The 104,539-nt window shown below is 35.8% G+C and overlaps 1 protein-coding gene across 1 annotated transcript; it reads right to left on the bottom strand.

Annotated features, from left to right (window-relative positions):
• Window positions 1-11,583: 11,583 nt before the first annotated feature.
• Window positions 11,584-89,954, bottom strand: LOC150082757 (centromere protein L-like). Its single transcript, XM_090378269.1, has 11 exons — window positions 89,765-89,954; window positions 86,227-86,387; window positions 78,495-78,610; window positions 74,829-74,919; window positions 65,141-65,188; window positions 63,341-63,501; window positions 46,837-46,924; window positions 30,833-30,947; window positions 22,504-22,606; window positions 19,955-20,017; window positions 11,584-11,684 (listed from the first exon to the last, which is right to left on the bottom strand). Exons 2-11 carry the CDS (start codon window positions 86,384-86,386, stop codon window positions 11,598-11,600), a joined length of 1,032 nt encoding a protein of 343 aa, XP_090234395.1. The 5' UTR covers window position 86,387; window positions 89,765-89,954; the 3' UTR covers window positions 11,584-11,597.
• Between the last annotated feature and the right edge of the window lie 14,585 nt (window positions 89,955-104,539).

Raw genomic sequence — 104,539 nt, 5'->3', positions numbered from 1 at the left:
ATGTAGTTTTAGTATTTAAGCTCAATATATCCATGCTACTATTATAACATTAATTATAGTTATTCCAGTGTAGAGTAAACATAAATCTTTTGACAATACAACTCAAAGTATGATCTGGTAATAAAACAGTACTTAAAACATAAAAAGCTATGAAATAAAGGTTAATGTGTAAAAATTCTTTTAATTTCCAATTAAAAAATCTAAAAAGTAAACCCAATCTCAATAAAAATGATAAATTAGGCAGTGTATTTTGTATGCACTTTATGTGGGAAAAAGTTTTGAAATGTTATTTTAAGCTTTTAAAAAACATTCACTGACACAGATAAGTGCCAGGTTTTCTAGTTCCAAAATGAGTGCAGTGATCATGAAATAAATATTGAATTTTTTTAAATTCAATTTGGTTTATGCATCAAAAAAACATTATTGGACTATTATATCAAGTGACTATTTTAATATATTCACAAAGAAAAGAAAAATAAAATGTAAAATATAAATGTTTAAATACTTTTAATTATAAACAAGCAATGCATTATATACAACCAATAAGGAAATGAGCTGAAAGTGGGTAAATTATAAACAAGCAATTCATTATATACAACCAATAAGGAAATGAGCTGAAAGGAATAGTGGGTAAAGGAGTGGGTAAATACACTGCATGTAAACAGAAAAAAATCTGAAAATTTTTTTTTTTTTGTGAACAAGTGAAATTGTGATGCCAACAAGACTATAATTATACACAGAAAGTAATAATAACACAAAACAAAACTCATTCAATTAACAGTGATTGAATGATAGCACACTCACAGTAAAAATTATATATTTTATGGCTAAACTTATTTCCTCCTCCAAATGATATTTTAAATAATAATCTTATACTCAAGTTCCTTGTCAATCATTATAGTATTTGCAAAATAATCTCCATAGAAACAAGCATATCTAAAAGACTATTTTATAGCTAAAAGCTTTGAGTTTTGTGAGAGTACTAATGAAAATCCTAATTCCGCCAATGCTACATATATTTTACAAAACACACGTATCTTCTTGGTTTATTGCAAAAATGTGCAAAATTAAAAACTTGTTTTTCAATTTCACACCATTTTAACCAACCAGTTGAGGAGAGTTTTGTAAAATATGTGAAACATTGGCTGCAAGAGGATTTTCAGCAAACAGGATATTAAAACAGCATTACTTCAAAATACAGCAAAGTAACCACTTGCCTATTGTGACTACCTATCATATTTTGGGCAGTAAAGGCAAAAATGCCTCCATAAAGTAAACACAAAATTCAATGGTAAAGCCAAAAAAAAAAATGATAAATACATATATATAAAAAAAATCTTCCCCTTCTGTCTTTGTTATGATTTGTTTCTTCGCTCATTTTCCACTTTTTATATATATATATATGTTGATTCTATATATATGTATATATTTAGTAAAATAAAATTCAATAGAACATTTTAACAAAATTCTAGTTTTCTATTTTAACTTATAAAGTTTTAATTTAAAACTTGCTCCAGTCTAAACAGTCCAAGTTTTTGTACATTTCATTTGATAAAACAGTGAGAGGTTCACACTGTTGTAAACATTACATAACATTACTGAAAAATATACTGTACAATACACTATGAGAATTTAATAAAATAATTTTGTTTATTCTTGGGATGGTCAGTCAGAAGAGTACATATTCATTGGAACTTTAAAAATATTAAGTGCAGCCAAATTCTCAGTGTCACAGTTCACAATGGGCTATGCATTTTTTGTTGCGGCATACTTAAAATTAATTATATTTACAAAATTAAAAAAGAAAAAAAATTAATTCAGCAATGTTCGTAAAAAAACAAAATATATATGTACTTGTGTATTGATCAGCATGCATAGGTTATAAAATAAAAATTAAAAACTACTGCCATTATTGACTGACCAGGAAAAAAAAAGTTCAATGAAATATTTCAAACTACCTGCAGTAGAAGCATTTTAAAATGCATTTTAAAACATATTAAAAACACACACGAGAGCTAAAAGAAAAGGAGAGCTAGGTATCGGAACTGTTTTGAAAACAAATCACAGAACTTTGGGCATAAAAATGTACAATAGCTGGCTTTTAAATTCAAGCTTACATTTAAACAATGGAACACTTTAATTGCTATTACTATATATGATGCTTAAAGTATTCAAGCATCATATATCATCATCATCAATAGTAAACATCAATTTCTTCTGTGAAAATTTTATCATTTTGTGTGCCTAATACGAATAAACTATACCACTGAATTTACATAACTTTAATTATGTAGGCAAAACTGCAATCATAAGCTGAATGGAGTTCTTCTATACTTGGGGGGGGGGGGGTGCTTCTTCCAATAACATGTTGTCAAAAATTTTATTGAATGCCTCGATCTTGAAGGTAAAACTACTGATAGCTTTTCTGTAATGTGTGATGGTTATCAACTAATTTTAAATAATTTCTGTACATGTGGAAACCCATAACTGCTTTTCTTAAAAAAAAAAAAAAAAAAAACAACAAAAAAATAAATAAACAGACTCAATTCTTGACTTGTGAATGAGTTATGTTCCCAACTCCTATTTTTAACTCAAGTCATTCTTATGTGGAAACCATTTTTCTCATAAGAAATAATGTATGTAGCAGTAGAGTACATAATCTTATGAACTGCCTATTTGCAGTAGAGTACATAATTTTTTTTTTAAGCTATTTAACCTATAAAGTACTATGTAGTTTAGTGTTTAATATTAAAGATCACACCATGCACAGTAAAACATTATACAAATAAAGTAGAAGTAAAAGAATAAGGAAGTTAATGGCATGGCTGAAGTGTTTGTTAGAAGGTCATGAGATTTTCTTGCTATTCAAGGTGATCGAAAGTTAGCAGCTCATTGATAATTACTAGGGATGCACCAAAGTTTGGCTTTGGCCTTAGTATTCAGCCAAAATCTGCTATTCAACTTCGGCAGGCTGAATAGCCAAATGGCTACATCAGTTTATTTTTGGCATCCCTGAACATGAGTGATATCAATGATCATGTGATACAGTCTTTAATAAAATGAAAAGTTGGGTTATAGATTATTTAATTTACAATATAGTAGGGCCCTAAAAACATGAAAATAACAAAGTGGAAGTAATTTGTTTGTTTAAAAATAATCATTCACATGAAAATAACTTAACCATCTAAACTTATCATGATACAAGCTTCCATTCCAGAGATAAATATTGATCTACCATTACAAAACTTTACCATTATAGAGTGAGAAATTGCACAATGTAAAAATGCAATGATTTTAAAATTTCACTGTAGTAAAAGTATGCTAGTAAAAGTAAAAGATGAAAGCCAATTGCACTGCCACATTCATAGATCCAAGATTTAAGGTCAAATTTTTCTCAAGTGATTGTGTGAAGCAGCAAGTGCATGCAAAAATGTTAGAAATAAAAAATATAAGTGAGGGCAACAATCTTAAGTCTGCTCTTGAAAATATTCAGAAAGAATCTTCAAGCAGTGCACAAAGCTTTAGTTAGGAATTGCTTCAATGAAATTGCATCATCACCATCAAACAAATCTTCAAGTCCAGGAGAAGAGGAGATAAGTCTTTACCTTAGTTAGTTACTATTAGAGAGGAAAGAAGACAATAACTCGGTGACAATGTCACATCAGCAGTACCCTATACCGGCAGAACTAGGCAAAAAATATCTTGCTCCTCCACCAACTTCAGTATTTAGTATCACAAATGTGCAGTATAGCAACTACAAAGGCAATCTAGCAGCTGACAGTGCTGAGAAATTATTGTTTTGCACTATAATGTCAAACTTTTAAAATGACTACTAAAATTTTTAATAATAAAATTTCAGATTTATTATTGTATCCTAGAAGTTCATTCTATGATGGTGATATTCGGCTTCGGCCGAACATTGATTTTAACACAGCCATAGGCGCCTCCGTATTGCTCCATAGGAGCAATATGGCCTTAGTTGCTAATACTCCTAAAAACCAAATAACAAACAAACAACACAGCCATTTGGCCAAAATGTGTATCTAGCCCACTGAGGGAATGAGAAACTCAAAAGAGTTTCTCATTCCCTCAGTTCTTAGCATTAGGTGCCATAATACATTCCTGAATGCCAAACCAATCTTACAGCACTCACAATAGACTGCTGTGCTTGTATGCAACATCACTGTAGGAAGTTTCGTCCAATAATAATAGAAGGTGAGAGGACTAGCTTGTCCTATCATGATTTTGCCACCAGAAGCATTTAAATTGCTTAATTTATGAATGGCCATAACACTCACTTAAAGATAAACTTTACCTTCACAATGAGTTATCTGGTATTGAACTACCTTCAAACAAATGGCACTGCCAAAAGGTTAATTTGCCATTTATTTAAAATAGATCATGTGCTACATCAGAGGGACTAATAAATCCTGAAACAGATTGTCATGCCAGTTTCTCATTTTTTAAATGAATAATAATAAGAAAATAATAGATTAACTTTTTGATGGTGCCGTGTATTTGAAAGTAGTGCAAACCAGGACAAGGCAAAATTTGATCTTCAGAGAGAAATCACACCACTCTAGGCAGTCTAAATCTTGATAGTCACAAAAACTTATGAAAGCATAAGATAGTCCTCCAACTTCATGTATTTAAAAAATAATGAATTCCGTATCTTAACATATCATATATTTTTATTATTTATTGCATAAAATAAAAGCTAGATGAAATATAAACAGCAAAGCACAATTTGAGCACTACTGTGAATGCTGAACAAATATCTCACCCCACCTCCTTCCAAAGATAGGGAATATTCAATTCTTAAAAATTTTAAATAATAAAGCTCAGGGATATAATGATAAATTGAAAGCTTTGTTTGATGGCTTGCAAATTAAAATCCAGTTTCACCTTTTTAAAATCTATTGTTTGATGAATGATGATCATCCCATTCCTAGTCCCCTTTTGACAACTCAGTTATGAATTTGGATTAACTTATTATGTCTCCCATGATTCCTGGATATATATTATGGATATTCCAATGTAATATTCATTCATTCATGTTTAGAGTGAATAATTAACTTTAGAAAAGTGGTACAGTTTGTTATACAAGAAATGGACCCAAATAGAGAGCAGAACCCTCAAGTTAAAAGGCAGTCTGCCACAGGATATGTGTATATGTCAAGAAGAAGAAGAGAGTGACGTGGCAGTCATCTCTGGAGAAATTTTTAGTTCCAGTGATTAACAAAAAATGCAAAAAAAAAAAAAAAAAAAAAAAAAAAGCAGCAACAGGTCTGAGCATCACTACAGTGAAGAAAACAGTTGAAGCAAGTTAATATTCACTTAATTTTCATTAAAATGTCAGGACACACACACACACAACAAATCCATCGCTGTAAAAGGACAAAAAAAAAAAATCACTGTAAAAGGTGCTGGTTCATTCACCACAAAAGTTCACTGGCCTACATTCAATTTTCAATGATGATGCTGTAGAAAATCCTGTTCCATCCCCAGGCCAACTTATGGAGGATATACTGTTGGGTGATAAGGTATTCAGTTCTGTGCCCTTGTCTGCTAAACTTCTGAATTATTCAGCTCTCTACATACTTCAACTCACTTTGCCTATAGTGCCCACCATTAATTGTAAAGAATGTGTGTAGTCTAAAGTTTATTTAATATAAATATTTTTCTTCCATGACAGTATAGTGGATTCAACATTTGTCACTTATTTGAAGATATCTAGGTTCATCTGTAAGTGACTGGAAAAATTCTTTGTGGCTTCTTCAATTGGGGCCGAAGTAAGTCAATTACAAGCAGGGGTTATTCTCCATGAGTTACTCTAAACATTTCAGCCCATGCAACATGCAAACTGACACACAAAGATACACTGTATAGATTAAAATAAAGGTTACCCAATATCATATGGTGACAGTGGAGTGTTTCCTGCTCACACCTGCAGTTGTGAGGCAAGAAATATGAAATATTTCCATTTTTTGCAAACTATACAGTATCTAAACATGATAATGTAACGTAACCCATGTTGTATTTACTTTCCTTAATTATTTAGTATTGTTTTACTCATTATATTGCATATTTTTTGTTCACTAAAGTATATGCATTCCTGGAGTACCAGACTATCTCAGCTATTTTAGTTAATTATCATGGAAATAGCTGCTCAATTAATATAATGTTTTCCAAGAAAGTTACTTACCCCTCTCCAACATTAAATGATCACTGCTAGTATTGGAATTTCCAGAAAATTAGGACAAAATATAACACTATCTATAGCTGAGTTTTGGAAGCAAGTCAGCAGAAAAAAAAAAAAAAGTACGATTCAAGAATGTTAGCATTCTAATTATTTAAATTTTTAGAATATATTAAGTAAAACTTCACAGATAAAATTCAAGAACTCTAAGCATCCTGTAGTTTTACAAATTAACATATTACAGAGCTACTTTGTACCTGACTGTACAGTAGCAAAATTTCAAACTTAAAACTAGGATGGAAACCATGGCCTCAGCACCTAACAGTTATCATCAATTACAAATATATTGACATCAGAGCATCTGCTGAAATTTTACATCTTTTGTAAAGTGAAATTTAATTATTATGTAGCTATTTTTATTTGGTTTTTTTTTAGGAGCATTAGCAACTAAGGCCATATTGCTCCAGGGATATGCGGTGGTCATTCCCTGACCTTTCCGCATCCTCCGTATTTGGTGGTCACGGGCTCGAACTCCGGTCTAATCAAGAAGCGTGTGCTACGCACTGTTGCTCCTGCCCACCTGGCTACGGAGGCACCAATTATTATGTAGCAATTCCCACACTTCGAAAAATTCTTTTGCACAGTACAGAAGTTAAGTTTATCCACTCCTAATATAGATTCATTAATCTACAAGCCTGTGCTTGGCAAACAGAGTACTTGTCTAGTATAGGAGAAATTCTGAAACATTGTAATAAAGTATTAATTAGAGTGTAGAAATTAATTTTTTTTTAATAAAGTTTTCAGCATAAATAAATTTATAACAGTGATTCATTTATATGTCAACATATGTATATTACATATAAAATATACTTAGTAATTATGATAATGATTTTCAAATGTTAAATCAAAGTAACTTATATTACCAAATTAAGTAAAACCAGTATGAAATCAAGAATTTGCTGCCAACTTAAATAATATTAGTTATTATTGAAATTCATAAAATAAAAAAGTGGAAAATGCAACAATCACATTGAATATTTTAGAAATTATAACTCTTGTTGATCTTAACCATAAAAAACTGGTGATGAACTTTATGCTAACATTTACTTTTGCATTACTAAATTTATCCACTTTCGCACCCACAAAACCTTAAAAGTACATTTAAAATTCAAAAATTCTTAGAAGGGAGAGACAAACTAAATTTCAGAAGAAAAATGCAAACCACACTGCTTACATTTTATGCTCTCAAAAAACTGGATTACAAGAAAGCTACACTTGTGATGAAATCAAAAAAATTATTTCCATTCCATTTTTCCTTTACATATTTCCAACATTAAAGTGTAAAGTCATTGAACTCTTAGAAGGGAGAGACAAACTAAATTTCAGAAGAAAAATGCAAACCACACTGCTTACATTTTATGCTCTCAAAAAACTGGATTACAAGAAAGCCACACTTGTGATGAAATCAAAAAAATTATTTCCATTCCATTTTTCCTTTACATATTTCCAACATTAAAGTGTAAAGTCATTGAACTTAAAAAAAAAAAAATATATATATATATATATATATATATATATATATATATATAGTGATAATAAGAATAATCAGCAGCAATTCAGTTTGCTGAATTGCTGCTGATTATTCTTAAATTTTAAACAAACCTCATCCTTGGCCAAACCTTCACCACTACAAAAAACTCCAAAACAAATAGGTTAGGACTGAAATTTTAAAATATCACCCAATGGTTTATAGGCCGTAAATCATACATATATACTGATTAAGTAATAAGAATATTAACCGATGGTCATGACTACATGGTAGTATGTGTCTGACATACTGAACAATGAACAAAAATGAACGTGACTGCAGAAAATAATACAATCGTTAACTAGTATCACATGGCTGGCTTAGTATATACAGAAATTTATTTTTAAGCTGATTTATTTATTTTTAAGCTGATAGCTACAAATTCAGACAATATTTACTTTTTTATATAATTTTAAATGTTGATATGTTTTGCAATGCTATAACCATAATTAACTATTCACCTACAGCTTGAACAGGTTAATGAATATAGTAGCAGCAGAATTGTAAAGCCATGTAAAAATTTAATAAAATTGTTCAGTATAGTCAAGTTTATTATAAAAATGATTATTACAAACATGATTAAAACGAGCAATTTTGACACCTGCAAGAGAAAACTTTACACAACACAAGACAAATTAATATTTAAAAATCAAAAAGAACTTTTAATAATACTAGAGCAACAATGTTAGCTACATTACTGGTTTTATGCTATTACAGAAACCATATCTTCTCCCCTTCACAACTGCACTGTTGATATGTTCATATCAATAATGCATGTTTTATCAAATTTCTAGACATTCCATTAATTTTGGTGGGGTGGGGGAAATGATTTAAAGCTTTCGATGTAACATACAAGGGGCATTCAATAAGTTATCTACCTAAGGTACCTTCCCATAGTTATATTTCAATGATTCATGATTTATGTTCCTACAAATCTCACTTGAATCATGCTAATTTTGATTCCACTATGTTTTTAGGTTGTGCTGCTTGAAAGAAGGCAGACACCTGTATCAAATTATGGATTTGCTGAAATTGGAGCATTGTTCAGTCATCAAGTTTCTTACCAAAGAAGGAAACTGGCCAAAGGCCATTCATGAAAGGATGTTGGCTGTGCATGGCAACAGTGCACCTTCAGAGTACCAGGTGAAATTCTGGTCAAAGCAATTCAATCCAGAGAGTCCATCAAAGATGATCCAATTCCAGGAAGGCCTGTGACAGCGACCACTCCAGAAATGTGCCAAGCTGTGGAAACCCTTGTGTTGAATGACAGATGTTTAAAGGGAACAGTTATAACCATCCTCCATGAACATTTGGGGATGACTAAGGTCAGTGCAAGGTGGATCCCCCAGATTTCTGACCCCTGTGCAGAAGCAATTCAGAGTAAGGTGTTATGAGGAGAATTTAGAGCTTTATGGAAGGGATCCTGAAACTTTCATCTCCAGAATTGTTATGGGTGATGAAACATGGGTTTATCACTGGGATCCTGAGACCAAGCAAGAATCAGTGCACTGGAAGCACAAGGGTTCTCCCACCCACTCAAAACATTTCGGACACAACCTTTAGTTTTCAAGATTATGGCCCACCATTTTTTGGGATGATGAAGGAATTTTGCACATTCACTACTTGTAACACAAGCAGACAGTCACTAGGGAGTCATATGCATCCCTACTGTATAACCTAAGGGAAGTCATAAAAGAAAAACACTGGAAAACTTTTCAGAGGTGTGCTGCTTATTCACGACAATGCACCAGTGCAGGTCACATGCTGTTGCTGCTGCTCTGAGAGACTGACTTTACAGAACTTACCCATCCACCTTACAGTTCGGATCTGGCCTCCAGTAACTATTTTGTTTCGACACCTCAACAAAAAATGTACATGGATGTCACTTTGCTGATGATAATGAACTGAAGTCTGCTGTTTCTGTGTTCTTTGATAGATAAGATAAAGAATTTTATTTGTCTAGTATTTCTTCAATGCCAACAAAATGGAGCAAGTGTATCGAAGTTCACTATACTGAAAAATAAAAACAGATTTTTGCCTGTATCTCATTTCCTTCATTGGCAGGTAGATAGTTTATTCAATGCCCCTAGTACATTAAATCCAAATCTTTACCACAAAGATAAAAATATATTTAATGCTATGAGATTTCCACAAGTATATTTTCAATTTACAATTATAAAACACATTGTACAAATTATTTTTATACTTGTACATAAGAACAATAAAACACCTGTCCAGTAAAATTTTAAAATTAACAGTATTAAAGACTTAAAACTGGGCATAAGCTGGTTAATTACAATATTTTCATTTATCACACCTAGAAAAACTAGATTAACTGACTAAAAGCTGCTTTCCTCTCATAAAGGGGAAAAAAATTCTAAAAGCTCACATGAATGCATATAAAATTGGTTCGTTAACCAATTCAGTCAATAATATAGCACTCACCAACCTTCTCTGAATTAAAAAAAAAAAGAAGAAAAAAGGTAAAAATGATGTTTTGTTTCATAAAAGAAAACATATTACAAGCTAAAACATATGTGAATATCTCAGAAATGACCACCATTCAAGTTTATTTTGGATACACAGTAGTAGTCTTTCTCAAAATTATGAGCCATTAGTTATTCAAACATTTAGTCCATAATTTTTTAAAATAAAAAAGATACATAAAATTTTAAAGTTTTAATGTTTAATGCCTTACTAAATAAAAAATAAAACTGGTTGAGGACTTTAAAATTGACTAAAATTCATATACTTTAAAAACCAAAATATATTTAAAATCCAATTGAGGTTAGCCAAAATACTTGATTAATTGGCATATAAAGAATCTTAAAATTTCACATACTAAAATATTTACAAGTATTTTGAGCCATTAGTTGTCCAAACATTTAGTTAATAATAAAAACAATCCATAATTTTTTTAAATAAAAAAGATACATAAAATTTAAAAGTTTTAAAGTTTAAAGCCTCACTAAATAAAAAATACTTGAGGAGTCTAAAATTGTTATACTTTAAAAACCAAAAGGTTATTTAAAATTCAAATGACGTTAGCCAAAATACTTGATTAAGCGGCATATAAAGAATCTTAAAATTTCACGTTGATGATATTTACAAGATTCAGTCTTTGAATTCCCAGTTACACAATACACTGGGCAGTTTTTTTGATTTATACATAATGTACAAAAAAGGTTCTGATCACTACTCAATTACATTTACAAAATATACACTCTCAGCTCCTATAAATACTGCCCATAGAGCAGGGCCTCCTGTGCAAGTAAGTTCATATGTTCGTATTTTGGATGCACAGTAGTAGTCTTTCTCAAAATTATGAGCCATTAGTTATTCAAACATTTAGTCCATAATTTTTTAAAATAAAAAAGATACATAAAATTTTAAAGTTTTAATGTTTAATGCCTTACTAAATAAAAAATAAAACTGGTTGAGGACTTCAAAATTGACTAAAATTCATATACTTTAAAAACCAAAATATATTTAAAATCCAATTGAGGTTAGCCAAAATACTTGATTAATTGGCATATAAAGAATCTTAAAATTTCACATACTAAAATATTTACAAGTATTTTGAGCCATTAGTTGTCCAAATATTTAGTTTATAATAAAAACAAACCATAATTTTTTAAAATAAAAAAGATACATAAAATTTAAAAGTTTTAAAGTTTAAAGCCTCACTAAATAAAAAATACTTGAGGAGTCTAAAATTGTTATACTTTAAAAACCAAAAGGTCATTTAAAATTCAAATGACGTTAGCCAAAATTACTCAATTACATTTACAAAATATACACTCTCAGCTCCTATAAATACTGCCCATAGAGCAGGGCCTCCTGTGCAAGTAAGTTCATATGTGACAACACTCTAGGCACAGCTTCAGATAAAAAGAGCTAAAAAGTTAAAAAAAAAAAAATAAATAATAATAAATAAATATGTATATATATAACTGAAGTTAAAATAATTGAAAGAATATTGAAGAACAGAAAGAAATAAGAGTAAAAATAGACAAACATTGGTAGCTGCAAAGCATAACCAACTGCATGTTGCTTGGACACAATGTAAGGTGATCCAAACATTCACACCAAGTATCAAGTATCCACTTTATTAAGTAATGCTTACCCTTATGAAATGGAGATGCTCCTTTAGTAACAGCATCACGTGATACTGTTACTAAAGGAGCATCTTAATACTACGTGATATAATACAGGTGGGCAGATATGTAGGGGTTCTGTATGTGTGCATTTCAGCGTGAGAATGTGCAAGACAAAAATTTAGCTGACTTTGAATGTAGCATGTTAGCTGGTACCAGATGCATCAGTATGAATATCAACAGAAACTGCAATCTTGCTGGGGTTTTCAAAAACAATTGTGTCTTGCATGTATCAAGATTAACCCAATCATCAAATAACATCCAGCAAAAGGCAATCCTGTGGTCAGAAATAGCCCACTGATGCAAGAAACCAACTGTAGCTGACAAGATATGGGCAGGGCAACAGAAAAACTATAAGTCAGCCAAATAACAACCCAGTACAACAGTTGTAACCAAAGAAGCATTTTAAAGCACGACTTATCATACCTTTTCACAGATGGGGTACCACAGTTTATGGGCAAACCAGGTTTCACTGCTAACAACAAAGAACCAAGATGGTTTGTCACAGCAGTCTCAGGAACACTGACAGTGAAGGATTTGAAAAATGTTGTCTAGTCTGATAAATCCTGGTTCCTGCTGCTGTTTCATGATGGGAAGACCATGAAATGGCAAAAACAGCATAAGTCCACAAACCTCATCTGCCAGGTTCAACAATGCAGGCTGGTGGTGGCAGTGTAATGGTGTGGGGAGTGTTTTCAAGGTGCACACTGGATGCTTAATGCCAGTGCAGTAGCATCTGGATTCCATGGGTAATTTTTAGGTGTGAGAAGTAAGAGTGCCACTTTGGAAAAAAAAAAAAAAAAAAACATGAAAAGGAACATAAATGGAACTTCAGTCTTTCTTCATACAACACTGACAAGAACAGCCTTAATAAATCCAACCAGAACAAAATACTAGAAGATCCAATCAGGCTAATTGGAACTTCTTTGTCCACGCCTGGATGTGCCAATGTTGGAACCCAATGTTTGTAAGAAAACTGCACGTAAAAGGCTCACTTCCTTAGCATTCAGGGATGATTATATCCCTGAATGCTAAGGAAGCATTCAGGGATATGGTTGCTGCATGTCAAGAAGGCATTGTCTATATGTGGGCAAGGCCTGGTAAGGGGGTAAGTACATGCTTTTCCTGTAATAATATACAGAGTGGTCCAAAAATAAATGTAATTGAAAAAGAAATTGAATGTAAACAGTATGGTTCTTTCTTCTTTTTTTTTTTTTAATTGTTCCAAACCAGGCAAATCCCTTCACAGTTACACTATATCCATCTTGATACCAGTGGAGAAACATTTGGATGCCATGGGTTATCTGGAAATTGTTGCCAACCAGGCATATATTTTCATGGCTGCAGTGTATCCATCTGTGAATAGGTTCTTCTTTTAACTGTAAAATTCTTGCCCTGTGGGGCAAGAATTTTACAAAACCGATTCTAGGAACATGAGAGTAAATATAGCCTACTGCAGCAATCTCCCTACTCTGTCGCCAGATCCGATTCCAAATGAGCACCTACAGAATGAGGTGGAACAAGCTTGTTGGAGTGAAGATCCATAACCATTCAATTTGCAACTGTGGGAAGCAACCAAGTCAACATGGACAGCATCCCTATTACATGCTTTACACACTTTTTTTTGAGTTCATGCAACAAAAATCTAGTTTGTTCTGAGAACTAAAGGGGCAGGCCTACTCATACAAGTTTATCCCCAGGGGCTCACATCTGGTGAGTATGGGCTGGGCAAACCCAGGGCCCCCGAGCTGGATATCATCATTCTTCTCTTTCTTGCTTTCTTGGTGATTCCCTTTTACTTCTGACTCCTCTCTCTCAGGGTAATACAGGAATTTTTTTTTTTTTTTGGCTGGTGCAGCATAAGCCTCAGGTTTCCTTGCACAATATGGCTAATAATAATAAGGTAAGTGTACCAAATGAAGTGGCCACTCAGTGTGTAATTCGATGCTGAAGAGACATCAAAATTATTTCAAATTATTCAAACTTCGTGTTATCCATTTTATTTATTACTGTTTTGTACTAAGGAATAAGGATGTGACATCGTGGATTTCATTGCAAGTTTCACTGTATTTCCTAGCATGGGAGTTCTCACTCTCTGGGAAGGCGCCTCCGTAGCCAGGTGGGAAGGAGCAGCAGTGCGTAGCACATGCTTCTTGATTAGACCGGGGTTTGAGCCGTCACCACCAAATACGGAGGATGCGGAAAGGTCAGGAAATGACCACCGCATATTCCCGGAGCAATATGGCCTTAGTTGCTAATGCTCCTAAAAAAAAAAAAAAAAAAACCAAATAACTCTCTGAGTTCCATATATTGATAGTTTAATTATACGAGGGGTTTTCAAAAAGTAAGGTAACACATTTTTTCTTAATGATGGTGAAAGGGAATGAGATGAAATGCAGTGAACAGATAGACCCATTAATAACGTTCAAAAAGACTGCCAGTGCAGTGTGCAGTACAGTCACCTCACAGCAGATTCCAGTTGCAAAATGGCGGCTACCATGCAAGTGTGGTCCAAAACAGGTGTTTATGAAGTCATTCGCTTTTTGCAAGCAAAAGGGTCTTCACCAAGTGACATTCACCGTGAACTGGTTGCTGAAATATGGCAAAAAGGTGATGACAAAGAAGCAGGTGTGTTTCTGGTGCAATGAATTTAAAGCGGGCCGTGCTGACATTGAAGATAGATATCAGGTGGGCAGGCCTTCGTCGAGCAAGACAGAAGACATCATTTCGCACATTAAGGGCATCATTCTTAAAAACAGGCAAGCGAAACTGCGTGAAATTGCACAAATAGTGAACGTGAGTAAGTTGACTGTTCACAAAATTGTTCATGATATTCTTGGCTTTCGAAAGATGTGCCGCCGCTGGGTGTCCCGACAATTGTCAGAGGAGAACAAAGCAAAACACATGGGGATGTGTCTGGAGAACCTGTTGTGATACAGCGACGAAGGAGGATTTTCTCGCTCACATAGTCACAGCAGACGAAACGTGGGTTCATCACTTCCCCCCAGAGAGCAAACAAGACTCCATGACCTGGAAACATCCACAATCTCCTGTGCGCAAAAAAATTCAAAACTGCTCCCAGTGTCTGAAAAGTCATGGCCACAGTGTTCTAGGATCGCCAAGGCATTCTATTGGTGGATTTCTTGCCAAAGGGAGGAACAATCAATGCACAGCTTTACTGTGCAACATTGGAAAAACTGAAAGCCAACATTCAACACAATCAGGACTCCTGACAAGCGGCGTGATTTTGATGCACTACAATGCAACTCCACACACACTGTCCACACCACTCGTGAGTGGTTGCACCGTAATCATTGGGAAACTCTGTCACATCCCTCCCCCCCTACAGCCCAGACTTAGTACTTTCAAACTTCCATTTGTTCGGCTCTGAAAAAACACCTTTCAAGAAAGCATTGCACCACAGATGAAGAAATTCATCAGGAGGTTGTTGTTGGTTACTGCATGTGGGCACAAACTTCTTTAGTACTGGTATTGATAAACTGATCCATCATTGGGACAAGTGCATCAATAAAACTGGAGACTTGTGGAAAAGTAGTGCATGTTCACTTATTTCTTGGTGTGTAATTTTAACTTCGTATTATTAAACATCACTGAGAGAAAAAATGTGTTACCTTACTTTTCGGAAACCCCTCATAGTCACTGTTTTTCACATGGACATTATTATAAACATGCAATTAATGGACTACTATACACCCAAAATAATGCACTAATTTCACATACCACATGCAAATTAACATGGCTGAGTCACTAGTGTTGCCTATCTAGCAAATGCATTTTAAGAGAGAGTGGAGGCAGGAAAGAGGTCTTATTCCTTGTCTGGAGAATCAATCACTTGTGTCAGTTTCCAATGTTAAGAAAGCCTAAAAAGAACCATCTACCTGAATGTTTCTATTGGAGAGCTACTGGAAGGCTTGAGGCTGATCAGGCTCAAGCAGATATATCCAGATGGTTCAACATTGATAATATAGTTGTCCACAGACTTCGGAGAAGGTTACTGGAGTTGTCAGGTCCTAGTAAAATGTGTTTTAAATGAGTGGAGATACCAAGTCATGATTTGACAGCAACAGGACAAATGAAGCAACCAAATCCCAGGTGGGAGAATTTGTGAAAAATTAGTGGGAGTCAATGAATCAGATAGTTGCAATGTCTTTCGAAAGATGTGGAATCAGCAATACCCTCGATGGCTCAAAGACGATCCACTTTTTGAAGAAAGTGAAATTTAGACAATAACATCAGTAATGCTGAGTGTGAAGGTAGCGATGAATGTTCATGGCATTATACAATGAGTAAAAGCTTCATTCTACAACATTTCATTTAGTACGTACTTGTGAATCTACTTTGAATATATGAAATAAAATATTTTTTCCCAAAATTTTTCTTCCAAACGTGGGTGCATCTTATAGTCCAGTGTATCTTATCTGCTGTAAAAAATGGTAATTATGTATTTATTTTTAATTTGCATATTAATTTTTTTTAAGTAGTAAATCAGCCTACTGTAAAATGGATTAGGCTTTTGTAATCCAACTAAAAATATGTAACCCACTTTACATATTTCTGGATACTGCTTTTGGATACTGGATACTGATGTATCCTTCAGTAGAACATCATCAGCCATTTTCAATCCACTGCAGGATGAAGGCCTCTCCAGCAACTTTCCAGTTCCTTCTGTTTTGTACAATGGCCATCCATTTACTACACACAAACTCATGAATTTCATCTATCCATCTCCACCGTTGTCTTCCAGGTTTTCTTCTAGCTCCTCTTGGGTACCATTCTGGTATTTTCTTAGTTCATCTGTCATCATATCTTCGAGCTATGTGTCCTGCCCAAGACCATTTTAGTTCTTTAGTTTTGATAAGAATGTCCTTTACTTCAGTTTGCTGCCTAATCCATGTGTTTCTCTTTTTATCTAACTGTCTGATTCCCAATATAATTCATTCCATTCTTTGCTGTGTAGTTCTCAGCTTCTCTTCCATTCTTTTGGTGAGTGCCCAAGTTTCACTTCCATAAGTCATGGTGGGGAGTATACATTGTCTCATTATTTTACGTTTCAGACAAACTCGGATATTGCTCTTCAGTATGTGACTATATTTCCTGAATGCTATCCATCCCAAATTTATTCTTCTCTTCACTTCCAGCCATTTATCATTATTACAGCTAATAACTTGTCCCAGATAAGTATATGACTCTACCTTTTCAATTACTGCTCCTTCAATCATTTCCCTTTCTGTGGCATACTTGTTCATCATTACTTTTGTTTTAGCCATATTCATCTTTAGTCCAAAATCCTTACTAACTGTGCATAACTGATTAAGATTTTCCTCTTAATTCTTTGGGATCGTGGCTTATGGCCACAATGTCATCTGCAAATCGTAAATGGTTTAGGTACTCTCCATTCACATTGACTCCTTTCTGCGACCAGTCTAATCTTCTGAAAGCTTCCTCAAGGGCAGCAGTAAACAGCTTCGGAGATATTGTCTCCTTGTCGAACTCCTTTCTCGATTTTAAATTTCCTACTGTCTTTGTCTAGTCTAATAAAGGAGGTAGCGTTCTCATATATTTTCTTCAAAATCATAATATATGTGGTATCTATGCCTTGTCTTTCCAGTGCCCAAAACATTGCCTTATGCTGTATGGAGTCAAATGCCTTTTCATAATCCACAAATGCCAGGCATAATGGTGTTTTATATTCATTTGCTTTCTCCATTAGCTGTGATATTACATGAAGGTGATCCATAGTTGAGAATCCTGTCCTAAAGCCAGCTTGCTCTTTCGGTTGATTCTTATCAAGTATTCTTTCTAATCTGTTAGTAATGACCCTTGTGAACAACTTGTAGATGTGGGATAACAAGCTAATTGGTCTATAATTTCCAATTTCTGATTTATCTCCTTTCTTATGCAGCAAAACTATGATTGCATTATTCCACTGCTTAGGTGTCACACCTTTTCTAATGCATTTTGTGAAGAGCCTTGCTAGTTTTTGTGTTATGTCTCTTCCTCCCAATTTTAACAACTCTACAGTAACTTCATCTTCCCCCGGGGCTTTCTGATTCTTCAACACATGTTCCACCTCATCAGGAAGAATATCAGGTATGTTGCTAATTTGCAATCCATCTTCCCCACTGCTGGCATCATTCCCTCGTTCCTTGTATAATTCTCTATAGTAGTCTTCTGCTATTTGAATTATGCTTTCTCTGCTATTTATAAGTACACCATTGCTATTCTTCAGTTTCAGTATCATTTGTCTTTCTGTATTACTGCTCATGGCTGCTGATTTAAGTCCTTTGTTTTCCTTTAATGCTTTTTCTACTTTTCTTGTGTTAAATCTTCTTATGTCCTCTCCAAGTCTCTTTCTAATGGCTTTGCATAACTCCGTATACTCAGTTTTCTCCTTGTCAGTGTTTATCTTGCTGTACATTTGTCGCCTTCGGTTCATTATAACAAGTGTTTCTTGACTAATTTTTTCTTCTTTGGATTTCTTTTTCCCTATAGGTTTCTTGGGCTTTATCACTTTCAGAAAGTTGTAATATTCCTCGTCAATATCTTGGTTCTGAGCAGTCTGCAGAAGCTCAAACTTGTTCTTAAGTTCCAGTACATACTGCTTTTTCTCCTCTTCTGTTATCTCAAAGACCTTTGTAGACTCTCAATTTCGGTGTACATTTCTTCAACCTCTTCATCATCATGGCTCGATGTTGGTGAATAAATCATTATAATCTTTAGCTTGTACATCTTGGAAATCTTGAGTATTAGTCTTGACACCCTTGGTAATGCTTTTGAATTCCAAAATGTTGTTTTTTATATCTTTATGGACCAGAAACCCAACTCCACCTTTGCTCCTTTCACTGTTTCCATTGGCGTACAGCAGATTTCCACTTGATAAACTTATAAGTGATTCATTTCTTCTTCTTGTTGCAGCCAAACCGATGATATTCCAATTCACATTTTCTAATTCCTTTTCAAGCTCTAATATCCTGTCTTCACCGATAAGCGATCTTACGTTGTAACAGGGCAAGTTCAGTTTCTGTGCATGGCAGCCTGGTCATACCCAGAGATTCTTAGCACCCTCTGCTTCCACTCTGATCCTCTCGCTGCCATAAGGGGGGAGTGAAAGCCGCTGGGTACTGAGGGCCATTTGTTTCATCGTGCTGTCATATGCTGGAGGGTTTGGTCTTTTCCTCTTCACGCTGACCAGGCATCTTGAAGAGAACCACTCTACACGTCCGTTGCCACCTAAGTGACGTAACAGGGCTTATCATCGAGAAGGTGTACATGAGTGGATTTTAGGGAGGCAGGCCAAACAGACTTCTCCTAAATCTTCTGTAATAAAAAGATATTGGATCCATCAGTGTTTTAGACTGTGTCTGATAACACACAGAATACCTGTTCCCCACTAAGCCAGTAGAACATAAGCATTAGCAAAAGAAAAAAAATTCTTCTAAGCAATAAATGGACTTAAAACTGATTAAGGACAAGATCAAAACTATTTTTTTCAATAGGAACAACAATACAATAAAGGTTATGCAATGATCAGGTATGAATGCAACTTTTTGTAGATATGCGTGTCAAATGCTTTAAATTCATACATTAAATGTGTTTCTTTTGGAATTTCTTTTTGTGTGGGCTGAAAAACTCAGAATAGCTCATGATAAAAAAAATTCTACTCCCTGTTCCTAAAAACAGCTAACTAAAAACCAGGCTGATGATGCCTTTAGCATTATCCCCAATTTCCAAAAGATTTGAATGCAGTCATTGCCAAATCAGTGATAAGTAGCAAACTCACTGCAGTAGGACTATAATAACAGTAAACATATGGAAACATGTTGATATCTAAACCTTATCCATGGTATCTGGTATGTTTCAGTGAGATAAGGCAGTCTACAAGCAACATATTTCTAGCCAGTTACAGACCTTAAAATTTTAATAATGTAAACATAAAAAAACTACACTTAATGTTGGACTTCAAAATTTTAAAAAATGAAAAATTCTTACCTTTAATCGTCCAGAACTATATATGCTGACACCCAAATTAGAAAAATTGCCTATTGGAAATTGCTATAAGGAGAGGGAAACTAATTAAACAAAAATACAACCAAATAATTTATAATTTAATTTAAGATGTTTTCCCCAAAATGTTTTCCCCTTCTCCCTAATCTAAGTAGCCCAGCTGTATTTTTTGTCTTATATAATTAGTTATATATTGAATATATAACTAATTCTCCCTAATCTAAGTAGCCCAGCTGTATTTTTTGTCTTATATAATTAGTTATATATTGAATATATAACTAATTATATAAGACAAAAAATACAGCTGGGCTACTTAGATTAGATAGAAGACGACTCTTGCCACAAAACATGTGAATTACTCCAGTGGTTCCCCATCTGCAATACTCACTGGATTTAGCTTCCTGTGATTTTTTTTTTTTTTTTTTTTTGGTTTTTCAACCTTAAAGATCCCCCCCCCCTCCACCACCAACCCCAAAAGGTGACAGATATGCAAAAACTAAGAAAATTATTCAGAACATGATACAGGAACTACAAGTATTAGCAATTTCAAAAGAAGCTGTCAGGAATTTTTCCAAAAGTTGCAGAAGCACTGGAATCAATATATATATACATTGTCAAGGAGACTTATGTTGAAGGAGATTTATCCAAATAGATGGTAAGCTTCATTTCCCAAATATTAGTTCAGTCCCTGATCATATGAGGTGTGATCAGGGACTGATCACACCTCATATGCAAGATTTTCTGTATATTATAAAATCTGGAAGAAGTAATGTTTGCTTTGTGTACTGTATTGATGTGATTTTTCAATTTTAAGTAACAGAAATGTGCTGAATGCTTATTCATATCATTTATAGAATACAGTATAATCTTCCTCTAGGCTGTGTAGAATCATGCAGGCACATCATTCAGAGATATTTTCCTGATAATAAAATAGCAAAAACATATATGTACAACAGAAGTAGCAGGCACCATTAGTGAAAATGGACAGATGAAATATAGTAACTCTATAAATGTGCCATTTTCAATTGCTACAGATGGCAGTAGCCAAAGTGATTCCCAGTTATGTCCTATTCTGGTGACATTCCCTAACAACAACAGAAATCAAATTGAAAGCAGCTTGTTCTCAGTGCCATTGTTGAAGGTAACTTTGCATTGGTATAACATCAGACATCTTCTGACCAACTTGAAAGCATGTTGGATTCCTTTAAAAAACTTTCTGGCACTCAGTATTGATTAATGACACTGTTACATCAGATCTAAAAACTGGAGTAGCAAAGGATATTTACTGCTATCTAGAAAGAAAGATTGAAATAGTTTCAATTAAATACGTGGTACCAAAGTGAAAAAGATTTTTAAGCATGTGTGTACATGCTAGCTGTCTTTGGGTAAATGTTTAACTAGACTGGTAGAACAGCAGTAAATGCTGACAGATCTAGTATTAGTAAAGCCAAATAATGCAAGGAAGCAGACTTTTTCTGCATCAGCCAAAAAAATAAATAAATAAATAATAATAGAAAATAAAAATTTTATATTATTAATTAATTAAAAATAAGTCATAAATGGGTTATCAATTTTTACACATTGGGCACCCTTACACATCAGCACTTGTGAACTCCAATATTCCCTTGAAGTGCTTGTGGGTTCAAAGTTTTCTATTTTTATTCATTTACAAAAATTAATACTTATTCTTTGGTGGATAGGGGAAAGCATCTCCTTAGGCTGGGGTTCATGTGTTCATGCTACTGGAGGTGAGCATTGCTCCATTTTGTCTCCCTTATTTTATTTCAGTTCATTTCATTTTTAGGTGGTTTGGTACATAGGAACAGAATCACATCTCACCCTAAGGTTAGTCTTAAAAAGGTAGCAGGAATCTGCTATATTTGGAAGTAGAACAGATAGTTTAGTGCTTCCTTTTATCATGTAGGAACAAGCAAAATAAAGCATTTTGCTTGTTCCATTTAAATGTTATACTAACATTTGAAAATCTGAATACAGCTTTTAAACATATTCACTGCATCTGATACATATAAGCTGTCATTCTTAAGCCGTCAATATATGAATGGTGTAAAAGCAAAGGCATGCGAAATAACAGCTCAATTCTTTTGACATACTGATTGAACTCTGGGATATTTAGCATAAAAGATTTGTTTTTGTTTATAGCTAGGCACACATTTTTACTTTTTTCTTTGTTTGTGATGAGGTTAGTTTATGTACAGAGAATAAATTTACAATAAAATTTAGAGTTCTGTTCTGATTTACAGCTCAGCCCAAAAGTAAGTGTTCATTTTTAGTTACGAATTTCTGATTTCTACTTTACAACCAGTATTTACTAATTTTCGGAACACAGTATTTCTCAACATTTTGTAAATTATGGCACATTGAATGTACTCTTTCAAATATAGGCGGCAGCAAACACGCTATTTAAACAAAATCAAATATAATAAATTTTTAAAATGTTAGGTATTAAACAATGAAACTTCAAAACTTAATTTCATGCTGACAAAAAAAGATAATGTGAATATATATTTACTTACTCCTGGATTAAAGCTAAATACTCTTTCAAAGTGCCGATGAATACTTTCAAAGAACTGAACAACCTCTTTGAATTCTAACACTCCAGCACTTGCATCATGGATTCTATAATTGGAAAAAGTAACTGTTAAATCATAAAGTGAAATGTGATGAGATTCTCTGAAAGCATAACTAATAACAGAAAATATAAAGTACAGTAAAATAATCTAAAATTTTTTTTTTAAAATTTCAGATAAATTATTAAAAAAAATAATAGTTATCATATCAGCAGTTAACATGATTACATATTACAGTAATAATGGAATATCAAATAATTAACATGTAATCAGTAACAAAAAGCAGAATGTAAGCAATAAAATTTTGAACATTAAAACCAATAAATAGTTTAGGATGCTATTATAGTTGATATAAAAGCATCATTCAAATGATAGACTTTAAAGTAAATGGTTGAGATGAACCTTCAGAGTAAACATTTCAAAGATAGACTTTCGGAGTAAATAGTCCAGAGATGTACTCTTAGGTTCAGAGAAATACGTGATTTAAAGTAGGCACCCATGACATTGACGTATCAGTCCCATTGTGTTACTGGGCATGACATACACTCAACACAGAACTCCAACTTGTTGAAATCAATGTTTAACAGTCTCCTTCACCTAGTAAAAGTGACATCTGAATGCCTTCTTCCAGTGACAGAAGATCCAATAGTCATAAGGCAACAGGTGAGAACTGTAAGTTGAGTAGGGCAGAACTTCCCACCTATATATACTGCAACAGCTGAGTGATTAAGGCTGTGTAAGGTTTCACATCCTCAAAAAAAACAGCACTATGTCATGTTCAAGCTGCTCTACTTTTATGGTCCACCATAACTTCTCCACTATTTCACTTTGGTAATGAGCACTGGCTATGATGCAATGGGAAAACCAAGCTATCAGTAATATTCCATGCTGATCAAAAAAGAATATTAATATAATTTTACAGACAGATTTGAATATCACCATGTTGTTCACAGCATGCAAATAATAACAATAATAAAATCTTTATCTAACATGAAAAAACACTATACAGAGAGAGAGAGAGAGAGATAGAGAGAGAGACTATACACAACAAGTCAATAGCCATATAATTCAGAGGGAAAAAAAATTAATTATACAGGGTGTCTCAAAAATACACGGCAAAACTTCAGGAATGAGTTCCTCATATGTAGACAATAAAAATATTTTATATCAACATAGTTCCGGAAATGCTTGGTTCCCGAGTTATTAACCGGAATGTTTTATCTCCCACAGGTGGTTTCCTTCATCACAAGATACTATAAGGTAAGGTATAAGGTATGTTCATGTCAGATGGCACCTGGGATTTCTCCCATCTCTGCATGTGTTCACTGTATCGAGGACAGTACACTGTCAAGCCAGAGACTTGAAAGTGTGTGGGCCATGTCTGTGCAGTGTGCTGTGTTGTGCCCATTGTTTGTCCGGCTTATTGGCTGCCAGGCCCCTAGTGGGGCCCGACGTTGCCCATACCTCGCCACGTGGAGGCTAGCCGGGTGTGTCCAGTATCACAAGTTGCTCTGGCAGGTCCTGCCACCTAGTTTCCTGGGATTTCAGTGGCTAGGACCTAAAAAAAAAAAAAAAAATTACGCGTTTGACATTAATGCTTTATGGGATTGCTGTTAGGAAATCACTGGTTGGGGTTGAACGCTAGAGAGATGTTAAAAGTTAACATCTTTTAAAGATAAAAGTCAAAAGTTAAAAGCTAGAGAGATGTTAAGAACGCTAGAGCGTGTTAAAAGGCCTAATAAGTCGGGAAAAATTTTGATGTCATTAAATTTAGACATGTGAGGCTATACACTAGATAAAATATGTTATGTTGTCTTAGACACGAAACCGGTAGAATTTAAACGTTGATTAGAATTTGGCAGCATTGTTAAGGGGTGTACTGTACTTGGTTGGTTTAGTGAGAGAGGGGGGAGACTGAAGACTGGGGGGGAAAACAGATAGAAGAATAAGGACGATAGAGTAGGTATCCCCAAAGAGATCAGTGGAAACCAGCTCCACCAGGCGAAGTATGGGGGGGGGAGGTACTGACAGAATCTGGTGGTTTTCCATTCCAATCATGTACTCAAATCAGGAGCAAGCGGATATGCACTTTATGTATGGTTTGGCAGACGGCAATGCTCTGGAGGCTCGTTGTTTGTACCACAAAAGGTTCCCAGAACAAAGATGTCCAGACAGGAAAACGTTTGAAGGTATCCATCGCCGCCTTTGTGAACATGGGACCTTTACACCTCGTGCTGCCGAAAGAGGACGACCAAGGTCTAAGACTCCTGAAGTAGAGGGGTGGACCAACTGCCTGGCTTCCATGCTCACTGATTTAAACCCACTAGATTTCTTCTTGTGGGGCCATTTAAAGTCATTGGTGTATTCGACTCCGGTAGCTGATGTGGAAACTCTCCGCAATCGAATTGTGGCAGGTTGTGAGACAATATGAAACATGCCAGAAATTTGGCATCGTCTTCGGAGTGCCATGAGACGTCGATGTGAGGCCTGTATTCAGGCAGAAGGTGGACATTTTGAACAATTACTATAAGGTGATGTGAACAGTTAAGTGTCATAGACAGACCTTCAAAACTCGGAAACCAAGCATTTCCAGAACTATGTTGATATAAAATATTTTTATTGTGTACATATGAGGAACTCATTCCTGAAGTTATGCCATGTATTTTTGAGACACCCTGTATATATCTCATCCCTCACCATTACAATTGAGAATATTCATTAGACACTTTTTTTTTTCTTATAATGAGAACTAATAAACCAGATTCTTATAATTAGATCTAATCTATCTCTCTCTATCTTATAATCAGCAGATTATATCAATAATTAGCAGATTCAAAGTTAAATTGTAAAATAAACAGAATTACTTCTGAGTAGTCTTTTATATTAAGGAAGCAGTGCAGGCTTAACTTTCAAGCCTAAAGTCACTGTTGTGAACTGTTCCTTTCTTGTGTTGAGTATACCTATACTTACATGCCAGTCCTGGAAAGTATCATATCTGCCCTGGAGTTGTAGCCATTCATTCCATGCAGATCCTAAATATTTATTCCAACTTTTCATTTCATTTTAAAGGATTTTATATAAAAAATTAAATCTGGAAACTAGTTACACTAATTTAACAATTTATCCAACTATTTGGTAATTTGCTGCATATATCAATTACAACCTATAATTTCTGGTGAGTTTTACCGCATAGCCATTGTAGTCACATTGCAGTCTGAGCAATCAGAGTACCAAAGAGTACAACGATACACCCACAAATATCAAATCCGTCCAATATTAATTAAGTAAGTAAGATATTAAAAACATGACTGAATTATATGATCATGCTGAAGTTAAATTTTCACATCTTTTCACATCTGCCAGGACATTTAACCATCTACATGGAACTACACCTAAGTTTCAATATCAGGGTGACCAATGCAAAACAGCATTTGGAGTAGTGTCATTCCCAATGTTCAGCAACTCTAGAACAGTGGCAGAAGGTAACAGGTACTGCTGCACAATGTTTCCTTCTAATGGACATGTCTGCATATAGATATTGCTCAGAGGGTGTTTTGTGTCAGTGATCATCTCAACCATGAAGTTGGTGTGAAGGCAGTTTAATGGAATAAGGCTGCTTTAGCTGGTTTGGACTGTCTATTAGTGGTAGTGACAGAAACCATTGAGTACATGATATACTAGGACATTATTTATAAAAATGAGCACTGTCACTATCAGATTGACAATACTACAAGTCATACAATACTGGTTTGTGGATAACATTGAAAAGTTGAACTAGCTGGCTCAGAGCCCAGAACTCAACCCTCAATGAACAGTTGACACTGTTCACAGTGTCAACCTTAAATTACATGTCTGCTGTCTATATAACCCCCCCCCTTATAACTTTAATTATTCATCATTTCACTTTTTTTTCCCAATGCTATATTTTGATATTACACATTGCCATGGCATGTACATGTTAGAAACAGAGGACACCATATTGTCATCCTGTTGGGCAATTCTGGTGGTTGACACCACAATTGTGCGATATATGACAATATAATTATGTATATATATTTTGTTACAAAATAGTTTAGGGCTAAAGCCTCAGGTTATGTAGGGAGTTAACTAGCCTACAAGCTGGTTCAATTGCATCATTTCAGTACATAGCCTACTACTTAAATTGGCATCATTAAGTATATCTCATATTGTGAATACCTTTGCAACGAGTTGCCATGATATTATTATTATTAGTTATTATATGGTGCAAGGAAGCCTGAGGCTTATGCTGCACCAGCCAAAAAGAAATTTCTGAGTTACCCTGAGAGAGAGAGAGAGAGGTAGAAGGAATCATCAAGAAAGAGAAGAATGATATGTCCAGCTCAGGACCCTGGGTGTGCCAAGCCCATACTCACCAAATGTGAGCCCCTGGGGATAACTATTGCACTACCTTGAATAAGTAACGCTTCACCATAGGAGAAGACTACTGTTACTTATTCTCAGTGGATACAATCACCCACATGGCAAAAATGAGCATTGCAACACCAGGGTACCTGCCCATCCACTGATGAGGAGCCAATAAGCTCCGAAATGGTGCAGTATGGGTGATGGTATCTGCTGAGAATAAGTAACAGTAGTCTTCTTCTATGGTGAAGCATTACTTGAGGTAGTGAAATATCGTGGAAACTCGTTGCAAAGGTATTCGCAATATGAGATATACTTAACGATGCCAATTTATAACTACTTAAGTAGTTGGCTACGTACAGAAATGATGCAATTGCACTAACTTGTAAGCTAGTTAACTCCCTACGTAACCTGAGGCTTTAGCCCTAAAGTATTCTGTAATCTAAATTACTTGATATCATCAGGCATCTCTCATATTGTGGAGTTATACTTTGCAACTGGCTTGTCATCATTGCAACACTAGGGTACCTGCCCACCCACTGATGAGGAGCCAATAAGCTCTGAAATGGTGCCACATGGGTGATGGTATCCGCTGAGAATAAGGAACAGTAGCCCTCTCTATGGTGAAGCTTTACTTATTCAAGGTAGTGCAATATCATGGCAACTTGTTGTGAAGGTATTCACAATATGAGATATACTTAATAATGCCAATTTATAACTACTTAAGTAGTTGGCTACGTACAGAAATGATGCAATTGCACTAACTTGTGTGCTAGTATATATTTATGTATGTATTATTACTATTATTTTTTCCCCTTCTCACTTTTTACTTACTTCTCTTATCTCTACAACTTTATTTATTTATTAATACAGTTATGAAGTATGTGGACTTATATTTCGTAACTGGGTTGTCACTACTGCAACAACAGGGTACCTGCTCACCCACTGCTGAGTAAGCCACTTCTCTACTGGTGAAGCATTACTTATTCAAAGCAGTGCAATATCTCAGCCACTCATGAAGGTATCCACAATATGAGATACATGTAATTAAAACGATGCCAATTATCGACTTGGACAGTTCACTACAAACAAAACATGGTGCTAAGGCACTGACCCGTTCAATAATTACTTACTTATTATATATATATACATATGTTAAAAATTCACTAATGATAATTTTAAATACATTTGATATGATAATAAGTGTGCATATCCTCTTTCTGGAAATTTATTCCAGACTACCCTGGGATCTTCCATTTAAGAAGGGCACAGAATCCCATACATTTATGTCAGCATTAAATATTGAAATTACTACTATATTAAACAGCGACAGTTATTTATGGTAGCTAAAAACTGACAAATATGTTTTGGGCAGAGCAGTGTTATTATAGTACTATTGGACTCCTTATTCAGAAAGCCTGGGACCAAAGACTGTCTGGATTTTAAAAGTTTCTGAACCCTCGGTCCTTAGCAAGAGAAATTAGAATACATGCAAAATAAATAATTAAAAACATTAAAATTTGCATATCTAAAGTGTTACAAAATACAAATTTTAACATTTTCAGGTGCTTCCAATATGCAATATAACTTTATATTACAAGTTTGAACATAAGAGATTATGTCATGTGTGGCATTTAATAAGAGCCAGAATTATCACTTTGTCAGCAGAATGGTCCATAATTTTTTGGCGCCTCCGTAGCCAGGAGCAGCGGTGCACAGCACACATTTCTTGATCAGACCGGGGTTCAAGCCCATGACTACCAAATATGGAGGATAGGGAAAGGTCCGGGAATGACCACTGCATATCCACGGAGCAATTATGGCCTTACTTGCTAATGCTCCTAAAAACCAAAAATAACAATAACATAATTTTTTTAAACATTCACTGTAAAATTAATTGTTTCATGTATTTAGCTAATTTTTTTTTCCACAACCACTTTCATGTTAAAAACCAAAGTAATATTTTGCCCAGAAATGAAACTTTTATGTTCCAGTCCCTTAAGTTCTTCAGTTTTAAAGTAATGCATTTGCCAATTGAAATTTTTTTCATTTGTTCTTTCACTGATGTTACCATCTGTATCTTCAACTTTTCATGATGCATAACCATGTCAACTATTTCACCATATAAAAAAATTTCCAAGCAATGCATAACTTTCTAATTTTGACTGGAGCTGTTTACATATGAAAGAAGGGAGTGCTTTGTTCTGGCATCAGATGCGTTTTACAGCGAATTTTTGCGTCCTGCTGCACTCATAGATAACAGCAAAGTGATACAATGAGTGCTATCAGACTTTTAACAGCACAAAAAAGATACCTAGCTTTTAACTTTCTCCTTCGATGTGTGATGTCACCTTGAGCCATTTAAAAAACTTTCCAAGTGATATGTGACATTCTAATTTATAGTGTAACTGTTTTACATATGAAAGTTGCAAGTGATTCATACTTGCCATTGAAGCTGCTTCTCCTTCAGTGTGTTACAGCTGTATTTCACAGCATATCTTTTTCAGTCTACCATGCTCATCAGCAATGGCAAAGTGATAGATACATACTTAACACTGTCAAATTTTTACCAACAATATAAGAGAATACCTAGCTTTCGATTTTTGTTCCTCTATGCAGAGTATCTCCTTGGCAGTTGTTTCAAAATTTACAAGCAGTATGCATCTTTCTGTTTTCAATCAGCTGTTTCACACATGAAAGTCAAGCATACATGCCATTGGAAAATATAGCCAAGTTGTTACTGTGTAGCATGGCAATTTCTGCTTACCAATGGCATAAGTAGATATCCAGCTTGTAACTTTTGTTCAAGGATGCACTCCCAGACTACTGGACAAAAATTTGCACGTAATATGTGAGAGTAAAATTCTAATAGGAGATGCTTTTCATCCAAAAGTCAGCTGTGTTTGCTGGTGGCTCATACGATAACAGTATCATGGTGACAAATGGCCCAAATGCCATTGAAAACGACACCACAACTGTGTGATATATGACAATATAATTATGCACATATTTTGTGTAATATAATATTGACTTATTTCCTTATATATGTATTATTACTATTATTATTAATAATATAATAATTAGCTTAATAAATTTGGCCTTTTTCACCTGAAACTTTCTTTTTTCTTCAATGAAAACTGCCCAACACACTTTAAATGACAATTTCTCTGCAGATAAAGTTTCACAAACAGTGAAAACAAAACTCTGATCTGTAAAAGTGATGGACAGGTGGGCATATTACAATAAAAGTAACCCACAGAAATGCAGGAAAATAATTTTGCTATAGTGGACAGCAGCATCACATTTTTGGATTTTACCAAGAACCCTAAGGATTTTAAGTCCGTCCAAATCCGGGGATCACAAAAATGAGGTCCCAAACTGTATTTATATAGCATATAAATATATTATTTATTAGTAACTAAGGCCATATCATGTTGGTTATGTCTTTACACTGTGTGTGTGTGTGTGTGTGTGTGTGTGTGTGTGTGTGTGTGTGTGTGTGTGTGTGTGTGTGTGTGTGTGTGTGTGTGCGTGCGTGCGTGCGCGCACTTTCACGGGCCAATATGCATGTCGTGCAGGCTGAAAAACAACATGTAACTCACAGGGAAAAAATATAAACCTGAGATCAGTTAACTACATCCCTAATGTACTCCTCTTTAAGAACAGGACATGAGTCCCCACCTCTCCAAATAAGTGAAAAGTAGTGAAACCACTATACTGGTGTGGAGGGCTTGGACAAAATAACCTTGTCTGGATGCCACACAGCCATTCCTTAGCTTGAAAATGTCTATGGTTTCATGATAATATCTTAAATTTCACATGCATACACAGACTTAAATTTACATAAGTACTCTTTTATATGGCAGAATGAAATTTGCAAATGCACACTTACCTTCTCCAGACTTCCATAATAGATGATAATGCAATACTGTAATGCATTTCCTTGAGATTTTCCGAAGGAAGTTTATATACAAAATTCACATATCTTGGCACTCTTCTTGTTGTTTCTAAAATATTAAAATCAAGACAAAAGGTTAAAGAACAAAAATAAAATCGTATAATCAAATACACTATCCCCCCAAAAAAGTATCCAAACACAAGTCAGTTTCACACCGACATTATTACAACTCACTTCAGTAGCATGTTGGTCTTCCTTTGGAAGCAATGACACACTCCACTTTCCTGCAAACTTTCCACCTACAAATAACAGACTACAGCAAGTATAGTCCTCCATTCCTCCTGGAGAACAGTGGCCAGTTGAGCTAGCAATGTCGGACATATTGGTCTGCCTTCACCTGATGTTTCAGTTCATTGCACGGTCTTTTGAAAGGGTTCAAATTGGGACTCTGCACTGGCCATTCCAACTTTTGTGCATTCGTGTCCATGAGCCATTATTAAACAGCACCAGTGGTATGATGTAGTATTATTCTGCTGTAACAAAAGGTTCTGTACTAAAGAAATGCCATTTTGTAGGAAGCATGGTATTGACAAAAATGTTGAGGTAGGCATCAGAGTTCATGGTTCCTTGCACAACCACCTGAGAAACAGCTCCATAATTCTGCCTCCTCCAAACTTCACTTATGGCACAGTACTCTCCTGCAGAGGTGTTCAAGCATTCTCCACACCTGCCCAACTAATTGCAATATGGTGCAGCAAAAGATTCAATTCTCCACAGAACCAATTTCCACTAACCCATAGATCAATTAAGATGATCACTGCACCATGCAAGATGAGATTGATGATGTTTGGCTTATATACTTCTGCTTTTCCACGAAAACCAAGGCTGTGGTGCTGTGTATGAAATGTGTTTCATACACAGCACCACATATAGAACCAGTAAGCACCACATTTGGCATATAGAACCAGTAAGCTTGGTTCTATATGCCAAAACAAGAACAACTAACTTATGGGCCCAATGTGCTTTCCTTATGTACCAGTATGAGCCACTTATTTATCCAGGAAGTTGCAGTGGATAATGAAAATAGGGATGCTGAATACTTTGTGGAGGGTAGTGTGTTTCTGGCTTCTTTTATTAACATTAATAGATAAAGAAAGCTTTAGCCTAAATAAAAAAAAATACTGCATTCTACTGAGTATGCATTAGGTTACATAACTCTTTTTAATTACTGTTTACTATCACAAATATTTAAATTATATTTCTACTGTCCACTATTTTTTGCCTTTGAATATCATAAATTTTAAATTATTTTTGTAAATGAAAGTAGAAAATCCTACAATCCTGCTAAAGGTTTTTTTTAAAAAAAGCAACCACCCAATAACCTAAAAACACTAATTTTATAAATGAGCAAACATCTTAACATCATGATTATGTAAACCAAAAATAGCTAATGGAATTGAGTTTCTCCAAGAAATACAAAGCAAAAATTAAAATGGAACAGTGACATGACCTCAAATGTAACATTAAGTTGCATTAAACAAAGGAGTTCAAATCAACAACGCAGAATCATAACTTTTATCCAAACCATCAGCTGAATCCTTAAAAAGGCGTTTTGGCACTCTACTTTTTCTCAAAAAAAGAGCAAAGAAATATATTTCTTTGCTTCTTCTCAAAACCTTAATACCACAGTAGTGATTATTATCTCTTTATTTAAACATGTATTTCATAAATTAGTGTATTATGATATTTTAAAGACATTTTAATTAATAATAAATTAAAATATCTGTTTGTATTGCATAATCTTTCTCTTTCTAGCATTTTATTTCAAACTACCCTGAGATCTTCTAAGACTGAGAGAGAATTTCACATTCCATATCAGAAAGAAATATACATAGTATCTTAAATAAGAGCAACCCATAGTGGAGAGAGTGAATTATTCTCTCCACTCAAATTACCACTGGAGAGAGCGAATTACAAAAAATGTCTGTCAATCATTCTGTGATAAATTTATGGATTTTAAACAAACCCAAAAATATGAATTCTTGAGTATTCTAATAGTTTTGGGGACTGCAACAGATTGTTTAGATCATTTAGAAAGAAGCAGCCAGGTACTAAGACTGTAGCCTATTGCCTTGCTGCCCAATTAGTCAACTTTTGACTTTAAAAAAACTAGAGGTCAGACATTTGTAAGTAGGAGGAAAACACAGATTTCTGAGTCAAAGCAGGCACAAAAAGCACCTAACATTTTTCTGTTTGGATATTCTATTAGATATCAACTGATTTTGACTGCTTCAAACTACTCTTGCTGACTTTGCCCTCTTCAGAAATGTTGAGTCAAAGTTTTGTTCATAACAGTGACATTGCTGTTCAGACTTGGCTGTCAGGAATAAAATGCCAAGAATGGCTTGTGATAATTTGTTATATTTCAAGTTTCCTCATACACTTGTCAGTTTCCCAACCAAGGACCACTGTACATCAATTTTTTCTTCTTTCAGAATAGCATCTGGTAGGGACTCACAATGGAAGTGACAGAGCTGATGCCGCAAAACATATTGTTTCATCTTTAATCGCACTAACAAGTATTGGAAACATCCACAAAAAACCTCAAATTTGAAAATGATGTACTGACAACTGATGAAATTTGTGCTACCTCAGCATTTATAAGAACATTTTTCAATGGGAACTTGCACACCCTAATCAGGTAGCCATAAAGTACTTCCTCATAGATCAAAAGAACAGAATCTTCTCCTCCTGTTTTAGACTCTTCGTGACCCTAGCAACAGAAATGCCTATGACTAAGTCAAATTCATTCATCTCATTTTGTCTGCTATTCTAATCAATATCCAAAATGAAAGTGGAATGTTTGAAAACTGTTGGACAAATAAAGTTACACATAATATTCTTCGAGCAATGACCTCAGTACACTGATGTGAAATACGTTGGGTTGAACAGCTGTTTGGATTTTGAATGTTGGCATAACATTTAAAAGAAACAAGCAAATTGCATTATTCAAGCTGGAAGAGAGAAATATGAACACACTTTTGCATATGTGCGTATAACACACCTAGAATTATCAACTTGCTTGGCCTATTTAGGATTGCCTTCACCAGAAGTTTGCAATTCAGTTCTTTTTCTTGAGTTCATAAATTTGCCTTTCAAAACTTTTGGATCATGAACTGGATTTGAACATGAGTTAGTGGCACTACTAGTGATCACCCATTGTACTTTTTGATTTGGTACTGCTGAAGAGTGCTCATGTTGCTTTTCTCACCACCTCTAACTTCTTCTTTAAAGAGATCTAAGGTTGCCACTGTTCTATCGGTCTAGTTGCATATTTAACTGAAGACAGCCAGTGAGTATACATATGCTTCAAAATCTTTTTACTTCAGTGACGTGCACCAGTTGAAATTGCTTAAATCTATTCTTTCCCTTTAGCACTTCTCTTTAGATATAGTAAAGATTTACCAAGTAGGGAATGCAGCTCCCTTTTCAGGGACACAAATTAATAAGATGACAAGGACAGCTTATTTCTACTAAGAGCTCAATCTCCTCTTTTAATAAACTTGCTAACTCCACTTTTTAGGCATAACATAACAAATGCATTATCAACAATAAGTGCCAGATAGTTTTTTTTTTTTAAAGGAAGCCAACACACAAGTTGTTCAGAAAAAGATGTACAATGTTATACCCTTTTAAAAATAACTAAATGCACAAGGCATAATACGTTAAGAGTTTATTATCTATATAATAGTGTAGATACACCATAGACAACTCTTAAGAAACTAAGAAGTAGCTGTTGTAGTAGGCATCATTTGCTGTTTCTCATATTGTGCTCTTCTTTCAGGACGAGTTGCCATGATATTGCACTACCTCGAATAAGTAACGCTTCACTAATAGAGAAGACTATTGTTACTTGCATATTGTTAGTGCATAAGCTCATACACTTGCTTTCTTGCATCACATGCCACTACTACTACTACTACTACTTATTCTCAGTGAGTACCACCACCCAGGCGACACCATTTCAAGGCTATTGGCCTATCATCAGTGGATGGGTAGGTACCTTAGTATTGCAGACATGATGACCCAGTTGTGAAGATAATCACACAATATGAGAGATGCCAAAAGGTGTATATGACAATATTTAAAAATAACTAAATGCACAAGGCATAATACATTAAGAGTTTATTATCTATATAATATCGGTGTAGATAAGGCCAATAGCCTTGAAACGGTGCCATCTGGGTGGTGGTGGTACTCACTGAGAATAAGTAACAATAGTCTAACAATAAGTAACAATAGTCAAAAACAAGTCCAAGAACACAAAAACTGTGTTGCATAAATCTATTAGAAGAGCAAATCAAATAAACCAGATATATTGGCTGCTGACCAATGCAACTTAAAGAAAATTTGTGAAAAATTATACAAAAAATGCTTTACATTACAGGATTTCTGCCCCTGTTCACAAACCCACAAACTCATAAATATTTAAAAGTTAAAAATGTAAAATCTGCTGCAACAACCACTAAGGTAAGATCAAATTTTTTTTTTTTAAAACTACTGTTTATTGTGAGTACAATATTTGATTTGTAGAGTGCTTATTAAATAACAAAATCAGCTAAAATAGCTCACTGGTTTAACAACACTAGATTTCTTCCTTTTTTCCTTATGCTTTTATAATATTTATTTATTCTCCAGAATACGGCTGATAATATTATCGAACTCAGGTAGATTTAAACTGTAAGCAGTTTTTACTTATTCAATTTAATTAAAAGAATTATTTTTTAATGCAAAGCTAGTGCGAATTACTGACCAGTTAAAAAAAAAAAAAATAGAATATTATATTATATTATATGACATTACATAAAAGACCACACCATAAGTGTTTAAATTTTTGACTGCAATGCAAAACAAAATGTATGTACTGATGAGTTAACTTTGAAAGTCAGCATCACAAAATGTCTGTGAAAATTTTATCCACAGCTGACAGCAGGCCAATGACAAGAGAAATTTCAGTCGTCTTATATTATAATCCACATTCCATTATATGTATCTTTAACCTCCACATCTATATTAATATGTCACTATAGTATGAAAATTATCCATGTAATGACCATTCAGATTAAACCTTTAAAGTAAGCCTCAACAAAAGCTTATATGTGCAAGATGTATATGTTGATGTAAGCTTTATTTTTCCTTGTTTTGTAATATCAATAGTTTAGCTTCATCCATGTCCTCATCCCTGGCATCTTGGATAATCAAAAAGCAACTATATAGCCTGAATTGTCTCTCTGAACTTTGGAAGCCTGCATCACAAAATTACAGTAAAAATTTTACTGGAATTCTGAGTCAGCAAGTTAATGCCATGATAAACTTTTCCACTGTTCTTGTAATTAGATAGTATGAATCAGAGCTGTAATACTCAATATGTTCTACGTTGATAATAATATTAGTAAATTAATAAGAGGAGTTTACCTCAATATAGTACGTGGAACACTTCCGTATGATACCCTCCAGAAATTAAAACGGAAAAAACGAAAAAATCGACAACTTACCGGTACATTAAAGTAAAATGTAAATAATTAAATAATCAATTTAACACAATTCAAAATCAATTCAAAACAATTAAAATACAAATTAACGCAATTAAAAGAATTAACGAAAATATTCAAAACGATTTTCCTTCCTGAAGCTGACAATGCTTTTCGACCGACTGTCGTGATCACAGGAATGAAAATTACCGAATCAGGCTAAACCTGCAACTTAAATAGTGATTATATGTCTTTGGAGATTTTTTGAATGGCTTGGTACAAAATTACATTAAATCTACACTAAGGTACTCGGCCCAAAGTTACCATATTTCTTTCCTAAAATATTGCCTTCAAAACAACATCGTTCCGAAGTTTGCCAGGGTGAATTTAAATCAAAAAATTTCAGGCATAAAACAACTATCACTGGCGACATCACGTAATATTGTTAAGCTTGCCTTAAAATCTCGATATTCGGATAAACAAAAATACCTTTCCCAGGTTAGGAAGCTTCGCGATAAATTAAAAAATTATCTACATCCGAACGATTGGTCTGTATTGAAGACCTCCATAGATTTGCGACGGGAAGCACAAGCCTCAGAAATAAAAAACAGACACGTTAATAAGTTGCAAGCATTATCGAATAGTTCAAGACACGTTCATGCGAATTCTAACACATTGTCGCGAGCTTGCGACCAAGTTCACACGAGTTGGGTGACATCCCCCCCCACAGACACATAACGCACTACCACAGAATATGTCGGCTAGTTCACGAACACCCCCTCACCCAGTATCCAACGAACCGACATATCAACAGGTTACAAATCTTTCCTCGTGTACACTATCGCAGGACCAGATTTCACTTTTATCCAAAGGATTAAATTATAATTTACCACCTCGAAAGCTGCCAAAAAAACAATGAGTAATTGATATTGAATTTGGACTTCGTAGTGTTCCACAAAAAGATGTATTTATTCAACAAGTTAACCAAGTAGTGAATAACATAAAAGAAACGCGACTTCCTAAATTGAATACACATGACAGTTCAGCTTTACGAGAACTTCGAGAAAATAAGGACATTATTATACAGTGGTAATACTAGATAAACATGATTATATTAATAAGTTAGATTCAGTTGTGTCTGATACCTCCACTTATCGTGAAGTGGATCCGGCACTGTTTACCAGTTTGGTAAATCAATACAATAAAACGTTAACAACATATCGTAAAAACGACTACATTACTATGGTTCAGTTGAAGGAATTGAAGTCCAGAACATACAATATTCCTGCACTTTTTGGTCAGGTAAAATTACACAAGCCTGGATTTCCGATTCGACCTATTGTTTCCTACAGGAACTCGGCATTTTCAGCCTTAGCCACACATGTATATAATATTATAAAACCTTTTAGACAGGTTATACAATTTGGGATTAAGAATTACGATACATTATTTAATAATCTTAAAGACTGTAGACTCGGCGACAATGACAATTTATTCTCATTAGATGTTACCTCATTATATACGAATGTAAACGTTGAATACACATTAGATATTATTTGGGATATGTTAAATAAAAACTCGACACCGATTAATTATACGAAGCTGCCCATTAAGGAAATTTTTCACTTAATTAAACTATTAGTTGAGGCTAACTACATCACCTTTCGAGACAAGGTGTACAAACAAATTTTTGGATTACCAATGGGTTTGAGCCTGAGTGGCTTAATGTCAGAGATCTATCTCTCAACGATTGAGCAGATACATTTGACACCTTTTCGTCCCCGTATCACATACTATGGGAGGTATTTAGACGATGTTCTAGTTATTACTGATAGTAGTACTATCCAAGACATTTTACATTTGTTTAATAATATTCATTCTAGACTCAAATTTACATTGGAAAGGGAAGATACGGATACTAAGTCATTAAACTTTCTAAATTTCACGCTTACCCGTGACTCGAACAAAATACAATTTAGCATCTATCGAAAACCCACAAACACCGGTATGCTTCTACATTATAATAGCTACCACCCGTTCACCTACAAAAGATCGATTATCTTTAATCAATTTCTAAATGCTTATAAATATTCAACGACGGATTCTGCTTTGGACTCAGAAATACAAATATTAACTAGCAGATTCTTGAACAGGGGTTATCCCATTAACACAATAAATCGAATTAGGGTACAAGCTAAGGATAGGATAAAAAATACTACACCAATCAACAATAGTAATATCAAAAAATACTTTATTTCTGTCCCATATGTTGAACAGTGGCACAAACAGCTTAACAGATTCTTTAAAGATACCGAATTTAAAATTATAGCTAGGCCTATACGGAAGTTACACACTATACTGAACAATCGCTCGGTTCTTTCCGCGTTCGCAACACAAATTAATGATCTAGTATACAACATTTCTTGCGGTGATTGCGACTCGTCTTACCAGGGTTCGACGCGGTTTTCGCTTAATATTCGTGTAAATCAACACGAAGCCTCAGTTCGTGCTTCTCGTTCAGCAGCGTCAGAATTAGCCTTTCATGCCATTAACGAAAAACATACTTTTTTATTTAACGAGGCCAAAATACTTAACGTTCAACGTAATTATACGCGACTATTAATTGCAGAAACCGTTGAAATTAAATTACACGAGAATTCTGTTAATGTTCGGCGGCCATATTTGATCTCCGATGCGTGGACCTTTACGCGCATGCGCGAAGACATATAATCACTATTTAAGTTGCAGGTTTAGCCTGATTCGGTAATTTTCATTCCTGTGATCACGACAGTCGGTCGAAAAGCATTGTCAGCTTCAGGAAGGAAAATCGTTTTGAATATTTTCGTTAATTCTTTTAATTGCGTTAATTTGTATTTTAATTGTTTTGAATTGATTTTGAATTGTGTTAAATTGATTATTTAATTATTTACATTTTACTTTAATGTACCGGTAAGTTGTCGATTTTTTCGTTTTTTCCGTTTTAATTTCTGGAGGGTATCATACGGAAGTGTTCCACGTACTATATTGAGGTAAACTCCTCTTATTAATTTACTAACTGTTCTTGTAAATAAGAACAATATAAGCATCTTTTCGACCCTACAGGACTTTTTTTTCATAGATTGACTACAGTAAAACCTATAAATAGCAAACATCTCTAATCCAGGAAAGACGATGCTTTTACATAAGTTCTTAAAAACGAAGTTTCTCTAATAACAAAACTTCCATATATCAACAATGTCAAAAAATTTGAACTTGAATAGCTACCTACCAGAAAAACAATCTAAAAATATTATACAGTGATACAAAAAATGCAGCTTATAATTAAAATCCTTTAAAAACTTCAGTAAAAGATGTTAAACATACATGGTAATTTTTATGTCGAAACTAGAAAATGTTAATTTTGACTGACCTGCACCCATTCTGATTGAAGCAGGTGGCAGCCCTGTAACTTTTACATAAAACTGCACTCACCAGTTAACTGATAGTTAATCTGTGGATATACAATGCAGCAGACATGAAGAGAAAAAAAAGAGACCTACAAGCCAAAATGGTTTATGTCACATTTATAAATAATATATAATTTAATATCATTGGAGGTTTTTACACAATATCAAATTTGTATTACCTACTGATGTTTTTTGTGAATAAATTTTGAGGTATGCATTCATATAAAATTAATATTAGTTTTGGTTCCATTTTAGGCTAATTCTTATTAAGAACAGAAGGAATTACATTGAAAGCGCACAGAGATACCATTTCATATCTGCTAACTTTTAGAAATCAAAATCTGTAAAATTTACTATAGATCTATCTTTCAGCTCGACTGCACTGCAACAGGATTCCAGCACATTTAATTCAAATCATTAATAAGTAATAAGATTAAGGGCTATTAATATAATAAAGTAATATTATGATGTAATATAATAAAGTAATATTATGATGTAATATAATAAAGTAATATAATGATAGTAATATAAATTTACTATTAATATGATGCCACTTGTACAAACTTCAGAATGACTCTATTCCCATAGCTATGTATACAAATGATGCTATGCACTACTTATATAATTGTAAAAATAAGTAATTAATATGTATATCATACGATGCATGGGTAATATTAATTATATTAATGCATGCCAAAAGTAAACTTTTCTCTGGAAACATACTTTGAAGCATCCTGTATTTATAAATGATTACTATTTATAATAAAGTAATTTAGTGAAGTATAAGTAACTGATTGGCAATATACAGTGTCACAAAAAAATTAAATTAATTACAAACCTCAAAAATTCTTATTATTCGATGTGTATAAAAGCAATAGTTCATGACACTTGGACTAATGCAGACTGTTCAAACTGTCCATCATTTGTTTCTAGCCAACATTCACAGCAGCTGAATGGTAAACATTCTTAAATGTAACTCTGGGATAGCGTCACATGCTCATTTAATTTCATCCTTTAATTTCTGAAGTGTGGCCAAGTTTCTGCCATATACTGTAACTTTCAGTTAGTCACACAAGTAGAAGTCGAATATCGTTAAATCAGGTCAGTGTGAGGAAATACTTGACATTTCCTTGTTGGCTTGCCCACCAGTATGTGAAATAATTATCAAGATAGGCCACCATCATGATGATTATGTGGGTGTGCCCCAACACATTGGCAGCATACTTCTTCAACCTCATACAGTTCATAAGTGGCAAGCATAACAGATACATTAAGCAAGTGGAGGTACATATCAACAGCAACGGCTCCTTCAAAAATTATGGTCCAACAATTCTCCTTGGATGAGACATCACACCAGAGTGCAACTCTTAGTAAATTCACTATTTCCTCTACACAAATGTTTGGATTATCGTGGGATCAAAAGATATGATTATATTAGTTCACCGTACCATTGAGCCTGAACATTGCCTCATCCAACCAAACAACATTGTCCAAAAATCTTATATCCTCATCCTCTTTGCTTTAAGCCATTCACAAAACTCAACTCAACAATTTGAATCATCTTCATCCATACTGTGTAGCAATCTTGGTATAAAAAATTGCCACCCACACTCTGAGTATGCAGTGTACACTTGCTCTACTGATTCCACTCTCACAAGCAGCTCAACTTATAGATCTTCCTGCTGTTCAAGCAAACCACTATAACATTATATCAGAATTTTCCTAACCTATAAATGAACAGGGTTTCACAGACCTTTGCTTGCAAATTTTGCAAATACCATAGATCTCAAAATTTATCACAAACTCTTGAAATTGTTCTTTGTGATGGTGATTTTGTGGTAAATCACATCTTCACCATCTTTTGACTTCGCACTCATTCTCAGATTCCAGTACTACTTTAAAATTGCTTTGCGTTATTTGAATGTAAAATGTCCAGCTACCATGCGCAACATTTGTTTATAACTTGCATTATGGGTATCATTTTGCTTTCATTTTAACAAGTAACCATTTTTTTATTAGCAAAACATACTAATCAAAGATGAAAATATTAAGTTAAACTATAAAAACGTGGTTAAACATTTAATGAAAATGTGTGTACATTCAAGTATAAGAATTAACTAGTACTCTGAAAGCAGATGTTTGGGTACTATTCATGAAAAAATATTCATTTCATTATCAGCTACTTTTATCTCTAGTAATACTCCTTGAGAGGCATAAAAAAAAGTTTTTTTTTTTTTTTGGTAGTTGTTAGCACATCGGCTTCTATGGCCATAATGTACCTCCCAAAGCTTTTGCATTTACTCTGATCCAAGCCTGAGGCGGGATTCGAACCTGCGACCTTTGGGTTGCCAGGCAGGCACTTTACCCACCCGGCTAGCCCGGTCGGCATAATAAAAAAAAAGTCAAACATAGAAAACTTGGTAGCTGCCTTTTGGATCAACAGCACTGATATCAAGAGGACTTTATTCCTGATGTTATCTAAAACAAAAATAAACACATTCAGAATCACTGTTAAGTGTTTATGAATTAAAGTTGCGATGCTTGGTGAATTGTGTGAAGAAAATTTTATTCCAACATTTAACAACAGTCATGTCAGAAATACTCTTGGTGTTCTAGGTCAGTATATTATATACATGTTTTTGCATACTGAATAATGTTATCTTGACTTCCTGTTATAGAAAATAAGAAACCAAGCAAATTTTATCGTTTCAGAATGTAAGGTGGCAGCAAAATGATATTCAAAAGCATTTTCTAATATGGTAAAGCTAATTAATTAAAAAATAATAACATTCAGTGAAATTAATGTTTTTAATTTTAGTATTCCTTCATTACTGGCTTGACTTTCAATTTGTATCATTAATTCTTTAGAAATTTGGCCATGAAAAATAATAAAAGGGAAATATTTTGTTAGGCTTTATGAAGCCAATCTTGCATATAATTATTTAATTTAATTTTAAATTTTAAAAAATTTTGAATATAATTATATTAAAAAATTTTTAATTTTTTAAAATTTAAAATAAAATTAAAATTTTAAATTACCACGTGGCTTTTCGCACGTGAACCTATGCATACAGAACATGTCGGAAACAGAAGAGCATTGCTGTCTTTTTCATTATTTTGGTGGATGACCTCTGATGATGAAACAAAAATTATGAAAGACACTGCAATGTTATTTCCACCTTGGTCGTTTTTTCAAATTTTTCAAAAATTTTTCAAAATTTATTTGGTATTGGTTCAATCGGTGTAAATCTTATCGTTTTATTTTCCTGTTCATTCCCCCCCCTTTTTATTTCACAACATATATCGCTCCCAGGGTATATCGTATATTCATCAGTTTTAATTTTATACATAAAGCTCATTAACATGTTCTACCTACAATATGTTATACTTAAAATATTTTAGATATACATGTACACATTATGGCTGTAGGGTACATTTTGCTATAGCAGTGTCCCTGATCCATATGTTATGTTATTGTAATTCAGACTTATCTAATTTCAAACTTAATTTTCCTCCCATATCATATAGCTTCTCCATATCATATTAGCATTAGTAGAGGCATACGATGCAAGAAAGCAAGCTTATGCAGCATCAGCAGAATATATATATATATATATATATATATAAAAGGGGTTTATTAGCTATTATTTTATATTAATTCTAATTGTAATTGTTTGAAAATACTTGCCTATCTTAGAAACACTTAGAAAAGTCAATACAAAAATATATATACAGTTGAACTTCCCTATAATGAATTCGATAAATCCAGCGGAAAAATTCATTATAGAGAAATTTCATTATACAGAGAATATCTATTTTATTAAAAATTGTTATTTAATTAGAAAATGAAAATGAATCTACATTTATTTTTAATGTATTTTATTTCAAAAACACTTATTTAAATTACATTTACACAGTTTTTGCTGGTAAGTATCACAAATTAAAAAAATCTGTAATTTTCGTTTGCACAGTACAATTAAAAAATGTCTGATTCTCAAAGAAAAACTCACATTCGTTCAGAGCATTAAAAACATTATCAGGAACATTTTCACAAAACTGTAGATCCATACGAACCGTTTTAAAAGCGTTAATCATTTCTTTGCGAGTTGGCTTTTCTACGGGTTGTTCTGATGCGTCTTCAGCGTCATCGTTAATTTCTTCATGATCATGGTCGTGTCTAACACTGTTCAGCAGTATTTCATCTTCATTTGGATGTTCTGTTGTAGTCAGATCTTGATCTACATAAACATAACTATCCACTGTTATTTCATTTTTGATGTTTCCGGACGATTCTAATAATGCCCAAAAGTTTTTCAGTTGTGAAAGGGGCAATTCATCTTGTTCGTCCAGTGTTGTTCGACTTCTGTATTCAATGCAAATCCTGCTTTCAAAAAACAATTTTGAATAGTGTATTCAGTGACATCGTTTGTCCAAACTTTTGCCAGTTCAGAGATGCAATCTCTAAGGTTAATTGTAACCTCCGAGTTTCTATTTTCTGATAACGCATTGACAATCTTCATTATTATTCTCTTTCGATAATGAAATTTAAAATTTTTAATAATGCTTTTGTCCATTGGCTGGAGTTTTGACATTACGTTTGGTGGTAAAAACAACAACTTCACACTTTTAAGTTTGGAGAAATACTGGCAGAATGTGCCGGAAAGTTGTCAGTTACCAACACGATTTTCCTTTTTTCTTTTGTTATACGCCTGTTAGTTTGAATATCCAGTCTTCAAAGATATTACTTGTCATCCATGCTTTTTTTTTTATTAAAGGTGTCGTCAACTTCCAAAGATTTTGTGCCTCTAAAACATCTTGGGTTTTTTGATTTTCCAATGACTAAAAGTCTTAATTTTCACTTCCTGTCATATTTGCCCTAACTAGCACGGTGATTCTTTCTTTGCTTTGTTTTCCGCCAAAACATTTATCATCCTTAAAAGCAAGTGTTCTATTCGGTAAACATTTAAAGAATAAACCCATTTCGTCAGCATTAAAAACATCCTTAGATTCATATTCTTCCAAAATCTTCTTTAAGGTATTGTTCCTCCAACTGTTGCAATCTTCTTCGCTTACATTAACATTTTTTCCAAAAATAACCTTTTCCACAATTCTGTAGCGCTTCTTAAATTTATCTAGCCACCCAGTGATCGCATTAAATTCTGTATGTCCAAGGGACTGTGCAAATTTCAAAGCTTGTTGGTTAATTACTGGACCCAATATTGGTATATTCTTTTCACGTTTCATTTGCACCCATTTTAGAACAGCTTTATCAACATCTTCGTATATACACAACTTAATTTGCTTCTTGTCTGCTCCTCCTTCAATTGCATTTAAAATTGATTCTCGATTTTTTAAAATCTTAGATAAGCTGCTTGCAGCTTATCTACGATTTTAAAACATCTTTTTTCTTAAAACCCTGGTCAATATCATGAAGAATCTTTACTTTATCATTAATACTTAAAACACTTTCTCTTCGACATTGTTTCCACAACTGTAAAAATTACTTGACTGCAGCTCTTGCCAATACACACACACCGCAAACTTTGTGCGCTGGCCATATAGTGAATTGTTAGTACCGCCTACTCAATGACGTTCACTTGCCAATTCAACAGTATCACGTGACCTTTCCTATCAACCACTTTGAAGAAATATACAACTTTGTGAATTTATTTTATTCTGCTTTCATTCATATATACATGAAAGAAAATTTATGGTTAATGTATGCTGTATGTTACTTTTCAGAAGAAAAAAAAAAATACAAGAGCATATAGCCTATGTGAATGATGACAAATTGTTCTAAAAAAACGAAATAAAAAAAAAAAAAATTCATGAAAACCATCTACTGGCAGTCCAGTTATATGAGAACGGACATATCATATCATATAATGATTGACAGGAAGGTCACATGGTAGTTGACATGAGAAGCGAATGTCACTCAGTAGGCGTTACTAAAATTCGACTATGGTAGCATTCTATGTATTGCCGCCGCAGCACACTAAAGGCTTTTTAGCGTGCTGCGGCGAATTTCGCATGCCGTAGCGAATTTCATTTTCCCCTGAGCCAACATCAATTTATAAATCTATCCTATTTATTGTAAAGTTTATGACCACTTTTAAGAAACCCATTTGGTTTTATAACTGTAACAAAAATGAAACAAAGACCGTCCTACGGGTGTCAATGGCCACAAGTATTCACTAAAAGGATGATTAATTCCAGATGCTAATGCGCAATTCGGAGGGAAGGGGGCCGTATATTTGAGCTGCTGTTTAGCAGTAAATGCTTGAAAATCTTCAAAAATGCTTTTACTAATTTTTTGAAAAATTCGTTATAGAGAGACTAACACTTCGCTATATGAGGTTAATTTTACATGTAATTTCATTTCAAGGTGCAATGGTTTGCAAAAAAATTCGTAATATAGAGAAATTTGTTAAATAGAAGTTCATAATAGAGAAGTTCCACTGTATATACATACATACACACACATACAAGTATACGTCGCATATCCTCTGGAATTCGTTTAATAAGCACAGTATATTCTCTGCATATGTAACATTCACAGAGTATACCTTCTGCTAATTTTAAGATTACAACACTGCTCTCATGTAACCTGTACTTAACCATGTTTTTTCAATTTTTTTTCATTCAAATTGTATTTATTTGACTACATCTTATTTTGCACATCAAGTGCATCAGTAAGTTTGTTTGTTATTTGGTTTTTAGGAGCATTAGCAACTAAGGCGATATTGCTCCAGGGATATGCGGTGGTCATTCCCTGATCTTTCCGCATTCTCCGTATTTGGTGTTCACAGGCTCGAACCCCAGCCTAATCAAGAATCGTGTGCTACGCACTGCTGCTCCTGCTCACCTGGCTACGGAGGTGCCACATCAGTAAGTGCAACTGCAATAATAATATTACTCTACCATAATCTCAGTAGAAATTGTGGTAAGATGTTACAGTAAATGAAATATTTCACTTATTCAGAGAATTATAAGCAACTGATATATTTTGAAAAAATCTTACCAGCTCCTATATCTATCCACATTGTACCCATCCATTTCATTTCATCAGAAGAAAACTGAAGTTGACTAATGAAGCATCCAAAGTGGTTCTAAAAGAAAAATGTTAAATTACATTAAAAATTTAGTACCGCCATTTTCAGTATAAAAAAAAAACAAAAACATACAAGCATTACCTACTTAAATAATCACCAACTTCTCATATTTAAGCCAAACAATCTGTTATTTTGAAGTCGCTAATATTTGTTATTTTAAACTGAAATCAAAAAAGCATTATTCAGATATTTGTGAAAGTGATACAGCTGCTCAAGCTCCTGCAACAGCTGCTAAACAGAAAAAAATTAATTAAACATCCATTACTGAGAAAAATAAACCAAATTTAAAACTTCTTTCTAGCAGGTGATTTCTGTTCTGGTCTGGTTTTCACAAAAATGACTTAATTGCTTATCCTCACATTAAGTGTTATCATGTACATATTTAGCTATATACAATTTAAATGTAGATATTTAAAAAAAAAAAAATCGAACCCGCATTTGATTTTTTTGGTGGTAAGAATAAAAACTAAGCAACTGTAAGGATCATGTCATGATCCTTACAGTTTGTGAATTGTGAAGTGTTTAAGCCTATATAGGCTTAAACACTTCACAATTTAAATCAATTACTGGCCAAAGAACCTTGAAACACTTGGTCAAAGCATCTGAAGCTAAAATGTTATAAAACTTTTACAGTTACTGAATAGTTAAGAAATGTATGAAAATCATAAAACTGAATGGTATTATAACCTATAGTACTTAGTACCATGCATGGGTTGAAGGTTGAGAAGATAGAATATACTTGTTGACATAAGACTTGAATTTCTATCGATTTTAATATTCAGGAAATACATGTGAAGGAAGGTTGTTTCAGAAAACTGAAGTCGAAGAGACAAAAAAGTAGAAAAGCTAAGAAAACAGATGTTGACTCATTGTGGTAGATGTTTGCAGAGACTTTGTAAGAGATGGGTAATTAAATAACCCAACTGCCCTCTTCTGAATGGAGTTTAGAAGTCTGTGAAGTTTTGGGGCATCACTCCAGATGTGGGAACAATAGTTCATAGTAGGGCAAATTTGAGATTTGTATAAAGTAAGTAATTTTTTAAAAGAAATGTATCAATGAGAATGAAAGAGAAAACTTAGTTTTTCAGATGCAGAGGAAGCAATACATGTGATGTCCTTATGCCAAAAGAGATTAGAAGTTAGCGTAATCCCTAATAGAGATATGTGATTGTGTCTATAAATCTGAGAATCATCGAATAAAAGCATAGGAGCAGTGGACCCCCATTGCAAGATATAAGATGGGACTGAGTTTAGGATTGAAATTAACTAAGTTATCTTTGCCCCACTAGAGAATTACATGGAGATCAGCATTTAAAGAATTGGTGACAGATATTCGAGAAATTATATTAATATATCATATTGATAAATTATATCAACAGGTCAATGTTGAAAAAAAAGTCGCAAGCTAGGGTTGAATTTGAATGTGTCTGCAATTCTGCCCAGACACAATAGGAGGGAGTATATGATGAGAGCCTTGTCAATCAATTCAGCCTTGGAAAGATTGTGCAAGGCTCGTGGGGTAGAAATTTTTTCAGCGGGGTCTGTGATTGCTAACAGGAGAGACTGCTTCTACAGGGATGAGATACACTTAAATAGAAACGGTGCAAGAATATTTGCTGATGCTATCGAGGCAGTTTTAGATGGGTCGGAAAATGGCTAGCATGAGGGGATTCACAGACTAAAAGATTAACAGTAGCTGCAAACAGAGGCGAAAGTGATTCTTGCACTGCTTCTATTGTAATGAGCAGCAGCCTAGAGAGCAAGTTGCTGGGGATTTCAAGAGCTGCTGGGAGTTATCATGGAACAAGTAAATACACGGGCTGTGTTAGGATAACTAAGAACAGGATAAGACAACTAAGAACAGGTGCATGTACACTTGCATATACACCAATGCTAGAAGAATAGTAAATAAATCTGATGAATTTGAAGTGCTGATGAAGGCACCAAAGGTAGATATTGTTGGGATATCAGAGATATGGTGTCACACAGATATAAGCAGTGTAGAATTGGAATTTGGGGAGTACAATGTGTACAGGAAGGATAGACAGGACAGGAAGGGAGGAGGGGGTTACGCTGTTAGTTAAAAAACACATAAAATCTAAGGAAGTGCATCCAGTTGACATGGGTGGACAATGTAATGTTGAGTCAATTTGGTGTGACATAAACACTGGGAAAGGGAAAATGAGAGTAGGAGTGTGTTAACTAATGACTCTGGGGAATACAACGAACAATTGTGCAGAGAAATAGGGTGGGCCAGTAAATCAAAATGTCTTGTAATGGGGGATTTTAATTTCCCAGATATTAATTGGAACTTGTGGGTTGGTCACTCGCACACTAGCAAGACTTTTGTGGATTTATTGGAGGATTGTTTTCTAGAGCAACGTGTTTGAGGGGCAGAGGGAGTAATACCCTTGATCTGATTATGAGCAGTGATGATTCATGATTTAAGAATTTGCAGATAAAGGAACCACTGGGTGACAGTGATCACAATGTACTGATGTGGGAATTACTTAAGGATGTAACTACCGGTAAAGGGAAAGGTTTTTGTTTTCGTAAAGGTGACTACTGTAGTTTCAGACAGTTTTTAAATTCTATACAGTGAAATAAACTGATGATGTTAAAAACAGCGAATTCTAAATGGGAAGCCTTCAAGGAATTACTCTTAGAAACTACTAGGTTTTTCATACTAATTAAGAAATACTGTTCAAGATTTAGAACTAAATGGATGTCAGATGAACTAATGAAGCACGTGGCATAGAAGAAAAATGTGTGAGATGCATATAAATTATCAGGTGACACAGAAGCCTATGGCAGATATAAGCTAGTCTGTAATCAAGTCACAAAGGAGGTTAGGCAGGCAAAGGCAGATGAGAAATCTTTGGCAAAGGATGCAAAGAAAAACAGCAAAGAGGTCTTTACTTATGTAAACTGAAAACTCTAGAAGGAAGGGAATGAATCAGATTGGTCCGCTTAACATATATGGTTTGACTATTGTTTGTTTGTTTGTTATTTGGTTTTTAGGAGCATTAGCAACTAAGGCCATATTGCTCCGGGATATGCGGTGGTTATTCCCTGAATGACCTTTCCGCATCCTCCATATTTGGTGGTGGCAGGCTCGAACCCCGGTCTAATCAAGAAGCGTGTGCTACGCACTGCTGCTCCTTCCCACCTGGCTACGGAGGCGCCTGTTTGGTTTGACTATTGATGATCCTGCTAGCTGATAAACTGAAAGAGTATTTTGCATCTGCATTCACACGTGAGGAGTTATTCAAGGAGGGGAAGGCCAGAAGTTTATCAAACTCTAACAGGGAGCTAAGGGATTTTGTATTAACTGAGAGCAAAATGGAAGAGAAATTGTTGAAATGAAACATAAAAAAGTGCCTGGGGTGGCTGGAATCTATCCAGTTATATTGAAGAAGGCACAGTGAGGGAATTTGACAAGCAAATGCATAGCCATAATTATGAGAGCATCCTTAGATTCAGGGGAGGTCCCCATAGCCTGGAGATGTGCAAATGTATCCGCAATTCACAAAGGGGGTTCAGAGGGTGATGCAAATAATTATAGGCCTGTTAGTTTAACTTCCGTTCCAGGGAAAATAATGGAGTCACTGGTTAACGATATGATACAGCATCACTTAAACAAGACTTCAGTAATAGTTCAGTCAAAGCATGGGTTTGTTAAGTGGAAGTCTTGTCTGACGAATTTGATTGGATACTACGATGTAGTCACAAAGGAACTGGATGCAAAAATTTTGATATCATATACTTGGATTTCAGGAAAGCTTTTGATATTGTTGCACATGGAATACTGCTGTACAAATTGGAGTGGTATGGCATTAAGGGCAAGTTGCTGCAATGGATAAAGGGATGGTTGAGTGGGAGACAGCAAAGAGTGGTAATAAATGGACACTGCTCTACTTGGACTAATGTTATTTTAGTGGAGTCCCCCAGGGTTCAGTGCTAGGCCCATTGTTTTGTGTATTTATCATTGATAATGATGATGGAGTTTTATCACGCTTAATGTCCAAGTTTGCAGATGGTACAAAGGTTGGCAGGGTTGTTAATGATAGTAAAGACAGTATGCTACTGCAACAGGATCTAGAAAAATTTGGGAAGATGGGCTGAGAACTGGTAATTGAAGTTTAACATTGACAAATGCAAAGTACTGCATATGAGTAGCAGTAACCGAAGAGAAATCTTTTTCATTCTCCACACTCACAGAGGTGGAAAATGAAAAAGACCTGGGGGTAATTGTGCCGTCGGATATGAATTTCTCCAAGTAGTGCAGATGGGCTGCCAGAGCAGATCATGGAGTTTTGTCAATGATATATAGGAATTTTGCTAGCAGATACAAGGAGGTGATTATACTTTTGTATAAGGCAATGGCCAGATCACACCTTGAGTACTGCGTACAGGTCTGAAGGCCTCATTTTAGGAAGGATGTAGAGTTGCTAGTATGAGTACAGAGAAGGGCAACAAGATTGGTGAAAGGAACAAAGGGTTCTCTTACTAAGAGAGGCTTAAATTCTGCAAGTTGCAGCATCTAAAGACTAGGCACCTGCGAGGTGATCTGATTGAGGTGTACAAGGCCTTGAATGGTTTGAGCAGGCTCAATGCTGATGGGATACTTCTGCTTGCTCAGATTAAGAACCTGAGGAGAAAATAGATTAAAATTGAGGAAAGACAGATGTAGAATAGATGTGCAGAAATTTGTCTTTAGCCATCAGGTAATTGATTGCTGGAACAGACTTCCATCTGTTGTTATGGAAGTTGATAGCTTAAATAAATTTAAGGCTGAACTAGACAAACATTTGGAGGGACCAGGTGGATGAAATGGGAAGGTTTTTTTTTTTTTTTTTTTTCTGGCTGATGCGCTATAAGCTTGCTTTCTTGAATCATATGCCTCAACTAATGCTAATGCTAATTGAAGATGTTTATGCAGGGCAAGGGTAATTAAACAGGAAGGGTGGAATACAATGCGCTATATTTAGCAAAACTATGGATGGGACTTCCAGTCAGTAGAAGAAGATCAGAAAGGATTAGGAGAAAGAGCTGAATGTTCGGGAACAGCAGCATTAGTGGACAAGTTAGAAAACAGAGAACCATCTACCATCACCCATAGCAAGTAGTCAGAGAGAAAACTGGATATCCAATTGCAAAAAAACAAGGTGGAAACTTGTTTAGAAAACCTTTATGCCAAACATGATCAAAAGCCTTGAAAATGTCAAGAGCAACTGCTTGAGCTTCACCAAGCTTTTCCGTTGAATTTGTCCACAGCTGGGTAACACAGCCAATATATCTCCAGTGGATTGACACTAATGGAACTCATATTGGTGATCATTGATCGGATAGAAGGATTCAATATAGTTTAGGAGTTGGCAGTTAATTGATTTCTTAATATTGGTTTGGAAAGAGTAGAGATAAGTGCAATGGGCCGATATTGGATGGGAGGGATTTGTCATCCATTTATGAACTGGCTGGATAGGAGCAAATTTCCAAGCAGAAGGAAAAACACCAGTGGAACAAGAAAATGTAAAAAGGTGAAACAGAAGAATGGGAGGAAGCTCAGGAGTATGAATTTTGAGAACAAGTGGAAAAATACCATCAGGACCTGGAGCTTTCTTGGAATCAAGACTATTCAAAATTCTTCTGACATCTTTTGATGGAAGACCACAGGAGGTATTGAGTGGAGTGTGCTGGAAATGGCAGAAGGTAGTTTACCAAGGTTGCCAAAACAAGGGTTAGAAGAAAAGTAGTATAACAGTAAGTTGGTTTTATCTTTAGCTGAGAAGGCAAAGAACTATTAGGTTTTAACAGAAGTGGGGGTATAAGTGGGCAAAAAGTTGTGGCCAAGAGACCAGAATATTCAACTACTGTTTGGACAAGAAGCAAGTTTTCTACTCTTAGCCTGTTCAAAATCTAGTTTGGACTGGTTAATAACTACTTTACAACTGTTACAAGCTTTGGTGTAGGCAGAAAATGAACTCGGAGTTTTAGATGCAAGCCAATTGCAATTGATGATATGCAACATTTTTATCTTGAACAACCTTAACACAAGTATTGGAGAACCAAGGTTTAAATAAAGCACAAGATTTTAAGGTGGAGTGTGGAATAAAGGATTTCATCCTTACAAGAATAATTTCACTAACATGGTTTGAGCAAATATTGACATCAGAAAATTTAAAACAGTGATCCAACCAAAGAAAAGAAGAACAGAAATCTGGCAGATCATCCCATTTTGCATTCTTGTAATGCCAAGTACGAGTCTGAGAACAACCAAAGACTCCAATGGATAAGATACCATCATCATGTTGTGATCAAGGTGCCTAGAGGATCACTTACCTCAACCATGCATTTTGAAGGGTTGTTCATGAGAAAAAGATTAAGAGTATCGGGTGTGTGGTTAGGATTGTCTGGTATTCTGATGTAAATGAACAACCTGTGTGAGGTCATTAGTAACTGCAAAAGCTTCAGCATCTCAACCAGCTGGATCCATATGACTAGAAAACTGAAACCACCTGTGAACAATAAAATCTCCAAGCAATATTAACCTCACTGTTAGGAAAGCTGGACTGGAGAAAGTCGAGTTTCAAAGAAGGGAAGTCAAATAATTCCAAGTGATTAGCGGAACTGAGAGATCGGGAGGCAAAGATGAATTTGACAGAATGAGAATAGAGAGATTTTAAATCAAATAAGATCAAAAAGAGGAGATTACAAATTATTAAGTGTTTCGCAGAGAATATCACGGTGGACATATGCACATGTACCACCCTTTGAAGCAAAATGAATCATGCTTCAAAGGAATCATACAGTGAATAATGAGAACAACTGAGATGAGTTGGTTGAAACAACTGATAATTTCGATTCCCTCAGAAAAAGTAAGTGGGGCTTAGCAAACTGCAAGTGGAAATGAACAAGAAAATGTTCTATTTTTTTTTTTTTTTTTTTTGTTAGTTGTTGGTGCATCGGCTTCTGTGGCCATAATGCACCTCCCAAGGTTTTTGCATTTTCTACTCTGATCCAAGCCCGAGGCAGGATTCAAACCAGCGACCTTTGGGTTGTCAGGCAGAAGGAAATGTTCTGAGGGGATCTTTTCACATAAGTCGTTCTATCGGTTTGACTATTTATGATGTATTTAGTAAAGTGGAGAGGGACATGGTGTATGAAGTATGAAATTTTTGGATATGGCATACACACACAGCAAGAATATATAACGTGGTTTCCATAATGCCCTCCCTCCATATACACTACTTGAACTCCCTCCAGTCACCAACTGGCAGAGCAGAGGGCAAGATTATGCACTAGCTGATCTGGATGCCTCCCAGTGAATTACCAACAGGTTCAGTCTGGCAGACTATCTAGCAACTATCTTGGGGACACCATTTTAGAGCTGTACCCTTTTGAGCCACGGAAACAGGCAGAAGTCTGATGGTGACAAATACAAAGAAAGAATACAGTAGATGAGTTAACAGTGACTTGCCTTTTAACCAAAAAACTTTTTCATGGTTAGTGCCCTATGTGTGAGTGCATGTTATCATACAAGAAGAACCAATTTCCATATTCTCACATGTTGGAGCAGTGATGATAAATATTCATTAATAAGCACTGTAGAACATTTCTGTGAAAGTCCTGACTAACAATTAACAGAGAATAATGCCTTATGCACAATCCTTTTAGCATCAACAAAAGTGATCAACAGGGACTTCACTATCAATTTCTGAGCACAAACTTTTTTTTCCAAAAGGTGGTGATAGGGTTCCTTTCCACTTCTGAGAGGTCATATCGATAGCACTAACTTTCCTCTCCAGAAATATATAAGGTATAAGGTATGTTCGTGTCAGACGGCGCCTGGGATTTCTCCCATCTTCACGTATGTTTGCTGTATCGAGGACAGTACACTGTCAAGCCAGAGACTTGAAAGTGTGTGGGCCATGTCTGTGCAGTGTGATCTGTTGTGCCCATTGTTTGTCCGGCTTATTGGCCGCCAGGCCCCTGGTGGGGCCCGACGTTGCCCATACCTTGCCACGTGGAGGCTAACCGGGTGTCCAGAATCATGACGAGTTGCTCCGGCAGGTCCTGCCACCTAGTTTCCTGGGATTTCAGTGGCTAGGACCTAAAAAAAAATAAATAAATAAATAAATAAAAAAAATAATAATAAAAGTAAAAAATAAAGTAAAATAGTAGTAAAAAAAAAAAAAAAATATATATATATATATATATATATATACGCGTTTGACGTTAATTCTTAAGGAGATTGCTGTTAGGAAATCGCTGGTTGGGGTTGAACGCTAGAAAAATGTGTTAAAAGGCCTAATAGGTCGGGCAGAATTTTGTTGTTATTAAATTTAGACGTGTGGGCTATACATTAGATGAAAGATAAAAGTGGGAGGGAGGGGAGGCTGAAGAGGGGGGGGGTAGAAGTAGAAGTAAGGGGTCGATAGAGGAGATGACCCCTGCTAGACAGTATGGCATGCCCATGCCACACCAGAGGGGAGTTGGGATGGCGGGTGGGGGAGACGAAGAAGAGTTATCTCCCCCTGCCATGGATAAGGTATACAGTTAGAGTGGGGGAAGAGACTGAAGACTGGGGGGAAAGGCAGAAGCATGGGGACGATAGAGAAGGCAACCTCAGGTGGTCAGCGAGGCAGGCGCATGCCTCACCAGGTGAAGAGATGGGTTCGCAGGGGAGGGAGGAAACAGAGCATGTCTCCTCTCCCTCCTGCCGGGGATAGGGAATTTAAGATGAATAGGCTAAGGGTACCCCATTCAGCTCGCCATATAGCATTTGGCAGCGGAGCTGCTAGTGGTTCTAGTCCGTTTCCAAGAGCGATCGGACCGAAGCATGATCATTCATGGGGTGGTTCCCGTCCGTTCTGCAGTCTTTACCGTCAAAAGGTCCGGGTTTGCTTGTCGGCGTTTGTGGAGTCTTTCTTGTGACATTTCTCATCCATGTGGTGTTTGCGTCAATGTTGTTTATAGAGTCATTTCTCATTTATTCAACTTTAGGTCCACTTCAGGGTTTAGTGCCTTGATGATCGGAGGCCATTGGGTTCAGGCGTCTTCCGCGGGATGATTTCCTTCGAGGTTTGTTCTTTTCTTATTGTGTCAGTGGTTGATTGCGGTTCGCTGCGATAAGAGCTCTCCGTCTTGTGAACAGGGCCAGTGCATAGCTGGAGAAAGCCTGATATTCTTCCCTGATATCCAAGATGTGGTGCTCCTGGCCATATGGTAGATACTGTATTTTGGTGATGAATGCACTGCGGAGGTCGTCATACAGCTGGCAATCATGCATGAGGTGCTGCCAGCTCTCCAGCCCCCCGCAGGTGCAGGTGGGATCTTCTTGTATTCCAAGTAGGGATAGCTTTGCATTCAGAGCTCCATGTCCTGTCAGTAGGTATGTGACTTGTAGGCCCGGGGAAAACCAGGGTGGGAAGTTCGGAAAAACCCGGCCAATGTTGGGCAGAAACTTTCTGGTGATTTCGCCTTTTTGCGAGGTGGCCCATCTATCCTGCCACACCTGCAGCAGGTGAGCATGCAGCTTTTTCTTTTCCATAGTCTTGCTATTGATGATGTCGGTGGTGAATCCTAAACATGTCTGTGGGATACCCTTGTCCAGGTGGTGCGTGAGGCCCCGTCGAATGATCTCTAAGTCCAGTGGAAGGACACCAGCAAGGACTTGTAGGGCATGCGTGCTCACTGTGCTGCAAGCTCGAGTAATGGTCAGAAGGATTGATCGGTGAATCGAGTCAATGATTCGTTTATTGACAACAGTTGTGGCTTTTTGATACCATGCGCCAGATGCATACGTGACAATTGGGGTGAAGATGGTTTTATAGAAAAGACGTAGCACCCGTCTGTCTAGGCCCCAGTCTCTGTGAGTGACTCTGGCAACCAATGCAGTGTATCGTCTGACTTTTGTACACAAATATTTCAGGTGGTCCTGAAATGATAGATTCGGATCTAGAATCATGCCTAAGTACTTTAGCTGCTTTGAGAATTTAATTGTTTTCTGGTCGATCTTGATTTGTGGAGGCCGCCTGAGGTTGAGGCACCCCTTGAGCAGGATGGAGTTTGTCTTTGCAGGGGATATTCTAAGTTGATTTTTCTTTGCCCATTCCTGAAGGGTGGACAGAGCCCGGTTTGCCAGTGTCTCCAGTTGTGTCCTTGAGTCCGCTGTCACTGTCAGTAAGAGGTCATCAGCAAAGGCCTGCGATTTTACCTCGTCAAGGTCTATAGCTAGGAAGGAGTCCATTACTATGTTCCACAGTAGTGGTCCAAGGACCGAACCCTGTGGACAGCCGCGAAATGTATTCTTGGAGAGGGTCCCATAGGGAGCAACAATCCTGATGGATCTGTTTGTGAGGTAGCTCTTGATAACCCTGTAGAGGTTGCCTGGGATCCCAGCAACCCGAAGCCTTGCCAAGATGCTTGGCCACCAAAGTGCATCTAAGGCCCCAGCAAAGTCCACGGCAATCACGAGGAAATACTTCTTGGTGCATCTTGTTACTTGTTCTTGTAGGTGTATTAAGGCATCCACGGCTGAGCGACCCCGCCTGAAGCCAAACTGGTTGGGTGAGGCCAGGCCAGCCCTGTCATAATATTGCTCTATTCGTCTATAGAGAAGGCGTTCAAGTAGTTTACTTGCGACTGTGAGAAGTGCGATCGGTCTGTACGATTCTGGGAGGTGTGGTGGTTTGGTCGGATTTTTCAGGATTAGTTTGACGTTTGCTTTCTTCCACGAAGTCGGGAAGGTGCCACAGTGAAGACAGAGGTTGAAGAGGTTAAGCAACAGGTTCGGGGAACACTCTACTGTCTTTTTGATGATTTCGGGCTCCAAGAGGTCTGGTCCAGGGCATTTATTTCCCCTAATGAGGGTGGCAGCACTCTTGAGCTCCTCCACGGTGAAGTGAGGTTCTGTCATTGCTGTTTGATAGCTTTCATTTTCTAAGCAGAGTTGGATCTGCTCTGTTGTCTCCGGTTGTATAGCCGGCTGGAAGACTATACAGCCGGCTATACAGGATATTGGAAATGGTCTGCTCCCAGGTTGTGGACATGCCTCCTTGGGTCAATGTGGTGGCGGCAATAACTTCTCCTCGGGGGAGTTTATTCATGGTCAGTTTGTAGACGATTCCCCAGGGGTTCTCGTTTCCCATAGTGGAGACCATGCGCTCCCAAGATTGCTGTTTACAGCTTCTGATTTGGGCTGTGTAAGTGTTCCTTGCTTCTTTGTAGCGTTGTCGGAGTACTTCAACCTCTGCCGTCGGCCAGGCACGCCTGGCCCGCTGAAAGGCCTTTCTTCTGGTTTGTGTTTCTTTCCGGAGTCGTTGCAGTTCTAGGTTCCACCAGGGCACAGCCCCAGGGGTTGGATTTTTCTTTTTAATAGCAATGTCGCTTGTGTGCATTATGATCTCTGTTACCTTGCTTTGGAGGTGATCTGGGTCTTCGAGGGGCTCAAGCTCGCTCTGTCTCTGTTGTATGCTGGTTTTTAAGGTACTCTGGAAGAGTTCCCAGTTTGCTTTGGATATGGAGTATCTGTGAGTGGTTTGTCTAGCTGCCGGTACCCTAGTCAGTGATCTGTTGAGTTGGAATGTAATGGCTCGATGATCAGATGTTGTCCAGGCCTCTTGGATGGACCAGTCAGTAGTATTATTAGCAATGTTCCTGGAAGCCAAGGAGACATCTATGGTGGCCTCCCACAGTGTATTACTAAATGTGGGCAGATTGTTTGGTTGGTTTAACACTGTCAACGTTGAATTTGCAAGGAACTCTTCCAATATAGTTCCGTTTCTGGTGCCATGTCTGTCTGGCGTGTGACTATGCCACATTGGTGACCGGCAGTTCATGTCTGCACCTATTATAATTTTTGCGTTGGGAAGGGTGTCAGCAGCCAGTTGGAGATATCTTGTGGCGAAAGTTATGTCTTCGCCCGGTCGACAGTAGAGGGCAATAACATAAAATGCCCCCAGAGCTGTGGTGAGGTGGGCACATGCAGCCCAGGCTGTGCAAAGCTGTGTGATTTTGGTCACCGTAATATCCGGATTTCTGACCGCGACTGCGGCCCAGGGGGTGTCGTCCTTGAATTGTACTATCTTGTAGGTCAAGGGGTATCCCCTGACTATCTTCATGTGTGAGTATGGCTCTTGTATTATCATGACGTCTACATTCTCCTCTTCAGCCTTGATACGGATCTGATCCGCTACTGCTCTGGCCCTCTGTGCGTTGATCTGCAGAAATTTTACCTCTGTAGTATTGTATCCTCTAAGGCGCGTCCCCATAATCCAGCCTGGATTGGAACAAAACAAGCTCTTAATCTTCAGGTAGGTGGGGCCTCTCCAGAAATAATGGAAATGCAATAATTGAGTGAAGTTTGCAAAACATCAGCACAAATCACAGACAGAGTTTCTTTCTCTTCTGTTGTCAGGCGACGCAGACCCAATTTCATACAATTTTCTTTTTTTCCAAATACACAGTCAAAATTTAGTAACAAATGTTTTTGCTTATGTTCACTTGTCACTCACTGATAATCAGCGAGTGACAAAACTTCCTACACCGTGTTGATGTTTTCATCTGAATGCACAGCAGAAGAGAGGTGAACCCACAAATCATCTTTATTTAACATTTCCCCTTCTATTGCAAAAATGATCACACTCAAAAACATGAAATGCAATAGAGCTTCATTGCTGTAAACTTACAGGTTGTCTCTCTGTGGCACTTTTGTCTAGTTTTAAACAAAATTTAATGTCACTGCTCATCCATCTCTGACAATATCATAGTACTAACCAAAACAATCCAGCATGAAGGCATCAACAGGAAAGTGTGCTATATATATATATATATATATATATATATATATATATATATACAATAATAGGAATGAATGTTCAAGAATTTGCATAGAAATAGGGAAATGAGCCTTCTTCACCTATATATAAAATAATTTATTTTATATATATATAGGTGAAGTACATATAAAATAAATTGCATACTTCTTGCTATTGTGTATCCTTCTTGGCAAGAAGGATACACAAAAGAGAAGAATCATGTAAGATTCTTTATCAGAATAGTCATGTAAGACTCCCTTTACTAAATCATATTGTGGTCTAATACTTCTCAAGGTGATCATATAATACATGATCACTTTGAGAAGTATTGGATCACAACATGGTTGAATCATCTACAATGGGATCACAACTGTACCGGATCACCTACAATGTCCTGACTAATTGACCACAGACTCCATGACCTTCATCACTAAGGTCATACTAACCAGTTTATAACTGTCCATGCTTTGGCACTTCTCCAACACATGGAGATTACTTGAGTTCGATGATCATATGATTAACTCTAATGGTTTGAATTAAGCCATTAAAAATGTATCAAATTCATTTCACTTAAAATATTCAGTAAGAAGGATCTATTGCATTTTCTTTCTGGTGCATCATCACTTCTTCACAGCCTCCTTCAATACAAGTGAGTAAAATATAGCAGTTTCTCAGTTATTTGAATTTTAAGGGCGGAAAAAACAATTCATGTTCTTAATAATTCGACTTACTGAAATTTAATGTATAAAAATATGTGTACTATATAAACAAAACTATAAAAAATGAAAAATACAGGTGAGCCTTACTGATCCTTGTTTTATCACTCAAAATTTTTAATTAAAATTTTAAAAAAGTATAGTTTTATAATTACAGATCTCTATTATACTGTATTAAAAATGTAACTTAAGCTGACATAATTAATAAAATACAGTAAGCAGGATCTGGCATTTTCTTCCCACTGATTCCTATTCTACAATGTCCTAAATATCACTTATTGCAGAGAAATGTCCTGTTGTAGTTGGAAGATTATGACCACCCGTCTCCATGAGCGGACGCATCCCACAGCACCCAGGAGTGACAGCACAGGTAGTGCTTGTCAGTTTGTCAGTACAAAGCCAGTGCAATGGAGAACAGGAAGGACTTGATGGAGTTTGAACAGGAAATAATTTGTGGCATTAGGTAAGTGGGGGCCAGCATCTCAGCAACTGTAGGCATTGTCAGCTGATCAAGGACCGCCACAGTGAAGGTGCAGCGGGAATGATCAGGACACACAATAACTCAATTATCTATATAATATCAGTGTAGATACACCATAGTTTACCCGTAAATTAAACTACGTACGTAGTGTGAAAGGTATCGTTTTTAATTGTATCTCATATTGTGGCTATCTTCACAACAAGATACCACGTATTGCACTACTTCGAATAAGTAACGCTTCTCTAGTAGAGAAGACTAATGTTATTTATTCTCAGTGGATACCACCACCCAGATGGCACCGTTTCAAAGTTGTTGGCCTATCATCGGTGGGTGGGCAGGTACCCAGATAATGCAAACATGCCATCACAGTTGCGAAGTGGTTCCACAATATGAGAGATGCCAAATGGTGTACAGAAATCACTCAATGTACCAACACAGGAAGACCACTGCTGGTTAACAGCTGAGGTGAATGGCAGTTTGCACATGCTATCCAGGACAACAGATGGCTCATGGTTGCCTCAATTAACAGCACACTACAACTAGAGTGAACAGAGAAATGTTTCTGAGCACACCATCCACTGCAAGCTGTTGCAAATAGGTCTACAGAGTAGGCGAACTTTTCACATACCCATGTTGACTGACCATCACTGACACACTTCCACCTGCAGTGGGCAAGAGACCACCATTCGTGGACATTGAATGACTGGTAAAGAGTCACCTGGTGGGGAATGGGGGACGTTTTCATGGACAATGCTAGGTCCCCTCAACCCCATTAAACATATCCTCACTGCCAGAACCTACCTTGGCATTGTTTCAGACCAAGTTTTTCCCTACATAGCAGTTATCATAGCAAAAGGCAGCCCAACATACACTCATGAGCCAAAACATTATGATCACCTACCAAATAGCATGTTGGATGATTTAACTGATAAGGAAATAGTTTCCCAGATATAATACCACAGTTGGTGTTTATAAAAAAATCAAATAAACTGCTTAATTCATGAGCAAAGACAACAGAGTATTTCCAGCACTTTAACTTTGATTTTACATAGCACTCAAAATCAACCAAAACAGTTTATTCTAAAAAAGCAAAATTTTCAAAAGAGAAAGAGAGCTAGTGCATGTGAATAATGCAATCAATGTGCCACTACATGCTATGTCTAAATTTTATGACATCTTGTGAAATCAATCTTTTGCTTGGATTTACCTCAGAAACATTTTGTATTGCCCTACAAAATGTTTCCCAATACAGGATCCAAAAATCCAATCACAAAAATGTTGAGTTATTGAGAAGATCATTAAATTCAGTTCAAGTTAAGCAGAACCTTAAGTGTTATTCTATGGGGATTTTGATAGGGAGGCTGGTAGAGTTGAAGATTTTGAATAAATTTGACTTATCAACATTTGGGTCACAAAATATACTTACCATCAAGAAATGGGGCCTTACCCACTTTAAAACTCAGTGCTTTTCCTGTTGGGTTCCATTTTCTGTTTCAGTGCTCAGGTACAATAGCATAACTTTCACAGAACATATAAGTAAAAAGTTCCAGAAAGGAACTTTCTACTTATTATGTTATGCAAAAAGCAGCACATGGAAATTAATAATTAAATTTCAAAAGGTAAAAAATAAACACAACCCTGCATATATTCAAATTACATAGTTTATTCATTGTTACCCAGGGTTAAAAAAAAAGAATATTTCCTGCACATTCAATCAACTGCAATTTTATTTAGTCAACTGAACATGCCTTTGTGTAGGAAATCATCTTTTCCAAATAAACCATTTAATTTGCACATGTATATAGAATTTTTAATCACATGTCTGTGGTTAAAAATTTAATCAAGAATTATCTGTCAAGGTTAATACAACATATCTGTTTAGTTCAGAAGTCCCACATTGGCTGGATTATATATAATTGTACCATTTACATTGTGGTTTTTCTCTTTTCTCTTCTTATTTTCTCTTTCTCTTCTTTCCACTTTCTCTTTTCTCTTCTTATTTATGAATGCGTAAAACTCCTTATCCCCATTCTTAACTCTTAATTAGTCATTTCTCATACTCAGGTTTTGCTTGACTAACTCTATCTGCAATTCTGTTACAAATAAATTTATAATTATCTGAATCTGCATCTCCATTTACTCTGGTAAGTGTCCTCCCCCACTACAAGCTTTCCACCAATGACAAAAAGCTTTTGAACCACTGATATAAAGTTTTCTTTACACGTGAACCAGGCATTAGAATTAAAACTAAATTTGCTAACTTTTTCAGGTGAGCAAGTCTTTTTAATGATAACAGAGTTGATTGTAAAAGGAATTCAGTACCAGATATGGTTGCAGATATATATAAAAAAAATTGCTCTTTTAAATTTTGAAAATCATTGTATCTAAGACTAACCTCCAAAAATTTTATGACATGTCTTGTTAATACAGCTCTTCCCTTGGCTAAGAATAATGGCAAAATTACAATATGCTGTGGAACAACTGCAAGTAAATCCCGAAACCTTTCATTTAAATTGTAGCAGCACAGAATACCAACAAATGCCTCAATTTCTTTGCCTAAAAATAAAAATATAACAACATTACAAAGAAAACATTTTAGTAAAAAATTTTACATTACTATTGACAAAATACAGTAAAACCTGCATAAAACCTGCAAAATACAGTAAAACACTATATCTGCAATAAGGCCTCTGAGGTTGGGATTATTCATACTACCAATTTTAAACACACACACCAACCGTTTATGACTGATTGAATAATGAAATAAAATAAAATAAAATGATAAAAAAGACTGTAAAATAATATTTACAAAAAACTTTTTGTAAATATTACGTGGGGGAGACAGGACAGCGTCTCAAGGACCGTCTGGGGGAGCATTCATTATTGCAATCTATATTGAAAAATTACAAAAGTATAGCTTTTGGCTGTTGTTGTGATTAAATAAAAAAAAAACATTGTTAGCAATGCTGTGCAGTAAACTGAAAAGAAATGCGGTAAACATAATGAAGTACAGTAGACTCCCAATTATCCAGAGAAGTTAGGAAACAAATTTTCCTAGATAATGAACAAAATTAAAGAAAAACTTGTAAATATGATAAAAATATAAATTTATTTACATAAATTTTCACATTCACATTTATAAAAGTATAGTATACTTTTATAAATGTGAACATAGTATTACGTAAATAAATTATAGTATAGCATAAGTGCATGAGAAGATTTTACATCAAATTTAATATGTACATATTTTTTGAAACAAAAAAAAAATAAACTTGGTTTTTTCCCTCAGTTTGCTTTCCTGCAAATGATAAAACATAAATTTCGAAGTATCATCTTATCAGCAAGACCAGCCTTCTTTTTCTGTGTAGTAGAGTAGAGAATCACTATAGTTAACGCTTTAGCATTTTTTTTTTTTTTTTTACATTTATTAATGAGCTGAAGTTTTTGTTCAATACAAAGAGAAACCCTTTTCTGGTTTAACATGATGGATACCCAAAGGATGGAAGTTAAAAAAAAAATTTAGAGAAGAATGTTAAAATTAACTACGTAGTATTGAAACTGAAGGATTAGCGAGGTGTGACTATATGAACAAGTAGGTAGAAAGCAAAAATGGGAATGGCATTTCTGAGAAATTCAAGTGTCTTTTCTATAATATCATTACAAAATGTGAATAAACATTTATGATGGATTCCACATATTTTTTTTTTATCATCTGATTATTCCAGAGAGTGAACACAAGCAGGCAAAAAGCAAAGATGGGAATGATAATTTAGAGAAATTCAAGGGTCTTTCTACAATATCATCACAAATGTGAATAAATATATATGTAATGGATTCCACATTATTTTTATCATCCACATATTTATTTTTCAGCCTACCACCATTCAAATCAGCATGAAAACAGATTTTCATAAACATTACGCACAATGACCACTACAGGAGTGCCATGTTGCAGTTGCATGGGGAAAATGCAGTCTCCTAATCCTGCTGTCCCACAGCTAGCAATTGTATATGTAATATCTACACAGAATTTATGTTGATTGTGTTGGATAGTTACAGCAAAAAATCTAATTTATGAAAAGTATTCCCTTTTACTAAATTCCTTAAGGCAGTATAAATTTCGGCAAATAATCTTTCTAATATTACATAATTTACATTTGTTGCTAATTCTAAACATTTCATAAAGTCAACTTACCACGTTTTGTAAGAGAAGTAACACTTATCTTTACAGCTTCATTATCACCTGAAAATTTTACATTTCTATTATCAGCATTCTAAAGAATAATATATATAACTGGATAATCTTTTATTTGTCAAACAATTATTAAATATTTATAATCTTTGGGAAAAAAAGCAAAGTACATTAAATTCTGCAAACAACATTTACAATCATAGGAAATACAGTCATGAGCAGCATGGTGTCACAATTTTTGCTAAAGTTTTATCTTTATATCTATCATTCTGTAAACAAGAAGAATGATGTTCATATGTGGTTGGAAAGGGCACAGTTATGCAGACCACACCAGACATGACAACACTGCTTCCAATGATGTGTGTGTTCAAGATTCTCTCCAACCCCCTTCAACATAAACAGAAATGGGGGAACCACTAGGTACTCCTCTTTCCAACAGTTCTTTCCCTTCCCATATATCCTTCAGTTCAGCTTCCCCCTCCTCCTTTCCCTGGACACTGATCCTATTAATGACACTTCCACTTCTCCAACTCCCTTCCTCCCTTCTGCCCCTATATCCAATAGCAATAGTTCTAGTACAAGCAACAAAGAGAACCTCTACAGGTGATGATCTCCAACCTCCAGAATCTGTAAGTTCACTAGAACAGAAGAAATATGCAGACCCCACATACAGAAAACAGGCTCCCTCTAGTATCTCTCCAGTTTCAGTGTGATTCAGAACCAATGAACTCCATGCAGACATCTACCACCAATGAACAGTCATGATACTTTCTTCAATGATTTCCCCATTCAAACTTTATCTTACAGAAATTCCTCATTCTACGTTGTTTAATGCCAAGTAACTTAGCCAAGTAAATATTATTTAATGCCAAGTAATCAATGTAATATGGTGTGCCTGTACTTTCTCAATATAGTGGCAAGACAAGAATGAGTGAGGAGGACACAAATAAAAGATCCCACACAAGTAATAGAAACCTGGATCTCATAATTATTAGATTTTTATTTACAGATGCAAAGAAGGCCTGCCTCCCTACATCACTTGGCCTTTCTAATACTACTACTAAATTTACTTCACATGATCTAGGTTCTAATCCTAATAAAGATCATTTCCATCTATAATATTTAAACTCCACTTACTTTTACCTAACAAAATGAAAACCATTAGTCTCCTTTACAGTAAAGCATCTCACTTGCCTTAATTACTTAATATGCTTGTATGAGTTCATCTGCTTTAAAAGTGGTATCTGTGCACATGTTAACTCTGAAAAGCACATTCCATACTATTCAATCAAATTTTTCTGATAATGTCATTGGAAATGTAAGTAAATAGAATCAACTAATTTACAAAAAAAATCCCCAGTTTTCTTTTGTTATGCTAAGAACCATTTACTATATTAAGAACAATGGCTAATCCTACTCTGACCTTTAGTATGTTTTGGTTTTATCTAAACAAAATTAAACCATCAGTCTCCTTTATAGTCAAGCATCTCACTTGCCTTAATTACTCAATATACTTGTATGAGTTCATCTGCTTTAAAAGTGGTATCTGTGCACATGTTAACTCTGAAAAGCTGTCAGCACATATTCCATACCATTCAATCAAATTTTTCTGATAATGTCGTTGGAAATATAAGTAAATAGACTCAACTAATTTACAAAAAAATCCCCAGTTTTCTTTCGTTACACTAAGAATCATATACTATATTAAGAACAATGACTAGCTCTGACCTTTAGTATGTTCTGGTTTTAAGCAAAATTGACATAACTACAAGCAGTTTAAGACCTCTTAAACTGCTTGCAGTTATGTCAATTCCATAATCTAAGTGTGACCTGACTTAACTTATATATACCATAAGAGTTAAGTGACTGAGTGATGGGTTTTTTCCTTGTCACCACAGGTTTAAGAATTGTTCATGGAATGTTTAACACATTTTTAAACTGGTGGTTTCTCTTTGTAAAGAAACTGCAAGTAGTTTTCCAGTATATCATAATCAAACTCAATAAAGAATTACTTGCTATAAGAGAACAAATGATTATATTCTCCTGCAGATAAATATCAATATAAAACATACTCATTGCATATAATTAAACTGCATATAATTTCATGGTTTTCTGGCTCTATCAGCCTTTACTATTAGATAAGTCAATAAAGTTCAACGGTTAATAAAGCAATATAAAATTTTATTGTGAATTTATATATATATACATATATATATATATATATATATATTTTTTTTTTTTTTGTAATGGCCTTCACTACCAAAGCAGCAAAATTAGCATTCCTTTTGTTGAAGTTTTCAGTCTTGGCAATGACAACAAAGGTGATTTCTCAAATGTTAAGTAAGATGCTTGTTTCACTGTCCCACAGGAACAATTTACTTATAAACCCCAAAAAAAAAAAAAAATCAAACAAGACAACAGTTCTTTCCACTGACAAATGTTACAGCAGAAGAATATCCAAAGAAGCACTCTTCATCCAATCAATGCAAAATCAAGTATTTAACAAAAATCAGAGCCGCATAATTAGTTAAACAAAATACACCTTGAAAGAGTAGATAATACCAAACACTATGGTCCATGGCAGTTTTCTAAATGATTTACATTACAAGCAGAAGGTAACACTACCATTAAGGGCAAAGTTAATGGTGCTCTAACCATGGCTCTCATAATATGCCCAAGTGCTCCTTACATGAGCATGGCAACATAGCATCATGACATCACATTGGACAACAACAAATCAGAAACAGTGCTACAATTCTAGAATATATGGAAGAGACAGGGGAGCCAAGTAAATCTGAAAACATTAACCTTCTGCTGGTAGTATGGCATCTGACAGATGCCACTTTTATACCTTTTCCCACCAATATTCCTGAACTGATTATACAGTATTAGAACATTCCTGACAGCTGTGATGTTTTCTGATGCATGAGCACTTCTTATTCTAACCATATTACTGCTTCTTTTTGAGAACAAAACAAATTTCTAGCCACGTTTTAATGGCAGAAGCAGATGGTACAAGGTCTTGATGCTTAAGCTTCAAAGGAACACAAAATAAACATCAAGCAGCCTGGTAACTGCCATTTTTTTTTGTAAAATGTTGGCAAAAGCACATTGTGCACCACTCCACTGTTCCATGGTTACTAAATAGCATGATATGCAGACAACAGTATGTAGGGTAATGCAATCCATCCCACCACAAATGGCAGATCATGTACCCAGAAAAATGGTTTTTAAAATTGGCAATTTCACCACTTCACCCTGTACTAATGTGCAAGTCAATACATATGGAGGTTGACTGGCCCTCTGTTCAATGCCAATGCAGTTCTAGAAACACAACTATGATGTATACTTGCGTATACACCAATGCTAGGAGTTTGGTAAATAAATTTGACGAATTTGAGGTGTTGGTCAAAACATCAAAGGCAGATATTGTTGGAATATCAGAGACGTGGTGTCACACAGATATAAGGAATGCAGAACTGGAATTTGGGGAGTATAATGTGTATAGGATGGATAGAGAGGATAGGAAGGAGGAGGGGGTTATGCTATTTGTTAAGAAACACACAAAATCAAGGAAGTGCAGCCAGTTGACATCGCTGGACAGTGCAGTGTCGAGTCAGTTTGGTGTGACATAAGCACTGGGAGATCAAAATTGAGAGTAGGAGTGTGTTATAGGTCTAATGATTCTGATGAGTATAATAAAAAACTGTACAGGGAAATAGAGTGGGCCAGTATATCAGAGAGTCTTATAATGGGGGATTTTAATTTCCCGGATATTGACTGGAATTTACGGGTTGGTCACACACACACACACTAGCAAGGCTTTTGTGGATTTATTGGATGATTGTTTTCTACATCAGCATGTTCAGAAAGCAACTAGAGAGAGTAATACTCTTGGTCTGATTATCAGTAACGATTCTTCATGCATTAAGAATCTGCAGATAAAGGAACCACTAGGTGACAGTGATCACAGTGTGCTGTGATCACTACCACCTAGTGATCAAGTGGGATTTACTCAAAGAGGTAACTACCATCAGGGGTAAAGGGAAGGGTTTTTACTTTCATAAAGGCAACTACGGTGGTCTGAGACAGTATTTAAATTCTATATGGTGGGACCAACTGATGATGTTACCAACAACAAATTCAAAATGGGAAGCATTCAAGAGAATTAATCTTGGAAGCTACTAGGCTTTACATACCAACTAAGAAATATTGTTCAAGGTTTAGGCCTAAATGGATGTCAGATGAACTAATGAAACATGTGGCAGAGAAAAAAAATGCATGGGATACATTTAAATTAATGGGTGACATGAAAGCCTATGATAGATATAAGCTGGTCTGTAACCAAGTCACAAAGGAGATTAGGCAGGCAAAGGCAGATCATGAGAAATCTTTGGCAAAGGATGCAAAGAAAAACAGCAAAGAGTTCTTTACCTATATAAACTCTACATTTACACATGAGGAGTTATTCATGGAGGGGAAAGCCAGAAGAGAATTAAACTCTGACAGTGAGCTAGATAATTTTGTAATAACTGAGAGGAAGTGGAGGAGAAATTGTTGAAGATAAAAATAAAAAAGGCATCTGGGGTGGATGGGATCTATCCAGTTATATTAAAGGAGGCAGTAAAGGAAGTAAGCAAACCCTTAGCCATAATTATGAGAGCTTCCTTGGATTCAGGAGAGGTACCCCATGGACAGGAGATGTGCAAATGTGACCTCAATTCACAAAGGAGGATCAAAGGGCGACACAAGTAATTATCAACCTGTTAGTTTAACTTCTGTTCCAGGGAAATTAATGGAGGCACTGCAGGATTATCTACACAAGACCAGCTATAGCTCGGACACAGCATGGTTTTGTTAAGGGGAAGTCTTGTCTGACCAATTTGATTGGATACTATGATGTGGTCACAAAGGAACTGGATGCATGGAATAACTTTGATATCATATATTTGGATCTTAGAAAGGCTTTTGATACTGTTGCACATGGCAGACTGCTGAACAAACTGGAGCAGTGTGGCATTGGAGGCAAAGTGCTGCTATGGATAAAGGGATGGTTGAGTGGGAGAAGACAGAGAGTGATAATCAATGGACACTGCTCTTCGTGGATTAATGTTATTAATGGAGTCCCTCAGGGTTCAGTGTTGGGTCCATTGTTGTTTTCTGTATTTATAAATGATATTGATGATGGTATATCAGACCATGGGCGTCCACAGAAAATTTTCCAGGGGGAGGGGGGCAAAACTTCGAGACAAATAATTACATCAATAAATTTTTATTTAATTATTTAATTTTTTAAATAATTATTTAATTAAACAAGTAGATTCTCTCCACTCGCTCTCTCATAGACGTACTGTTTCTGCTGCATGCCTCTTCTACAGATACTTCCATGGGCACTGTTCTTCTGAATTGGCTTCTATAATTCCCGCTCTCTCTTTCAAAACAGTCCAAACATGTGCCGCCACAAGCCAACATCCATTTACTGTCCAACTTCAAACTCACAGAACCAACTTTTCATCTTCCTCGTTCGTTTTCTAGAACAACCTTCCTTCATACGTATTTCCTGAAAATTACAGAAGTTCAAGTCCAATGTCAACAAATATCTTCTTTCGTCTTCTCAACCTCCACCCAAGCATGGTACTAAGTACTATAGGTTCTAATACCTCTCGTGTTTAGGGTTTAATAAAAAAAAGATTATAGAATACAGTATTGCATCAATACAAAAACACATACGTAATGTATATAAATTTACAATATAAAGGAAACAAGAATTAATATATACATATAACAAATTTTTTAGTTAATTATAATACCAACTAGATAAATTGGAGAATTTAGCATAAAAGTATTAGGGGTGCAAACTATACTCATTTCTGTTTGTCATTTTCCAGTTAGCAAACAGAAACAGATAGCTTCAGCTAATTATTGATGGGATATATTGAGTGGAGCTAGCCTTAGTTAATGTTCCATTCAATGTATCCATATATCTATAATTAGCTATATTATCATTTTATTTTTACTATTTTATGTTTATTTATAGGGTACAACAAAGAAGTCCAACTTAGGTTACCCAAACTTGGCCCTTTGAACTAATGAGTATAGTTTGCACCCCTAATACTTTTATGCTAAATTCTCCAATTTATCTAGTTGGTATCATAATTAACTAAAAAATTGTTATATATAGACAATATATGTAATTGTACATTATATATTGTTATATATGTTATGTACAATCATAAATTTGATGGCATTAATCTGTTCTGTCACTCTTTCTCCTTTTCTATTTCTTATATTCTTTTATATACTATGAACCAAAAACAGGAACACGTGTTTTATTGCTGCAATAGATGAAACACATGTTCTATGGTTACCCCCGCTGAGGGCCGAAACTGGTCAACCCGTAATAAAATTTTAAGGCAGACAAAGCGTCCCATGGTTGAGGGTGTAAGGTTACATATCTCAATCACTTTTACGATTATAATTTGTGGAATTTTTTACTCGATCCCAGGGAGGGGCAAGTGCCCCGTTTGCCCCCCCCATGTGGACGCCCATGTATCAGGCTTAATGTCCATGTTTGCAGACGATATGAAGGCTGGCAGGGTTGTTAAGGACACTAATGACAGTATGCTGCTGCAACAGGATCTAGAAAAGTTGAGCAGATGGGCTGAGAGGTGGCAAATGAAGTTTAACATTGACAAATGTAAAGTACTACATATGGGAAGGTAACTTCAGAGTAACGTATCACCTCTGTGTTACTATACTGACAGTGGTAGAGAATGTAAAGGACCTGGGGGTAATTGTGCAGGCAGATATGAAGTTTTCTAAGCAGTGCAGATGGTCTGAGCAGTGCAGATGGTGCAGATGTCTTGTCAATGATATACAGCAATTTTTCTAGCAGGGATAAGGAGGTGATTATCCCCTTGTAAAAGGCAATGGTCAGGCCACACCTTGAATACTGTATACAGGTCTGGAGGCCTCATTTTAAGAAGGATGTAGAGCTGTTGAAACGAGTACAGAGAAGGGCAACAAGATTAGTGAATGGAACGAAGGGTTGCTCTTACAAAGAAAGGCTTAAATTTTGCAGATTACAGTGTCTGAAGACTAAGGCACCTGCGAGGTGATCTGATTGAGGTGTATAAAGCCTTGAATGGTTTAAGCATGCTCAATGATGATGGGATTCTTCCTTTTGCTCAGAATAATCACCTGAGAGGACATAAATTCAAATTGAGGAAAGACAGTTGTAGGATAGATGTGCGGAAGTTTGCCTTTAGCCAGCGGGTAGTTGATTGGTGGACTTCCATCTTTTGTTGTGGAAGTTGATAGTCTAAATAAATTTAAGGCTGAGCTGGACAGGTATTTAGAACGAATGGAGGGGTAAAATGGGAGCGCTTTTTTTTTTTTTTTTGGCTGATTCTGCATAAGCTTGCTTTCTTGCATCGTATGCCTCTACTAATGCTAATGATGAACAACAATGACTTCCTGTGTAATACTGTAATGTTTCAGCTATTACACAACATCCTTTAATGTCTGAAGCCACATGGATCAAAGAAAGGAAAGGTTAATGTAACACTGACTTCACACATTGTTCCTGTTTGTCAATTGCTGTAGCATAACAGCATAAATGTTATGGTATTGTACTAATTTCTTCTGGTCGTGCTCGATTTATTTTAACAGTTCCAACAGAGTATTAAATTTTTGAATATTATAACAGTGCAAGATAGATTAAAATAGTGCATTACCACAGCACCAATGCAGAATTTGGTGTATCCTCTTGAATTCAAGTGTTTATTAACTGTGTGATGTTAACTAGGAGACTGACAGAGATAACAAATGAATATTACAGAATCTGGCAGAGTGATGTTAAACCAAAGGAAATCAAAAATAAATCAAGCAAATCAGAGCAGAGAAACAAACAGCTTCTGATGTTGAAAACTATTTTAGCATTAACATTAGTATTGGCATATGATGCAAAAAAATCAAACTTATACAGTTTGCTTTTTTTGCTCAAACATCAGCCAAAAAAAACAACTTCCCATTTCACTTCTGCATTCCCTCCAATAGTTTTTCTAGTTCTTTGAATTTATTTAAGCTATCATCAACTTCCACAACAATAGATAAAAGTTTATTCCAACATCAACCACTTCCTGGCTAGGCAAACTTCTGCACATCTATGCTGCAACTGTCCTTCCTCAACTTGAATTTATGCCCCCTCATGTGCATAATCTGAGCAAGAGGAAGAATCTCGTCAGCATTGCTCAATCCATTCAAAACCTTAAACACCTCAATCAGATCACCTTGCAAGTGCCTAGTCTCCAGATGCTGCAATTCAGAACTGAAGCCTTTCTTGATAAGAGGACCCCTTTGTTCCCCTCGCCAATCTCATTGCCCTTCTCTGTACTCATCCCAGCAGCTATAAATTCTTCCGAAAATGAGGCCTCCAGACCTGTATGCAGTACTCAAGATGTGGCCTGACCACTGCCTTATACAATGGTATAATCACCTCCTTATCCCTAGCCACCCCGTAGCCAGGTGGGCAGGAGCAGCAGTACATAGCACACGTTTCTTGATTAGACCAGGGTTGAAGCCCGTGACCACCAAATACGGTGGATGCGGAAAGGTCAGAAATGACCACCGCATATCCCCGGAGCAATATAGCCTTAGTTGCTAATGCTCCTAAACACCAAAACAACAAGAACAACCTCCTTATCCCTGCTAGAAAAATTCCTGTGTATCACTGACAAAACCCCATGAGCTGTCGTGGCAGTCTGTCTGCATTGCTCAGAGAACTTGATATCGGACAGCACAATTACCCTCAGGTCTTTTTCTTTTTCCACTACTCTGAGTGTAGTACCATATAGGTGGTATGTTAGTCTAGAGTTACTGCTACCCATATGCAGTGGCAACTGAAGTTTAACATTTGTCAATGTTAAACTTCAGTTGCCACTTCTCAGCCCATCTGTCTTAACTTTTCTAGATCCTGTTGCAGTAGCATACTGTTGTTACGGTCATTAACATCCTGCCAACCTTTGTACCATCTGCAAACTTCGACATTAAGCCTGATATACCTTCATCAATATCATTGATAAATAAAGAAAACAACTATGGACCCAACACCGAACCTGGGAAACTCCACTAATAACATTAGCCCATGAAGAATAGTGCCCATTGATTACCACTCTCTGTCTTCTCCCACTCAACCATCCCTTTATTCATAGCAGCAACTTGTCCTTAATGCCATGCTGCCCCAATCTGTAGAACAGTCTTTTATGTGCAACAGTATCAAAAGCTTTCCTGAAATCCAAGTATATGATATCAAAATTATTTTTTTCATCCAGTTCCTTTATGATTACACTGTAGTACCCAATCAAATTGGTCAGACAAGATTTTCCCTTAACAAACCCATGCTGTGTATGAAGTATAACTGCAGCCTTGTCTAGATGATCATGCATTACTTCTTTAACCAATGACTCCATCACATCCTGGAACAGAAGTTAAACTAACAGGTCTCTAATTACTCATATCACTCTTTAATCTCCAGTCAACGGGAACATCCCCTGAATCCAAGGATGCTCTCATAATTATGGCTAAGGGTTTGTTAACTTCCTTCACTGCCTCCTTAATATAATTGGATAAATCCCATTCACCCCAATTCTATTATTATTGTGTTATTTAATAACTGCTTTAAGAAACTTACTTTGTTTGAATGTGAAACCTTTCACTGTTGAAAAGCAAACTTTATATTGAGTTTTTGCTCCTATCATTATTATTTGGTTCTTGTTATATGCCTGTAAGTAAATGCAAATATTTTTTTATCATTTTCCATACATTTATTTTAAACATAATGTTCACTTTAAGAATAGATGGTTATTGGAGAACTGAGTTACACAGAATTCAGTGCATCCTATCATTTCAATAAGCCAGAAAATTGACAATGGTTAATGGAAGCACAAAGCAATTGTCACTCAGTGTCAGTGAGTAACTCTAAATTCAGTGGCATGAAAATTCTACAGCATTACTCAAATCTCTGAGATATTTGATTAATATAGGTAAAATAATATGGTTGCCAGGATTAATACATTAGGAAACAAATTATTTTTTTTTGGCATACTGCACTGAGCTGTTTGTCCATAAAATACTTTGTGCTTCCATAAATCACTGCCATTCTATGGCTTCTAGAACAAATAAGACGTGCAGTAGTTTATGCATTATTATTATTATTATTATTAAATTGTGAAAAAGATAAATCATAATGTAATATCCTAATCCAGCAGTTCCCAACTGGAGGTTCGCAAGAGTGTTCCAGGGGGTTTGCACTAAAAATTCTGCAATGGCATCTGCTTAGATTTACATAAGTATATTTTTGAAATCAGAAAATAGTTTAATATTAATTTATGCAGTTCAGTTCAGTTCAAAATTTATATTTATGTTGTGGTTTGGGTCACGAGTCCTTACATAATGAGAAAGCACGACAGGATGCTAGTGGGGGATGAACATGCCGATGTGTATCGCACCTTTCAGCTGTGGTAAAAGAGTTATAAAAATTATAACTAATGATAAACAAAGATAGAATAAAGTAAAATTAAATTAAAGAATTGCGAATGAAAGAAACCATATCTCCCACAATTCCTTATAATTAGTTTCCTGTCTTACAGTATATATCGTGTTAAACAAATGTTTTCCATACTACATTTTTTTTTTTTTCCATTCTCAAAGACCATAGTTATGTATAGGTACTTAATAATAATTTTATATTATTACACAATATAATATTATGCAAAAATGTAGTACTAGAAATATTTTATAATAAAAATTCAGAACTATTATACTTTTCAGAGAATATAGGCTTAGTGGTTCACGATTCAAAAAAGGTTGGGAACTGCTGTCCTAATCCATATCTTTATTAGTTACGATTATAATTAAACTGTGCAAAATTTATATCCTAACATCACTTGAACCTTCTCGTAGCATGATTCCTTGTCTAGGTATGCACACACTTGCACTATGCTACCCTACAAAATACATTTGGGCATCCCTCCCAATGCAGTGAATAAGGCAAAGATGTGTGCATAGCATGAACAGGTTTAACCCTTTCCATATATACTTGTTTTCGATGTATGGGCTCTGTGAAGTATGTACATATACTGTATACACATTTCAGATAATGTACCCACTTTTGTAAAAATTGTTTAGAAATCTTCAATTAGGTGTTGTTATATCTTATCTGTGTTTCCAAGTGGTGGTAAAAAAATATCTTTGAAATTTGGAAGGAAAACTCATAACTGTTAACTGGAGCAGTCTAATTTGGGTATACAAAAGGTGAAGCTGATTATATTTTATGGAATTCTGATCTATAAACTAATGAAACTGAATCACATGATATACCATTAGTTTTAGAGGCTATTACTGCATCAAAAAACAAAAAAGTAATAAGCTTATTTATTTTTCATGTTTCTTTTTTTACAATTTCTTTTCATTTTTTTTTTAAATAGTGATTTGATTTATAACAATAATTTCACTTATATGTTGGATGATCAAGCCAAAACAAGAATACATTATTTAAAAAGTTATGTACAAGTTTATTTTAAAATTTCAAAATTCCACAAAGAAACTCATTCCACAGAGGCCACCACCAATCAAAACTCTACCTCTAATCCACTTACATTCAGAAAATTTATTCTGGCCCCACACACATTTAAAGAACTCACCTACACGAGCACATGTGTTATGGGAACTTGTTCATGAAAGAGTTAAAAGTGCACAGGCAACAAAAACAGATACCATAAGCAATCAGAATGAATAATGACAAGGCACTTACAAAGTTTCAAAGAGGCTTAATTATCAGATTCCATCTTAGCAATTTGTCACTGTATTCAAAGCCACAAGCTTGATCATCACAAAACAAACCAATATAATAAAAAGATAGAAAAATAAGGGTAGAGTAGGTGCATGCAAAAGTTCAGGCCAAAAAATTATTGGATTAGAATCCTAAAGTATTGAAAATGAACCAAAGTTCACAAAAGTTCAGGCCAAAAAATTATTGGATTAGAATCCTAAAGTATTGAAAATGAACCAAAGTTCACAACAGTGTAGCTAAATAGCATCTAGGAACTATAAAGAATTGTAAATCAATGAACACCAGGCACCATTTGAAGTGATGCTAAACCCACATGTGGGGCATGGAACAGTGGAAATGGGTCCTATGGACTGATGCATCACATTATACAGTCTTCAGATCACACAGAACATTATCTATGCACAGCATACTGTGTTAAAACGAGATTCAGATGAGGCAGGGATCATGATGTCAGACTGCTCTCATGATTATAAAATTAACTGTTCACTGTAGTGAACTATCAATGTAAAGTCAAACATTGACATCCTGGACAATCTGTAGTGCCCATTCTAGTAACAGTATAATTTTTAATTTTTCTGAAAAAAAAATCAGATATATGTATCTTAATACAGTAGACTGTCAAAATAACAGTATCCCAAATAATGGAACATTCAAGCTAACGGCACATTGAGATCAGATGTTTACATACAGCGCAGATGTCTTGCAGTGCCAAAAAAAAGAAAAGGCAAGTCACATGATTACTGTATTTGTTTACATTTGCCATTTTGAAAGTGAATTCCGTACTGATATCATGGATCATACAGCTGTTTTACATTTATTTTAAATTAAAAACCCCTCATTATGGCTCCTAAAGTTAATAAACCTCATACAGAGAAGAAAAGAAGAACAACATTAAAGCTTAGTGACAAACTTGATATAATCCAAACTATTACATTAGGGTCACCCAGAAAATAATTCATATACCCATGTGTATTGTGCCTATAAATTGTGTGTTCTCTGGTCAATTTGTCTGTTTTGCTGGACGAAAAACCCCAGTTTCTGGGAGGGGGGAATCCTGCTATTTAGCCTGAGACCGACTAACTCAGCCACAGAGTGAAAAAAAACCCATAAAAATTCCTCGCATCATCGACAGGATTCAAACCCGGGCCTTTTCCATCTAGTGTGGAGGAGGATGGAAATGATACCACTGTGCTACCCGCGCAGACTAAACTTGATATAATAAAGAAAATAGAACAGGACATAAGCAGGAGTGTATTAATGGCAGAATATAACATTGGATTGTCAAAATGTTTATGTTTTTTATGTGCAGTTAATAAAATCACATTCTTAATCTCTCTATTTCTTATTTAGTCTCATTATTTCTGCATTAAATATATTAAAAATAAAACTTTCTATATAATGGAAAAATTGAAATAACAGCACCTTGAATCCCCAAAGGTGCCGTTATTCTGAAAGTCTACTGTATGTACTTTTCACTTAATTATATCTTATATAACTTATACTTACCGCTTGTAAATATGCAGATAGCAACTGAGCATATTTCTTAAAATCCTTTTGGTCATAACTAAATTTGTTTATCAATGGAGTCACCATGTATGTGTTCCAAAACTTCTTCAAAAGGACTAAGGGGATAAAAATTACTTTTTTAAAATGTTATATGTAAATTTATACTAAATTCACTTCATATTAAATTAAGGCTACAACAAAAGAGAATGTACCTTGGCAAATGCCCCCAGTTGACTAACATCTGCTGCAATGGCCATTTTTAATAGATACAGCACACACACACATGCACGCATGCATGCATGCATGCACGCACATGCATTTTTTTCTGAAAAAAAAAATCAGATATATGTATCTTAATACAGTAGACTGTCAAAATAACAGTATCCCAAATAATGGAACATTCAAGCTAACGGCACATTGAGATCAGATGTTTACATACAGCGCAGATGTCTTGCAGTGCCAAAAAAAAGAAAAGGCAAGTCACATGATTACTGTATTTGTTTACATTTGCCATTTTGAAAGTGACACACACACACACATGCATGCAAATTCAGTAATTCAAAGCTGAATAAAGATAATAGTGCCTTTACTTCTCCAATCAGTTTTTTGGTAGGGGTAAAAAAAAAAAAAAAGACAAAAATTTGTTTAAAATGGGAAATTTTAAAATTTTATTCTTAATTCTTATATTATATTTTATAATAAAATCAGAAAACCTCATCAGAAACAACAGTTTATTATCAAAAAAAAAAAAAAAAATCCCAATTATTGTGAAACCAAAACTCTATGGAAAGTTACCGTAGCAATGTGACATAAAGAATTTTTTCCATAACTAAACATTTCCAATTAAAAAATAATTTATGATAGAAACCGAACGTAAATACCATACTGGAATTCACACCGATGTAATTCTAATAGGAACAAAGGTCAAATAAATGAAACCTACAAAACAAACAAAAAAGAAACGCACATTATGCAAAAAGTGATGATAATCTAGTGTAAGGTTATTAACTGATATCTGTTGGCAGCACTGAGCACTATATGCTGATGTCATTTGGAAACTTCCAATCTGACGATGGCTGCACCCTTGTAGTAATGTAGCAAGGTAAAGATGTGATCCGAAATCTAATTTTTGAATGCAGAAGGAACAAAACCTGCTGAAATTTATCATAGAATGTTGACTCAATATGATGAAGCATGCATGAGTCAATGGCAAGTCTAAGAGTGGGTGAAAAGTTTAGTGTATTGAAAGTGTCAAACACACTGTGTCATGATACTAGGAGTAATAGCTGCCATAAAAGAACTTACAGTAGGAAGCCATCATGTTACTACTGAAGAAATTGTAATGGTGTAAAAGATCACTATTGGTTCAGTGCATATTATAGTTAGCAAGGAGTTGCACTTTCATAAAATGTATGTTCTTGGTGGATTTTAAAATTCGAACTGAGGAATGACAACTTAATGTGTGTTCTGTGCTTCCTGAATAGTATAAGCATGAAGGAAGACACCTTCTTAGAACACACAGTGACTGGAAATGAATCCTGGATGCATTATTACAGACCAGAAAGCAAATGCATAAGTTCAGAATGGAGAAGCTCACACCTTGACCTAGAAAAAATTCATACCCATGCATTAACCAGGAAAGTGTTAATATTTTTTTATGAAAATCTCAAACACAAAAAGTATTAGAACCTATAGTACTTAGTACCATGCATGGGTTGATGGTTGAGAAGACAGAAGGTACGTGATTACATTTGACTTGAATTTCTGTAAAGAGAGTGGATACTTTGTAAGAGATAGATCCTTAATTAATCGTACTGCTCTCTTTTAAATAGAGTCAAGAAGACAGAGGATTTGGGTGCACCACCCCAGATGTGGGAACAATATTCTATGGTAGGGCAGATTTCAGATTTATACAGAGTGAGTCATTGTTTAGAAGAAAAGTAATGCCAAGAGTGAAAGAAAAGAAAACTCAGCTTTTTAGGCACTGAAGAAGCAATATTTGTGATGTATTAGTATTAGTAGTGACAAATAATGGAAGAAAGCAACCTATACATCATCGGGGCACACAAAGAAAAAAAAAAAAACCTTCCCATATCACCTGTCCATCCCATCCAAGTAAATCTTATTAGACTATTTTATATGGTGACTATCTCCAGGGCAATTTCTAATCAATAATGTATTAATTGCATAGCTTGGCAGATACATGGTACAGTAAAACAAGACTTCTTTTCATTATTCCACTTCATAAACGAGCAGGGCACACTACATTTCACTATATTACTTTTTTTTGTACAGTTTACTGTGTAGTGCTCTAAAAGAACGCTGCACAGTAAATTTGTCCTTATGTCATGAGAGATCTATGCTTATGCATAAGATCTTATACTTGGCATAAGGACACGAGTCAAGGTAATCCCTAATAGAGATTTGTGATCTTGTCTAGAGATCTGAGTGTGATCAAAGATAAGCATAAGAGCAGTAGACTTCTTTTTGCAAGAAATAAGACAGGACTGAGTTTTAGGATTGAAATTAACTAAGACACCTTTTCCCACTGGAAAATTACCTGGAAATCAATATTTACAGAATTGGCGGTGAACATTCGAGAAAATGAAACTGTTTTTGCAGGGCAAGGTTTCTCAAACTGGAAGGTAGAATGCAATGTGCTATCATCAGCAAAACTGTGAATGGGATTACCAATCAATGGAAGCAGGTCATTAATATACAAAAGGAAAAGAGTGGAGAAAAAGAACTGAACCTTAGGGTATACCATCATTAGTGGAAAAGTTAAAAGAGAGAGCCATCCACCATCGCATGCAGCGAGTGATCAGAGAGAAGACAGGATATCCAATTGCTAAAGAGTTGGCAATCCAAGATGGAAGCTTGTTTGGTAGACCTTTATGCCAAACATGATAAACTTTATCAATGTCAAGGGCAACTGATTTAGTTTCACTAAACTATATTCTAGGATCAAGGAGAAATTCTCAAAATCATCAAGTACAGTCAGTCCTCGTATAACACGTGTTTACGCTACACGAATTCGATCATACACGATTTATAAATAGGGGAACGATATCTTATATAACATGAACCGAATTCGCTTATGCACGATTCGCCTTTGTGTTTACAAGAAATGGCAGTCGAACGCAGAATCACCCCAACCGAACACAACACGATAGGAATGAAGAGAAGATTCTGAAAATGTATTTTTATTTTTTATTTCAGTGAAGGGGAAACACATTTCACTATAATAACGTAAAAACCAACACAATTCCAACTATCGGTATAATCGCAAATGCAACTAGATCGAGTTTATAACAGATTCCACTAGCAGGAACGCAACTGGAAATTGTTTTTATTGTTTTATGGTAGTAACCCCTAGAAATGTGCTTTAGTAAAATGTGAGGTGTTAATAGTGTATCTCTGCTTTTACGGTGTTGTTTATTCAGTTGCTACATGCACGCAGCTTTATTTATGTGTATCAAGCGTGCCTCCTCGTTTTGTAATTGTGCTTTATTCCCTAAAAATGAGCAAAATACTTAAAAGGTGTGAAAAGGAAGCGTCCTGGTGAAGACACTGCAGATTCAGAGAGAAAAAGAAAAGCAGTATCGATAAACAGAGGCGGACTGAGTCAAAAATTCCTACCACAGAAAATTTGTAGTGGCCTCATACTATGGTTTATGGCCAAAATCACACCGGCCTCTGGCCCACCGGGGTTTCCCCGATAAGGCTCATGGCCAGTCCGCCTCTGTCGATAGAGAAAAATATGAAATCGTGAAACGCTTTGAGCAAAATGAAAGACCATGTGATATTGCACATGCTATGAGGGAATACCGAGAATTACAAAGAATGCAGAGAAAATAAAAACAACTTTCATAGCAGGAACAACTCAAAGTGTAATTAAAATCCATTAGATTAAGACACAAAGAATTGGAAGAGATGGAACGGCTGTCATCTGTTTGGATAGAAAATCAAACAAAAAACAAGTTTGCTTACGATAGAAGCAAAAGCATTAGAAATATTTTATTATATATATTTATTATATTAATAGTCGTTATATAATATCGGTGTAAATACACCATAGTTAACCCATATATTTGAGCTACGATTGTAGCGTAGAAGGCATCGTTTTAAATGTATCTCATAATGTGGTTGCCTTCACAACAAGATAGCTACTATTGAATTACTTCAAATAAATAACGCTTCTCTAGTAGAGAAGGCTACTGTTATTTATTTTCAGCGGTACCACCACCCAGACGATCGTTTCGAAGCTTTTTGGCTTCGTCATCAGTGAGCGGGTAGGTACCCAGGTAATACAACAAGCCATCTCAGTTGCGAAGTTATATCCACATTATGAGAGATGCCAGAAGGGTGTGGTGGTAATGTATTTGGAAAATTAAATGCACTAGGCATAATCCTTATGGGTTTTGATAATTAACTATATAATATCGGTGTAAATACACCATAGTTAACCCATATATTTGAGCTACGATTGTAGCGTAGAAGGCATCGTTTTAAATGTATCTCATAATGTGGTTGCCTTCACAACAAGATAGCTACTATTGAATTACTTCAAATAAATAACGCTTCTCTAGTAGAGAAGGCTACTGTTATTTATTTTCAGCGGTACCACCACCCAGACGATCGTTTCGAAGCTTTTTGGCTTCGTCATCAGTGAGTGGGTAGGTACCCAGGTAATACAACAAGCCATCTCAGTTGCGAAGTTATATCCACATTATGAGAGATGCCAGAAGGGTGTGGTGGTAATGTATTTGGAAAATTAAATGCACTAGGCTACAATCGTAGCTCAAATATATGGGTTAACTATGGTGTATTTACACCGATATTATATAGTTAATTATCAAAACCCATAAGGATTATGCCTAGTGCATTTAATTTTCCAAATACATTACCACCACACCCTTCTGGCATCTCTCATAATGTGGATATAACTTCGCAACTGAGATGGCTTGTTGTATTACCTGGGTACCTACCCGCTCACTGATGACGAAGCCAAAAAGCTTCGAAACGATCGTCTGGGTGGTGGTACCGCTGAAAATAAATAACAGTAGCCTTCTCTACTAGAGAAGCGTTATTTATTTGAAGTAATTCAATAGTAGCTATCTTGTTGTGAAGGCAACCACATTATGAGATACATTTAAAACGATGCCTTCTACGCTACAATCGTAGCTCAAATATATGGGTTAACTATGGTGTATTTACACCGATATTATATAGTTAATTATCAAAACCCATAAGGATTATGCCTAGTGCATTTAATTTTCCAAATACATTACCACCACACCCTTCTGGCATCTCTCATAATGTGGATATAACTTCGCAACTGAGATGGCTTGTTGTATTACCTGGGTACCTACCCGCTCACTGATGACGAAGCCAAAAAGCTTCGAAACGATCGTCTGGGTGGTGGTACCGCTGAAAATAAATAACAGTAGCCTTCTCTACTAGAGAAGCGTTATTTATTTGAAGTAATTCAATAGTAGCTATCTTGTTGTGAAGGCAACCACATTATGAGATACATTTAAAACGATGCCTTCTACGCTACAATCGTAGCTCAAATATATGGGTTAACTATGGTGTATTTACACCGATATTATATAGTTAATTATCAAAACCCATAAGGATTATGCCTAGTGCATTTAATTTTCCAAATTAATAGTCGTAAAAAAATACGTAAGTATTTTATTCGTAAAAAATACTTACGTATTATTTATTATATTATAATAAAATATAATATTATTATAATAAAAAATTATATTATTTTTTATTACGATTATTTATTGTGTTTGGTAATGTTTTGGTTACCAATGTGTGTTCAAACTTGGGTGGTCGGCACCTAACCCTATTTTTCCCATAGGGCCTGTTGTTTATATTGCACGATTTTGCATTGCATGAGGGTTTCTAGGAACACAACTATCGTGCTATACGAGGACTGACTGTACTTTCATTTTTTTCCAGTAATTTTAATGTGGTGGTGCTGCTGCTGCACCTGACAGGTGCACTGTCACCATCTTTGTGACTATTTGATTAGTGGCAGGGGACTCGATAGGTGCTGACACTATTACAAAGATTTGGATTACATTTTTGTTTATAATTCAAAGTTAGTTCCTTTTCCTCTCCAAAGTTATGCTAAATATCTAAAGTTCCACACAAGTTGTTTTTAAAAGGTTTGTTATTGTATTCATATAAATAAAGATTAGAACATGAAATGCAATATTCACTAATGATGAATTTGATGTACGGTGAAGTGCACGAAATTTGAAAAAATTTGAAAATAGAAGTGAATAATAGTATCTAATATATATATTTTTTTAAAGTATTTGTACATATAATAAGATTTAAATCTTTACACCAGCAGATGAATGTATAAAATGTTTTTTTAATTTTCAGCAGAATTAATTTTTAGGGTCCGTAGTCTAATGAAGGACCCTTATGACGTCACTCAGTTGTCTATCTGTCCATCCATCTGTCACAGCATTGTATCTCTGGAACCACTCAACCTATTGACTTGAAATTTTGCATGGGATTGTACATCATGTGGGCCAACATAACACCATATTGATCGTTGTTGACAAAAATTTGTCCGAGAAATGTCGGGGGGGACAAAAAATGTTGTCAACAACCTATAGTTATTATACACCGTTGGAAAGAGCTCAACAAATAGGTTTAAAATATAATTTTAAAATTAAAAATGGCAGTGCCAGTCAGTAAAATGTGAGTAATTTTCGTGTCCCCCCGCCTCTATTTCTGTCACTAATGGAGCTAAAAATCATATTAGTTATGCGTTATTCAATGCTTATCAAGGGAAAACTATTCAGATTGAAATCTATCATTTACTTTTTGTGTTAAAATTAAAATAACAATTTTTTATTGCACTTCGATAGCATGCTTCTTTGTACTAAGGAACTCTCCTTTTGGTGACAAAAAGGTTGCTAAATAGTTAGTTAATAATTCTATAAAGGTTATTTATAAATTTTCAAAGCTGGAGTTGTCCCAGCAAGGAGGTACTCAGAGAGCAAGTGTTGAGGCAGCGGTGCCCTCACCTGCCAGTCGCTTCTCCCCCAAGACTTTAATCACTTCTACATGAAGAAGTCAGAGTCACTTCTCCCACCCTTGTCATTCACAACAGGAAAGACTCAAATAGACAACATTTTTGTTAGTTCCTCAGTTTTAGGCCAAGCTGGGGTACTAGAAACTTTTTTTCAGTTACCATAAAGCTCTCTATTTGAGATACTACACTAACGACCATTTGTGACTATGGACCCTTCATCCTGAGTGCCTGGCACTCAGTAGTTGACCGATTTATTTTTGATTTTTTGAAAATAAAAAGTGTAAAAAATGCAGCAATTTTTAAATATTTATTTTTTGATAAAAAATAAAACCTTACAATGATTGTTGAAATCAATTGCAAAAAGATGAAATACTGATATTCTACAAGCAGAATTCAAAAAAAAGAAAAAATAATAATAATCCAAAACTTTTCTAGAAATATGTGTGCCTGTCAGGTGCAGCACCATCGTGTTTGCTACACTTTGGGAGTGCCAGCAGCAGTTAGTTAAAATTATAAAGTTTACTAAAGGCTACGTTACTTAACCACCTAATATTAAAATCCCAATAAGTTAACTTCTAGTACATATAAAAGAATCATTTGGCATTTTGCAACAACAAAGCTCCTGATATCAGAAACTGAGTTGGCAGAAAGCACACAAAAGAATACCTTGTAACTCTTCCCTAGAAGCTTGAAGGAATTGCTGTGTACTAGAATCCTGACATCTTGGAGTTCTTTCACTTTTCTCATATGGTGTCCTGAATCGAGTATGCGACCAACGCCGAGTTCTAGAAGGCGTAGTAGCTGAAGAGTGCCTACTCCCATTCATTCTGCAAAAGGGATGGAATTTTAATAATCCCTTTGTTTTAGTATATAAATTTAAGTTGCATTTAAGTAGATAAAATACATCAGCATGGTATTCAAATACCCTGAAACATGTTTGATATTTAATAAATAGAAATAATTATATTTTTGTAATTACCCTTAAAGTAAAGTAAGTAAACTGTAGCCATTATCAACCCACTGTAGGATGGAAGCCTCCTCAACAATTCATGTTGAGGGAAATGGACCATAATCTGCCACGCTGGTCCAGTGCGGGTTGGTAGATCGACCGTATTTAGCAATCGGGCTTGAACCCCAGTCTACTCAAGGAGCGTGTGCTACTGCACTCCTGCTCCTGACCACTCAGCTACCAGTACCCTTACATTCATACAAATTATGTACAGAATTATAAATATAATTATAATTACTTCAAGAATTATCCAGACTTTCAGAACATTAGCAAAGCATTTTATAAAAACAATGAATGTAACTGCATAAAAAAAAAAAAGAAATAAATAAAACATTCAGATTTAACTAAATTCATACTGAGTTCCTAGAAGTGATGAATCAGTATACTGAAGTCTGGTTTTTTTTTTCTATATGTCCTTTCTACATAAAATTGTGGCAACTAGAGCAAGAATATATCACTATAAACCACATTTATGTTATCAGTATGCCTGCTTTGTAGGAAGAAAATTATAAGTCTCAGGGAGGAAAAATCCTCAATGAGACTTGCAACTGATTAATCAGCCACCACTTGTCTTAAACGTTCCTGCCATCATCAATTCAGTCCAGTGTTTCTTGGAATTAAACTTAGAACTTTTGAAACATTGCACAACTGCCTGTAAATCAGATCAATTTAGCAGTTGGTAAAAATCCTCTATCAATGTTTCTTCAATCAAACATCAATGAGATTTAAACTGTCTCATAATTTCCATGTAGCAGAGTTACCTTATTACCTAAATTTCTATGTAATTAAGACAATTACATAAATAAAAAGTAATAATAAATGAAAATGGAGTCAAATATTAAATATACTTTTGCACTACTCATCAGAAAAACCAGTGAACCATTATAATGGTCAGGCCACACCTTGAGTACTGCATACAGGTCTGGATGCCTCATTTTAGGAAAGATGTAGAACTGCTGGAGCAAGTACAGAGAAGGGCAATGAGATTAGTGAGTGGAACAAAGGGTTGCTGTTACCAAGAAAGGCTTAAGTTCTGCAAATTGCAGCATCTGGTGACTAGGTACCTGCGAGGTGATCTGATTGAGGTGTATAAAGCCTTAGATGGCTTGAGCAAGTTGAATGCTGATGGGATTCTTCCTCTTGCTCAGATTAAGAACCTGAGGGGACACATTCAAATTGAGAAAAGACAGTTGTAGAATAGATGTGCAAAAATTTGCCTTTAGCCAGTGGGTAGTTGATTGGTGGAACAGACTTCCATCTTTTGTTGTGGAAGTTGACAGCTTAAATAAGTTCAAGGCTGAACTAGACAAACTTTTGGAGTGAATGGATGGGTGAAACGGGAAGGGGTTTTTTTTTTTTTTTTTTGGTGATGCTATATAAGTTTGCTTTCTTGCATCTTTCTAGCCTAAATAAATTTAAAGCTGAGCTGGACAGGCATTTGGAACGAACGGAGGAGTGAAATGAGAGAGTTTTTTTTTTTTTTTTTGGCTGATGCTACATAAGCTTGCTTTCTTGTATTGTAAATTGAAAAACAGGAAACTAGGCACCTGTGAGGTGATCTAATTGAGGTGTACATTCTTCTTGCTCAGATTACGCATCTGAGGGGGCATAGATTCAAACTGAGAAAAGACAATTGTAGAATGGCTGTGCGGAAATTTGCCTTTAGCTAGTGGGTGGTTGATTGCTGGAACAAACTTCCATCTGTCATTGTGGAAGTTGACAGCTTAAATAAGTTCAAGGCTGAACTAGACAAACTTTTGGAGTGAATGGATGGGTGAAATGGGAAGGGTTTTTTTTTTTTTTTTTTGGTGATGCTATATAAGCTTGCTTTCTTGCATCACATGCCTTTACTAATGCTACCTTGATAGCAAAATCTTCGAAACATAGGAAAACACACTGAACCTACTTTAGACTATACAGGGTGTTTCAGTTAAACGTTTCAGAACTTTTGCTTCTTTTCATGTATTATTAAAACGATTTCTCACTTACGGTCTCTTTTCTTTTTATGGTGCTTCTGTGTACAACACCGCTTCAGGAAAGCATTTCCGACCCCACATTGCTATATGATTTCGAGTTGTCAGGATGTACCCTACCCCTCTTAGAAGTTCTGAAACGTTTAACTGAAACACCCTGTATAAACTACAACTGGCTCATAAGAGATGCTTAAAGTGTCTGCTTCTGGTATTTAGAAAATATGCAGGAGTTAGCAAACACTTATGACATCTGAGTGCTTTCCGATCATCGCACGATGAGAATGCACATTAGCTATTAATTCATACGAGAAATCACCAGTTCATGAATAAATAATTCTATTCACTAAAATAACTCACTTTTTATGAAGTCACATGAAGAAGGTAATAAGCATCCATTGGAGATACATCTCAATGAGAACAGATAATTTCCCACTAAAAAGCACATTTATGTCCAAAAGGACTGAAAGATGCCAAAAATTTGAACATATTAATCCAGCGGGGGTGATCAAACCAATTCCCTCCCCTAGAGCATGAATAAAATGGAACTACTATTATTCAATTACTGTCAATCACCCACCCCCAAGGAAAAGGTCCGGATACCACCCTCTGATTTTGTGGATCCTCTATCTAGTGATTAACCTACAACTATTGTACAAGCATAAGAAGCCACTTCAGGAGGAAGTGGCTTCTTATGCTTGAATCTTAGTTAGTATAGTGTTTATCCCCACCTTGCAGCTGTTTTAAAATCGAGAATTCGTTTTCCAATTTTAAAACAGCGGCAAGGTCAGCCAATATTAAATTGTCGGTTAGTCTTAACAATCTGGTATCCCTTCCGATTGATCGTTACGAGTACAAGTGATTAACATGCCTAGCCCGCTATGGTTAGTCTTAGGGTATTTATCCCCTAAGACTAACCTTGCCGCTGTTTTAATATTGGAAAACGAGTTCCCGATTAGCGGCAAGGTGGGGATAAACACCCTGAGATTCAAGCAAAAGAAGCCACTTCCTTCGGAGGTGAACCCATAATATGGGTAAAACCTAAAATATTACCAGTTATTAATGACTTAGTAAAAATGGATATTTCATTAACACTTCAAATTTTAACAGTGCCTTTCCAATCATCGCATGTGAAGCTATACGATGTGCGTACATATTAGCCATTAATTTATATGAGAAGTCACCAGCTCATGAATAAAGAATTCTATTCACTAAAACAACTCACTTTTATGAAGTCACATGAAGGATGTAATAACCATCCATCGGAGATACATCTCAACGAGAATAGATAATTTCCCGCTAAAAGGAACATCTATGTCCAAAAGGACTTTAATATACTTAAAGAAAGCACTCTCATTTAAAACCACCCTTTCCAAACCTTCAGCTATCAAAAAAAAGTAATAAAACTTTAAAGATGAATATAAAAAGCATATTCATATATCGCGGCTAAAATCTTCAGGCACTCATAACGACATATTCGACTTTCGAATATCAGCGACATCTAATACATCAAAGCGTAAAAACAAAAAAAAAAAAAAAAAAAGATTTTTTTTTTTTTTTTTTTTTTCAAATTCTATTATGAAATTCATGAATTTCCATTTTGTTGTTTATAGGTTAAAAAATTGGTCAACCGTTTGAAATTACAGGAACTCGGATGGACTGTGGAGGAAAGGGGATAAAAAGAATGCAAAGCACCCGAACCCCAGACTGAAAGAATCCAAAAAAGGAAGAGCCTGAATCCCAGCAACTTTTGCCCGAATTTTAATCAGTATTTTATTATTATCAATATGTTAATATAAAATTAATTATTACAGTGTTTATTATATAATGCAATTAATTTTATATACTTTTATTATAATTAATGTCTCGCTGTACTAAAACAACATTTTAGATAATATTTATATTATATCTATTTATAAATTTTTTATAGTTTTTGCTCAAATGATTTAAAAGATAACATTCCATACCAGTTATTATTTTTATTTAAGATACATAAAAGATACTGCAAAAAATCTCTTTTGTGTGACAGGCATTACATAATTTTAATAAGATTTTATTTTTATTTATTTTTTGTCATCTTTGTGCTAATATTGGTTTCATTCACGAATATGTTGTTATTGTTGTAAGGTTTTCAGGCACATCGGCGACTTAAATCATATTATGTGTGTTCTGTGGTCGATTTGCCTGTTTGCTGCATTAAAAAAAAAAAAAAAAAGAATTTACGGGAGAAGAACCGTGCTGAGACCAAATAACTAAGCCACCTTGTGAAAAAACACCTATAAAAATTCCTCGAGTGTTTGACGGGTTGGAATCCGAATATTTACCAGAAGTGGGGAAGACGGTGCTTATATGCACTGTGCTACCACGAGGTTACTCATTATCTGCTCTGACCTATTTCTAGGTCAAAGCAATGGCTCTAATCCTCGCTTACCCACTCCCAAAGAAAAATTCTTGATAGGCGTACTGGCTGCATCACAACTAACATCGTTAGCATGGTAGTTATAGTCTTAAACAGGCAAAGCTGCAAGTAATTTAATAAGGTGAATTTTGTCGAATCACTTGAAGCTTTGGCAATTAATTTATATAATCAGAACTTCTTTATCATGAAGAAGCTTACTTGAACTGCATTTAAGTAAAAATGAAATGAGAAGGGTGTCCACATGCCTTGGAATTATCAGAAAAGTCATAAATTCTAGCTTTTTGTACTAAAAATCCTCTAGTCTCAAAAATCATCTTACATCTTTACTTGGACCGTTTGAAAATTTCGTGACCTCAGTATGAGGGGGGTTTATCTGAGGAGTTTGATGACATGTTACTTTACAACATAGTCCCCTTTGAAATCAATTCACTTTTGCCACCGATGCTGCCATGCATTGATTCCAGCTGCAAATAAAGTATTCTCCTGGGACGCCAGGAATGCATATATTGCAGCGATGGCATCCTGTCGGTGGGCAAATAGACGCCAACCAGGTATTTTTTCAAATTAGGAAATAGATTCCAGAGCTAATAAATATGGGACAGGCCCGATGTTTCAAATCCACGTTCAAACAGTGCAACCATGGCGTCGATGACAGACTTGTGAGCAGGCAAGTTGTCATGGTGGAACAAGACCCTGTGTCTGAGTTTCCCTCGATGTTTGTCTTTGATGTTTTCACGCAAATGCCTCACTACGTCTGCGTAATATGTCTCTGTGACTGTCTGACCTTTCTGAAGGTAATCAATCTACTAGCAACACTCCAACAGAGCCCCAAAAAAACTGTGGCACACTGCCATCAGAAGGAATCGGCTTGACTTTCTTTGGAGGGGAAGGCTGTGGTTCCACTGTTTGCACTGCACCTTTGTCTTTGTCCGAAAACGATGGAACCATGTCTCATTCATGGTCATAAACTTTTAAAGGATATTTACCGGATCTGCTTTATCGCGAGAACCTTTGTTATTATGTGGTATGGAAATTCAAATGCGGTACCCAAGATGCTGGCAATGTACCAAATTGTCACTCGTCGATCACCCATCACTAGATCACGTATACTGTTAATAACTTCTGGAATGATGCACGTTACAGGTCCTTCCTACTGTTGTACCAATATTCTCATGAAATGTCTTTAGTGTTAGTCGCTTTTTTCCGAAATATTTGATGACTGCTCTGTGATTGTTTTTGATTTTGTTCATGTTTCCTCATTCGCACAACTTTGTTAATTTCAGGACCTCTATTTAAAAAAGGACGTTACCGAAATTGCATGAAACTTGGTGGGTTATTATTTGAAGTGTTGTACTTTAAGTTCGGAAATTTTTAACACTGTAGCACTACCCTTTCATACTCAGGCCACGAATTTTTCAAACACCCCTCGTAAATGAAACGATTACGAGATATACAGGATGTCTCAAAAATACACGGCATAACTTCACCCACATAACCGCCCCGTCTCACCCACATAACACACACCGCAATCATGTGAGTGAGACGGGGCGGCGATTGAAAGACCGGCTGGGGGAGCATGTAAGCGCAATAAAGTCCGCAAAATATGGGAAGTCTGCTCAAATCATGCACAAGGGTTCTGGGACCTTAAATGGCTTGAGAGCTTACGTATTGGGGCAGCTAGCAATACTATTAATATGGATAGGGGTGTACGTCTACACCCCCTCCTGGAAACCGTCGTTCTTGGACGTGATGAACGGTTTCAGCTAGCGCGCTCCCGAGCCATTTCTGGTCCCGGTGCGCAAATGGAAAATTCCAACCGTGGAACCATGTGACGTGTGCTGTGGATCTGCTATTTAAGGATGTGCCGCACAGTAAACATGTGCTGCTGAAGAAGGAGACTGCTGCCTCCGAAAGCTACAGCAAATTTTATCGCTTTTAATTTCTATTTTTAGTATATTTTATCAGTGTTATTTATATTTTTATTGTAAATATATATCAATTTTATACTTATTTTATTGTAAATAAAGTGTTTTTAGTTACAGTATTGAATTTATTTATCTTCCGGCGTGTGAAGCTTAATCATCAACATCTCTCATGGTAACTCGGGATTTTTTTATTTTTATTTTTTTGCTGGTGCAGCAAAAACCACAGGTCTCATTGCACCATAATAATAACAATAAAAATAAAAGCCTCTGGATCCCTTAACTATATAGCTAATACTAATACTAAAAATATAGAATTTAAAATTCTTTTGAGAGCCCCCAGTTTAGATGTTTCTTGGGGACAAAAAATTCAAAGTTGTATGTATCTCTGCCTACACAAGACGTAATCTGAAAATGTCTGAATCTAAAATATAAATTCCTGTACCCTAAGATTATTTGTCAATGGTTTTTTCCGAGCCTCCAGGAACTTCCAGCTGCTCAGTTCTGGACTGAACCGATATATATACCGAGGCCCTCAATCTTCCAGGAACTCATTTAGTTATCTCGAAACTCAGTTAAACCTATATGCAAAAACGAATATTATCGAAATATCTACAGTAATAAATGAATTGGCAATTACTTTTATATAATTTTGGTACATCTGGAAAATAAATTAAAAAAAACATTAAAAAAAGTATTAGTAAAAATTTTCCCTATTTGAATTGTAACAACTTTGCAATTAAAAAAGGTAAGTTTCTTACCTCTATTAATCGCGAGTTGTCGTTATATCATTAAATGATATCAGGCTTATAGTAAGCTTTGAAAACGCCATGTATACCCCTCTATCTTATTTTCCTAACAAAGAGCACAACTTGAACAACTCATGAACTAAATATTTTAATAGATTCAATAGTTGGGTTTTTTTTTTTTTTTTTTAGTAATTTCCTCGTCCTGTGCGGTCACACTGCTCGTACAGCCCTTACTAGGACCCTGAATGATATAAAACAGAACCCCCGGAGGCTCACATCTGGTGAGTATGGGCTTGGCACACCCAGGGTCCTGAGCTGGATATCATCATTCTTCTCTTTATTGGTGATTCCCTTCTACTTTTGACTCTCTCTCTCTCTCTCTCTCTCTCTCTCTCTCTCTCTCTCTCAGGGTTACTCGGGAACTTTCTTTTTTTTCCTGGTGCAGCATAAGCCTCAGGCTTCCTCGCGTCATATGGATATTAATAATAATAATAATAATAATAATAATAACAACAGCAACTGCTAATTCACTTATTCGATACTGCAGTTCTTTTGCGAATTAAAGATTCAGCGATTAACATATTCTGTATAATTGCATTACAGAAACATTATTACACATAGCTGCCTGTTACATTCGTTTTCATTGTAAAATTAGCACATTTTTAACAAAAAAAACACACTTTTTCAAATATTAATTTTCCAACAAACTATAAATAAATACATTTTAACATTCTTTTTGATTATGAACTTCTACAGAAATATTATTTTAGTATACACTTGTATTTTATTATAATATTTAAGTTTTCAGCTTTAAAAAAATATTCTACACTTAAGTATATATTAAATGAAATCCTGCAAAGTATGGAAGTTGGGGACATCTCGTCTTTTAATTTCTCAATCGGATTTTCTATCCAATTCTATGTTGTATACATACAAATTTTTTTTTTGTATAATGGTTTAACTAGCATAATACAAGATCCCGGTATGTGTGGAGGATTTCTCACCAGAGAGCGTACCTCGCTGTTCCAAAAAAACCCCCCTAAAATATGGGTTGTAAGAGTCCCCTTTAAATTTTTAGAACCAAAAACTCAAAGTTCGTACCTTTGCAAAGAAAGACAATATTCTGAAAAACCCATTTTCCATTATTTAGAAAGGGAACGATGGTATTACAGAGCAAATTACATTTAACCCCGGGGGCTCACATCTAGTGAGTATGGGCTTGGCAAACCCAGGGTCCTGAGCTGGATATCATCATTCTTCTCTTTCTTGGTGATTCCTTTCTACTTCTCTCTCTCTCTCTCTCTCTCTCTCAGGTGGTAACTTGGGAATTTTTTTTTTTTTTTTTTTTTTGGCTGGTGCAGCATAAGCCTCAGGCTTCCTTGTACCATATGGCCATTAATAATAATAATAATAATAATAATAATAATAATAATAATAAAAGTGAAACAAAAGAACACCATTAGTTGAAGCCATTAGACTTCAAGAATTTGCAGATAAAGGAACCACTAGGTGGCAGTGATCACAGTGTACTAATGTGGGATTTACTTAAATATTTAATTACCATCAGGGGTAAAGGGAATGGTTTTTGATTCCATAAGGGTGAGTACAGTGGTCTCCGGTAGATTTTAAATTCTGTGGGATCAACTGACGATGTTACCAACAGTAAATTCTAAGTGGGAAGCATTCAAGGAATTAATCGTGGAAGCTACTAAGTTTCATACCTATTAAGAAATATTGTTCAAGGTTTAGGCCAAAATGGTTATCTAATGAACTAATGAGACTCGTAACAGAGAAGAAAAATGCATGGGATGCATATAAATTATCAAGCGACTCAGAAGCCTATGGCAGATATAAGTTAGTCTGTAATCAGGTCACAAAAGAGGTTAGGCAAGCGAAGGCAGATTACGAGAAATCTTTCGCAAAGGATGCTAAGAAAAACAACAACGATTTCTTTACTTATATAAACTCTAAAATGAAGGGGATGAATCTGATTGGTCCACTTGACATCGATGGATCGACTGTTGATGATCCTGCTCAGATAGGAAACAAACTGAATGAGTATTTTGCATCTACATTCACATATGAGAAATTATTAAGGTTTGAAAATGGCAGAAGGTTATCAAATTGTAGCAGGATATATAATGATTTTGTAATAACTGAGAGCAAAGTGGAGGAGAAATTGTTGAATTTAAAGAGAAGATAAGCACCTGGGGTGGATGGGATCTATACAGTTATATTAAAGGAGACGGCAAAGCAACTAAGCAAACCCTTAGCCATAATTAAGGAGAGCATCATTGGACTCAGGGGAGGTTCCCACGGACTGGAGATGTGCAAATGTATCCCCAATTCACAAAGGGGGATCGAAGGGTGACAGGAGTAATTACAGACCAGTAAGTTTAACTTCTGTTCCGGGTAAAATAATGGAGTCACTGGTTAAAGATGCATTGCAGGATCATCTAGACAAGACTGCAGCAATAATTCAGACATAGCATGGGTTTGTTAAGGGAAAGTCTTGTCTGACAAATTTGATAGGATATTATGATGTAATTACAAAGGAACTGGATGCAAAAAATAATTTTGATATCATATATTTGGATTTCAGGAAAGCTTTTGACACTGTTGCGCATGGAAGACTATTGTACAAATTGGAGCAGAATGGTATTAAGGGTAAGTTGCTACAATGGATAAAAGGATGGTTAAGTGCTAGAATACAGAGGGTGGTAATCAATGGGTGCTGCTCTTCTTGGACTAATGTTATTAATGGAGTCCCACAGGGTCCGGTGTGGGGTGCACTGTTGTTTTGTATATTTATCAGTGATATTGATGAAGGTATATAAGGCTTAATGTCGAAGTTTGTAGATGATACAAAGGTTGGCAGGGTTGTTAATGACAGTAATGGCAGTGTGCTACTTTAACAGGATCTAGATAATTTGGGCAGATGGGCTAAGAAGTGGCAACTGAAGTTTAACCTTGACAAATGCAAAGTACTGCATATGGGTAGTAGTAACCCCAGAGAAACGTACCAACTGTGTGGTACCACACTTAAGGTGGTAGAAAATGAAAAAGACCTGGGAGTAATTGTGCAGTCAGATATGAAGTTTTCTGAGAAATGCAGAGAGGCTGCCAGGGCAGGTCATGGAGTTTTGTCAATGATATATAGGAATTTTGCTAGCAGGGAGAAGGAGGTGATTGTCCCTCTGTATAAGGCAATGGTCAAGCCACGCCTTGAGTACTGCGTACAGGTCTGGAGGCCTCATTTTAGGAAGGATGTAGTAGTAGTAGTAGTAGTGTCATGTGATGCAAGAAAGCAAATGTATGAGCTTATGCAGCATCAGCCAAAAAAAAAAAAAAAAAATCACACCATTCCCTCCAAATGCCTGTCCAGTTCCTCCTTAAATTTATCAAACCTATCAACTTCCACAACGACAGATGGAAGTTTGTTCCACCAATTAACCACCCGCTGGCTAAAGGCAAATTTCCGCACATCTATTGTACATCTGTCTTTTCTTAATTTGAATTTATGCCCCCTTAGGTTCGTAATCTGAACAAGTGGAAGGATCCCATCAGAATTCAGTGTGCTCAACCCATTCAAGGCCTTATATACCTCAATCAGATCACCGCGCAGGTGCCTAGTCTCCAACCACTGCAATTTGCAGAACTTAAGCCTCTCTTGGTAAGCGGATCCCTTCATTCCCCTCACCAATCTTGTTGCCCTTCTCTGTACACGCTCAAGTAAATCTACATCCTTCCTAAAATGTGGCCTCCAGACCTGTACGCAGTACTCAAGGCGTGGCCTGACCATTGCCTTATACAGAGGGATAATCACCTCCTTTTCCCTGCTAGCAAAATTCCTATATATCATTGACAAAACCCCATGACCTGCCCTGGCAGCCTGTCTGCATTGCTCAGAACTTCATATCTGCCTGCACAATTACTGCCAGGTCTTTTTCATTTTCTACCACCTTAAGTGCAGTACCACACAGTTGGTACGTTTCTCTGGGGTTACTTCTACCCATATGTAGTACTTTGCATTTGTCAAGGTTAAACTTCAGTTGCCACTTCTTAGACCATATGCCCAAATTATCTAGATCCTGTTGCAGTAGCACACTGCCATTACTGTCATTAACAACCCTGCCAACCTTTGTATCATCTGCAAACTTCGACATTAAGCCTGATATACTTTCATCAATATCATTGATAAATATACAAAAAAACAGTGGACCTAACACCGAACCCTGTGGGACTCCACTAATAACATTAGTCCAAGAAGAGCAGCACCCATTGATTACCACACTCTGTCTTCTAGCACTTAACCATCCTTTTATCCATTGTAGCAACTTACCCTTAATACCATTCTGCTCCAATTTGTACAATAGTCTTCCATGCGCAACAGTGTCAAAAGCTTTCCTGAAATCCAAATATATGATATCAAAATTATTTTTCGCATCCAGTTCCTTTGTAACCACATCATAATATCCTATCAGACAAGACTTTCCCTTAACAAATCCATGCTGTGTCTGAATTATTGCTGCAGTCTTGTCTAGATGATCCTGCAATGCATCTTTAACCAGCGACTCCATTATTTTACCCGGAACAGGAGTTAAACTAACTGGTCTGTAATTACTCGCGTCACCCTTCGATCCCCCTTTGTGAATTGCGGATACATTTGCACATCTCCAGTCCGTGGGAACCTCCCCTGAGTCCAGGGATGCTCTCATAATTATGGCTAAGGGTTTGCTTAGTTGCTTTGCCGCCTCCTTTAATATAACTGTATAGATCCCATCCACCCCAGGTGCTTTTCTTACGTTTTCTCTTCCACTTTGCTCTCAGTTATTATAAAATCATTAAGTATCTTGCTACAATTTGATAACCGTCTGCCATTTTCAAACCTTAATAATTCCTCACGTGTGAATGTAGATGCAAAATACTCATTTAGTTTGTTTGCTATCTAGATTTACTTGAGCGTGTACAGAGAAGGGCAACAAGATTGGTGAGAGGAATAAAGGGATCCTCTTACGAAGAGAGGCTTATGTTCTGCAAATTGCAGTGGCTGGAGACCAGGCACCTGCGCGGTGATCTGATTGAGGTGTAAAAGGTCTTGAATGTGTTGAGCACGCTGAATTCTGATGGGATCTTTCCACTTGTTCAGATTACGAACCTAAGGGGACATAAATTCAAATTAAGAAAGGACAGATGTAGAATAGATGTGCGGAAATTTGCCTTTAGCCAGCGGGTGGTTAATTGCTGTAACAAACTTTCATCTGTCGTTGTGGAAGTTGATAGGTTGAATAAATTTAAGGAGGAACTGGACAGGCATTTGAAGGGAATGATGCGATTTTTTTTTTTTTTTTAGCTGATGCTGCATAAGCTCATACACTTGCTTTCTTGCATCACATGCCACTACTACTAATACTACTACTACTACATGCAAATTTTATGTACGTTTATTAAAAACGTTAGAAGAGAACAACTTAACCACCAAAATACAGGTACGTGACAACAAGGCGACGTTTCGAAACTCAATTGATTAATGTCAGCAAGACAAAATGGTTAGCAAAAATAGAATTGCAATAAAGAACACAAAAATTACAATTTACCAAATTTAAATTAAACAAAATATATTTAAAGTCAATAACTAGTCCATACTAAATAAAATAATGCTCAGTTTAAGCCAAGAGGCAATACAAAACGAGGTAATTGCAAAAGTATAATACAAAAAATATCTGAAGTTAACAGGCTACAGTCAGTGGCAGTCTATGGTTTTCTAAATCATCATATAACGACAACAACAAAAAAATAATAATTAAAAAAAATTTTACATTACGTGATCATAAGGGGACTACAGTTTCTTTAGCCCTTTCTTGGGACCGCTACTGACTACGGTCATGTCAGTGTTGAATAAAATATTGCAAAGCAAGGATATATGACAAGAGTGTGGCATTAACAAAGGTATATACACTGGTGTTCGAAAAAAGCACATCACCACTTAAATTTGTAATTGGCGTCCGAATAATGTAAGTTATGGCAATATTTCTTACAGATTGCATCAGATAAGATTGACACGCGTAGGTGATGACATATTAGTGCATCAGCTGTTACTTTCAGCTATATAAGCACGCTCTGCAAGAGTTGCAATCATTCCTTGCTTGTATCAGGATGGCGAGTTACGTGCAGTTGACGCCACGAAACAGGAGTGCTATTTTGGCTTCACGTGAGGAAGGATGTTCTTCCCGTCATATTGCTTATAGAATGTTTTGTAATCAGTCGACAGTGAGTAGATTTCTTTCCAAACTCAAGAATACTGGTTCTGCTGATAGAAAAAAAGGAACCGGACGCAAACGAGTCTCTACGCCAAAACAGGACCGCATTTTGAAGCGCTTATACCTTAAAGAAGCTTCTTCGTCTTAGCTGAACAGAGAATGGGAAGAACATACAGGAGTGGTAGCAAGTGCAGTAACAGCCGAAGACGGCTCTTCGATTGTTAATTTGGTGTAAGGAACATATCAAATGGACCTCAGAGCAGTGGAAGTCAGTTTTTCTTCGGATGCGAAGAAATTCGACCTGCATGGCTCTGATGCAAGACAGATGAATCGCCGTAGACGTGGTGAAGAATACTATCCAGACTGTACGTGTCTACAGTGAATTCCCTACTAGTCAAATTAAATGGGGGTGCCTTTCATATCGCAGAATAGGTCACCTGCAGTTTATAAAAAGTTCCGTAAGTGCCATTGATTATCTGGCTATATTGGAAGGCAAATTGCTGCTAACCATTAGAGCCATTTCAATCTGTTAAGTAACTGCATCTTTCAGGACGACTCTGCTCCTTGTCATCAGGAGAAATGTGTACGTAGGCACTTCTTTAGTTACTTTAGCTTCATTTCTGCATTAGAAGTTTGACAGTAATGTGTTTACATTTGTTTCAGGTGAAAAAATGGTTGGAATAACGGTCCATTACAACTGTTAGCTGGCTAGGAAACAGCCCGGACCTGAATCCCATAGAGAACTGTTGGCATGGTGTGGAATCTGCAGTTGCCAGAAAGAAACCAAAGACCCTCTGTGGCCTTGAATGGGTTCAGCACGCTGAATTCTGATGGGATCCTTCCATTTCTTCAGATTACGAACCTAAGGGGGAATAAATTCAAATTACGAAAGGACAGATGTAGAATAGATGTGCGGAAATTTGCCTTTAGCCAGCGGGTGGTTAATTGCTGGAACAAACTTCCATCTGTTGTTGTGGAAGTTGTGCAGGCAGATATGAAGTTCTCTGAGCAGTGCAGACGAGCTGCAAGAGTAGCGCATGGTGTCTTGTCAATGATATACATGAATTTTTCTAGCAGGGATAAGGAGGTGATTATTCCCTTGTATAAGGCAATGGTAAGGCCACATCTTGAGTACTGTATACAGGTCTGGAGGCCTCATTTCAAGAAGGATGTAGAGCTGCTGGAACGGGTACAGAGAAGGGCAACAAGATTAGTAAATGGAACAAAGGGTTGCTCTTACGAAGAAAGGCTTAAGTTTTGCAAATTACAGAGTCTGGAGACTAGGCACCGGCGAGGTGATCTGATAGAGGTGTATAAGGCTTTGAATGGTTTGAGCATGCTCAATGCCGATGGGATTCTTCATCTTTCTCAGAATAATCATCTCAGAGGGCATAAATTCAAATTGAGGAAGGACGGATGTCGGATAGATGTGCGGAAATTTGCCTTTGGCCAGCGGGTGGTTGGTTGGTGGAACCGACTTCCATCACTTGTTGTTGAAGTTGATAGCCTAAACAAATTTAAAGCTCAACTGGACAGGTATTTCGAACGAACGGAGGGGTGAAATGGGAGTGGTGTGTTTTTTTTTTTTTTTTTTTTGGCTGATGCTGAATAAGCTTGCTTTCTTGCATCATATGCCTCTGCTAATGCTAATGCTAATGCTAAGTTGATAGGTTGAATAAATTTAAGGAGGAACTGGACAGGCATTTGGAGGGAATGGTGTGATTTTTTTTTTTTTTTTTTTTTGGCTGATGCTGCATAAGCTCATACATTTGCTTTCTTGCATCACATGCAACTACTACTTACTACTACTAGATGAGGAAGCGATAATTCGTGTTTGGAACCACGAACTATTAGTTGATTATCTTTAGAAATTGATCTTTTCAATGCCTCGACGGTGTGCTGCTATCATCAGGGCCAGAGGCGTTTCAATTAAATATTAGTTTGCACCTGGCGAACTTTTCATTTTGTTTTAGAAGAGAACAATCCCATGTTCTCTTCTTTAACCGGTCCCATGCTGTTTCCTCATTCTTTAACTTTTCAATTTAGATGGTCAGCGCCACTTTTCTAGCCAATTTGTACCATTTGTTTCATTCTGCTATATTCAGAGGTCGCTTCGTGACATTGTTTGTCGCTTGCATTGAATTGTTTGGGAAGTTTAGCATGTTGGCATTTGCTGTTACCTTTTTAAATGATTAAAAGAAAGGTAAAAATTATTAGATGTTGGGAATACTTATTATCATTTGTTAGTAATGAAATATAAATTCTCAGTAATATGAACGAGAGAAGTTATTTATAGTTCATCGCTCTGAACTGCATGAAATATTTGATGAAACTAATAATGGTCGAGCCCCTTTCATTCTCGCTTCGTGATTGGCCACGAAGACACTAACAATCCCCGAGATATCATATGTATTGAGATAATCTTCGACCCAGTTGTGATTATCTTCACAACTGTGTGAAGTCTTCTCTTGAAACTCTTGGACCCAGTTGTGAAGATAATCACAACTGGGTCCAAGAGTTTTAAGCCAGTGCAGAGATGGCATTCGCCGACCGGGCTAGCCGGGTGGGTAAAGTGCCTACCTGGCAACCCAAAGGTCGTGGGTTCGATTCCCGCCTCGGGCTTGGATCAAAGTACTACAAAAACCTTGGGAGGTGCATTATGGCCACAGAAGCCTATGCGCCAACAACTACCAAGAAAAAAAAAAAAAAAAAAAGACGGCATTCATTCACCTCTTTAGAAAATGGTACCCCATGTTTTCATATATTCTAATGCAAACTTGCCAAGCTGCAGGCTGGCGTGTTGAAAAGGGTACCTGTATTCTCTCTTGATTGCTTGCCACTGAGATCCAAGTGAAAGCATCGGCATGGTGGAATAGATTAACGTGACCAACACTACGAAGTAAAGGTGTCATCTAGTTTCTTCTTTTGGCGTACATGTCATCATGATCATATGAAAGTTGGGAGGAGCAATACTTGTCTATCATTGCGTTTCGCAAATATCCCCAGAAGGGATATCTGCTTGTAAAGATTAACCCATAAAGCAACTAATTTTATTAGTTTTTTGTTTCCATAGTATAACAAAGGACTCTTCTGGTGTTACTCGGTTGTCTGTCTGTCTGTCCGTTTGTCACAGCATTGTATCTCTGGAACCAATCAACCTATTGACTTGAAGTTTTGCATGGGTTATGCCAACATAACACTGTATTGATCGTTGTTGACAAAAATTTGTCTGATAAATGTCGGGGGGAGTATAAAAAATGTTGTCAACAACCTATAGCTTATTATACACTGTTGGAAAGAGTTCAACGAGTAGGTTTAAAATATAATTTTAAAATATTTTTAAAATTAAAAATGGCGGCGCCAGACAGGAAAATGTGAGTAATTTTTGTTTCTCCCCCCTCTATTTCCATCACTAATGGAACTAAAAATTTTAAAATCACATTGGCTATACGTTATTCGATGCTTATCAAGGGAAAAACTATTCTGATTGAAATCTATCATTTACTTTTTGTGTTAAAATTAAATAACCAATTTTTTATTGCACTTTGATAGCGCACTTCTTTGTACTAAGTAACTCTCCTTTTGGGGACAAAAGGTTGCTAAACAGTTAGTTAATAATTTTATAAAGGTCATTTATAAATTTTTTGACGTGAAGTATTTTTTAACAATTTTCAAAGCTTCATTTGTGTCGACAAGGATGTACTCAGAAAGCCAGTGTTGGGGCAGTGGTGGTGGGGAGGTACCTGCGTGGAGTCTTGCACGGCCCTCACCTCCCAGTCACTTCTCCCACCCTTGTCATTTACAACTGGAAAGACTCGAATAGACAACATTTTCGTTAGTTCCTCACTTTTAATCCAATCCGGGGTACTAGAAACTTTTTTTTAGTTACCATAAAGCTCTCTATATGAGATACTACACTAATGACCATTTGTGACTATGGACCCTTCATCCTGAGTGTCCGGCACTCAATAGTTGACCAATTTATTTTTTCTTCAACTTATTTATTAAATTATCAAGTGTGTATCGTACTTCCTTCTGTGTGATTTGAATTACACACAGTGCTGTTTCACTACTTATATCTTTATGTATTGCAAACCTTCACCTAAAAGGATAAATTAGTTTTCTAGATTTAAAATTATTTTTTAAACCTTCCCCCCCCTTCTTTCTCGATATTGCATTGCTAAACGTGAGAAGTAAATGAAAATATGAAACTCATAGATGTACTTTTTCAATTTCTGAATAACCTCTAATTTTGATGTTGTTATGTTATATTGAAACTGAAAGAAGAACATCATTAAAAATTTCCAAAAAACACTAACTTAAGGTTGCATTTATCATGGTAAATTCAAAATTGCTGTTTGATTTAAGTGCCTTATCATCATGCATTCAAAATCACCTGCATTTTCATGGTTGATTTGATTGATTTGGTAGTTGTTGGCGCATCGGCTTCTGTGGCCATATTGCACCTCCCAAGGTTTTTGCAGTACTTTGATCCAAGCCCGAGGCGGGAATCGAACCCGCGACCTTTGGGTTGCCGGACAGGTACTTTACCCACTCGGCTAGCCCGGTCGGCTTGCATTTTCATGGCACTTGGCCTAAGTTGACTAGTGCAAGGATATCAAGAAGTTGAGGTACTGTATATGTAGATAT

This window comes from Mastigoproctus giganteus, chromosome 7 (assembly GCF_048544385.1).
Source record: "Mastigoproctus giganteus isolate SK-2022 chromosome 7, ASM4854438v1, whole genome shotgun sequence".
In the NCBI taxonomy this organism is placed as follows: domain Eukaryota; kingdom Metazoa; phylum Arthropoda; class Arachnida; order Uropygi; family Thelyphonidae; genus Mastigoproctus; species Mastigoproctus giganteus.
Note: the sequence above shows the minus strand (reverse complement) of the source record. Positions and strands in the feature narration are given on the sequence as shown.

What these genes read in the sequence shown, in the direction of transcription:
- LOC150082757 (XM_090378269.1), bottom strand. Translation starts at nt 86,386, where the DNA reads ATGAATGGGAGTAGGCACTCTTCAGCTACTACGCCTTCTAGAACTCGG. An exon ending in TTCTAGGGAAGAGTTACAAG is followed by an intron (nt 78,611 to 86,226) that starts GTATTCTTTTGT and finishes TTATCCCCTTAG; the next exon opens with TCCTTTTGAAGAAGTTTTGG. An exon ending in TATCTGCATATTTACAAGCG is followed by an intron (nt 74,920 to 78,494) that starts GTAAGTATAAGT and finishes ATTTACTTACAG; the next exon opens with GCATATAACAAGAACCAAAT.